The sequence below is a fragment of the Panicum virgatum genome, chromosome 4N (assembly GCF_016808335.1).
Source record: "Panicum virgatum strain AP13 chromosome 4N, P.virgatum_v5, whole genome shotgun sequence".
NCBI classification, from domain to species: domain Eukaryota; kingdom Viridiplantae; phylum Streptophyta; class Magnoliopsida; order Poales; family Poaceae; genus Panicum; species Panicum virgatum.
Genome location: NC_053148.1, coordinates 46,187,834 through 46,327,136, shown reverse-complemented (window position 1 = coordinate 46,327,136; position 139,303 = coordinate 46,187,834). Strand labels below are relative to the sequence as shown.

The 139,303-nt window shown below is 47.2% G+C and overlaps 11 protein-coding genes, 1 long non-coding RNA gene and 1 pseudogene across 21 annotated transcripts in view; 6 read left to right on the top strand and 7 right to left on the bottom strand.

The window, feature by feature from the left end:
• Nucleotides 1–837, top strand: part of LOC120668443 (solanesyl-diphosphate synthase 1, mitochondrial-like) — a 4,782-nt gene extending 3,945 nt beyond the window's left edge. For both annotated transcript variants that reach the window (XM_039948153.1, XM_039948154.1), the window contains exon 12: nt 181–837. In XM_039948153.1, coding sequence (XP_039804087.1) covers nt 181–360 — 180 coding nt within the window. In that variant the 3' untranslated portion in view covers nt 361–837. The remainder of the gene's footprint in view (nt 1–180) is intronic.
• Nucleotides 838–903: 66 nt separating this feature from the next.
• LOC120668444 lies at nt 904–2,461 on the bottom strand. Its single transcript, XM_039948156.1, has 2 exons — nt 1,763–2,461; nt 904–1,642 (listed from the first exon to the last, which is right to left on the bottom strand). Exons 1-2 carry the CDS (start codon nt 2,212–2,214, stop codon nt 1,090–1,092), a joined length of 1,005 nt encoding a protein of 334 aa, XP_039804090.1. The 5' UTR covers nt 2,215–2,461; the 3' UTR covers nt 904–1,089.
• A 12,535-nt stretch (nt 2,462–14,996) lies between these two features.
• LOC120668441 (INO80 complex subunit C-like) lies at nt 14,997–18,589 on the top strand. 4 transcript variants are annotated; one of them, XM_039948152.1, is made up of 4 exons: nt 14,997–15,329; nt 15,467–15,661; nt 16,481–16,548; nt 18,168–18,589. In XM_039948152.1, the coding sequence occupies exons 2-4, from the start codon at nt 15,487–15,489 to the stop codon at nt 18,276–18,278; spliced, it is 354 nt and encodes a 117-aa protein (XP_039804086.1). In that variant the 5' UTR covers nt 14,997–15,329; nt 15,467–15,486; the 3' UTR covers nt 18,279–18,589. The 4 variants fall into 4 exon arrangements, with proteins under 4 accessions (XP_039804086.1, XP_039804085.1, XP_039804083.1 ...); XM_039948151.1 differs by having other exon boundaries at nt 14,999–15,329; nt 15,455–15,661; nt 18,173–18,589; XM_039948149.1 differs by having other exon boundaries at nt 15,006–15,329; nt 18,173–18,589.
• Nucleotides 18,590–31,025: 12,436 nt separating this feature from the next.
• On the top strand, nt 31,026–31,675 carry LOC120670948. The gene is made up of 2 exons (XR_005673454.1): nt 31,026–31,131; nt 31,212–31,675. It is a non-coding gene; the product is annotated as an uncharacterized LOC120670948 (long non-coding RNA).
• Nucleotides 31,676–41,728: 10,053 nt separating this feature from the next.
• LOC120668438 (auxin response factor 17-like) lies at nt 41,729–47,996 on the top strand. Of its 2 annotated transcripts, none has more exons than XM_039948146.1 (15): nt 41,729–42,293; nt 42,416–42,736; nt 43,383–43,501; nt 43,661–43,759; nt 43,854–43,910; nt 43,998–44,153; nt 44,257–44,341; nt 44,428–44,518; nt 44,634–44,798; nt 44,902–45,024; nt 45,296–45,371; nt 45,562–45,709; nt 45,814–46,985; nt 47,218–47,408; nt 47,497–47,996. In XM_039948146.1, exons 2-15 carry the CDS (start codon nt 42,679–42,681, stop codon nt 47,690–47,692), a joined length of 2,736 nt encoding a protein of 911 aa, XP_039804080.1. In that variant the 5' UTR covers nt 41,729–42,293; nt 42,416–42,678; the 3' UTR covers nt 47,693–47,996. The 2 variants fall into 2 exon arrangements, with proteins under 2 accessions (XP_039804080.1, XP_039804079.1); XM_039948145.1 differs by having other exon boundaries at nt 41,804–42,293; nt 43,607–43,759.
• Nucleotides 47,997–49,388: 1,392 nt separating this feature from the next.
• Nucleotides 49,389–58,284, bottom strand: LOC120668439 (zinc finger CCCH domain-containing protein 45-like). The gene is made up of 7 exons (XM_039948147.1): nt 57,863–58,284; nt 55,491–55,874; nt 54,192–54,354; nt 53,950–54,060; nt 52,880–52,948; nt 52,195–52,281; nt 49,389–50,467 (listed from the first exon to the last, which is right to left on the bottom strand). The coding sequence occupies exons 1-7, from the start codon at nt 58,207–58,209 to the stop codon at nt 49,703–49,705; spliced, it is 1,926 nt and encodes a 641-aa protein (XP_039804081.1). The 5' UTR covers nt 58,210–58,284; the 3' UTR covers nt 49,389–49,702.
• A 259-nt stretch (nt 58,285–58,543) lies between these two features.
• On the bottom strand, nt 58,544–59,177 carry LOC120669465 (annotated as a pseudogene).
• A 13,067-nt stretch (nt 59,178–72,244) lies between these two features.
• Nucleotides 72,245–73,646, top strand: LOC120668437 (N-alpha-acetyltransferase 38-A, NatC auxiliary subunit-like). 2 transcript variants are annotated; one of them, XM_039948144.1, is made up of 2 exons: nt 72,245–72,460; nt 73,053–73,646. In XM_039948144.1, the coding sequence occupies exon 2, from the start codon at nt 73,074–73,076 to the stop codon at nt 73,440–73,442; it is 369 nt and encodes a 122-aa protein (XP_039804078.1). In that variant the 5' UTR covers nt 72,245–72,460; nt 73,053–73,073; the 3' UTR covers nt 73,443–73,646. The 2 variants fall into 2 exon arrangements, with proteins under 2 accessions (XP_039804078.1, XP_039804077.1); XM_039948143.1 differs by having other exon boundaries at nt 72,253–72,460; nt 73,056–73,646.
• Nucleotides 73,647–74,019: 373 nt separating this feature from the next.
• Nucleotides 74,020–78,926, bottom strand: LOC120668436 (geranylgeranyl transferase type-2 subunit alpha 1-like). Its single transcript, XM_039948141.1, has 8 exons — nt 78,698–78,926; nt 78,058–78,217; nt 77,745–77,911; nt 77,573–77,677; nt 76,274–77,059; nt 76,006–76,195; nt 75,754–75,931; nt 74,020–74,655 (listed from the first exon to the last, which is right to left on the bottom strand). The coding sequence occupies exons 1-8, from the start codon at nt 78,811–78,813 to the stop codon at nt 74,264–74,266; spliced, it is 2,094 nt and encodes a 697-aa protein (XP_039804075.1). The 5' UTR covers nt 78,814–78,926; the 3' UTR covers nt 74,020–74,263.
• Nucleotides 78,927–79,532: 606 nt separating this feature from the next.
• LOC120668435 (probable 3-hydroxyisobutyrate dehydrogenase, mitochondrial) lies at nt 79,533–82,674 on the bottom strand. Of its 3 annotated transcripts, XM_039948140.1 has the most exons (12): nt 82,368–82,553; nt 82,126–82,226; nt 81,992–82,049; nt 81,823–81,911; nt 81,559–81,673; nt 81,236–81,386; nt 80,958–81,040; nt 80,784–80,879; nt 80,557–80,699; nt 80,281–80,365; nt 79,930–80,009; nt 79,561–79,825 (listed from the first exon to the last, which is right to left on the bottom strand). In XM_039948140.1, exons 4-12 carry the CDS (start codon nt 81,882–81,884, stop codon nt 79,738–79,740), a joined length of 903 nt encoding a protein of 300 aa, XP_039804074.1. In that variant the 5' UTR covers nt 81,885–81,911; nt 81,992–82,049; nt 82,126–82,226; nt 82,368–82,553; the 3' UTR covers nt 79,561–79,737. The 3 variants fall into 3 exon arrangements, with proteins under 3 accessions (XP_039804072.1, XP_039804074.1, XP_039804073.1); XM_039948138.1 differs by having other exon boundaries at nt 79,533–79,825; nt 81,992–82,271; nt 82,368–82,674; XM_039948139.1 differs by lacking the exons at nt 82,126–82,226; nt 82,368–82,553 and having other exon boundaries at nt 81,996–82,015.
• A 329-nt stretch (nt 82,675–83,003) lies between these two features.
• Nucleotides 83,004–87,120, bottom strand: LOC120668433. Of its 2 annotated transcripts, none has more exons than XM_039948136.1 (9): nt 86,961–87,120; nt 85,478–85,930; nt 85,172–85,349; nt 84,775–85,069; nt 84,561–84,633; nt 84,371–84,461; nt 83,971–84,050; nt 83,644–83,891; nt 83,004–83,504 (listed from the first exon to the last, which is right to left on the bottom strand). In XM_039948136.1, the coding sequence occupies exons 1-8, from the start codon at nt 87,003–87,005 to the stop codon at nt 83,652–83,654; spliced, it is 1,455 nt and encodes a 484-aa protein (XP_039804070.1). In that variant the 5' UTR covers nt 87,006–87,120; the 3' UTR covers nt 83,004–83,504; nt 83,644–83,651. The 2 variants fall into 2 exon arrangements, with proteins under 2 accessions (XP_039804070.1, XP_039804071.1); XM_039948137.1 differs by having other exon boundaries at nt 85,172–85,346.
• A 34,579-nt stretch (nt 87,121–121,699) lies between these two features.
• On the bottom strand, nt 121,700–122,041 carry LOC120669464 (transcription factor bHLH149-like). Its single transcript, XM_039949211.1, has one exon. It carries the CDS (start codon nt 122,039–122,041, stop codon nt 121,700–121,702), a length of 342 nt encoding a protein of 113 aa, XP_039805145.1.
• Nucleotides 122,042–131,210: 9,169 nt separating this feature from the next.
• LOC120668431 (patatin-like protein 3) lies at nt 131,211–133,133 on the top strand. The gene is made up of 2 exons (XM_039948134.1): nt 131,211–132,239; nt 132,366–133,133. Exons 1-2 carry the CDS (start codon nt 131,355–131,357, stop codon nt 132,702–132,704), a joined length of 1,224 nt encoding a protein of 407 aa, XP_039804068.1. The 5' UTR covers nt 131,211–131,354; the 3' UTR covers nt 132,705–133,133.
• The last annotated feature ends 6,170 nt before the right edge of the window (nt 133,134–139,303 follow it).

Genomic DNA, 139,303 nt, shown 5'->3' with positions numbered 1-139,303 from the left:
TATACAGGGTAAAATACCAATGATAAAACTGTATTTCATGAAATGGCATGCAGCTCCCATGCATCATCATTTGAGAAAATAGAACTGTATTTCCATGGTTATAAGTTAGGTTGCTAAGTATCACAGTAACAGGGACGGAGAAACCATAAACTGAAGGGTCTACATTTGTGCAAATTGCAGGCCCTTGACTATCTCCAGAAGAGCCGTGGAATTGAAAGGACGAAAGAGCTTGCGCGGGAACATGCTAACCGTGCAATCAAAGCTATAGAAGCCCTCCCGGATAGTGACGACGAGGATGTTCTGACTTCGAGACGCGCTCTTATTGACATAACAGAGAGAGTCATCACAAGGACAAAGTAGCAAGTGTTTGGCACTCCCAAAGTGAATAGAAAGCTGAACCTCGCCACATGCCAAGTATTGCACTTGGAAGATTTTGTATACTCCGGTTCATTGCATTCTTTTCACAGCCCAAGTTTTGTGTAACATTGCTGGAAGTTTAGGACCTGCATTTCTCAGAGCTGTAGGAAGTTTTTTCTCTACAAGTGGCAGCAAAATATGTATATCACGCACTGATTGCAATGGTCGCCAGATATTATGTAGACATATAATTGGGAGCACTGAACCCAATATACGAGAAGAATGGATTGTTGACACCTGCCAGGACTCAAGACTACCATATTAGGCTATTAGCATCTGTTAACCATTCCCTCTGCAAATTTTGGTTTGCTTTTTCTTCTTCTTAAGAGGAGAGGGCCCTAGGAGCAAGAGTTGGATTGAAATCGTTGGTTTCTTTTCACGTCGTTTCTTGAAATAAACTCTTTGGCCATGTTTTGGAATGTTGTATATGTTCATGTTTTAGCCATATTCTGGCATCTTTTATGTTTGTGTTCGGTACAGTGTGCAAACTGAATGTACTCAATCTTCCATAATGACTGAAGCATTACAAAATATATTGGTCATGGCCTCTAGCCGCCTAAATGTTGCATGATTTTTTCACTTCGGCACACCATGTGTGGGTCGACGGACCATCAAAGAATTGGACGCTGCCGAGAGCGTTAGCATCTTGAGGATCTGATCATGACCGTCCAGTTACCTGGCTTGGCTCCAGAACCTCTCTTTGGCCCATGCGATCGCCTCGTCCACCGCGGCGGCGCCGACGCTATCGATGTCGTCGCCGTCGTCCATCAGCAGCGGCGCCCGCTCCCTCACCTCCCTCACCACCTCCTCCAGCCGCCGCGGCGTCCTCGCCAGCGGGTTGGTGAAGAGCGACGACGACGTGGCCGACGGCGGCGAGTAGTAGTACCCGTAGTCGGCGCCGGAGTAGTCGGTGATGGTGGTCTCGGCCGCCGGTGACCGCGCGCCGCCCGTCTGCCGGAAGCTGGGCGCGTTGCTGCTGGTCTCCGGGTTCGACGTGAAGCAGCAGAAGTTGCTGCTCCCGCGCTGGTGCCGGCGGCGGCTCGCGGCCGCCGAGCCGTCTGCGGCTCTGCTGTGGTTCGATCTGCCGGCCTTGGCGTCGCCGTAGTAGTAGCGAGCCGCCGGGTACGCGGCCGTCGAGCACGTGAAGCTGCTCTGGTACTCCCCAATCGTCGACGTTGATGACGGCGGCGACGAGTCGTACCGCCGCGAAGGGATCGTCACCGGCCTGACAAAAACGACACGAAGATCGTGTCAGCGCCGGTGATCACGATGCATATGCATGACGCATTTTTCACGTGCTTCTCTAGCCAGGCACGACTGTCACTGTCAGTCAGTGAGCTCCTACCTGAGCCTCGAAGTGAATGAGGAGAGCGTGGCGTCGGCGCGGCTGCCGGTGGCCACCGGCCGGCAGAAGCCGGAAGGCAACTCGTCGGAGCTGACCGCCGACGACGACTTTGACTTGGACCTCGACCTCGACCTCGTGTGACGACGGGCGCCGAAGATGTCGTCAAAGAAGCCCTGCTCCGTGGGCACGGCCGCCGCGCGTCCGTCGGCGTACGGCCGGCGGCAGAAGGCCTCGGCGCCGCCGTAGTTCATGTACTGGTGGCCCGCCGGGGAGTGGTAGTCGGCAGCCTCGCCGCCGAAGCTGCGGAGGAGCACTGTGCGCGGCGGCCCGCCGTACACGTCCCGGAAGTCGTCCGGCGCCAGGCTCTGGTGGCCGCCGCCGGCGAGCTGCTGGTCCGACGACCGCTGCCGCGGCAGCACCGAGCCCATCGTGCACCTCCACGACTCGTCCATCCTCTCTCCACGACAGCTAAGCGTGTGCCTCTGGCTTATGCGTGAGAGCTTTGTTGTGAGAAGAGAAGATGGTGATCTTTATACAAAGGCGACCGAGGCCAAGCAGGAAAGCTTGATGCTTTTGGCTCGTCAGATGCATGTGTATATATACTAGCTCATTCAGACTGCAGCACTGCTTGCAGGTACAGAAACAGTACGAACAAGTACTGTTGGCATCTATCAAACTGCACATGTTGATCGATCTCCAACTAATTTTGCTGTCTAGAAGTAAACTGATTCTGTAACTAGTGTTTTTGCCTCTGCTGAAGTGTTTGTATTTTCCAATAGTGTATACATACATAAACATGGCTATGTAGCCAGTCAAACTTCCCCTATCCTGCATGATTAAGCACTCAACTCACCATAATCATGTGTAATATATAGCTTGCTAATCCTAGCACATGGAGAAGCTGCTGGTTCATATATATACTACCATGAATACAGGCTTTAGAGTTGTTAAAACTAACATTGCTTGTGTGGCTATCAGGTAAATTGACATGTTTAGTTTTCTGTTGCTTAGCTGTTGATGTGGTATGGGATAAGATAGTTAGATGAATGATGTATGCAACAGGGGAGTAACCAATGGATTGATTGGTAATAACTTTTTGGAGGGGAGGAGGCATGTGATATGGGATGATTGTGTTGTGCCACCCTCTTTGCAGACACAGCATCATGGTGGTTGATCCATGGACTTATTCTTCCAATATCCTCACTCTTCTTATATTAAGAAAACAATCTCCCTTTTCCACTTTACACTACTACCCACTTTTGTTTCCTTTTTGTTTTTTTATTGTTGTTTATTTTTGGTTCTTTGCCCTGTTGCACTCAACTATGTGATCACTAGGACACTAGGATTAGGATTTAAGTGTGGCACCAATTAATTACCCATTTGAAAGCTTAACAGTCCAGGACCAATCCAGTGTTCATGGAAAAGGTCCCAGGCAGACAGATCAAAGTGGCTAATTACTCTAGCAACAGGCAAACCTTTTTTTTTCTAGACCAATCACTATGCTTTTTTTTTTGCGGGTAACCAATCACTAAGCATACTCTGCCTCAAGTTTAAACAACACTAGCAACTTGAGGCACAACAACTCAGGAGCAGCTCATTATCAGGGTGCAAATCATGTGGAGTGTGCTTAAAGCTGTAAGCTAGGGTACTAAAAGTGAGCTGCAAGTTGTGACTGCAGATGCCACTATACATCATGCATGTTTAACAACTCCAACAAAATCTTGGGCACAATCACATGGATATTTAGTTTACTGCCCTGAGAAACACTCCAAGATCCACATATCCAACTGTGCCTCCCTGTATGATCTACGGAGATCATGTAATCCACAGCAGCTCAGCATTTTGCTTCCCTGTATGATTTATGGAGATCATTTAACCCACAGCAGCTCAGCATTTAGCTTAAAGCTATCTGAATCAGAAATATGTAAAGTAGGCTCGTGCAAGTGTATCAGCTTATTTGATGCATAAAATTCATCTCAAATGAACATCTTTTTTTTTTGCAGCTGCTGGTCCCGTTGTGTTCTTCCCATGATCAGTCAGTCAGTCACAATTCAGAGCATGCAGATCAGGTATGTCTCTCCATTCATTGGCCATCATGAATCCAAGTCAAATTTCGAGCTTGACTCCATACGCATGGTGCACTTTTTCAGATTCTTTTTTTTTAACAAAATGACTTTTCAGAGTGTAAAAATTGATGTTCCCGCTTGTACTAGCATCACGTCCAATTTGGGTTTGAGATTAGTGCTCTCGTGCTCTGTCAGATGAGCTTTGCCATACTTGCAAGGCTGTCAACATCTAAAAAGGAATTTAAAAGCCAGTTTTAAAACATACCGATCAGGTAGAAATGCTTTGATTCTTTCATATTCAGGTAGGTTGCAGCAAGAACAATGCCAGCCGGCCGCCACGCCATTTGTCTGCCAGGCAGCCTCTTGCAGGGCGTGAGCTCGAGATCGATTCGATGCAGCAGCAGACAGGCGGAAGGATCCGAATGATTCAGTGTCCCACAAGGCGCGGGCAGGCCATGCAAAGACGCAGCACGAAGCGATCGGAGAGAGAGCCGCGATGATGCGCATGATTCGCCGGTGTCCCCCGCGCCCGCGGCAAAAGCTCGCGGCGCCAACATTTCTGCGAGCAAAGGAGGAGCAGCGCCGCAGCTGCTGGGGCTTTGATGTTCTCCCGGGCAAATTCTGAAGACGCAAAAGCCAGCTCTGAAAAGAAGCGTAAAGATCATGAGCAGGAGAGCAATCTACGCAAAGCGCCATGATAACTGATAAGCGCTGCAATTTGTGGGAGCTAATGGAGGAGTAAAATAACTGAAAGATGGAATGCTTTCGTTTGGAATTTCAGGTACATCTCCAGGTGAGACACTGAATATGCCTGCCGAGCGAATTGGGATCTAACTTTGCAACAGTGATCCATGGAGAACATGCCGAACAAATCGACATGCCGATTATGCAGCTTTGAGAGACAAGCTCATGATGATGCACCACGAATTAGCAGCATACAGTAGTGGCAGAGGAATGGAACACCATGGCTTTTGAGCTTCTGATACCGCCATTGCAAGCATACATGTGGACCACCAGCAATGTTCAGAGCAGAGGGGTGACCAGACAAGAGACCAAACAATGCCTGCAAATTGCAAAGCTTTCCAGGCTTTAAAAGAAGCAAGAGCTCAGCTTTACACACATGCACATGAGACCAAATTACACCTTTCTCCTTTTTTGCTCTCTTTGTACACACACTCATCATAAAAGGAACAGGGGGCTCTGACAGAACAAAATAGGAGAGGTTCATCATACAGTTGGAGTTGGAGTTGGCCGTTACCGAAGAATTCACATGCAAGACAATGCAAGGATATAATTGAAACTATTTCATGGGTTGTTCATGTTAACTTCACCTTTCCTCCAATCTTGTGCATGTTTTTGTGTTCCGACGCAATCTGTTGAGGTTAATTTTGCCTTTCGCTTCCCAAATTGACAGTAGAAATAAAGCGAAGGTCGTCCAAATCACAGCAGGAAGTGAGATCCAAACTGCAGCTTTTGCCTTTTAAGCCTTTTCTAGGCAAGAATAAGATGACTTCGTGGGTTTGAGAGACAATGTGAAATATATGTTTGGGTCTTGCTGTGCGGGCTAATAAAATCATGTAAAAGCTTGGTTTACACAGGGATTGCAGCTTTATGTTGGGCGATTTGGTGTTCCAGAAATGATATTGTCTTCCAAAAAACCAAACATCCTTGCAGATCCTTTTCAGAGCCACTTATCTTACAAGAGCCTGGGCGATTTTTCAGGAGGAGGACAGGAAAGCCATTGCCACTGCTTGCCGCATGCTAGAGACGGTGGGGATGGATTTTTTTGCAACAAATGGGTGGATGTTTAACAATAGGCTTAGTTTGTAATCTTTTTCCTACTCTATTGCGATAAACGTTTGTAATAATTGGCCGGATACACCTCTTTTGTAGATGCCGGGATTTGACAATTCCTTTATCTAAAAAAAGATGCCTTCGTGAAGTTTGTAGCTTTATCTTCTTTAATGGCGGTGTAGCCTTGTTGTATGTGCAAAGGTGAAACAGAGTTGTAAGGCCTTGGTCATGTGGACTAAAGTTTGTGCATTGGCAAGATGAAACATGGATCTTTAATCTTTAACGGGCTATATATGCTGAAAACCATGGAACAATGTGCAAATCGCCTGGCATGCAGTACTAAGTTCAGCGCGCCATAGTGCCCCCACAAAAACCCTAGCTCCACCCATCGGGAGAAGCCCTGAAGTGAAGGGAAGGCTCACCGCTCCACCACCGACCACGCCACCTCTACCTCGTCGCCGGCGCCACAGCCAGCGTGTGCAACAGGGGCGGAGCCAAGAATTTATTTTTTTCATTATTAGGGAGGGCAACCATATTAATTTATATAAAAATTTAATTAAATTTCAAATTTATAATGCAAATTTGGGAATCATAGGGGGCCAGGCCCCTGCCCCCCCCCCCAAGCTACGCCCCTGGTGCAACAGCACTTTTCACAAGGTGAAAGAACACGTTCTTTGTCCCTTAGTTAAGAAACCACCCTCTGATCTACTCCTAGACAATCCCTTAGATCTAACATATCTAGATCTGTGTGGGGGTGACCGGAGACCACCTCAGTATTACCGTGATACGAATCGCTGTAGCACATAAACTGGTTTATGAAAGATTTCAACTAAAATATAGATGCAAAGATCATGTAATGCAATCATCTATCTACATGTAAATTTGAGTTGAACAAAAGCTTGCGTAGAGTGGAAAACAGAAATCAACAAGTTGCGGATAAGACGGAAATTTGTAGGGGTGTTAATTGATAACCTTTAGATGCACCTCCAATCCTCTTTAGTTCAAATTTTGTACTACTTCTTCAAAATCAAATCTCATTTTGAAAAAATAGTACAAAAGTTTGAACTAAAGAAGATTGGAGGTACACCTAAGGGTCACCAATTAACACCCCTAGAAATTTGTATTTTAAACACTCCAAATATAAGCTTCACAAAGTTGACATTATGAACATGGACTTCGCAAATTTGCCATCCATATCATGGACACATTGATTTTTTTTTTTTTGACATTGTGGCTCTTTCGTTGATTTTATTTCCATTTACTAGCTTGTGAAATGACAAAACTGCTGCAAAGCTTTACATGCATGTACCTCTGGTTGGTTGGATCAGATCGATTAATTGGTCCTGTTTGGTTTGCGCTAGAATTCCTAGGGCTAGAAGAGAATCTTGCAGGCATGAAGGTCTAAATGAAGTCTATTTGCAAAACTTTTTCAGAGATGCACGTAACTTTTCGCGACGAATATAATGACGATAATTTTGATGATTGGCTACAATGATGCTACATTAACTATCCTCTAATCACGCGGTCAAAGGTCTCATTATATTCGTCTCATGCTACAGGAACCTAATTCTGGAGTGACTTTGTTTAACACCGTAATTAGCGGTCAAAGTGTTACTATTCCTGGAATTCCTGAAAATCAAACAAGGCCATTAATGAAAATGCTGCGAGAGGTATGTGCATCTGCCACGAATGCTGCGCAATCACAGCCTGCCTCGTGCCAATCGTTGCTGGGACTCCACCGTTCGACAATGTCCAGATCGGCATGTCGTGCTTCTCTGGTCTTCCCCCATCCATCTGTTCGCTCCCTATGAACTCACTTGGCTTGCTCTCCAACTTTAATTCTTCGAAACCTGCACAAGCTTACACTTCAACTGCCACTTGCAGGATGGGCGGCGTCGAGCGTCTTGCATCGCGGTGACTTCGACTAGCACTGTGGCCAAACCCAATCGATCCAACTGATTAGAGGTCAAGGGGATTTGTCACTTCACATACATGCTAAATGGGAAAAGGAAAATAAAATCAATAAAAGACGCACAATGTCAAGAAATCAATACGCCAACGATATGTAGGGCAATTTTGTGAAACCCATGTTTTAATACTTCGTAGTGTCAAATATGCGAAGCCTCATGTTTGGAGTGTCAAAATCCAATACAGTACATGTTATAGTTGCAACCACAACAATCGTGCTAGCTTCTCTTTGTTTTCGTGCATGCTCTATCCCTTCATTTTGTATAAGTTTTTGTTCAAATTCAAATTTTGCGTTCATATAGATAATTGCATGCTCTATCCCTTCTTTTTTTTTTGATGCACCTGTTTATGTGACGTGAAGAATGGGCCGTGCGCTTGGTTTACTGGGCCGTAATCCTTTGGACCGCATTCGAGTTCGCCTGTAAAAATCTGCTGGGCTGGTTTTTCCTCGATAATAACGCGCCGTCGTCGTCTTTGTCAAAAACGAAAAAGTGGGCTTCAAAATTGACGCGTTGAAACTGGGCCCAATGCTCGGAAGGCCCACGTATCGCTCTGGGCCTGAGATGCATGGAAACGGTGAAGCGGAGTGTGGTGCGGCCCATTCAGCACGAAAAATGTTCTCGTCCGCCCCCTCAACAACTTTACTGTCAGTGTACCAACACCTGCCGGATGCAGCACCATCGGCAAGCAACGTTCCGAGGCAAAATGCCATGTCAATGGTCCATGGAAGAGCGAAGCAGGAGAGGTCGACACGGTCGAGCAAGCTGTCTGTCTGCCATGGATGGAGTAGCTGAAGGAGCTTTGACCGATCCAGGTCAATAAACTCACACACCTGAATCTGAATGGAATCTTTGGATGAACCCGGGGAGCTGGTAGTGGTAGCTGCTGCTGAGGCCTTGTTTAGTTGGTGAAAAATTTTAGATTTTAAAACTGTAACACTTTTGTTGTTATTTAACAATTAATATATAATCATAGACTAATTAGATTTAAAAGATTTGTCTCATCATTTACAGCTAAACTGTATAATTGGTTATTTTTTAAATTACATTTAATGCTCCATACATGTATCTAAAAATTCGATGTAACAGAAAATTTTGAATTTTTTTGGAAACGCCTGAGTTCTGACGCTGCCGCGGCTGCCACCGTCTCCGCGACCACCTCTGCAGCTCAGCTCGACGCAGAGACGGTTTTTTGGAAGAATATCAGGGCGGTTTTTTCTTTTTTATATTTTTTAAAAATTAAAATTTCAAAAATATATGTCCGTTTTGAAATATTTCAAAAATATACCCCGGTCGCCCTCCCATAGGGCGACAGGCCCAAAGTGCAAATTTTTTTTTCTTCAAATTTGCAACGAAGTCCCTGGAGAAAAAAAGGGGGGGTTGTCGCCCCCCCAACGGGCGACAGGGGCCTGTCGCCCACCCCTCGGGCGACAGGGTCCTGTCGCCCGTTGGGGGGCGACAGGCCCCCCTTTTTTCCAGGGACCTATTTTGAGCTATTCGAGCGTGTATTCGTCATCATCGTCGGCAAGATCTCGGCCGCTAACTTCTACCGCACGTAACTTGTCCTTCATTAAATCACAGGAAAAAATCGCAAGAACTTCCCTTATTTCACGAGCATTATGGAACCCACAAACATAATAAGTTCACATTAATAATATCTATAGAAACAAATGACAAGTAACCTACCACAATCATAAACATCGAATACAAATAAGCGGTCCACAGCTATCTCATTACAAATAAACATCAGATACATCTAACCACCCCTAGGGCGTCGGACCCTCTTAGCCCTCTGCTGGGCACGGACATGGCCCTCAGAGTAGGTGAGAATATCCGGAGACCTCACCTGTCGCTCAGGACGCGCAAGGGGCTGCGGTGTCTGCTGCTGAGAGATCCCAAGTGGTGCTCCTTCTAGCTGTGAATACCCCAAGACATCGGGGCCACCTTGCGCGGCAGGCTCTTCTGGACTCAAGCTGTCGAAGTCGTCTAAGGTGAAGGTCTCGTTATCTGGTCGAAAGAAGGAAGAAGAAGGTCCGGCGCCCGCATCGGGGTAGAATCCTACGAAAAAAATGTGGATGTTAGCGTACGCTCGTATATTTTGTCATGCCATGTAGAAACCGAAATACGAAACATAAACTAACCTGTGTAGGCCGGTATCTGTGGCCCCGGTACCATCCCTGGATACGGTCCGCCAACTGGTGCTGTCCCTCTAAACATTCCAGTATGGCCGAACGCAGTAGCTGGATCGTATCCTGTATGTGATATTAGTAAATATGTAGGAACACTTGATGTAATTTTAAAGAGATATGTACGTTACCTGCACTTGGGAAGAACTGCGACGTCGGTCCGTGCATGGTCGACGGACACGGGAACGACGACGAGGCCTGAGACAACCCGTGACTGTCTTCGTACTGCACACGGCTTCCGAAGTTGTGCACTACCTGACGCAACTGATCACGCTGCCTCGACCATGCCTCTGTCTGCTCAAACTGGGTCATTGGGGATCTGGCACGTACCCTCGTCAAGTAAGTCGAGCAGTCCGTCTCCATCATGTTGCAAAGGCGAAACTGCATCAATTCAGTAAAGTTACAGTTACAAACACATGAATTATCTTATGAATATGATTATATATATATGCAAATATGATTAAGAGACTCACCGCGCCAGCTAGTGCCTCCACGTGGTGCCGGCCATATCCATCCTGAGGCCTCGCCTGGTGTGGCTGCGGGTGAGTGTCAACAAAAACCAGACGAGCCCGAGTCCGAGGTAAGTACCAGGTGAGGTAAGCCCTAAAGGAGCTATCTGTGTGTGGTCCTGTTGGATAGACAAGAGCTCGTCTGCCTGTTCCCATTGGTCCACCCACGGCTGGATCTTGGTGAGCCAATCATCAGAGCACGGCAAGCCACTCCTTGACAACCTACAAAGTGGACCACGAAGAATCGTTAGATTCGACACGAATGTATGAGCCAAGTTCATTCATAATTACCTGTGGTCCTGGCGACTGACGCGCTCCAACGCGGTGGGCACCGGAAACTCCTGGAGCTGTCCAAACTGTCTCCTGACTCTCCAGGGGTAATATGCCTCAACCGCGATGTCATAAACCAGGACAGCGGAAGTAAGCCACAGGCTCGCATTCGCGGAGCAGTGCGAAAACAGGCCTGCTGGTGCACGGGTAGCGACAGCCTCTGGGCTGTAAGGCTCCCAGACAACGTCCTCGGGCGTCAGCATGTCGAGCTCCGAAACAAACTCAGGATATGCGCGTCTAACCCGCGCATGTGCCCAGGACCTCTGCATTCCGAATAAGTAAAATTAAAAGTGCGCTAATACATCATGTAATAATGAATAACAAAATTAGATTTGTTGCGAACGTACCCGACGCCAGATCCAGATAGTGCCCATAGTGGGCCTCTCGTCCTCCTCGTCGCCGTACATGCCCCCGTGGTAAGGCTGACAAAGGGCCGACCAACGGCTAGCCTCTCGTACGACCAAAGCTGTAGCAGTAGTGGGCACCCTGACAGGATAGCATTCCCATGTTTATGCTTGCAGCCGTGTAACGCTCTCTGAAATACTTCATGCACCCATACATGATGAACTCAACAATTCCCACAAGATGAAAGGCACGACAAGAACGCATAACCATATTGAAACACTCTGCATAGTTCGTTGTCTGAATATCATACCGTATTCCGTTGGTATCATAAAGGAATGACCATTTCTCCTTAGCTGCACCTCGAATCCAGTGTGAAAATGGCTTCTCAATTGAATCCCTAGCCTCTGCAGGCTGACTCGTGCCTGCTCCTGATGCCCTTACCTTCACTAGCTCTGCAGTCAACTGATCAAGCATCTGCCATAATGCATTGAATTTTCTCTGTTGATTTTGGGTGCACAACCTCTTAAACAGGTTCTTAAGATCCTTGTTCTTGAAGTGCTCATAGAAGTTTGCACCCATATGCCTAATGCACCACCTGTTTTGGACATCGGGCCACAATGGAGGCATTGTCGCAGTTCCACGTTGCAATTTCAGTATTGATTGCAGGATACCTGCATGCCTATCACTAATAAGGCACACATCTGGGCGTGCAGCAACAACATGAATCTTCACTCGTTCAAGGAACCAATACCAACTGTCTATGTTCTCATTCTCAACAAATGCAAATGCGAGCGGAACTATTTGGTTGTTGCAATCTACACCGATTGCGGTGAGTATCTGACCTTTATACCTTCCAGTCAAAAATGTGCCATCAATGCAGATCACCGGAAGAGAAAACTGAAGTGCTCTAACACAAGCACCTATGCAAAAGAAGGCTCGTTGCATAATTCTTTGTCCCCTAGTCACGGCTGGTACGAGGTATGTGTCATAAATGCTTCCAGGATTTCTAGCAGCAACCTGGGATAACATACGAGGTAAGTTATCATATGATGCCTCGTATGTGTCGAACCGCATCTCGAACACCCTTTGTTTAGCCCTCCATGCCTTCAAATAACTGATGGTGTACTGGTAAGTCTGCTCAATGTGTCGAACAATCATTTTTGGCTCATAATTTAGGTTGTCCATAATAAACTCATACATTTGCTTTGCAACAAAGTCGCATGATATATTGCGATGCGAGGGAAGAACTTCTGACAGCAAACAAGCGTGCTCTGTCACAATGGAACATTTCCAGTTTGACTTCCATTTTCCCTTGAATGCATGTACTCGCCATGGACATCCAGCATTCACATACTTAACCTCATATTCTTTACTGCCAGACTTTACGACTCTGAATTCTCGTTTCAATGAGATTGCCCATAGTCTCACAGCATCTTTTACGGCTTCAATGTTTGGATATGTTGCACCTTGCACTACATCATTCCCTCTGTACTCCCACTCCTGATTTCGTACATCTTCTGCGACATGACTGCCAAAATCATGCTCTTTCCACTCTTTTGGCAATGAGTACTGCTCGTCATCAGATGAGTCCTCATATTCTTCCATCTGTATTGCGGTTTGGTCTTCTGCCTCCATCTCGTCCACAATACTATGTATCCTCTCTCCCTCATCAGCAAGGCCCTATGGTCCCATGTTTTGGTTCTCTGTCTCTTCTGACTCATCTTGGTCAACATAATTGGTCTCTCTTCGAATACTCGGAGTTCCTTGATCTGCACAATGTTGTATTTCATTTTGTGTCTTCTCCTGAATTTGAACAAGAATGGCCAGAGTCCACCCACGCTCTAGAGCTGCTTGCATGTACTTCTGCCAGTCATCAGTGCTGTGTATCATCATTAATTCCCATAATTCATTTTCTACCACCCAATTAACAAGAGACTGGACAGTGATCACATGTGTCAATGGATCAACATGGAACCCACGCTGCAGCCACTTACATATGGAACCAAAACTCCTTTCCAGAGGTTTATCTATACTGCTAGATGTGCGCTTAAAGGCAGAAAGATCTACTCCATTTGACCCATACATAACATTGTATTCACCATAAAATACTTGAAACTGCATCTTGCTCGACATATCTGTATATCACATAATACTTATCGAGTTATACTCTTTACTTCACTACCTTATTCAATAATTCGTAAAAACTAAGTATGAAATTCAACTACAACGTATAAGTATTCATAACTACGTGATGACACTCAAATTATATACTGCATATGTCAAATTCTATTCTAAATCATAATTAATTTATAAACACGTCTCTAATAGTACTGCAATTGCAATAATAAATGCGTAGAACTAATTTTCTAAATTAGTTTACTACTACGTAACTACAAACTAAAGTATCATTGAACTCCTACTTAAATGGTTCTACTATAGCACTAATTAAACTAAATTACTCATCCCTACTTAAATTACTCATATTTAAATACGTAGTACTTAAATATAACAATATTTAAACTAAATATACTAACCTGCAGATCACAAGTGCTGAATCCGGCAGGGCTTCGCCGCTTTCCTTCTCCTCACTCCTCTCTTTTTTTCTGGATTTTTGGTGGAATTTTCGGGCTCAAATGAGGAGGGAAGGGGAGGGTCAGCCCTTTTATAGGGGGCACCCCGGTCGCCGGGGGGGCGACAGGCCCCTGCCGCGCCTGTGGGCCGGGCCCAGCGGCGGTCGCCCGTGGGCTGGGTGACAGCCCCTGTCGCCCCCCCAACGGGCGACAGAGTTTTTTTTTTCAGAGACCTCATTGCGAATTTGAAAAAAAAATTACGCTTAAGGTCTGTCGCCCTATGAGAGGGTGACCGGGGTATATTTTTGAAATATTTCAAAACGGACATATATTTTTGAAAGGCAAAAGTCTATTTTACCTCCTCCAACTATTACCAAAGTTTGGTTTTCCTCCTACAACTATAAAACCGGGTATTTCACCTCCCTCAACTTTTCAAACCGTCCATTTTACCTCCCTCGAGCAGTTTTGAAGACTGTTTGCTACAGTAACCGTAGTTTTGTCTTTTTTTTTTAAAAAAATTCAGTTGAATCTTTGAAAAATCATAGTAAATCACAAAAAAATCATAAAATAGAAAATCCAATTTTGTTGGACTCCACATGAGTAGATATACGCAGTGAATATATTATATGATATACTTTAGTACAATTTTTTTACTGTAACTTTAGATATATACTTTTCTGTAATTAATTTATAGCTACAGTTTTCGTCGTCCCATTATGGTGAAATTTTTATGGTGAGCTAATCATTATATGATTGAGCTGTAGTAAAAATTTTATGATTATTAGATCATATTTGACTGATCTATAGATTTATCTATATAAACTAGATAAATCTATAGAAAAATCTAGACGAATCTATAGATAAATCTATAACTCAGTCATACATGATCTAATAATCATAAAATTTTTACTATAGCTCAATCATATAATGATTAGCCCACCATAAAAATTTCACCATAATGGGACGACGAAAACTGTAGCTATAAATTAATTACAGAAAAGTATATATCTAAAGTTACAGTAAAAAAATTGTACTAAAGTATACTATATAATATATTCACTGCGTATATCTACTCATGTGGAGTCCAACAAAATTGGATTTTCTATTTTATGATTTTTTTGTGATTTACTATGATTTTTCAAAGATTCAACTGAAATTTTTTTAAAAAGAAAAAGACAAAACTACTGTTACTGTAGCAAACAGTCGTCAAAACCGCTCGAGGGAGGTAAAATGGACGGTTTGAAAAGTTGAAGGAGGTGAAATACCCGGTTTTATAGTTGTAGGAGGAAAATCAAATTTTGGTGATAGTTGGAGGAGGTAAAATAGACTTTTGCCTTTTTGAAATTTTAATTTTTAATAAATATAAAAAAGAAAAAACCGCCTCAGGCGGACCCGGTGGGTGGGCCAGTTATGCCCCGGCATATCTAAAATCCGGCCCACCAAGCCCCACCCGGCCACCCGGAATCGGCCTGCGCACCCCCGACTCCTCCTGCTCGCATCGCCGCCTCCTCGCCTCCACCCCCGACTCCCTCTCCTCGGCGTCGCGTCTCGCCCAGACGCCCAGCCAGGACTGCGTCCAGCGGCGCCGCTCGCTGCTCGCCACCGGCCGCCGCCCGCCGGATCCGCTCACGGATCGCCACCAGGCGCCGCCCGCCGGCTCGCCGCGCCGGTCCCCTGGTCCGCCGTCCGCCTGCCGGCTGCTGCAGTGTCGCCGGCGCCGGCCCGCCCCTAGACGGCCAGACCCCAGTGGAGGCTCGCCTGCCGCTGGCCCGCCCCCAGCCCCAACCGGCCAAATCAAAAGTAAATCCCCAATTCCCCATTCCCCTCCTTAACCCTAGCCGAATTGGTTGTGGAATTTTTTTTATTGTGTCCGGAATTTTTATAGATTGTACCGAATATCAAATTGTATGTTGAAATTTTGACAGGGCATACCTAAGTTTCAATCCTAGGTACTGGGATGGAGTTGGAGGTTGTGAGGACGGAGATGGTGCTGGCGCCGTCGCTGCCTTTCAAGAAGGTGCAGACGGCAGACAAGTACCCCAAGGGCCAGTCCCGGGGGCGCCAGTGGAAGCACCTCCGCCACCTCCTCCACGCCGCAGATGCCTCCTCCATGCCCCCCGACCGCCCCAACTGTGAGCCCCGTCCGATCCACCCTTTCTTCTCAGATTGGATACCCCATCTCAGTTCTGGTAGATAATTGCTCAATTTTTGTGCGCTATGGCCGTGCTTAGGCTTTGCTGCTTTCTTTGTCTTTGCAAATCTCCCGTTTAGGTGTTTCCCTCCGTTCTCCATGTTTATTTGGGTGACTTTACCTTAAGTAAAACTTGTGAGGTTTAGATCATGCTCTATTGCTCTTCATGGCTGGTGGATGCATGTGTCTTGGTAAAGAACAAGAGCTTCAGAACTGGAGCCGTGTACAGTTTTGGACAGCAGAAGTATCATATCATATTGAAATTTGTATTTAGAGTAGCTGCATAAAGCATTTGGTTAATTTCATCATTACAATTCTTATTTAGAATGTCAATATAATTAATATTGCCGAGATCTTTGATGTAAACTGAAACTTTTAGGTTCTTGCAAACCATTGTAGAGGGAACCTTGTAATTAATTGTTGCCTAATGATGCTGAGAACAAATATAAATTGTCGCTTCCTCATCGTATTTTATTGGAAAGCTCGTGACATGAAAAATCAACAGCAAACTGTCCTTAGTATCAAATAAAAAAAATCCAGCAAACTGTCCTTGATGGTACTAGAAAAATTGACAGGTTTTTATTCTAATCATTTGTAGTTTTTTAGATAATATCATGTATACTGAAGAATATGGCCTCTGATATCCTGTATGAAATTTTGATGAGTGTTACATTGTTGATGTTATCTTAAATATGCTGCATATGTGGTTTTTGTAGTTTGAGACAAACATCATGTGTTGACACAATTTGTTTTTATGCAGATCTGAATATTCAATCGCCCCCATCGATTTACCCATCAAAGAGATACTGTGACATAACAGGTTTTGAAGTAAGTTTAATTTAATGTTAGTTCCTTCTTTTGGGCTTCTTTTTGGATACGTATCTGAGAAGGTCATTAAATGGTTATATTCAGCGACTAAATGTCAAATTAGAAGAAGAAAAACAAAATGTCACATTGTGTTCCTAACTACTCCCTCCATTCTAAATTATGGGTCGTTTAGACACAGTGTGGTACTTGTTGCGGTAAAGGAGTACTACTAATACCGGCTATTCTCTGTTTCTGTAATACTACTATATTGTTGCAGTGCTAACTCGTGATTTGATATGTAATTGTTTTATCCGTATGGGACCTATTTAATACTTGTCTGTAGGACATAAAAGCTGATCTTTCTTTGCATTATGTGCAATTAGCTGGGTTGGAAGAAAGACCAATCGGTAGCTTATAAGAAGCTAGTGCTAAGAAAAACAAAACTATTAGGCCAGTCTCAGTGGGAGTGTCATCGACATAGTTACCAAGACTGAAACTTGAGAACTGTGCCAGTGGAGTGTCATGGTGATGACACTCCTCTCATATTTTATGACACTATTATCTCCTCTCTCCTCATACTATTGGTACATGTTAGCAAATTTAATGTTCATGACACTCATATAACACTCCCACTGAGACTGGCCTTAGCAGTACGTTAGTCAATACTGGTGCTTTTTGAGTTTTGAACAGTGGACTATTATGTTAAAGAAGCCTTGCATGTCTTTTATCTTTTGGAAATGTGTATCATTTTCTTCTTTGGGAGCTGTGAAGATGAAGATGGTTTTTTGAGAATGTGGCTGTCTATGATACTCTTTTGAGCTTGTATTTCCACCTTGAAACCTCTGATTAGGACTCACACAGTATGACTTTTCGTTTTACTTTTTTTTTTGTGTGTGGAAGTCATTAGAAAGAAAACATGTACATGATAGTGCTGGACTAGAAACTGTTAGGAGTTCGTAGCGCTAGATTAGAATGACTAGGCAATTATAGGTTCCTGGCAGTCATGTCATACAAGTGACCTGTATCTATAAGTGGCTAGTTGGAACCCTTATGAAACAAGATTTTGTGCGTATTTTGTATGTCTTCAGATTTAAGTGGTAATTGATTGCTGGTTTGACTATCAGAATTCTGACATTTTGCAGTTAGTTGTTGAAATTATTCAACATCATTTTTTAGTGCACTTTGTTTAATGGCAAGGATTTTGTCCATATTTTCTAGACTTTTTTACTAACTTGTTTGGCATCAACTCAGTACTCGTAGAGTGACATAATGTATAAGCTTCACCTCCTATGATGTTAATAACCTGTATATTGGACATCCTTAGATAACATCATGTAGAAGCTTTATTACAGTTCATTGATATTTAACAGTTTGTGCCTTGGATATCTTCAGGCCTCCACTGATATCTATGTTGATAATTTGGCTGAGCTAAGCAGTCCTGTCCTAGCCAATGAGCAGTGGCCTAGCCTGTTCTGGTGAAACAGTAGCCAAGAATCCCTAGTGAAACAGAATTCTAGAAAGAAGAATCTGGACAAACTTATTTGCGTTGCTAAGTTTTTTTATCAAACTTAACATTCCCTACTGCTGCATTCTCTGTTTACTCTTTGTCTGCCAAGGGGTAAGTGAACTAAATTTCTCAGTGCAGGCACCGTATATGGATCCGAGGACAAAGCTGCGCTACGCAGATCCAGAGGTGTTCAAGCAGATCAGGATGCTTCCTGATGAATACGTCCAAAGGTATCTGGCCTTGAGAAATGCAGCGGTTATACTGAGATAACAATCCCTGAACACGGGTAGGTCTTGTTGCCCTAACCATGTTGCACCACTCACATGGATACTATCGACTGTGTACGGAGGAGGTTGTTTCTGAATCCTGATCCTTTGAAACGGATCTTTCTTCCTCGCTCTTGTATACCAGGGATTGCCTATGTGATTACATCCTGCTTTGTATTTTTCACACTGAAGATTACAAATTGATGTATAAGCATGTTCTTCTCTGCTGTATGCGAATTCGTTTCATTCCAGACGTGGTATCTATGCGCTATATTCGATTCATACCTAATTTGTTTGTTGTGTAAGATATTAATGCCACAATCTGGGTTATGGTTCTCAAAATCTCGATTCTATTGTATGGTTTTCACATTTTACGACCTGCTTTAGTGGGGCTGATTCTACAATTCTAGTAAATGAAATCTGCGGTTATATGATTTCTGTAGTTAACATTCTATGATTCCAATCTTGCCACATCCAATCCAATTTACATTTGCGATTCTGACAACACCTGAGACCCTCTTGCACGCTTATATAACAAAACTTCTTTATTTTGAAACGATTAAAGACACAGGAAGCTTTTCAAGACTGTAATTCACACTTCTGAAAATGAATCAGGCAAATGCAATCACATTTGATGATGCAGCCGATGGTATACATTACTACAGCCGATAATCACAAGTGCAAGTAGTAATAATGTAGTGGCAGTTTTCATATCTTGTCACTCCATGTTGGACGCTCTTGCTCACAAGATGCTCGGCAATCAAATACTCACACAGAAACTTCAGAACAATCGGCACGATACATTTAGCATCTTGCGCCCTCCTTTCGTAAACAAAAAAAAAAGCACGATACCTTACCTAAGTATGAATGACCATTGACCAGAGTCTGGGGTGCACATCCGGGTGTGCCTATCTTCCAGTCCAATGTAGAAGATACTATAGTGATTAAGAGGACTTTCTGGGGATGTCTTTCACAGTTTCCATATTGATCATGATTCTAAACCTGTACCGAATGAGACTTGTATTTCCTGAGCTTGCCAGAAGCGTTATATGCAAAATTTTTGAAACTACAACATATTGTGTGTGTATAAGAGGCGCAATTCAGCTGCGGAACTGATGACATAAATAAGAAAGGGAATACCTAATTGCCTATCAGATTTTACAATTGTTTGGAAAGGACAAAAGCAAACAAGAAAATAGTACATACAGTGAACATTAATTCGTTTGTAAAAAATCATCTAAAAATCTGATCGGCATCCCATTGTCAAATCTGAAGAATATAATATCCAAACACGCGTCCGATGTGCAAAGCTACATGATCCTCTATCACCACGCTCGTTCAGCATTCTAGGGCTTGTTATGCAAATGACACAAACACATATCATAAAGAACCCTGATCAACAAAAAGAATATTTAAAATATTTATTTCAAGGTCAATTTTACATACACTTTTTTAGAATGGTTGGAGAAAAATGGATGGATCACGTCGCTCGACCAACAGCTGGAAAGGTAGAGGCACCAAAAAGAGAGGCACTCGGTATGCACTCGGGTGCATAGTAAATGGTGAGCCATATGTATACCTAAGTGGTGCCCCCAACACTATGTCGAGAAATCAATACGCCAACGATATGGAGGGCAATTTTGCGAAACCCATGTTTTAATACTTCGTAGTGTCAAATATGCGAAGCCTCATGTTTGGAGTGTCAAGAATCCAAGACATGTTATAGTTGCAACCGCATCAAACGTGCCAGCTTCTCTTTGTTTTCGTGCATGCTCTATCCCTTCATTTTGTATAAGTTTGTACAAGTTTTTGTCCAGATTCAAATTTTGCGTTCATATAGATAGTTGCATGCTCTATCCCTTCTTTTTTTTTTGATGCACCTGTTTATGTGACGTGAAGAATGGGCCGTGCGCATGGTTTACTGGGCCGTAATCCTTTGGACCGCATTCGAGTTCGCCTGTAAAAATCTGCTGGGCTGGTTTTTCCTCGAAAATCACGCGCCGTCGTCGTCTTTGTCAAAAACGAAAAAGTGGGCTTCAAAATTGACGCGTTGAAACTGGGCCCAATGCTCGGAAGGCCCACGTATCGCTCTGGGCCTGATATGCATGGAAACGGTGAAGCGGGCTGTGGTGCGGCCCATTCAGCACGAAAAATGTTCTCGTCCGCCCCCTCAACAACTTTACTGTCAGTGTACCAACACCTGCCGGATGCAGCACCGTCGGCAAGCAACGTTCCGAGGCAAAATGCCATGGCAATGGTCCATGGAAGAGCGAAGCAGGAGAGGTCGACACGGTCGAGCAAGCTGTCTGTCTGCCATGGATGGAGTAGCTGGGACTGGGAGGGATCTACTCCGCACCTGAATCTCTGAATGGAATCTTTGGCTGAACCCGGGGAGCTGGTAGTGGTAGCTGCTGCTGAGTTCTGACGCTGCCGCGGCTGCCACCGTCTCCGCGACCGCCTCTGCAGCTCAGCTCGACCGCATGGGAGCACACGACACGGCACCACCACCACCGCAGCCGCAGCTAGCGGCCCAGAGCTCTAGCCATGCCCATGGCTGCTGCTGCGGCCTCCATGCCCCGCGTTCTGCCGCGCGCAAGCCCCAGCGCATCTCCTCCTTTAAATTTATGGAGCAACAGTCTCGGCTGCACTCACTGTTTGCTGCACATGTTGTTACGGAATCGCCAAATTAAAATTCTAATTAAGCGTAATGGCCGTCATTTGAACACATCGGGCGCATTAGCTTAACGGCTTAATTTGGCGATCCTTTCTCAACCCACGGCCCGATCGAAACAACACCGGTAGTCCCACGCGAAGGTGGGCGCAGATGGTACAAGCACGGCATAATACTTGAAAATATAAACTCCAAGAAGACGAAAAAACAAGTTTTACAAACCGAGTTCAAATACATAGATAATTTACAAAACTTTACAATAGTTGTGACTGAAGTTCGAATATAAAAGATCCTACAACTACTTTAGCTTCCACCAGTTCTAATCCTACCCGACCGGTCGGACCGGTCGGCACTTCCTGCCGACGCCACCGGTCAGACCGGTCCGCACAAAACAGAGAGGCTGATCACTCAGCCCTCGAGTGTACAACCCGACAACGCCCTAACTGGAAGGGTCTCTCTCCTCGACCTGCCACCCATCTGCATCCCGGCGGATGAACTTGACACAACAGAGGCAGAAGTCGACGTCCGGGTGTCCTGTAATAATAAATGTGGCAACAAACCCTGAGTATTCTAATACTCAGCAAGGCTTACCCGACCAGTGGGTATAACATAGCCCACATACCTAGACATGCACGACATTTGGCTGGTGGTTATTTTGCAGAAATAGCATCTAGAGGTATATCCTTACTTTCAATGTTTTAGCCGCATTTTATCAAAAAAATTACTAATCATCTTTGATTGGCGAAAATACAACAATCAAGGTAATCAAAACATTAATTGGATGTCATCAACCCACATTTCATCACTTCTCATTCTACTCATTTTCCTTTCTACGATGTGACCAAGAGATCAAGGCTTTCATAACCGCGAGACACGGCGAATCGATCCGATTTAACCTTGCAAGGTGAACCTAACCAACACGGCACGCAAAGGCCCCGTCGGACCCCACGCACCAACATTTCTCCTCCCCGCCTCGAACTACAGGAACCAGGCCAACGACATATGGTCAGCCGAGCTCAACGTGAGACCACCAAAAATAAACATATGCATCCCAATTCTCCGCAACTACTCGACTCGCCCCAGGAGTTGGGTGCGGGTTCCTGTACTTTCGAAGCAAAGCAGTACTCGGCTTACCGGTTTCAACTACCTCCTACTCCCGGTATGCGGCTAGTACAATTCAATCCCCGATCAGCACAGGCGACAACGGAACGGTCCTTAATCGACACGGATGAGGCTACTCCTTCCCACATCCGGTCTCCCATCACATCTCTTTCCTCAGGAATACAGTACCTCTTATAATGTAATATAGAAACAACCTATCTCTCGCGAGTGATAGCATTATCACTCGACTTCTATCGAGCCCTATTAAGCATAGCAGTGCTAGCGACCTATTCATACTAGTAAAAGGCCCAGGAAACCTAGGGATTATGCAACTAAGGTTTCAAACAATTCCTATACCTAATGCACAATTATTAGAGACATATATAGGTGACATAATGTAAAATAGTAGGATGTGCAACGGGGCTTGCCTTGCGTCTGCTGCTCAATACTAGGGTGAGGTGGGCCTTGGGCCGACTCCTCCCGACCCTCCTGCTGTGGGGCTTGCCCCTGGGGCTCCTGTGGCTCCGCAACTGTGGCAGAACCGCCCGACATAAACCGGTTAAAGTGCGCTAACCATCGTTGCAAAGGCAATTAGGGTTAACACGCACAGCAGACGGAGCACATCGGAGGTCTGTCGGGTAAATTCCCGATAAAACCACCTAAACCTGGATCGAACAAAGCAGCATAACTCACGCGAAGGCGAGTCCAGAGATTACAACACCACACAAAATATTTCACCACAGAGTTTAACATAAAAGCAGAATTACAAACCAAGTTCCAAATTTACAAAGTACTTTTCAAAGCCAACATATAAGAAGTTCACCAGAGACTTTTATTTTAGCGGAAAGTAAACACGAGAACTAACGACGAAAGGGGTGTCACGAAGAAGCCCATTTCATGACATCACTCGTTCTTGTCATCGGTGGCCGGGAACGTGTCCCACTCCACAGACCAACCAGGCGGGAGAGTGCAAGGCCAGGTCAAACTGGCAAACATGTCCTCCAAAGTATTTCCTGAAACAAAATGAGCCACAAGCAAGGCTGAGTATTCTAATACTCAGCAAGACTGACCCGACTGAGGGTATACTTAGCCCTTTTTAACTAGACATGTAAGGCTTTTGGCTTGAGGGGTTTGTTTTGCCGAAAAGCAGTAAAGAGTAGATCCTTAATTGCAGGTTATAGCCTTCAGGTTCTAGTTCAATTACCCATTCTAGGTGAGCATCTATCCAATAGCATGCATGGTGAAAACAATTATCTTTTGTTATCCAATCAACCATGTTCATCATCATCATCTTTCACTTCTTACTCTATGTGGCAAAAGGGTAAGCAGTCCCAAACCGTGAGAAGCGGACGATTCGAATCGAATTTGTTAACCTGGCCAGGCAGACCTAAACACACATCACGTGGTTACTCACAGAGTCACACGTGCAACATTTCCCTTCAATTCCCGCTTCACGGAACAGGCCCACCGCCCTCAAGTACAGCAGTACGACGACCCTGTACTCGCCATTAGCTAGATGTGAACGAGTTCAAGACGGTGGGAAGGTATGTTCCGGCTGCGGTTCAATCCAGTACTTAAGCTTACCGATTACCATATTCTCTGCATGTGATTAGTACGTTCAAACGCTTAACCACCACTACCACACACTGCGGCCTTAATCATTTTCACTAAACAGACGGGGCATCACAAGTACCACAGCCCCGCCCGTGAGTCTTATGGTTACAGTATGTAGAAAACATACAACTCCTATAATTCTCGCGAGTGACCGGAAATCACTCGGCTTCTACCGAACCATTAGCATAGCCAACTAGCGGCCTACACATACTAGTGTTCAAACATAGGTACCTAGGATCATGCAACTAAAGTTCCAGTCAACTCCTGTAACTTAAATGCACAAGTAGATAGGAACAATAATAAGTTGCATAATTTAAAATAGAGGTATATGCTCCGGGGCTTGCCTTCCTGGGCGTAACTGGATCTGGGCTCTTCCGAAAACGGGTTCGGGTCTTGCGTAGCTTCAGTTAGATTAACTTGAGCTTCGCGCTGCTCACTCTCGGACTCGGGCACCAGCTCATAAGTTCCGTCAGCGAGAGTAGTAGTATCTATACGAGATGCAATGCACATGGGTAAGTCGTTGTGATGGTAAGAATTTATGAATTATTTCACAATAAAGGTGTAAAGCAAACAAAACCCGAAGTTAAAGAGTGAAACACTTTCATTCATATTTTACTGGGCAATCGTTTATAGAGTAGTAACTCAACATATCTAACTACACAAGACATCATGATCAACAGCACAAGAAAGCTATACTAACTTCCTAAACAAATGGGAGTAGTTTCATATGGCAATTAAAGCATGGTTGGTTAATAAATCAACAAATCCACACACATAAAGTAATCAATTCAACAAAAATTACTTCAAACAGAAGGTACACAGAACTAGCTATCCTGCAAAATTCATCCCAAAACCTATAGCCAAATAACCAGAACAATTCATGTAATCAGACAACTCCTAGAACAAGATTGAATTACACAGGTTAGACTAGAGTATAAAAGAAACTAAAACTTTAACAGTAGGTCTAAAGAGGGATGAATTAGCTACTGTGAATTTTTCAGGATTTATTATGCACATAACTAAATAGGAGAAAATAAACAAAACCTACATCAGTTCAACAAGATTAATTTTTAGATCCTGTTCTAGTCATGAACTTGGGTTCAAACTTCACGAACCAGCTAAACTATGTAAAAGTAAAACTCAAAAATATTTTCATGATTTATTATCAAAGTAAACTATTTATCATAATTAAAGTATACTAAACAATGATTAAATCAAAGAATTAGCTACACATGAGAACTGACCAAACAATTTTTATAGCAACACTAGTGTCACATGAACAAACCACCATAAAAATTTCAGAGCATAACAAGGCTTCAAGAAATAAATAAAAAAAAAGAATAAACAACTAGCCTTTATACACCTAGTAACATAAATCTAATTTTCCAGCAAAAAGTTTCAACTAACAACCATCATATTATGATTCTACTGCATAGAGATTTTCATAAGGATTCCAGAACAACTGGATTTTCTATTTTACGAATTTTCTACGAATTTCTATTGAATTTCAAAGTTTACAGCTAAAAATTACAAAGGAGTCCCTACAGCACTATTCATCTGAGTCACAGTCTATTCAAACAACCCCCTGGACTTTCTTGAATTTCAACCCGAGGTCCTTGGCTGGGGTTTGAAACAGGGGAGCTTCGGGCGGCCGGATTCCGGCGCTTGGGGTCGTCGGCGGCGAGGGCCCGGTGGGGGAAAAGCAAGAGGAGAGCGAGCTCTACCTCGGGATGGCCTCGGTTGGGGCTGGGATGACCGGAGCGGGCGGCGCCGCGGAGAGAGGCGGCCGGCGGTATACTGGGCTTGCGGCGGCGGCGTTCCGGTGGGCTTGGGCGTCGGCGAGTGGGTCAAGGAGCACCAACGGAGGGTGGGGGTGCTAGCTGCGGGGTTGGATGGGCGCGAGGAAGGCCGGAGGAGGGAGCTCCGCGGGAGCCTAGGGTGCGGCGGCGCAAATGGCAGGCGGCGGCGGCTCTGGTCGCCGCGGAGGGCTCGGCTCGGCGCGTGGAGCAGGGAGGGGAGTAGAGGGGGAGGAAGGAGACCCGTTTGCGCAGCAAGGGGAGGGGAAAGAGCCAGGCGAGGGCGCGAGCGGGTTGGGCAAAAGGTGCACGGCACTGCTCGGCTCGTTCGTCGCCGTGGCACGCCGACGGCAGTCCTCGGCGTGCGTGCAAGGAGATGGCGCCGCGTGGAGAGGCCGAGAGGCTTCGCGGAGGAGCCAAGGACGGGGCGCGGGGAGAGCACGGCGCGTGGCCGGCGGCCTTAACTCGACGGCGACCTCGGCTCGGCAGAAAACAGGGGAGGGAAGAGAGAACAGAGAGGGTAGAGAGAGAGAGAAAAGGAGTTTGACTGATTCAAATTCAAATTTTTCTCAAAAATTCCTTTTGAAACATAGAAAACTTCGAATACGAAAGTTGTAGAGAATTTAAAAACCTACCACTCTTATTTCAGGAAAAAGTTTAAACGAGCAAAGGTTTAAAAGTCATTTTAAATTTTCGAAAACTACAAAACAAACAACTTATCATTTCATGCGATTTTCATCAATTGTACCCCTAGAGTTCAACTAGACATTGATTAATCTTTTCATGGTGAACATGTCTATTTATTTTCATATGCCTAATTGAATTGGTGTGAAAGTTATTTGAGGTCCCTGACCTATGCACACAAACACACATACACACATATGTTATTTTCAAAAAAAGAGATGCATAATTTAACTTTCTCTTGTTTATTTAGCATCAAACCACACTTAATATTTCTTGCTTAGCATGATAAAACTCTGAGATGTCACAGCAACCACCTCGTATACGACCTCCTCCGCCGCGGCTGCTACACGTATGCATATGCATATGACATGAGAATGCATGCATGAGTTATAAAAATTATAAGTAACTAATAGCCAAAATAATTTCTAACCAATTGTACCAACTACCCCGACCTGCACCTTCTCAGCCAACACCTCACCGGTCAGACCGGTCATACTAACCCAGCCGCATCACCGGTCAGACCGGTCCCTCCGACCTGTCAGACCGGTCCCCAACCAGTACAAAAGCTAGAATCCATGACGCGGCGAAAATCGTCCACAAATTCTAAAACCCTTCTAGGATCTAGTTCAGGGATACATTAGGATGTATTTGACCGGAGGGAATCGATTACAACCATCTAGAACGAGGGATCGAGCCAAACCCTTGTTTACCTTGAAGTGAGCCCTCCCTAACACCAAGAACTTGAATCCAAGCGTCTCAAGGAAGGAACACAGGGAGTTGATGATCCTCCATGCCGATTTGATGCTTCCCCGGCCTTGGAATCCGATTTGGGGTGAGGGATTTGAGAGGGAGGGTTTGGAAGAGAGGGGAGGCACGGGAGAGTGAGGGAGAGGGAGCTGGCGTGCATGAGAGAGTGTGTGTGTGCTGTTGTGAGAGTGAGGAAGAGATTTAAATGCTGTGGGCCTAAAACCGCCAACTCGGGTTCGACCGGTCAGACCGGTCGCCCATACCGGTCAGACCGGTCCGGGCCAATCTGCCAGAGAAGTTTTTGGTCTCGGTTTTGATCGTGCCAATTTACTCTAATGGTCGTGGTTATTGTAAACTATGGTGATTAACACCTGGTAGTGGCCGAGATAGCTCGAGCTGATGGCAGTCAGAGCTCAGAGCCCAGAGCATCGCGGAGCTCAAGTTGAACAGTGCGAGCAGGGTCATCGTCTCCCGGGTCCAGCCTGCCCCAGCAGCCTGAAGCCCTGAACTGAAGCACTGGCAGCAAGATCGACCCATGCATGCCAATGCCAATGCCATTGTATATTCATGGCATGGGGCACACGAAATCGCACAGCATGCAAATAATGAGATAAACAATTGATCAGACAGTCGGTAGGGCAATGCAAATAAAGAAAGGGAAGAAAAAAAAAGGAGATGGGGAAAAGATGTCCTGGTTCTTGGGCAGAATGAATGAGAAAAGAAAAGCCTCTTTGGTTTTGGCCGTGTTTAGTTTCGTTGCAAAAATTTTTTACAAATGAATCTTACTAATTTGAAGTACTAAATGAAGTATATTTATAAAACTTTTTGCACAGATGGATTGTAAATCGCGAGATGAATCTAATGATACTAATTAATCTATGATTAATCAATAATTAGCAGATAGTTACTGTAGCATTACTGTTGTAAATCATGGCTTAAGTAGGCTCATTAAATTCGTCTCGCGATTTACAGCCCATCCATGCAAAAAATTTTGTAAATAGACTTTATTTAGTACTTTATGCATGTATCGAAACATTCGATGTGATATTTTTTTTATTTACTGTGTTTACGGGGTCGGATCTAAACAGCCCCTTCGTATGCTGCTGCTGCATGGCTGCAGGCTCACACTGCTGAGGTGTGGAGCAATGGACAGCGGGGCCCTGCCCGGGATCCGGGCATGTGTTCAGATTTCCCTGAGCATTTCCTCCGCTAGCTTTTGGGTTTCAAGTGGGGTTTTCTTTAAGCCCCTGCGTGGCCGCTTGTCTGCCAGCCTCGCCGGTGATCCTCGTGTGGGTGAGTGTGGCCTTGTTTGGTTGTGCTACAATTGTACCATGTTAAGAATAGTAACAATTTTGATCATTAATTATGATGTCAAACAAAATCAGTTTACAAAACTAACTTAAGAACTCTCGCATTAGTGACTTTGAAGAATCTAATGAGATTTTTGACCGCGCGATTAGAGGATGATTACTGTAGATTCGTCGCCAAAAATTACACTCATTTTTGAAAAAAAATTGCAAATAAATTTCATTTAGTATACTATGCATACGAGATTCTCTTCTAGGAACATGCGCGCTAGGATGGTGGAACAATCCAAACAGAACCTGTGTGTACGGCGGACTCCGGGCCAAGCTGCTGCCGATGCTGCGTCAGCCGTGCCGCCGGTGATCCTCCATTCCTCCTCTACCTCTTTTCCTTCAGATTTTGTTTAGATTCCAAAATACAAAATGCAAAATTTTTATAAATTACTTGTATAGTATACTAAATGTAGTCAAAAAAATAAATCACATTACACAAATAGACTGTAAATCGCGAGACGAATCTAATGAGCATAATCAGGACGTGATTAGATACTAAATTGCTACAGTAATGCTGCAGTAAACAATCTCTAATGATGAATTAGTTAGTCTCATTAGATTCGTCTCGTAATTTACAGACGAGATCTATAATTAGTTTTGTGATTAATCTACATTTAATACTTCAAATATTAAAAATTTATTTTTAAAAACACAAAAATACAAAATACAAAATGAACTAAACACACCCTCAGTTCAGCGCCCCTCTGTTTCTTCAGAGATGCAGATGTGAACGCACTCGACTCAACGCAGCGTCGCAGCGTGTGCAGGGACCATGCAATTCATGCTGCCGCTAGCTGCTTCGCACGAGCGAGATGGGTGCCGGCGGCAGCAGCAAGAGCACACACTTCACACGGGGGGATCGATGGAGAGTCAGAGGCTGAAGCCGACATGAGCCTGGGCCATGCGCTTTCTTGCACGCCGCCGCACGAGGACACGACACGCACACATGACGAGAACCGAGGACGGACGGGGCCCGCCCCGCCGTGGAATTGCCGGCGAGAAACGTCGCCGACACCTCATGCACAGCCGTCGTCTCGTGTCATCGTGTGCCGCTCAGAGCCGCGGATACGCAGGTCGTCGATGCAAGCGCTTGGTGGTTTTTTTTCCTGCAGGAAAGATTCATCAGAGAATTGCGAGAGAGAAAAGCGGATCGGCCACCGTCGCCGGCCGGCCGCCGTCTTTTCAGCGCCCTTTTGACCCCCTCTCGCTCGCCGGCGGCGACGGGTGAAATGCGCTCGATCGCGTGCTTGTCCATCAGCGAATACGGCCTTGGATCCGGCCCTTTTTACCAGCAGCCGCGCACGCTCGACTTCCCGGCCCCTCCTGACTCTAATTGGCCATCTTCCGCTTTGACGAATCCGTCAGGTCAGATGATCCGACTTGGCCTCTCTGCTGAGTGAGTGGTGACCTTCAAACGCTTCATTATGATCGCTGCTACTTCAATCACATGTCCAATAACTCGTTGGTGGTGGCATCGTGTTAGTGCTTGCTAGGTCATGAACTCATGATAGATACTAATCCTGCCAAGGATAAGAACGCCAACAGCACCTGCATCTCCCTGCGAGCTGTCGTTCATCTCATCCCTTCCAATCTGTCAGACACATCTAACCAGTGAACATCACTGTACATGCGTGCTCTCCACTAGTTAAAAAGAATGGAGCAGCCATTAGCTTACATGCTCGTGTGAATGAGTGTACTTTGGCCATTGTACTGATCTGAGCGAGCAGGGATGCAATATAGTAATGAGCCTGGCTTTGGACAGGCTGCGTGTTTGCCTCCCGGAGTGGCGTCAGGAAGCAGGCCGGCAGGATGTGGCATGGGCGATTGCCTCGCGTTTGCATGGCTTTGCTAGCTAGGGTCTTTATCGGCATGAGGCTCCCATACTTAATACCCCCATGGGGAACACTGATTCCCTCCTAATCATCACCGTTGTCTCTAGACCACTCCAAAACAGGGGCAACAATTGCTTTTTTTTAATATAAGCATTCCTGCAGCTAGCTTGTAGTATGATGCAACCTGTGCCCTGGTGTTTATCACCAAGCCCTGCCCGGGCCCACCTGGTGTATGATATTAGGGCACTGTCCCTGTCAAGGAAATGCTGGCTAATCTGTATGTGCTTTAGCATTTGCTGCTTTTATAATTTTCTTGATCATGTGGTTGTTGTTTTCAGCTTAAGTCCATTCCTGAGACAGAGTGGTCCAAATCGAGGTCAGCCTTTTCGCAATATGTGTTATAATAAAATTTAAGCTGTGGTGTCACTTCAGATTACACCATGATTAGTTGGACCCCTGCACTGTTCATGCCTGAGAATTAGGGTTCCACTGCATGGGTGTACATGGAGCAGTGCTGCTACACAAGGCTTTTGATTCAGAATGTCCTGCACTGGAATAATATAGTAGTATGTATTAATCAACTCGTTTGACCCACTTTTGTTGCTTTCAGAGGATTAGGTGTCTCATTAAGTGGCACTCTGTAGTCTGTCCTGGATGCAAGCACTGTGTCTGATTAGCCACATAAGGATATAACAAATGGTTATTGAGTCTATAACCTGGAACAGGACTGGTGTTACTGTTCATGGACAGAAACATGCGCGCCTGTGAATGTGCTTGCTGCTGGATTGATTATTGGCTAAAGCGTTTATTGGGCACTGGCCCATGCATGTTTGTTTTGTAGCTTGCAATGATGGAGCCAGCTCCCTCAGAGCGAGAATTTTAGGTGCTAGCTGGGCTATTTGTTTGGCTGACCAGATCTGAACTTCTCTTCAGACCGGTGAAGTGAGGTGAAGCTTCCCATGCTGCAAGTGTGCAAGCATGTGGCTGTATGTTCTACAACTTTTCCACGCCAGGTGAAATGAATCTTGGTAAGGTACCTTACTTAGAAGAAGAAATCTGCATTATTACATTCTTCTTATCTGCTTAACACATTGCACATGGTCATCAGGTCCTGTCACTCTCCGATGTTTGTGTATCAATTGCTTTGCTCCGATCCAAATGCTTGCGCTGGGAGAGAAAAGCAGTGTTGGCACTTCACCATGTTTGTCTGATCGATCAGGGATTGAGAAAATTCGAAGGAACTTGTTGATGAATGGTGCTTTTGTGCTGAGAGCAAACAAGCCTTGACATAAAGTGGTTGCATCTCATGCTGAATTTGGTAATGATGGATGCAAGTGCCATTGAGACCACCTAGGCCTAATTAACAATCTGCTAGTAGAGTAGCTATTTCAGGCTACTGCCCCAGTGCTTTATCCCCCCAAATCATGATACCTAATCTCACAATGTTATCTTTGTTTATTTTGTTCAGTCACATTGGGAAAAAGGTTATCCTTCTGCTATAAATTGATGGGGGAGAGAAATAGCAAGGCCATCTAGGGATCATTGGATGCCTTTCTTGACTCCTTCTGAACACTGTTCCTCCCTCTCTTTTTCAGCTCATTTTCCCATCACAGAAAAATGGTCATGTCATGCTTTTTTCCCACCACCACATGCATGATGCACTCCTCCCCCTGCTCTCGCATCTAGGATTTGATTGCCCCCAAGGACAGCACTGGTGGGCCCGGCCCCCTTTGCCACGGGGGCCCACCCATGGATCAGGAGGGGAGGACTGGTGTGGGTGAGGGGTTCCCTTCAGGAACACTGTTTTTGTAGCCACTGCATGTGTGTGTGTGTGGTATATCCGTATATGCATGCATCAACACCATCCCTGTACAACGTTAATTTCTTCAGCGGCCCAGCTATTCCATCTTTGACAAGATCGGTCGAAAGAGGAGTCTTTGGATGCTATTGAGCTTGATCACGGGATAATAATGTGCCGAATCTTTTTCTCTGAACTCCCTGATGTTGCGTGTTGTTTGTGTCCTTGATTCGATTCAGTTGCTTTCTGAATTTTTACAGACAGTGTGGAAAAAAAATAAGATTAGAGCTGCACAGGACTTGAGATCCTAGGAATCAAAATGAAAAAAAAAACAGTTTCCAATTGAGCCTTTGCAGAAATGGCTCTGTAACTCTCCTGTTGTGCACAGTCGGCAGAGAGAGAGAGATGGACGTGTCCAGTTGGCATGTGCTGGGCCTCCGCATCCAGCAGGTCAGGCTCATTGATACTTGGCACTTGTTTAGTTGTAAAGTTCAAAATTCTAAAAAAAATTCCAGCACCTGCATGAAGACTTAAACCTAGGTAAAATAAAAAACGCATTGCACAGTTTGACTGTAAATCGCGAGACGAATCTAATAAACATAATTAGTTCGTAATTAGACGCTAAATTGCTACAGTAATACTATAGTAAACAATCTCTAATGGTAGATTAATTAGGCTCATTAGATTCATATCGCGATTTACAGACGAGTTCTGTAATTAATTTTGTGATTAATCTATATTTAGTACCAAATGTATAAAGATTCTCTTTTCGAAAACTTTACCGACGGCAACAAAATAAGGCCTTGATGCTGACGGTGGTCAGGTCGATCGAAGAACACGGATCAGCTGTAACAAACGCTCGCTCCCAGCAGGCCGTGTAACCTGGAGCTCCTGAGGACACTGATGAAGCACTTTTCACAGTCTCTGCAGTCTGTTTACTGCAACCGGGCCTGTGCATGGGTGAGGGCAACACAGTTGCAAATATTAAAAAGCTACAGCAACTACCGAGTACAAGGACATTACTTGCTTGCACATCATTTCGGGAGATTCCTAGGAGGATCAAAAAGAAGCCTCATGCTGCTGCTGCAGTGCCCAATCATCGAGATGCATGCAGTAGAGCTAGTAGTATCCTTTTTCTTTTCCTTTTATTTTTCTTTGGAGGTGGCTTGCTTGTAGTTGCACTGTCAATAAGCCCCTTTACACTTGATTTCTTTTATGCAGGCAGGTATGGACTTCGAGCATGTTTGGTCTCATAACAACAAAATTCTGGTTGAACTGGCTGTGGATCCAAGGTTATGTGAACAGTGCCACCTTTGGGGGATTAGTTGGTGTCGATTTATTGTTTTTTTCTCATGCTGTGTTTAGTTCTCCCCCACTCCTCCAAATTTTCCAAACTTTCCATCACATCGAAACATTAAATATAGCAAATGACTCATGCATGGAGTACTAAATGTAGATAAATAAAAAAGCTAATTGCATAGTTTTGATATACGTTGCGAGACGAATCTTTTGAGCCTAGTTAGATTATGGTAGAACAATATTTACTACATATAAACAAAAAATACTATAGTGATTTTCGCAAACACTTTTCGAATAACTTTTGCAACTAAACACAGCCTCAGATCCAATAGGTGACAATTGTACAGCCTCTAGGGTCACCGGTCACATCAGGCACAATCATACTGTTTCTTTGACGCGACTGGGGAGAAGAGACTGAGGAGAGAGAGGATGGAAAGGGTCGTCGAAAGAGAAGGAGAGAGAAAGGGTGAGGCCGGAGGAGGAGCCACCATCACACACAGAGTTCTGTGGAGTGATGTGAGTTAAAGCTGAGAAAGGTACAACTGGACAAACCCTCAGAGAAGAAAGCCCTAGGATCTAGCGTCGCAAAAAGCCATGCATGGCATTGCCAGAGCTTAATGCTTAAACAACTCCACTGGTTCCGTTCCGACCAACTCCCGTCTCCCGTTCCCTTCCATTCCATGAAAGCTCGAACGTCGTTTATGTGATGTATGTAACTATGTACTGATGTGGCCCATGGGCATGGCGAGCTAACGTATAGGAATGCAAGTTTTGATTTCTTCGGATCATTTGGATTCAACCAAAATTCAGTCAAATGATCTAGTCTGGATGCCAAAAGAAGAAAAGTGAAACCTAGTTGTTAGTTATCATCTACTCCCTCATCCTGTAATATAAGACATTTTAGCAATTCTATGATAGTTAACCAATATAACAAAAGACATGTACCCTATTAGAGCTCTTCGTCTAACAACCGTAATTAAAATTGTTTCTAAGATTAAGCAGCCAAAGAAGGAATAGAGTATAGGTGGATAAAAGTCTGACAGAGTAGAAGGTGGAGTTTCCATTGTAAGGCATCTTACTATTACTAATTGGATGTTCCTTTGAAGCCTCCACGTGAAGTCATCTAGGATACTAGGTGGACACTCTAAAAAAATAGAAAAGTCTTAGAAATTCTCACAAAAAACAGAAACATCTAGCCATCCATCTGACTACTCTAATCATAATAGTCATTGGATCATTATCTTTTCTAATAAATTACCCACTTGTTATTATAAAAATAGACTAAGTAACCCCTAAACATGAATCTAAATTACCCACCTTTGTCATTATAAAAAAATCTAAAGTAACCTCCTAATTTTCATGTAAATTACCCACCTATGCCATTAAAACAAAATACAAAACAACCCCTAAATTTGTATATATATTATCCAAATATATCATTATTAAAAGTTAAAGTAGATCCCTAAATCTGAATCTAATTTATATAATTATAATAAAGTATTAAAGTAGATCAATATAAAATTCTAAATTATTATTATTATTTATATAAAATACTACCCACAATAAGTTTCACAGTGTATTCATGTCCGATGAAGAGATAAAACACTAATTCATAAATAAATAAATAATTTAATTAACTATATCAAATAAACATGAATGTGCCATGTAAAATGAAATCTATTGCAACTATATTATGACAAATATATATTTTATATGTGTTAGATATAAATATATATTTTATATGTGTTAGAATATTTAATAGATACGAGTGCTTGAGATAGATAATTATAGTTATTAATTGTATGATTTATTTTTAAAATAACTCTAGTTAGCCCGTGCGAGAGCACGGGTTGATAGGCTAGTGTATGTATAATTGCTAGAAAATAAGAATGGTATTTTTTATCCAAAATAAAGATACAGTATAGCAGGCTATGGAGTGCTATACATTGATGCACTAGTACTACCGATTAAAGAGTGTGCAATTAAATAAAAAATCTCTATGCACGATCGATATATTGGCTTCACCGGTAAGGAAGAAATCTGGAGATACTATGTGAAGCTTAAAGATAAGAAAGAATCGAGAAGGAAGTGGCTTTTCCTGTGATGGAGTTGTCAGCCATCACTACCGCCACTATGGCTCTAGTGACCAGAAAGAACCCTAGCTGCAGCAAATACTAGCACTATCTATCTATCATTCCCTTTCTCCCAAGGGTACGTGGGTCCGATGAATTCCTTTTTTTTTTTCTCCGAACCATCATACCCTGACGAATTGAAAACTTGACATCTTTGCCATGGACGCGTAGAGCCCTTCATTTTTTTTTTCCTTTCCGTGTCGCCGGCTCCAGAAAAGCTAGGCGCAAAAGGAAAGTAGGCTTGCATTGCACAGAAGAACACATGACACCGAATGGTGATAGAAAAGAAAACGAGAGAGAGAGAGAGAGAGAGAGAGAGAGAGAGAGAGAGAGAGAGAGAGAGAGAGAAATGGGTGGAAAATAAAATTCAAACTTCGAAGAGATAGCTGCTTGGGAACAAGGGATGCAAAATTAAAAATACAGGTAGTACAAATAATCAAGCACTTTGCTTTGGTCCTTGCTATGCGTTATTTTGGGGTTTCTAGGCCCGGTTTGCACCGCCTTTGGCCTCTGATCTAAATTTTATGTTTATAAACTTGTAGTACTTTGTTTTTGTTGTTTATACAGGTATGTAAACAATGCCTTTGTTTTTGTGCTTGGAAGCGGGCAGCAGCAGCCCCACACACCCAGAGCCTTCTCTGTTTTTGGGGGTCCTCGCAGCACATGCTGTGGCCTAGAATAATGCCAAAAGCAGCTTTAGAGCTCGCCGCCGCTGCCTCATCCCCGTCGACGGAGCCCTTGTTTTCAGACCGGCATTGTGGATGGGTTCGAGAAATGCGAACGGAATTAGTCATCAGGCTGATGCATGAATAGGGGGATCACACCATTCTTCAGTTGTATTTTTGTGCCAGATGACTGGGATATGATATGATACGCACACGCACACTTGTGTCCATGGACAAGATAAAAAGATCGATCAGGTCCATGAGCATTTGTGTCAGGCGAGTCTCTGAAAAAACTGGGACGGACGGACGATCAAGCCCTTGTTTAAATGCATAAAATTTTGGATGTAAAATACTGTAGCACTTTCATTTGTATTTGGTAATTATTGTTCCACCATAAATTAACTAGGCTCAGAAGATTCGTCTCGCAAATTATAGACAAACTATGTAATTAGTTATTTTGTTTAGGTACATTTAATATTTCATGCATGCGTTCAAAGATTCGAGATTCGATGTGACGGGAAATCTTATAAAGTTTTGGAATTTTGAAGACATCTAAACAAAGGGCAAGCTGTTCCACCATACAGAAACAGCAAGAAACTGAAATGCCTTGCCTCGTGTGTGGAGTTCAGGGGAAGGAGTCTGTTTCTGAAACGTCGATGGGAATCTGACGAATGGAGTAGTAGCAAGAACGAACTTGCCGTAGCGGAGCATGGCGTGTGGATGGTTTACCCCAGAGGGCAGAGGCACGCACGCTGGCAGAGGGATGGATCATGCATGGATAGGTGCCGAAAACTCGCAGCTCTAGGACGCTGGCCACCTACCGTTTTTGCGAGCTGAGGTGTTTGCCCATGGCGGCACTCCAATATTCCACTGCTGGTACTGGAAGCAGCAGCACCTGCCCCACTAGTTGCGTTGTGATCTGATCCCAAAGGCTGTTCGCCTCCTAGGGCAAGCAAGCAAGCGAGCAACCCCCGCTTTCACCATTGCCGACGCGGGGAAGGGGAAAAAGGAGGCGACGTGTTTGACCCATGGCTTCGCTACCGTTTTTGCGAGCTGAGGTGTTTGCCCATGGCGGCACTCCAATTCCACTGCTGGTACTGGAAGCAGCAGCACCTGCCCCACTAGTTGCGTTGTGATCTGATCCCAAAGGCTGTTCGCCTCCTAGGGCAAGCAAGCAAGCGAGCAACCCCCGCTTTCACCATTGCCGACGCGGGGAAGGGGAAAAAGGAGGCGACGTGTTTGACCCATGGCTTCGCGGCGGAGAGAGAGAGAGAGAGAGAGAGAGAGAGAGAGAGAGAGAGAGAGAGAGAGCGCACTAAAGCCGCCGTCCTTTCCCCGGCGTGTGGTACACACCAGGGAGAGGGAGGGAGGGAGGGTGGTGGAGGGACCATGGGCGAGGGCGAGGGCGAGGGGTCCCAGGGCGCGGGATGATGAGGACGGAGAGGGGCCAATGGCCCCCCATGGTCCTGCTGCGGGGCCTCTGCTCCTATCTCTGCGCCGGAGCCCCGATCCGTGTGGGGACGGCCGGCGGCGGGGGCGAGCCGATCGGAGCAGCGTGCGTGATGGGCCGGCGAACCCTTTCACTGTTGCAGCGGCCAGAGCTCCGCCCTCCATGACAAGGCGCGCGAGCTATCCAGGCATGGATCGAGGCGCTTGCGACATTGGGGAAGGACATGGCCGCTGGCGGGTGGGCCCGCGGGGGGATTTAATGGCCCTCGCTTGGTTGGTGCCATGCATGCCATGGATGGGATGGAAGAAACTAGGCGGCGAGGCTCCATGCCCATGCTGGTCGTGGTCGACGACCAACACAGTCGGCAACGCCGCCATGACCGACAAAGCTCTACACGATGCAGCATGACTAGAAAAAAAATGTTATTTAAAAAAAAAACAGGATTGCCATAAGAAAATGTCATGACCTCGATCCCAAACATAGTCCTTTGTCTAAAATCCATCAAAGCGTGAGTTTACGACAATTCAATAAACATTTATGCCTTGTTTTTTTATTCCAAAATAAGGAGCTTTTAAGTCTATGCTAAGTCCAACTAAGTTTGTTTAATCCTATATATTGAGGAGCATTAACAACTAGTACGCCAACGAAGTAAATCATGAAAACATATCTTATAATAATATATAGATTTATTGATGCTTGTTTGATATAGACTCGCATACCATTGCTGGTGCTGCAATGGTGATAAGACTTTTTTTTGAAACTACGGTGATAAGACCCGACTCTGTAGGTGTTTTATGGGCACAATTATCTAGATTGAAAAATAGATAACTGTGGCCAGATGAATTTCATGGTGATGAAACTCTCCTCACATCTCGTGAAACTCCATCGTTCTCCCCCCTTACTATGGTCTTGTTTGGTTTCCTAGAATTCTAGGAACAGTAACACTTTGACTGCTAATTATTGTATTAAATAAAGTTAGTTTACAAAACCAACTCCAGAATCCTGCGCTAGAAACCCTGACGAATCTAATGAGATCTTTGATCGTGTAATTAGATGATGGTTACTGCAGCCTCATTGTAGCTAATCATCGATTAATTACTGTCATTAGATTCGTCGCGAAAAGTTACACATATCCCTGAAAAGGTTTTCAAATAGACTTCATTTAACCCTGAATGGCATCCAAACAAGGCCTATATCAACAAAATTGATGATATTTAATACTATAAAACCTTCATGACATTTCCATTGAGACTGAACGCCCTGCTCGCACACTCCCTGGTTCCAGCTCATTAGCTCCAGCGCTCATGAAGACCGGGAGCCGGATCGTTCAGTCCAGTCCAGTCAAACGTACGTACGCGTCACGGTCGTCCGTTCGTCCCCCTCGCCGACGCCGACGCCGACGCGGCGCGCACCACCGTGCCGGCCGTCGCCATACGCCGCTGCCCTGCGACGGATCGATCATGTTCGGCTCAGCGATCCCCGCCAGTCACCACATGTTCCTTGGACGGACACGGGCCTGCCCGCGTCGTCGCCCCCGCGTGCCGCGCCAGCCAGTAGGCAGGCGGCAGGCTGCTGGTCCCCCGCGGACCGTGCCGCTGTCGGGCGGGTCGCCCCGGCCGCGCCGCCGCCGGACGGGGCCGCCGGCCGGGGCGCGCGGCGAGGAGGCCGTACCCGGACCGAGACCGACTATAGCTACCACGATCCAACCCCCCTGGCAGATGGCTGGCCCACGGCCTGCGATCTGTGCCGCCGCTGGGCCCCGGGAGGGGCAATGATTGGCGGCCCCTCCGCGCGCAGGGGCATCTCGCGTTCCGGCTTGCCGCGACTCCCTCCGTTCGCGGCGCTTCCTTCCCCCCAAACCCGACGCCAAGGCAACCGCCGCCGGCGCTGGCGCCTGTGGCCTGGAAATGCCCGTGCTCGAAAACGGCAAGGGCAAGCTGCCGGGGCAGTTGGGCCGGCTGTTCCGGTAAGCAGGAACGTGCGCCGCTGCCGTCACCGCCGCCGCGTGTCGCCGTGCGCGGCGCGGAACGCGTGAGCGAGCCGGAGTGGCGGTTGCTTCTTGCACAAACCGCGCGCGCACGGGCGTGTGCCCGTGCGCGCCCCCGCGCGTCGCGCCAAGCCGCCGCTAGCGGCCGGCGGGGCAACCTCCTTTTCGGCTGCCGACGGCCAAGCCGACGCCGACGCGGCGCGACCGGAGCCTCCTGGCCCTGCCGCGGACGAGCAGTCAGGTCGCCGTCGACCGGAAACTTTCCCCGAGACGGCGATGGACAAGTACAAACGGTGCTGGAGTAGTACGTGCCAGTCATCAAGGCCCTGTATTTTTTGTGTGAAATTAAAATAACTGGTTCAAAGCCTTTTGCGGTTTTGCCTTCCGTTCAACGAGGGAAAAATAAGAAAAAAAAGTGATGGAAAACCTGGTCAAGTCAACGATTCCTGACACATGCTAGAAATAGCATGGCCCAAGGAACCCGTACACCGCCTGACCTGACAGTCACAGGCGGCGGGGAGCCCACGTGGCACCGTATCGTATCTGCTTTTTTTCCCAAAATTATTTCGATCGATGACGCATAAGAAAATAAAATAAAATGCAAACGAGATTCCCCAGCTCGATCGAGCCATCTCCGTCTTCTCGATGCCGCCGGAAAACGAGAGGAGGAGCCGCCGCCGCCGCCGCCGCCGCCGCCGACGCTCGGGCCGGGTCTCCCTGCTCTCCTCGTACCGTATCTGTCAGGAGGTCGACGTCGACGTCTCGGCGTACGCGACGGGGACGGCCGTCGATGGGTCTCGTCGACCGCCGGGTGGCGGATGCTCACGCTTCCCGTTCCGTTCCGTCCGTTCTCACCTGTACTACGTCGACAGGAACAGTTCCGCTCCGGTCCAGCCCAGTGGAGAGGACCCATAACGTCGTCGCCGATCGCCGTCGACGATCCGTCGATCTCGCGGCCATGGATGGACCATGGCCGTCCCTTCCTATCCGCTATCCTATCCTAGGGTTTTGATTTCTTTTGGGAGTTGCACATGTGGCCAGATTTGGCTCGAGAGGCTGCTGCTACCGTGTTCGGACAGGGACGGATCGCCAGGCGTCAGTGTGGAAGCTGCTGCTGCCGCTGCGGTTTCACTTGCTGCCGGAACCTGTAACCACTCCAATCAATTTCACGATTTATTACTGCTCGATCCTACGGGGTGACGAGCGATGACCATGGCAGCTCATCGGAATCCAGAGCTCCTCCGTATTCATGTCAAAAAGCGTCGCAGCAGCAGGGGGGCAAGTCAAGTCCGGTACTGCTAGCACGGGCAGTTACTCCACTGCTTCAATGAGCATGACACGGCAGGCGGTCAAAACTCAAAGCCCACACCACACCCACTGCCCAGCTCAGCTCCAGCTTCAGTCGCTGCTGCACTTGGCCAGGGGTTGGAGTTTTACCGTGACTTCAGTTAGAGTGTGCTCTTTTGGAATTTTAAAAAGTAATTTTTCACATTTAAAAAATTAAATATAGACTAATCATAAAATTAATTACAGATTTCATCCGTAAACTACGGGACGAATTTAATGGGCTTAATTAATTCATTATTAACATATATTTATTGTGATTTTACTATAATAATTTAGTGTCTAATCATGATCTAATTTAGTTTCATTAGATTCGTCTCGCGATCCACAATCTATTTGTGTAATGCGGTTTTTTTCGACTACATTTAATACACCATAAAAACAATTTACCAATCTTTTTGGAATCTAAACGAGACCTTACTCTCGAGTGCGTAACTCAGCACAGTACCTGTCAACAGCGTCGCGTAGCAGTCCTAACAACTGTCTGTGCAGTACAGACTACAGAGCTCTCAGGCCCCGTTTAGATCCAAAACCCCCCTACAAAAATCAAACTTTCCATCACATCAAAATCACATCGAAACATTAAATATAGCAAATAACCCATGTATGGAGTACTAAATGTAGGTAAATAAAAAAATTAATTGTATAATTTTGATGTACGTTGCAAGACGAATCTTTTGAGCCTAGTTAGGCTATGATAAGACAATATTTATCACAAACAAACGAAAAATGCTACAGTGTGATACAGTGTGGGATGTGACTTTTTCTCCCTACTTTTCAAGGATCTCAACACACCCTCAGTCAGCCACTGTGCTAATGGCCGTTTCCGTACCAGCGCACGCGATTAGCGAGGCTGCTAATCCGCGCTTGCCGTGGTGAAGGACAGCGGGGAGGGAGGGGACTGATGGCCGATGAGGACGTGAGGTCAGGGGGAGGCGGCGCCACGCGGGGCACTGTACATGTGCGATTGCACGTCTCGCGCAGAACTAGTAGAGTGGGCGAGGGAGGACACAGAGAATTGACAAAAAAATCGCGCATGGGAGGGAGAGAGGGAGAGGAGAGGGGTCGGGAAGAAAAAGAGGAGCACCACTCGTGGGGTTAAAACCCCGAGAACAAACTTGGGGAGTAGCAGCCGGAGCCCGGAGGGGAGGAAGCTGCAAGCGAGCGCCAAACGAGCAAGCGAGCGAGCTAGCTAAGCAAAAGCACACCGGAGCAGGAAGCGGGAGCACTTCTCCTCGCCCGCAACTGTTTCAGGCTCTCAGCTCCCTCCCCCCAGCCGCACGCGCGCGCGAGAAGGAAGCGACGAGAGGGAGGGGGAGAAGTGGGAGGAGCGGCGAGGCGAGCGAGCATGCTCCCCGGCGGTGGCGGGCGGATCTGCCGGAGCGCGGCGCGGGGACCGCGGCGCTAATCGTCTCCACCTCGCGGCCGCGGGATCTGACGCCGCGGCGGCCGCTCGGATCGAGCCAGCGGCGGCGGCGGGGGACGGAGGGACGCTGCTCGGGCTCCGGGGACGAGGTAACTTGCCCTGCGCATTCCGGCGGCTCCCCTCCGGCCGCCCAAAGATCGCAGCTTTTCGCCGCTCTCTTGCTGCCCTTCCAAGTGACGAGCAAATTCGCTTTGTTTTCTCTGGTACATAGATAGAAGGAAAAGATTGCGCCTAGCTTCGGCTTCGGCGGCGGCTTTCATCTTCGGGTTCCGCAATCGCGGCTCGCGGTGAAAAAAAGAAACGGGGCTAGCTGCGGAACCGGGAAAGTGATGGTTTCCTTCGGGAAGGCGCTGTGATTTGGCCTCAAAAAGGAGGAATCTTTCCTACGCTCCCCCCTTGCTTCCCCCGCTCTTATACCGCCCTCAGATCGCGGGGCCGGCAGTCTGATTGGTCCGTCGGCAACGGGGAAGGAAAATGAGGCTCTCGTCGTCGTCCGGCAGCGTCCTCCCGGCCCAGGCGGCTTCGCCGGAAGGTACTTCCCTGCCATGCCGACTCCTCCGTGCTCCGTGGCTTGCTCATTAATGCTTTTAAGTTCATTTCTTCCTCCGTGGTGTAATTTGGCGTTCGCACGGCTGGTGTTTGGTTTTTCTGTCTTTGTAAGCGTTTATTTGAAGGCTGCTATGTGACCGCGTGTGATCCTGCAGCCACCCATTGCGGCGAGTTTGAATCCGGACTCCGGAGTGCCGTCTCGGTTTATTTTGATGATTTCTTTCGGAGGTGTTATCGTGAACTTGGAAGCCAGTTTTCTTTCGATTTTGGACTTTTTTTTTTTGGTTCAGTTCTTGCTGTACGGCTGATTTCTCGAGATTGTTCTTTCCTGGGAATGGATTTGTAGGTATTTCCACCCGAATAGTTGGTCGTTTCCATGTAAGATGGAAAAATTGCTGCCCTTTTTTTGTTTCAATTAAGCGTATTTATAGGAATTAATAGTCTTTATTGATTTATTGATTCTCAATTCATTCACTTTGAACTTTATTTCCTACCACTACCATACTCACCTTCTGCGACCATCTTCATATAAACATCTGAAGATGGTACCAGTTCATTCTCTATTGGGCTATCGTTCAATTAAAACTTGCGGTATGGAATCTTCTGCTTAAATACTTTTGCCATTACAGCTGTTGAGGAGCACAAGTGTCTGAACTCGGAGTTGTGGCATGCCTGCGCCGGACCCCTTGTTTCCTTGCCGGCGGTGGGTAGCCGGGTGGTGTACTTCCCTCAGGGTCACAGCGAGCAGGTTAGGGCTATTTCACTCCAGCACAAAAATTCGCACGATCCTGAATCATATACAAGTGGTGCCTTTCTTTCTTTGTCAAACTCAAAATCTGACTTGTTCTTTCAGAACTCGAAAAATTCTGCCTTTTTTACGCAAGTCCTTGGTGAATTTCCGCTGCAGGTAGCAGCATCAACAAACAAGGAAATGGAGTCTCAGATCCCCAATTATCCTAATCTGCCTCCACAGCTTATATGCCAACTGCATAATGTGACGATGCATGTAAGTGTGGAGCCTTATAATACCCTTTTCACATGAGCAAGTAATCTAAGTGTTAACTCTGTGTTAAAGCATCTGTGCTATTTTCTTCCTTCAGGCTGATGCAGAGACAGATGAGGTGTATGCGCAGATGACATTACAACCACTCAACCCGGTACATCATGCAGTTTCTAACTACTTGTGGTTATATGCAGATTTTTCTTGGTGCCCATGAGTAACGTTTTCCTTGCTTTTTGTGCAGCAAGAACTGAAGGACCCATATTTACCTGCTGAATTAGGTTCTGCCAATAAGCAGCCAACAAACTATTTTTGCAAAACATTAACTGCGAGTGACACAAGTACACATGGTGGATTCTCTGTTCCACGTCGAGCAGCTGAGAAAGTGTTTCCTCCACTGGTCTGTGCAGCTACCGTGAAGTTTCAGCTTATTGTTTGAACTGTTTTTTGTTATTGAAAGTGAATTTAATCACTGATTGTTTGCTTTTCCAATAACTATGTAGGATTTCACTCAGCAACCTCCCTGCCAGGAGTTGATTGCAAAAGATCTTCATGGCAATGAGTGGAAATTTCGTCACATATTTCGCGGTGAGTAATTTTACCCTTCAAATCTGTCTGCTGTGCATTCCGTGATAAGGACTGTTCGTAATATTTTAAATATCATCCTGATGCAGGTCAGCCAAAGCGGCATCTTCTAACTACTGGCTGGAGTGTCTTTGTTAGTGCAAAGAGACTCGTTGCTGGTGACTCAGTCCTCTTTATCTGGTGTGTTCATACTTCCAGTATATTTCAAAAATAGTTACTTACGCTCACTTGTGTTGTTCCACTCCCATCAGATAGTTTCTCTTGTTTGTGTTTATATATCTCACTGTGTTGTCAGGAATGACAATAACCAGCTTCTTCTGGGAATTCGCCGGGCAAATCGGCTACAAACCGTCATGCCATCTTCAGTCTTATCGAGTGATAGCATGCATATTGGTCTTCTTGCTGCAGCTGCTCATGCTGCTTCAACAAATAGCCGCTTTACAATTTTCTATAACCCAAGGTAGAATGGTTATACTCAATTTGTTTTTTTGGGTATGAGTGTTTATACTCAATTTGTTTTTTGGCTATCTCTCCTTCAAATGTTTTAACATTTGTTTTTGCAGGGCAAGCCCTTCAGAGTTTGTCATACCGCTTGCAAAATATGTGAAGGCAGTGTATCATACGCGTATATCTGTGGGCATGCGTTTCAGGATGCTTTTTGAGACAGAAGAATCTAGTGTTAGGAGGTAAGTCAAAATTTGTTGACAACTTTACCTATGTTTTAGCCCTGTGTGAACTTAGTCGCTGCTTGAGCTTCTTATAGTTTTATTTTGTTTCATCTTCACTTTTCTTGGACTTGGATCAATTTCCTTCTCGTCACCTCTGCCCTACTTTTGTGGGTTAGGGCATTTGTTAACATGATATCTGGATTTGGCCATATGTCTATACTTCCTGCCTTCACTCGATACTAAACTAGCATATTAGCAGTTTAACCTGATGAAATGTTCATAATGCCAGATACATGGGAACGATTACCGGAATCAGTGATCTTGATTCTGTTCGGTGGCCAAATTCACACTGGCGTTCTGTTAAGGTATATTTTGGACTTGCTTGCTGCTGTTTTTGCCAATAGTTACTATAAGCTCTTGAGGTGTTGTTCAAGCATATAATATTGCAAGCTTTCGATTAGACCAGATGATAGTACCCTATACAAGGTTGTTTACTCTCACCAGTTCATGCTTCATGGCTTATTATGATCACAAATTTGCCTTTGAATAATTTAGGTTGGCTGGGATGAATCAACTGCTGGAGAGAGGCAGCCAAGGGTGTCATTATGGGAGATTGAGCCCCTGACAACTTTCCCAATGTATCCATCTCCTTTTCCACTGAGGCTTAAGCGTCCATGGCCAACAGGCTTGCCTTCTCTGCATGGTATGAGGTGGAGTTGATGTTGGCCTTTGTAGATATGTTTGCTCAAATAATTTCAAAGTATACATTCTACGGCCAATAACCTTTTCTATGATGTTTATCTGTAGGTGGTAAGGATGATGACCTGACTAACTCTCTTATGTGGCTTCGAGATACTGCAAACCCTGGTTTTCAGTCGTTAAATTTTGGCGGACTTGGTGTGAATCCTTGGATGCAGCCAAGGCTGGATGCTTCCTTTCTTGGTCTGCAACCTGACATGTATCAGGCGATGGCCACAGCTGCTTTCCAGGATCCAACGAAGCAAGTGTCATCCACGATACTGCAGTTCCAGCAGCCACAGAACATAGCTGGTCGAGCTGCGCCACTTCTGTCGAGCCAGATTTTGCAGCAAGTGCAGCCTCAGTTTCAGCAGCAGCCATACCTTCAAAACATCCCTGAGAGCACAATCCATGGCCAGGGTCAGCCTGAGCTCCTCAAGCAGCAGATCCAACGCAACCAATCATTTAATGAGCAGAAGCCCCAGCTGCAAACCCAGCAACAGCAGCAGGAATCACAGCAGCAATCACAGTGCCTGCAAGTGCCTCAACATCAGCAGATGCAACAGCAGAACAACATGACCAACTACCAGTCTGTGTCTAATGCATTGTCAGCATTTTCTCAATTGTCATCAGCCCCTCAGTCTTCACCTGTGGCGCTGCAACCAATACTACCATTCTCACAGGCGCAGAGCTTTGCAGAAACGACTATCAGCTCATTGTCTCCATCTAATGCCACCGCCATGCAAAATACGCTGAGGCCTTTCTCGTCAGAAGCAGCTTCTCACCTGAGCATGCCAAGGCCCACTGCAGTACCTGTCGCTGACCCATGGTCGTCAAAGCGAGTTGCAGTGGAGTCTTTGCTTCCCTCTCGGACCCAGGTTACGTCACAGATGGAACAATTGGATTCTACACCGCCTAGTATACCTCAAAGCTCTGCATTGGCACCACTTCCTGGAAGAGGGTGCTTGGATCAAGATGTGAATTCTGATCCTCAAAATCATCTCTTGTTTGGTGTTAGTATAGATTCACAGTCATTACTAATGCAAGGAGGTATCCCAGGCTTGCAGAATGGGAATGATTCAACTGCTATACCCTATTCCACCAATTTCCTGAGCCCTTCCCAGAACGATTTCCCTTTGGATCACACGCTAAATTCTTCGGGCTGCTTAGATGATGCTGGTTATGTGCCTTGTTCAGATAATTCTGATCAAGTGAACCGACCACCTGCAACCTTCGTGAAGGTGAGTGAATATTTCCATATCTCCTCTCTTAATACAAAGATAAGCAGCTCTCCTGCTTGTTCAAGAAAAAATATTTCCATATCACAAGAATTCATAGACTATTGACAACTGTGCATTGCCACGTTTTTAACCATTACATTGCTGTGATAATAATAATCGTCAATTATGTTTTCTAACTTTTGGAGAATTAGATGTTTATTGATTTGCAATTTTTCTTCCATTTGAATGACAGGTTTACAAATCTGGAACCTACGGAAGGTCGCTTGATATCACTAGGTTTAGTAGCTATCATGAGCTCCGTAGGGAACTAGGGCGCCTATTTGGCCTTGAGGGCCAGTTGGAAGACCCTATGAGATCAGGCTGGCAGCTTGTATTCGTCGACCGAGAGGAGGACGTCCTTCTCGTTGGCGACGACCCTTGGCAGTATGTTCTCTAGGCTGTCCTAGTGATACCTTCTGAACAATTCCATGTTGCTTTTTCACGCTCCCTTACATTGCATTGCAACCTGCAGGGAATTCGTGAGTACGGTATCCTGCATAAAGATACTCTCCCCGCAGGAGGTGCAGCAGATGGGCAAGCAGGGGCTTGAGCTTCTGAGCTCAGCCCCAGCGAGAAGGCTCGGTAGCAGCTGTGATGACTACGTTAGCAGGCAGGAGTCAAGAAGCCTAAGCACCGGGATTGCGTCGGTCGGGTCAGTAGAGTTCTGAAGAGAGGGCACTAAGCGCCCTCGAGCTGAAGGCTGGTCTGTGACGCATGTTTCCTTCGCATTCCCCGGTTTTGACACTTGAGACCCAGGTGGAACTGAAAGCATCATAAGACCAAAGCCTAGTCGCAAGTTATGTACCATCTAATAATTCTGTCATATGATGTCAACTTCTAAGTAGAAGCTACCAGCAGCGCCTTCGGTACACATGCGGAAACTTTGTTCTTCCATGGATATACTAATCCTGTGAATGTAGGCTCTCTAATGATCAGCTGGCCAGCTCACTTGTTTAGCTACCATGGCACGCACATGCCTATCTTGTTCATATTCCTGCACAATCATGTCATCCTGTGGTTCCACTTGAGCATTTGGGTAGCAGCATCCAAACTCCAGGGAGGGGTGGTGGTCCTGTGTACTGCAGAAGCATGACAAGTGAAACGTACATCGTTCCAAGGAGGGCACCCAGGACAGTCTGGTTCCAAACTGCTTCCTGCTCGAATTGGTACTGGTAGTACAAACTGAAGAGCATTCCTTTTGCAAAGATTCCTGACGATTGCCTTGCTTCCATATCAGTAGTAGTGTCCGAGGGTACTGTTCCTTTTGCGGGCATTGCCAGTTGGCCACTGCTGCCAAGATCAGTAGAGAGAAAAGCTAGTCGTCCATGCCCATGGTGGATAGGCCAGGCCTCACCCAGGGGCAGAACAGAATGGAAGTCAGTCATCCAAATCCCAACCCTTTTCCTCCTTGGATGGAAGGAGAGAGGCATCATTTCATTCGGACAGTGACTTTGCTGCAATGGCAGTGGCATTGGCATTGGCATCCATCCCCATGTGAGGTTTGGGTCCCCATCTGACCTGACGCCCTGGCCTGATCCCCACACGCGGCCACTGATGAATCGTCAAGACTTCGGCCAAAAGGAAAACGAAGGCGGATCGCGTTGCCTGAGCCCGACCTCCCTTTTCTCTGAAGGTGAGTCAGTGGTTGAGCGAGTGCTCCAGACTCTGAATGTGAATGCGATGCTGATGCGCCTCTCTGTCCCTCCATCCATCCCACAAATCCTCCATTTGTTCAGAGGCCATTATTCAGGACCCATCCATCGATCCCTCTCTCATGTGAAAAACGCTCGAGAACACGCACGCACAGATCCTCACTTCCTTTTCTGTGACGAGGTGGGGGAGCAGCATGTGGAGGGCAATGCCACATGCCACCTACTCCTTTTTCCTCTTCGTCCCCGATCGGCGGTGGCCGCTCCACGGCCATGATTCCTCTGGCCCCGCGCCCGGTCGCCGCCCCCGCCCTTCCTTTTCACGGCACTGGCCTGGGAGAGAGACACGGAGAGCCTGTCTGCTTCAGGTGACCCGGCCAGGTGAAAACGCGTGATCACTCTCGCCCGGCGCCGGCGGTTGGTGCCGAGGAATCTCCCAATCCGCCGTTGTTTCCTCGTCGGCGGGCCGTGGACAGTGGCTACAAGATAATTTAGCCTCCGCCGCCGGCGCACCGCTTTTATCTAACTTATCTTTTCACAGCGACCAGACCACCGCGGCAATCACGGTTCAGAGGACAGTAGCGCTGCGGCTAGGGTGCAGCCATTAGCTGCCTCCTCTCCTAACCGCTCATACTATTAGTAGTACATGATTGAACCCTACCCTATATGTATGGATGAATAGATCATCCTAATGATATTGTACATGGGTACATTATTATGATAAGCACAGATTCATTAAAAAAATTAAGACAGATGATCTATGACATTGTTATTGTACAAAATTTCTGACTGATACTGTGATACAACACAGGGATTATCTCAGGCGTCCAAAATATAGGCTTACGTCTTTGCCGCCGGAGCAAAAATACATCACAGCATGCAGTTGCACACAATCCACTCTTTCACTACTTTGGTTCTAATGTAATCCTTATAAGATAAGAGATACTACTTTAGACTTTCTCGGCTCTGTATCACAGGTAGCGCTCTCCTATCAGGTAACAGCATGGAGCTCAGCCCCTCAGCATAGCTCTACCGTTTCCTTGACCGCCTCGGGGCTGCTTCCTCTTCGCTCTCGCTGTCATCGTCCCGGAGGGCGTTTCTGCCGTACCTGTCACCGGGCTGCGATCTGGCTCCCTCAGCTCCAGAGTTCAAAGTGTTCTCATGGCCCCTGCTCCCCTGATCTGATGTCGTCTCGAACCTGTCGCCACGGTCGCCGCCCGGCCTTCTCTGCTCCCGCTTGCTGGGGCGGTTGTTCGGAGGTGGAGGGGGCATGAAGGGCGCCATACCAATGGGGCGGTTAGGCCGTCCCGGCCCGCCCATTCCCATGCCTCCCATCATCGGGCCACGGCCGGGGCCCATCATCATGTCGAGGCCTAGGGGGAAAGGCTGCGGAGGCCTGCCCGTGAAGGCCATACCAGGCATAGGGCCTCTAGCAAAGTCAACAGGGAACCTTGGGCCACCAAAGGGCGGGAAACCACGTGGCATGCCGAAAGGATCGGGCAAGCCGAAGCCGCCACCAAAACCAAAGCCGTCGCCAATCATGTTGGGAGGGAAACGCCCTCCCATCATTGGCCCACGCATCATTGGCATTTGAGGTGGCCACATCATCCCCCTTCCTCTTCCCCTCCCTTGAGACTCTTGGCCATTGCCTTCTTCCTCCTCCTCACTTTCCTCTTCCTCCTCTTCTTCATTGTCATCAAACAGCACGATATCTTGATTATCAGCTGCCTCGTCAGCACTGACTCCCTTTGCCTTTTCCTCTTCTCTCTTAGCCTCTGCTGCAATTAGCATAGCCTGAAGCCACATTAAAAAAATATCAGCCATGCCATATGGACATCATCACTTGACAAATGAAAAGGAGAAAACGGCAATGCACGGTTACTGAAAAAAAGTTGGACCAAGTAAACACAAGTGGATCAGGCCTTTAAAAGAAGGGACCAACCACGATTCGCCTGTATGTAACACAATATTTCTCTTTAAGAAAAATAGCACCAACACTGACCATGGGTTTGTGCACAGTTGCTTGTAGAAGAGAGTGTATATGCATTGTTAATCCTTATTCCATAGAGACTATATGATACGCCATTATCAAATTGTAATCAATCCAAAAGAAGGTGCAATTGTCTTCATTAATATAAAGAGAAAAGTCCATTTGACCCCCCTAACTTATCACCGAGTCTGAAAAACCCCCCTTAACTCCAAAACTAGATATTATGCACCCCCAACTCGTGAAAGCCAGAAAAATAACCCCCCTGCAACAGTTCAAAGTGGTTTATGGGGTGGTTTTGCTACTGTGGCATGCGGGCCCCACATGTCAGCCTTTTCCCTCTCTCACTTATATGTGGGGTCCACATGTCATCACCTACCTCGCTCTCCCCGCCGCCACCAACTCCACGCCACGCGCCCGCGCTACCCGGCCGCGCTGCTGCTCCACTCGCCGCGCGCGTTGCCCGCTCGCGCCCTGGCTCTCGCTGAGCTGGACCGCTGCGGGGAGCTCCCGCGAGAAGCGCCGCGGGCTCCCGTGAAGGTCGGCTGCCACGGGGAGCTCTCGCGAGGCCGCGAGTGGGGCCATCGCCGCAGGCTCATGTTGAACTCGGTCGCCGCCGCAAGCTCCTACCACCACGCCCGTTGGAGCTCGGCCTGCGCCACGCCGGTCCTAGCCCCCATTTTCCCCCTCCACCATTGCAGCTGCCCCAAGCTCCTTGCCGGCGTCGATTCTCCTTCTCTAGTGAGCCTGCCTTCGATTCCTTGCGCTGGGAGCTCATCCTCCCTTCTCTTGAGCTGTTCGGGCCCTCACCCGACCGTTTCCAGGCTCTTCCCGGCGTGCTCCTCCGCCTGGCGCCGCCTCCCTCCGTTGCGCCACCCCTTCCGCCGCCTCTCTCTGCCCGTCCAAGCCGCGGTGAGGCTCGCCGCCTCCCCCTCGTCCTCGTGCGCGCGCGGCGAGGGCAGCAGTGACGCGGCACGGCCGGCCGCGAGCGGGCAGCGCGGGTGCGCGGCGTGTGGCGGTAGGGAGAGCGAGGTAGGTGATGACATATGGACCCCACATGTAAGTGAGAGGGAAAATGCTGACATGTGGGGCCCGCATGCCACAGTAGCAAAACCACCCCAAAAACCACTTTGAATTGTTGCAGGGGGGTTATTTGTCTGGTTTTCCCGAGTTGGGGGTGCATAATATCTGGTTTTGGAGTTAAGGGGGGTTTTTCAGACTCGGTGATAAGTTCAGGGGGGTCAAATGGACTTTTCTCTAATATAAACCTTTAGTGTAAAGTAAAATTTGATAATATCTTGCACCTCTTTCTAAAGCAACCTGGTTACATAATAAATCTTATATGCACATAAAATATGATCATTCACAATAATGTTGATTGTTGAATCATGAAACTAGTTTAAAAACATTAGAGTTAAGACCCACATCATAAAATCAGTAATACTTGCAATGATAATGATATGCCCACCAATAAGAAAAAGAGCAGGGAATGGGAATGTCCACAGGATAAATAAGCAAGGAATGCATGGCCTACCGTAAGTTCACTGTCTGGCTCTAGATAAAGCAGGGAAGCCAACTGCTCACCAATGAAAGGTTCTAGTTCCTGGCAATCTCTGCTGATCTGCACAAGTCAAAAGTGAACTAATAAGTAGTTAAGTCCTGGAACTTTTGGAAATAGATATAAAAAAGTAAATAATATGACTTTGAGAATCTAGTCGATCATCATCATGAGCATACCACTAGAATTTCTGTTTCTTATTCTTTCTAGCCTACGGCAATATTTTGTTCCGGCAAAATTAATTTTCTAGCCAGCTTTAATCATCATGTAAACAGTGCAAATGTTTGGAGTTTGAACTTTAACTAAAAGTTAACCAGCTAAACATGAAGGAATATAATCTTCGTGGTGAAATATAAATCTAGAGAATGGTGATGAAGAACCATGTGTCTCATTCATAACGCAATACGGGACTGGACAACTAAAAGCTAAAGCAAAGTCAGCTCCGTATTTCCAGGTGGTTTTGACAATTTTAACATTGTAATAAGAACAATCAAGGTGTAAGTATATCTGTATTACGAAAGAAGACAGCCCATACAATATAAAGTTATGAGCTGAATAGATAATTTCCACCCCTTTTTCCCAATTTTTAACATAACAAGACATATGCCATATTTCAAGGAGCCAAGGCCAGCAAACACATGAGACAAGGTGATCCACATACCTTAACCGGAAGATTATCATTGTATGGATTGCGGAGATGATGAGTTTTCTGAAATGATAGTTCACAGAGCTGCAGCGCAAAAACTGCTGTAAGTATAGACAAATTAATGATAGAAGGCATATTCTTAAGGCTTTCGTGCAAAAACAGATGACAGAAAATGCTCAATTAGAAGTCTTGTTAGCCACAACTGCAATTAATGATTTGGTTGGCAACATAACCATGCTACCAAAATGTAGATCTATGTTTTGGCCCAATTCACTAAAAAACATAAAGAGACTGTAAATTTAAATGTGGTAACACATCTTCAATTGCACAATGTCCAGTTTATTAAAAACACAGATAAAACATAAGGCCTTTGTCATATGCACTTGCCAGAACTAAAAGTTAAGCTAGCTATTCATCCGCGCAAAGGGCAGATCCAAATTTTAATATAGAGGAAAACAGCACCCAATGCACCGACACTTGAAGGCATTGATACAATAGTTTCAGCTTCTAAATAAATTGCCTAGGCCTAAAACACAACTTAATCACAAACTCAAGCTCCACATCAATGTACAATAGGTTGTTTGGTTTGAGGAATCACCCCATCCAAAATGGAATGGTCCACCATGGGCTCATCGCATGAATTTTGGTGGGATGAACCCATTCCTAATTATTAACCTAACATGTGCTTGTGAGTAAGGAGGTAGTGATGGATACAGCCCATTCCATTCCTTTCCTCAAACTAAACAAGAAATTAAGGATAGAAGGTGATGCATCGCTCCATTCCTAAACCAAACACCCCATAACCCTAAGTTTCTCAGTTACTCTCAATGTTTGCATGTTTGTATACTTCAGCTTGGCTATTTTAGATGGGTGAATAGGTGGACAGAAAATACAGCATTGTTGTCACTAAATGAATCAAAAAGTACAGCATACAAAAGTTATATATATGATGTGAATTCATAACCATACATACATGCTTATCAGCTCCGAAGCTATGTTCCATTATCTGGAACTGGAAATGGCCAAGCTACAATTGAGGTGATGACAAAACAAACAGAAGTGCAGGGTCAGCAAGAAAAGTGCACCTTAAGCCACTGCATAGAGAAGTTCCGACCATAATGTGCTGTTCCATGAGCAGATTTCCAATTTCCGCCACCAATGTAGCCACCAATCCTAGAAGTCATCTTTGCACACCCCTTGAAAAGCATAGCATGAGAGGAACTAATAAGTCGATGTGATCTAATAAATTCAAACTAGCATTTTCAAGCATGAGATGAAAGATAAACGAGTGTAGCATTCTTAGCAGAAGATAAAACGTCCAGCTTACCTGGAAATGGCGAGTTCTATTGATTGAGAATATTAAAATAACATTCTCAGTGGATTCAAAAGCTTCATTAAGTTTAGCTTCATTACTCCTCTGGGTGGCCCAAATTCCCTGCTGAACTGATATTTCCAGATTCTCCCGATTGCAACTTTTAACAATGAAGTACCTGGTATTTTACATTTACCAACCCAACTCAATTAGAGAAACGTTATAGTAATATAGCACAGCTGATACCATGAAAGTATTGACTATCACTTCTAACAGAATATGTGTTATGTTGTAGATGATGTTATTACTATATAAGATTTTTAATTTGTAATTATAAAATTTAAATTATTACGAAGTAAAAGTCTTATTGTATAATAAAGTACTGAAATCACTCAGCCAGGAGGACAGGCAGAACGAAGTGATAGTTGACATGTAACCAAATAACTAGGCAACAGGTGAACCCGCAGCACTGTTATTCATAAAACTAACTCCTAAATTCGAGGTACATTTCAACAAGCAAATGGGGTCACGCTGATTACATCTGTAAAACCAAGCAGATATTTTAATCCTTCTTTGTAAGTAATACCTAAATAACCCAAAAAAATGTGGGTGGGAAATGTCCATTACCCAAGTATTGCAGCACATGAACTAGAGATCCATAAATTTAGACTGCACTAAAGATACATGAAAACCTACAGTACATGGTTCAATTCCAATAACTGATAAACTATAGTTTCACCATAGAATCGCATTGAAATTTGAAAATACTAAACAAATACAAATTCAGTATACACTGCATTTGCCAATAATTATGCATATCGCCTCCACAGAAAGCAGAGCATGCTCAATACCAATATGGCCTGGATCAGACTATATGTCTCCAAAATCAACCATTCATGCTATTCTCGCAATCTCATGTGCTACTTGAACTTCCAACCACGAAATCCGTTCATACAAACAGTAATAACTTAGCAAAATTTAGTTACAATAGCTGCTTCTACTGAAGAGCCAAATCTTGTAGAGCCAATATCAGATAAGTTGCTAATACACCTATCTTTAATCTTTGTAACCCAGAAAAGCAAGACAGTGCTAGCTAGCTTATGTATCTAGAAAATGAAAATGACTACATACTTTTTTCTGTCAGTCAATATAGGAGAAACAAGCTTAAAAATAAGTACAATGTATTAAAGAGCGTCAAAACAGATAACATGGTATAGAAGTTTAATCGGATAAGCTATTGCAACCAAAACTATGTACGGCGTTTTCACAGAGTTCTAAAAGCTTTACAAGATTGGCTAGAAACTCCACACACACCTAGATGGCCCTTGTGGAAGCGGTGTTGCGATTCTAGTAGTTTGATGGCCGTTTGAAGCACCTTGGACCTGGTCATTTGTATTCGGCTTATGCTGCTGCTGTGGAGGCTGTTGATTCGCCATTTGTGCTTGCTGTCCACCAGTTGCTGGAGCCGTAGCAGTAGTATTTTCTGCCACATTTTGGTTAGGCAACCCAGAACCCTGTGGATGTTGAGGTCTCTCACCCTGCTGATTATAGTTATTGTTTCTATTCGGACCGAATCTGTTGAAAGAGCGCATCTGCAAAATCTTCTGTAGAACTTCCTCAACAGGAGGTGGCGGCCCAGGTAGCTTGACATGTTTGTACCGGCAATTAGGGCCATTGGGGCAAAACCCCATCTTGTACCTACAAATAAGCACAAGACAACACAGGATCAGATGTGACAAAAGACAGTAAGCAAGCATTCTTCAAAAACATTGACAGGATCATTCTTAACTTTTACAAATGACAGCACCACATTAATGTTTGGTGTTACATATACTGAATCCTACCAGCTTCTATAAGTGCATAAAAAAATTGATTCCCCTCGAATTGGGGGATTTTAACTTTATACCATTATAACGATCGCCACCTCCTGAGATAGCATCTTTGTTTTTGCAATTACAGAATCAGCACGGGAGAGAGAAAATCTTTACATTTTTACCACTCTTCTTGCGTGGCACGCTAGGTCGTCCCTCCAGCGTGGATCCGAGTCAGCACGAGACGAAAAATGACCGTCGATACCCCTACCTCCCTCTTTCTTCTCCACTCCATGCGTCCTGGCCCACTGGTCCTGCTCATTCGCGACGGACTTGTGCGCTGATGCCGGCCGGCGCGTGGTCGAGGGCTCGCCCGCAAAGACGAAGTCCACAGAGGAGTCCAGGAACGGGAGTCGGCGGTCGTTTCCCGCGACGGCGCCGACCACACCGAGCTCCTGCAGCGCCAACGCCTCCTAGGCGCCGATGCAGGGCGGCGTGGGGCGCGGCGACGGGTCGACGTGGCAGAGAAGCGCGGCGATGAGGTAGACCGCGGGAATGAGACGGCAGCTGCCGCGGGCAATGCAGATGGCCTCTTTCTTGCCTCCATCCTCTTTATCTTTACACAGCTCAAGCAGAAACCGCCGCCAATGACCAAAATCCGGCCAACTTGGGCCATCTCTCTCCAATCGCTCGGACCAATGGCAGCACAGCCTTCCTAGCTTGCTCCTCGAGGCCTTCCACCTCCAACTCAGCCGCTCCCTTACCAGAAATTTCAGATCATGCAGTGCCATTGCCGTGCAAGCCGAGCTCCACCAACCACCACTGCCGGAACCTTCGGCCCTTGTCCTTGTCATCCAACCCCTCAAACGGATTAACGGAACCGGTGAACTCCTTCTAGATTAATTAGCTTGCTTATTGCCTATCTAAACAACACGGAAGGAAGCAGAGCCTGCGGAAGGCATTGAAGCTCAGCTGCTCATGTCACATGACCGCCGGTCACCACCACGATGGCGAGGCCGTAGTTGCTTCGTGGCCGCGCGCTGAGGAAGAGAAGCCAGAGAGCACTCCGTTGTGGACGCGGCCACGGTGCCCGCTGCGTCCACGAGCACTGCCGCGTCGCCGATGTCCTCCGTCTCCTCCCACGTCTCGCCGCACTCGTCCAGCACGCGCACCACGGACCCCTCCCCGCCCGCCGCTGCCACGGGGCGTCAGCTCGCCGCGGGGGAACTCCACCAGGAAGCTGCGCTCCACGTACGCGCTCGCCCGCCGCGTCATGGAGGGGATGATCTCGGGGGACGCCGACCCCAGCCCGTGGAGCTCCGACGCGGTGGCCGCCGTCGTAGCTTGCCGTCCTCGACGAGGTGCTCTTCGTCTTCCCTGCTGCAGGCCGCGTGGTTCCAAGCCCGAGTGGAGAAGAAAGAGGGAGGCAGGGGTATCGACGGTCATTTTCCCTCTGGTGCTGACTCGGATCCACACTAGAGCGATGACCTGGCGTGCCACGCGAGCAAGAGTGGTAAAAATGTAAAAAAAATTTCTCTCCTGTGCTGATTCTGTAATTGCAAAAACAAAGATACTATCTCAGGAGGTGGCGATCATTATAATGGTATAAAGTTAAAATCCCCCTCGAATTGAATCGAACATCATGTACCAACGAAAAGACTACGACTGACCCAGAGATCATGATTGCCACAACCTTAAGCCCCAACCCCTAAACAATCACCACGAATTGGGCATTGTAGTTCGAAATGTTCAAAACTAGTGAACAAATTTCATCAACCACACACTACCAGGCCCTTAAAAGCCACCTCTTTCCCACCCAAACGCAAAAATCAACACGGGTAACCAGAACAAATCGGGCGGGATAAGAGATCTCACATGTTGCACTCCTTGACGTCGTCGTAAGAGTGCTTATAGGCGCAGTCGGGCTCGCGGCACTCGCCGAAGTCCCGGAAGAAGCGGCAGACGGGCATGCGGGCCTTGTCGAACTGGTGCAGGAACCCGCACGCGTCACCCTTCATGCAGAGGCCGCGCAGCCAGTGCCGGCACACCGTCTGGCGGTAGCTCCCGCGGCCGCGGCCGCGGCCGTGCATGCCCGGACCATCGCCGCCTCCGCCGCCACCCGCGCCAGGGTCCGCGGAGGACGGCACGGGGCCCCCGACCGCCGGGGCGGAGTCGAGGCCGCCCTCGAAGTCGAAGCTCAGGCCGCCGTCGCCGTCTTCCATGGAGGGATTAGGGTTTGGGATCTTTCTCCGATAGTAGGCGAGGGGGAGAGAGGACGACTGCGGAGGAAGAGTAAATTAAAATGAGTTTTTTTATTCTTGCCATTACAATTTTTCGATTTTGGAAGAATGCCATTACAATTCACCTATTTTGAAACTTGTCATTACAATTCTTCACTTCTTTAAATCATGCCATTTTATATGTATTTGATGCCCTTGGACCCACTTGCAGACAAACGTATTTCCGTATGACCCAAAATACCCCTGCAGCTTCTCTACCTTCAACTCACTGACGTATGGGGCCCACACGTCAGCTTCTTCTTCAACCTCCTCCTTCCTATCTCCACTCGGCGTCCCGCTCGAACCCGCCCTGCCGCGCCGTGCGGTACCCGCTGACGGCGAGGAAGCGGTCGCCCGCGATGGTGGCCATGCCGTCGCACTCGCCGCGCTCCTCCGACGTGTCCGGGAGCGGGTCCCAGGCGGCGCGCGCCGGCGTCGTAGGCCTCGGCCATCTTGAGCGCGTTATTGCGCTTGTCGTGCGCGCCGACGACGTAGATCTTGCCGACGGCCTCGGAGCACGCGAAGAAGGACCGCGCGGACTGCATCGGCGTGGCGCGGCGCCACGCGCCGGTGGCGGCGTCGAGGACGTGCACATCGGCAACGGGCTCGAAGGTGCGCGGGTCCCAGCCGCTGAGCACGGCCACGCGGGTGCCCACCGCGGCGCACAGCGCGAAGACGGGCAGCACGGGCGGCGCGCCGCGCTCCCTGCGCCATTCGCCCGTGGTCACGTTGTAGACGGCGACGCCGTAGGCCGGCGCGCTGGGCGGCGGCACGTCGGCGCCGTCCTTGCGCGCCCCGTCGGCGGAGGGGTTGCCGAACTGGAAGAGGTAGACGAGGTCCTCGGTGGCGCCCGCGGAAGCGCGCGCCGAGGCGAAGGTCGGCGCGGCAGCCACCGCGCAGTGCCCAACCATGGTCGCGTCGGGATCCGGCCGCCAGGATCCATCGGCGTAGGAGAGGCCCGACTGCCGCCGTAGCTTGCCCAACCATGGTCGCGCCGAGATCTAGCCGCCGGGATCCATCGGCGTAGGGGAGGCCCGACCGCCGACGTGGCTCCTAGCTTCGACCGCCGCTGCCGCAGCTTGCCCCGCCCGCAACGCAGGGGAGGCGGTGGGGCTGCGGGAGGAGGGGAGGGCGCGGCAGTGGCGGCGGCGTGGGATTAGCCCTCCAGGCGGGGAGCAGGCCGACGGCGGTAGGGGGCGGAGGTGAGCAGGGGGCCCGCGCGAGGGCGAGGCGGGGGAGGGGCTCTCCCGGCGACGGCAGGGGGAGGTGAGCAGCGCGTGGTGGTCTGGTGGAGAGAGGAGGAAGGAGGTTGAAGAAGAAGCTGACGTGTGGGTCCCACACGTCAGTGAGTTGAAGGTAGAGAAGCTGCAGGGGTATTTTGGGTCATACGAAAATACGCGGGTCTGCAAGTGGGTCCAAGAGCATCAAAGACGTATAAAATGACATGGTTTAAAGAAGTGAATAATTGTAATGGTAAGTTTCAAGATAGGTGAATTGTAATGGCATTCTTCCAAAGTCGAAAAATTATAATGGCAAGAATAAAAAAACCCAATTAAAATTGTTTTGGGATTTCTCTATCCACAAGAATTACATCCATTTGGCACGCCCTAGCCTAATCCCAGTGCAAAATTTCATTACACGGGTTGCCAAACGTGACAGTATCCTCAAAAGACTTTTGAAACTATAGATGAAATGAGATCTTCCAATGTATAGTTTCATTTCATGAATTTATGGGCGAGCCATTGCATCCAATTACTATAAACGTGATTGGGTGAAATCAGATGAGATGAAATTCTCTAACCTCTAATGCTAGTTTTATAGTTTTGGAAACAGAGTAACCCAAGTTTCATCCAGATAAAATACATTTCTTCTCTCTCGTCATAAATTTCTTACCATTCCATCATTTTTGCTTATGTGACACATTTAATTGCATAAAATCTCTATAAAAATTTGCACGGGGACTAGCTTCAACTTCTTCACTGTTTATAAGCGATGCTAAAAAACCCCGATTTTGTTAACTTCTACATTTATTTCAAGCAAGCTGGTGAAGCATGTTGTTTTAGCTTTATCAGCACACGAATAATAGCAAGCTTGAAGTAACTGCTAGTCCTGTCTTTCGTAAAAAAAAAAGACTCCAAGTCATAGCAAATGGATTTTTAGTTTGTCATACCGGTTTTCAAAATATCCAGTTAAACTTATAAAAATCACGTTATTTAGGAACATAACTTCATAATGCATTTCACCAACAAGATGTTATTTACAGTATACTCCAAGTATCATTTCTACCTAGCTTTATTTCATTTTATTGCAAAACACTATGCCAAAAAAATTAATGCCAACAAGATGTTTCAAATGGTGATCAAAGATGATGTAACTTTTTTAATATTTTCGATAACGTCAGTCAAAACATCAACTATTATAAATAAAAATCGGATAGTTGCTCTAAACAATATTACTATTTTCTTAGTCACATTTTAAATCACAATATAAAGTCAAAGTTGAAGATGATAAATGGTCCATAAATTACTTGTTAGATTTATATTTTTAGATATGTGATCTTTTGCTTGTAGGAGTTTTGCTGATTAATATTTGTAATGAAATGTTATTTTCTCGTTTTATTCATTAAAGTTTCATGCTTGTGTGTACCGGTGTAAGATTTGGATCAATAGTTAATATTAAAAAGATTAGTCTAGTATGATAATGATTAGAGCAAAATCCAATTTAATTTTTCATAACATGTTATACTTTATGTAGCTAAATAGAGTATTATTAAAAGATGATCAACTAATTCTAATGTTTTACTTATTATGTTTAAAAAGAAAAGATAGGAGTATAAAATAAGAGAAAGAGAGGTAAAGTAACAAAACACGTCGTGAATAGCTGATTTTATGCCTAGTGAGCATTCAGCACAAATTTTGATTAATAATTATAGGTACTAAATATAGACAGTTTACAAAATTAACTTCGCAACTTCTGCGCTATTTCGCGAGACGATCTAACGAGACCTTTGACCACACGAATAGAGGTTGGTGTGGCAGCCCCGCCTAAATTAATCCGGCTTAAGTGTGCTAACCATCACCGAAATGGCAACCAGAGTTAACACGCACTTAAAACGGAGTAATCCGGCAGTGCTGTCGGGTAAAATCCCGATTAAACCACTTGAAACAGGATTGACAAAGCAGATCAGAGAATACAACATTCCGCAAATTTTACAGTACAAATATGAAAATAAACTATTATTAGAAACCGAGTTTGAATTCATAAAAGTATAACAGAGCTCAATTTTGACGAAAAACGAACGATAGTCTAGCGACGAAACTAGACGTCATGATGAAGCCCGTACATGACGTCATCCACCACAACCTCAAATGTAGCACCTGAAAAACAAAGGCACAAGCAAGGCTGAGTATACTAATACTCAGCAAGACTTACCCGACTAAGGGTATATAGTTAGCCCTTTATCTAGACATGCAAGGCTTTTGGCTTAAGGGGTTTGTTTTGCCGAAAAACAGTAAAGAATAGATCCTTAATTTCAGGTTTTAGCTTTCAGGTTCTAGTTCAATTAACCATTCTAAATGAGCATCTATCCAATAGCATATATGGTGAAAACAATTATCTTTCATCATCCAACCAGCCATATTCATCATCATCATCTTTCACTTCTTACTCTATGTGGCAAAAGGGTTAAACAGTCTCAAACTGTGAGAAGCGGACGATTCGAATCGAATTTATTAACCTGGCCAGGCAGACCTAACACACACGTATGGGAACCAAGTCACCCACACGACTTTTCCCCATTCTTTCCAGGTTGTGGATCAGGGTCACCCACCTCGACTACAAGAATCCATGCCACAGTACGTCGGGTCGTGAGCCTTCTTGCACTCGCATGTGGCCGCATGAGAACAACGTTCAAAGAGGGTGAGGGAGAAATCCACTCACCGGGCCGATCAGGTGCTTAAGCTTACCGATTACCATATTTCTCGGCATGTGGTTAGTACATTCAAAAACTTAACCACCACAACCACACACTGCGGCCTTATCATTTTTCACTAAACAGACGGGGCATCACAAGTACCACAGCCCCGCCCGTGAGTCTTATAGTTGCAGCATGTAATAAACATTCAATTCCTATAATTCTCGTGAGTGACAGAAAATCACTCGACTTCTACCAAACCATTAGCCTAGCAAACTAGCAACCTACACATACTAGTGTTCAAACATAGGTACCTATGATCATGCAGCTAAGGTTCCAAGCAACTCCTGTAAAGTTAAATGCACAAGTAGATAGGAATAATAATAAGTTGCATAAATTTAAAATATATAGGACATGCTCCGAGGCTTGCCGGAGGGTGAGTACTCGGGGGTTAGCTAGGATTAGCCCAATCTCAGAGGAAGAACACGATGAACACAGCTGGTTTAGAGTGGTTCGGGCCGCCGGAGCATAATACCCTACGTCCACTGTGTGTTGTAGCTTGCGCTCTCCAGCTGAGTCTCGAGAGAGTCTGAGGATATGTGTTCTAGCGGCGTGCTCTCCCTTTTATATGTCCAAGGGGAGCACGTACACTGAGCGGGGCCCCGACATGTGGACCCGGCGATGTATTATAAACTACACTTTGGCCTTCAATGCCTCAGATCCGGAGATCTTGTCGTCGGCTTCTGTGCGTAGCTTCTGACCAGGGATGGTCTTGAGCTGTCCTATCAGAGTAGAGTCTAGCCTCTGCAGCCGCACGTCGAGGTCATGATGAAGCGCCGAACTACTGACTCAGTCCACTGTAGCAGCGTGCACTGTTGCTCCAGTCAGTAGCTGGTCATCATGACTCGTCGCCCATGCGCACGGCGCTGAGTCTTTAATGCTTGTCTTGGTAACCGACGAGCCGCCTCGGTAACTGGCGATCCACAGTGTGGACTGACAAAGGCTGCCCCGTGCCCAGAGGCAGCTGTAGCGAAAATAGCCTCTCATGCCATATTTCAATATAATGTTTTGGCGATTGATGACACACACAACACTTGGACTAATGTGATTGTTAAGATGACTATTCTCAGGCTTTTAGGTTCAAGTGATGACAAAGAGAAGAGAGGCGTAGCAAGGCCCGAAAGCTCTTCGGTCCAAGGGACAAGGATTGAGGCATTTTTGCTATCACCGGTTAAACCGACGTAGGGCAAAATGCACTCACCGGTGCAATCACAGAGAAGGTCTGCGGGCTAGGGTTTTACACCGGATGAACCGACGCTACTGAAGTTATATACGTCGGTGCATTGCCAAACGAAGACCGATGAAAATACATACACCGGTTGAACCGACGATACATCGGTCAATTGCATCGGTTCAGTTGTCCAGAGAGGTGGTTTTTGGAGGAACGTGAAGAAGTTACAATCACCGGTTAAACCGACGCTAATTTTACATACACCGATTGATTGCATCGGTTAAACCGGCGATACACCGGTTAATTGCTAACGGCTAGTTTTTCACGTAGCAGTTTACATACACCGGTTAAACCGATGATGGCTTTTGGGGTACGTCGGATTAACCGGCGTTACGCAGTTTTCTGGCAGCTTTTCTCCAACGGCTATATTTGCTTGTGCTGCCTATATATACCCCCAAGGCCGGGTCATTTGAGAGTGCTGGAGTTCAAGGAAGTATACAAGAGCTAAAGATCATCTCCAACCACCATAGAGCTTCATTGTACATCATATAGGCTTAAGCACACTTGTGAGAGTGCTTAGTGCTTGTTTAGGCTTAGTTCTTGAGAGAACTAGCTTGAGAGAAAGCCTTGCTGCGGCAAGCATCTTGTGTACTCGTCGTGTGACCCTCCGACTTGGTGTGGAGTGGCAACGACACTTTGTGCGGGGAAGGAGGCCCCTACTTGGTGTTAAAGCTCCAAGATAGTGAAGACGGTGCCGTGGTGACGCTTCGAGATAGACGGTGGCGGTGACCTCGTCTTTGTGACTTGGCGTCACTTAGCCTTTGCTTGTCGGGAGCCTTGGAGGCGTGGCAAGACGGTGATCAAGCGAAGAGACTCGGCATCACACTTGTTCTTTGTGAGCAAGTGGCCGTGGACGTAGGGAGGGACTTTGGTGTCCTAACCGAACCACGTTAAATCGTGTGTCTTGGTGTCTTCACGGGAGTTTGCATATCCTCTCCCTTACCGCTTTACTTACCGCATTACGTTTCCGCATTTACTCTTTCTTGCTTACATTTACTTTCCTAGTTAGTTTGATTAGGATTGGCTATAGGTTGCAAGTCTTTTGGGGTAAGTAGAGGGTAGCATAGATAAACCTTAGTCATAACTAGCATGTGTAGGACGTGTTAGGTTTATCTTATGCAATTAGATTGAGCCCTAGGATAGAAAAGCGATTAGCGACCCTATTCACCCCCTCCCCCTCTAGGGTCGGACACCCCGGTGATCCTTACAGCAGCAGAGCCCGCCTCAACCACTCACACTTAATATGGGTGGGTGAGGGAGCTTCCAGCGGAAGTTTTGCACCCGCGCCCACGTCTGCGTGACACGTGGCGGCTCCGGACCCCTCCCGAGCAGCTAGCTGAGCCGAGAGCTCACGGGGGTCCGGATAGGCACGTGGAGGTCCCGGACCCATCTGCGGGAGTCCGGATGGCACGTGGAGGTCCCGGACCCATCTGCGGGAGTCCGGATGGCACGTGGAGGTCCCGGACCCACCTGCGGGTGTCCGGGTCCGCGGCCACAGGTGCTGAGCATTTCCACCTCTGGGACACGTGGTGACACCGGACCCGTCCCCGAGCGGGAAGCGGGTCCGGGACCGTTGGTCCGGTGAGATGGAGTCGGACCCTATGGGTCCGGCTGCTCAGCTCCTTAGGGCGTAGTTACAGGAGTGGGTACCTGTGACAACTCCGGTGTTTAGCACTGTTTAAAACATGCAATTAACATAAAATGACACGTTAAACCCCCAAAATTCTCAATTACTTAAAAGCCCGAAATCCGTTTAAATGAACCCAAAAAGTCAACTCTCACACCTTAGCTCAAATGAACTTTTGCCCAAAACGAAAGTTGTAGAGTTTGACAAGATAAACAACTTTCGTATTCAAAGTTTTTCAAGTTATAACATGAAATTTGGAGTTAACCCCGAAAAATAGTGGGTTCATTAAACTTGAATTCAAATTTTAAACTTTCAAATCGTTGCTCAAACGAAGTTTTGCCTGAAAGGAAAGTTGTGGGAAATTGAATTTTGAACAACTTTCGTGTTCAAAATTTTTCGAGTTCCCAAGGAAAATTTTGAGTTTGGATCAAGTCAAAACGTTGACCCTCTCTTTCTCTCTCTACTCTCTTTCTCTCTCCCCTCTCTCTCCCTTGCTCTCCCTGTTCCTCCCTGCGTGCGCAGGCACTCGAGCGCGCACGCGCGTGCGCTCGCTGCGCCACTGCCGCGACGCTGCGCCTAGGGCTGGCGACACCGCGCCGCTGAACTTCCCCCTCCCCCTCCCGTCGAGCCTGCAGCGTTGCCCCGTCGACGAGCACGCCGCAAGCGACGAGCGCTCGACGACGCGCCCGTGACGCCGCGCTGCTGCTGCCTCGCCGCCCGTCCGCACGCCATCCCGCCATCATCGCCTCGCCATCATCGCGCTGCTGCCCCACGCTGCGACGCCCCCAACCCTCCCCGTTGCTGCCCTGACCCGGCCTTTACTCCTGCGCGGCGAGCACGCCACCGCGAGGCCGCGCACGCGCCGAGCTCGCTCTTCTTCTACGCCCCCTCCTGCCGAACTCCCCCTCCCCATTTGCTTCGCCAAGAGGTGTTTTCCCCCTACCGCTCCACTCCCCTTCCCTCACCAAGCCGAGCCAAGCTGCCTCGGTGCCAGAACGGCGCCACCGCCCAGCCATTGGCGCCGCTGCTCGAGCTCACCGTGGAGCCCCTATCTCCGGTACTCCTCGGTCCCAACTGAACCCCAGAACGGGACCTCCTCGCCGCGGTGAAGTTCTGCGTCCAGGCCTCGCCCATTCCCATCGCCGCCGGCCGCCGCCGTCGCGGGCAGAGCCGCCGCCGGCTGCCGCCCGCCGCGGAACCCCCTCTTCCGCCCCTCCTCGACCCAAACCGACTCGCCCACGAGCTCCCCCACCTCCCACTGGTGCTCGACGACCCAACCTCCACCGCCCAGAGCCGCCGGAGCGCCGCTGCCGCAGCTCGCCACCGCCGCCGGCCGTGCTGCTACGCCGCCGACCCCGCTCCCGGCCGCCCCCAACCTTGACGAGACCACCTCTGAGTAGCTCTCGCCTTCCTCTTGCCTTTCCCCCACTTCCCCTCGCCGCCGGCGAGCTCCCTCGCCGGGAAACGCCGCCGCCGCCGCCGCCTCTGTTCCTGGCTCCGGCCAAGGGCTTATCTACGAGCCCCCAATTCTTTCCAAGGGCCTAGATGCAAGATCCCTCTCCTTTTTTCTTTTGTTTTGAAAAACAGCAAACTTGTAAATTCATTTAAAACTCGTAGAAAAATCAGAAAAATGCAAACTCAACTATTATGGAATCTTTGTAAAGATATCTACAACTTTTGTTACATGCACTTTTTCGTTTTCTCAATAGTTATTGCTTTATTTAAAACACAAGGAAAATATAGCTTTTATTAGATCTCAATAGTTATTGCCATTTTTGGTCAGTGTGTTACATGTTAGATTAATAGCCTTGTGTAAAAGTTTCGTAGTCAGTTATCATGCCTAGCTATAGATTTACTTAGGTCTTGCTTTATGCCTAGGTTAAATAGTTTTATTTATCCAAGTTCTTCTGATTTGATTCGGGAGCTGAAACTTTTGCAGTTGCTCTATATAGATGCATGTATTCTTAAGAAAAAGTTCGGAAATTTTTAGTTGAGTCAAACTGGTCCAAATAATTTATGGTAGGAAGAAATGCACTAAATCACGAAAAATATTTCCTGTGCCTGGAAAAATCTAATATTTTTACTACAGTCTTTAATTAAGTTGGTAACCATTTTTATAAATTTTAAGGCTTAGAATATTGGTATAACATTATGTGTAATTTAGTTTTGATCCATGCAGCTATACATTGTGCTATTTTTCATGCCTTGTGCAATGCTTAGTTAAATCTGAAATTTTTACAGTAGTCTTATCATAAGTTGAGGAGAACTCAGTAAAAATTGTAGCATATTTACTTGTAGGGTTTGATCTGTATAAATGAATCTTAATCCTATCAGTAGCTGTTTAATGTTTTTTTAAAAATTAATATGCTCAATGAAAATAGATGAAAATTTTATGGCAGGTTTGTACTTAAGTGATTGACTCTCCATAAAAATTTCATCTTCATACACTATACCCATCAGCTGTTTGGATTTTTTTCCATGCTTGCACTTGAAAATTACCTTTGTAAAAATAACAAAACCCTCACTTACTTAATAAGAAATAGTTAATCTAGATAATACTCTCTAAATGATTGCCCAAGGAGCTGTAAATAAAATATTTTACAACTCTATAGTGAATTAAATTAAGTTTGTTACCATCACCACAACTCACGCATATGCATTCGTGTAGATTTGACTACTCTCGCTGACGGTACGTACGAGCTGGTGCCGGAGTCCGAGAGTGAGCAGCGTGAAGCTCAAGTTAATCTAACTGAAATTACTAAAGACCTGAACCAAAGTTCAGAAGAGCCCAAGGCTAGCTCCGCTCAGGAAGGCAAGCCACGGAGCATGTCCTACCTAATTCAAATTTATGCAACTGCTTATATTCCTATCTACTTGTGTATTTAAGTTTGTAGGAATTGTTTGGAACCTTAGTTGCATGATCCTAGGTACCTATGCTTGAACACTAGTATGTGTAGGTCGCTAGTTGGCTATGCTAATGATTCGGTAGAAGTCGAGTGATTTCCTATCACTCGCGAGAATTATAGGAGTTGGATGTTTACTACACACTGCAATATAAGGTTTACGGGCGGGGTTGTTGTACTTGTGATACCCCGTCTGTTTAGTGAAAATGGATAAGGCCGCGGTGTGTGGTAGTGGTGGTTAAGCGTTTGAACGTACTAATCACATGCCGAGAAATATGGTAATCGGTAAGCTTAAGTACCTGATTGGACCGGGGAGTGGACTTTTCCCTCACCCTCTTTGAACGTTGTTTCTCATGCGGCCACATGCGGGTGCAAGCGTGTTCACGACCCGGCGTCGACCGTGGCGTGGGGCTCTTGTAGTCGAAGGGGGTGATCCTGATCCACAAGCCGGAAAGAAAGGGGAAATGTTGCGTGGGGACTCGGTTCCCATGCGTGTGTTTAGGTCTGCCTGGCCAGGTTAACAAATTCGATTCAAATCGTCCGCCTCTCACGGATCTTGGAACTGCTCAACCCTTTTGCCACATAGAGTAAGAAGTGGAACATTGATTATGAGAAATATGGTTGAATGATGAAAAATAATTGTTTTTCACCATGCATGCTATTGGATAGATGCTAATGTAGAATGGTTAATCAAACTAGAACCTGAAAGCTAAAATCGGAAAATAAGGACTTACTCTTTATTACTTTTCGGCAATAACAAACCCCTCAAGCCAAAAGTCTTGCATGTCTAGATAGAGGGCTAAGTATATCCTAGTCGGGTAAGCCTTGCTGAGTATTAGTATACTCAGCCTTACTTGTGGCTCAACTTTGTTTTCAGGTGATACGTTTGAAGATCAGATAGCTAGCTTGACTTGGCCGTGTACTTTACCTCCTGGTTGGTCGGTAGAGTGGGATACGACTCCGGCCAACAATGACAATGCCGAGTGATGTCATGTATGGGCTTCATCATGATATCTTGTATTGTCGTTTAGAACTCGCTTTATTTCCGCTGCAGTTGAACTCTGAACTACTTTCAATTTGAACTTCAAGTACCTTTCTAAGTTTTTCGAATTTGGTTTGTAATAATTAAGTTAAGACTCGGTAATGTAATATATTGTGAAATGTTGTACTCTCTGGACTCACCTTCGTGTGGGTTGTATGTAAGCTTTGGGTTCGATCGACGCTCAGGTGGATTCTTCGGGACTTTACCCAACAGCCATGCCGGATTACTCCGTTTGAAGTGCGTGTTAACCAAGATTACCTTTAGGGTGATGGTTAGCGCACTTGAGCCCGATTAATTTGGGCGGTGCTGCCACAGTACCCCAGTTGCAGGGTACCGACAACACTAGGTCAGTGTTAGTTAGAAAATACTGCTCGGCGAGCATCTTCCTTCGGTCGTGCACATCGGGATCCATTCGTCCATTTTCTAGACGTGTTCGTCCTTCACCGTCTTCTGGCTCGGCTCCAATGTCACATCCTTCACGTGGTTCATCTACCGTACCTAAATAAAATGCAACAATGCATAAGTATGAATGCAAAGTTCCGAGTTGCTTAGCGATTTAGGTGTTATTATTTTTCCTTCACGATAAAGTTGTAGTCTAACATAAAGTGAGTTGGATGTGAAACTTCTTAATTAACATTTCCTGGGCAGTCATTTATAGAGTAGTAATTTAACACAATTTAGTTCATAAAATCAAAGTGGGGTTTTCATCATATACCAAAACATACAAAAGTTATTTCCTCTAACAAAACTAAAGATAACATGCTTTGTCCAAAGCTATAGTTACCCATAGCTTATGGGGTTGAACTTCTTATGCAAGGAACAAAACTGAAGTACCAACTTACAATAAAATTTTCAGCTATTTTTCTGAAGCAGATTAAACTTCTGCTGGGATAAAGATCTATTTTTACAGGACAAAGTAGGAAGTTATTGATTCTCAAACTTGTCATGCAGGTCCATCTACTCAAAACTAAGTAATGTTATAAATTTCAGATTTTTCTAAGCACTAGAACTATTTATCATGAAATAGCACTATTACACATGGATTAAATCAAAACCATAGTTAAACAGTTGTAATGGATTCCAAAATTTTATCCTACTGTTCTAGTAGTACATCAAGTGTGCTGAAAAAGTTTCACTCAAAAATATGCACTAGAACATCAAGAACACAAATGTGATATTTGATCCTAGCTTAAAATAAGATCTGATAAAACACCTAGTTAAAGTTGGTTTCTGGTCATGAAATTTTTATGGAGTACTCTATTCAGTGATGTACAGCTACTGTCCAAAAATCATCCTTAGTTCATGTGTGGAACTCCTACAACCATCATATGCTATTTATTCTATTCATTATCCTAGATTAAAAAGTAATCAGAAACTGAAGATGTGCATGTAATGAAACTTGTAGATCTTATTGCAAGGAATCCAAAACATTTGAGTTTGCATTTTTCTGACTTCTCTATGATTTTTGGTTGAATTTACAGGTTCACAACAACAATTTGAAAACAAACTAAATATTGCAGATGGGTCCCTAGGTTTTGCAGAAAACACCCTAGGAAGAATTGGGGCCTCACAAATAGGCCCTTGGCCGGATTTGAAAACAGGGGAGGGGACAGGGAGGGCGGTGCCGCCGTTTCCCAGCGAGGGAGCTCATCGGCGGCGGAGGCCCCGGGGTGGAGGAGGATGTCGGCGTCGAGAGCTACCTCTAGGTGTCCTTGGAGGGGGGGCTGGGGTGGTCGGAGATGGATCGTCGGCGTGACAGTGATGGCGGCGGCGGTGTGGCTCGGTGGTGGCGGCGTTCCGGTGGCGGTCTGGGGGCGGGCTTGGGCCTGGGAGCTTCACCGGCGCGAGGGGGAGCCCGTGGGCGGGTTGTCTTGGTCGGGGAGAGGGAGGAGGTGGGGCTCGACGGTGGCCTAGTGGCGGCGGTCGGCCATGGCGATGGCGGAAGGTGTTCCGGTGGCTCCGGTGAGGAGGAGGCGGCGGGGATGAGCCGGGGAGCACCAGTAGGACAAAGGGGAAGCTTTCTAGGGTACTAGCTCTGGCGGAGGAGGGCCGGGGAAGGGAGCACCGCGGCGAGCTGCTCGCGGCGGCGCTAATGGCCGGCGACGGGGGCTCTGGGCGTGAGGGGAGCAGGGGTTTGGGGCTCTGGGGAGTGAGGGAGCGAGGGGAGGAGAAATCGAAGTCGGCTTCGTAGACGACTTGAGCGGCGGAGAGCGGTGACAGAGTTCAACGGCGCGGCGCGATAGCCCCGACGCCGAGACGGCGACGGCGTGAGCGGAGAGCGGCGACGGCGCGAGCGGAGGACGGCGGGGCGCGTGTCGCGCGTAGGAGAAGCCAGGGCGAGCGGTTTTGGGCGATACCGGGGGCGCGCGAGGCGGATTTGGCCGGAGCGCGGCTCGTGGCCGGCCAGGTGGCCGACGTCGGCGCACCGACGGCTAACGGCGTGAGGGAGGCAGAAAACAGAGGAAGAAGAGAGATGGAATGAGGATAATTTTGTAAATAACTCGAAGTTCAAAATTTCCTTTTGTAAACTCAATTTTTCTCCTTCTTCTTGGCCTCAAATGAAAAACTTTTGAATACCAAACTTGCTCAAAATTTCGAGATCTACAACTTTTGTTTTAGTCACTTTTTCATTTGAAGCCTACTTTGAAAGTTAATTTTAAACTCTTGCAAATTCAAAATATAGTCCTTTTCAAAATTCAAAATTTTCTCTAGTTTTTGCGTGGCAACTTGAGAAATCATGAACATGAAAGTTGTTCATCATTTAAAAGTCTACAAATTTGGTTTTAGGCAAAAGTTCATTTGAGCAATGTTTTAGAAATTATTTTCAAAGAATGTTTGTTTAAAATTTGAAACAAAATAGTTTAAATCTTTAAAAACCTTGATTCAATTGACTCGTCATTTCATGTCTAAAATTTCATTTTCTCACTTTGACCTCAACTAGACTTTGGTTTTAGCTAATTAAATACCTGGGCTGTCACAGTTGGTCATTGTAGCATTAGTGTGGTCACTGTAGCATTAGTACAATCAATTATCAATTAATTACTGTTATTAAATTTATCACGAAAAATTATATTCATTCGTAAAAAAATTGGTAAATAAACTTCGTTTAATACGAAAGAAAAAAATTGCAGTATGAAGTAGCCCGGCGAACCAAACAAGGCCTTTAGCACTATAGAAAAACTCGAGACTCGCGAGGTGTTTGAGGTGTCAGCCACTCAGGCTCGCTCGAGCTGGGCTCGTTGACAGCCCCTCCCAATAAGGCAGTCAGACTCAGGGCCTCAGTTTCATACTTTCATCTCCGCGCTTTGTTCCCTCAGACTCTCTCCTCCCTTGCTCTTCCTTCCCTGGCGGCGACGATTGGGCGAGCGGCGGCGCCATTTGTCGCATCTTCGCTTTGCCGGCGACGAGCATCCTCCAGGTATATCCGCCCCTTCTCTTTCCTTCTGCTGTGCGAGACGGAGCACCAAACCCTAAACAAAACTATTTGTATTCGGATCTAAATGCGGTTACAATATATTACCTACTAACTTCGATTTCGTTTCAAAAAAGAAAATTATCGGGTGTAGTAATGAAGAATCGCCCTTTATTTAGAAAAAAAAAAGGTTCAAGTGATTCTAGGTGGCCAGCCTAGTTCCCCACGCTAATTCAACCGAGGAAAAGTAGAAAATTTTGTTGCCTTTACTGAAAATTCTTGATCCAACGTCGACGTGTGGTGTGATTTTGATTACTTATAGTTTTACAACCTTATGTGCCATTTTAAATCCATCAGGATGCTTGAGTGAAACCGGCATGAATTCTTGTTCAGTAGTGCTGCAACCTTGTGTGCCATTTTAAATCCATCAGGATGCTTGAAGTGAAACCAGCATGAACTCTTGAGTAGTGCTGCAAACCTGAATCGAGCAATTTCCCTTGCTGCTTACAGTCGTAACAGCAGTCAATTTTCCCTTTCAGCAATTACCTTCTTTCTTTTTGATCTGTTATCTGCCACTGATTATGGAATGCTTCTCTAGCAGAGGGTAAGCCTTAGTACCATGGAAGGATCATCGGTGTCATCTCAAGCTATCCCAGTTTCTGAAGATGATTATTGCAACAGCTCCAGTGCACCTGCCGATGCTGCTGGCAGCAGCTCACCAGCTGTTTCCAAACTCCGGAAGCTGCTGTTCCGGCGAATGCTGATTGGTGTGAACGATGGCCGTTACTTCCTCGGGTTGTTCCACTGCATCGATAAGCAAGGGAACATAATCCTCCAGGATGCCGTGGAGTACCGCAGTGCCCGTCATTCTTCACCTCCGACAGAGCAGCGGTGCCTGGGGCTCATCTTGATCCCTGCCGCTTGCCGCTCGTCTTGTCAGGTCGATTGCTCTATTGAAGAGAAGATGTCGCTTCTGTGTTTAGAGTGAATGGTGCTTCTGAAGATGCTATGCTGTCCGGCCTACTGAGCATAGATGAACGCATTGTATAAAGTTCTTATGTCTTGCTGAGACTTAATGTGCAACCAATTCTGTAATCTGAGAGGCCCTGCATGTTCTTGTTGTATTAGCTGACATATTTAAAGAAATTTGGCCTTATTTTTTTTTCAAGAATTGTTAATTTTGAAACTTTTAGGGTCATTTTGGAGTTTCCAGGTATTGAATGATCAGCTGCAGGTGGGAAGTAGACACGAACATCTCTACTATGATATAGAGTCAATGGTACAATACAATCTGTAGTTACTTTCAGAGTTACAGCTATAATTAAAAACAAGAGTTTCAAATAGCGCATACTAACAGAAATTACAAATTGATGTACTAGTGAACCCTGGCCTGCAATGGTAGAAGCAAGAGCCTCTGACAGGGTCTTCTTTTAAAAAACAGTAGGTTACAAATAAATTGCATTCGAACTCCCAAAGCTTAAGTGCAACAGCATTGATGGATAACCCTCAGCCAAGGAGCAACCTCAATGATACAAAATGTGAATAGTAGCAGTGTAGCAATGTTCTGTTTCAAACTAACATATCCGAATCATTCAACTTGCATTGAAACATTTTTTTTTCATTGTATGATCTATGATAGTTCATTCCTGAAAAATCAGAACTCTGTAACACCATGTTTGGGTCTCAGATTTGCTTAAATAAACATAGCAGTACATATGGAGCAAATCAATGCCTGTTACCAAAAATTAGTTTACAGCATGAACTTTGACGCTATCCAAGTTTGCACAACTCTCAAGCGAAGGTCATCAATTAATTGGCACACTCGGCATCGAGCCATTTTAGAGAAGGAATGAGCATTGGGACAAGAGTTCTGAAGTCCTCCTTGCTTGCTACTGCATTTCCTTTGATATCAAGCTGTGCCAACTTCAGAGTTTCGAAGAACAGTATGGCGTCCCAGTATTCCTCCACATTGATACTTTTCTTCCAGCACTCTTCAAAAGCTTCACATGCTTCAACTTTATGTGAGAAAGGAGATGAGCATATATACCGAGTTGTGTCAATTGAGTGAGCTCCAATCTTGTTGAAAGATAAATCCAGTACTTTCAAAGAAATTATCTTTGTAAGGGGTTCAAGTGCTGTGAAACTACTGATCTGGTTGTTGCTGATGTTCAAGGACACAAGCTGCTGCAAAGCCTCCAAACCTTAAATAAAAGAACAAAAAGTTAGCATTTTTAAGACATTGCTCCGTAAACCTAATCAAGCATTAGCCAATGACTAAGCAAATTATCAAAACAAGTAGTTTAATATAGCTATCAGTTCTGCAATTGCAGTTGAGCAGCAAATTTGCAGGCCTTGGTGCACTGATAGTATTATCAATTTACAGGCAATTGCAGTTGAGCTATCCCTTAGTGTATGCTCTTTGCTGATGATGTGGTGCTAGTTGACGAGAGTAGGGCAGGGGTTAATAGGAAGTTAGAGCTGTGGAGACGCACGTTAGAGTCGAAAGGGTTCAGACTTAGTAGGACCAAGACCGAGTACATGATGTGCGATTTCAGCGCGACTAGGCATGAGGGGGGAGACGTTAGTCTAGATGGGCAAGTGGTGGTCCAGAAGGATACTTTTCGGTATTTAGGATCGGTGCTACAAAAGGATGGCAATATTGATGAAGATGTTAGGCATAGAATTTCAGCTGGCTGGTTGAAATGGCGGCAAGCTTCTGGCATCCTTTGTGACAAAGAGGGTGCCATAAAAGCTAAAAGGCAAATTCTATAGGACAGCAATTCGTCCGGCGATGTTATACGGTGCTGAATGTTGGCCTACAAAAAGGCGACATGTCCAGCAACTGAGTGTAGCAGAGATGCGGATGTTGCGGTGGTTTTGCGGGCACACAAGGAGGGATAGAGTCCGGAACGAAGTTATTCGGGATAGGGTCAGGGTGGCACCAATTGAGGAGAAACTTACCCAGCATCGGCTGAGATGGTTTGGACATGTCCAACGAAGGCCTCCTGAGGCGCCGGTGCGTAATGGGGTTCTTGAGCGGGTCGATAATGTAAAGAGGGGTAGAGATAGACCTAAACTGACGTGGGATGAGTCGGTTAAGAGAGACCTTAAGGATTGGAATATCTCTAAAGAGATAGCTTTGGATAGGAGCGCTTGGAGACTAGCTATCAATGTGCCTGAACCTTGAACTTATTTCTTTCGGGTTTCATCTCTAGCCTACCCCAACTTGCTTGGGAAAAAAGGCTATATTGTTGTTGTTGTTGAACTAGACATGAGAGTTAGGTTGGTTAAATGCTAACCTTCAACTGATCTAAGACTGTTATGGCCTAGGTCCAGAACTTGAACCCATATCAGGCGTTCAGCAAATCCAATGCGCGTTAAAGACAATGAGCAAAGTTGCACATGATTCAGCGGAACCAAATTTGGTTCAACCTTAACTGAACAGTGCTTCATGAAAGTCTCCATGTCACAAGTTAACTGCATACAAAAATAAAGTTAGACAACACCACATTATCCCTTAGCAAAGTTTCTTCAAAAATTATTTATGCTACCTTATCCATTAGTACTAAGCTCCGTTCATCCTCATAATACCGTTTATGAGATGGATCCAGGCGAATTAAGTCACTGAAGTACCCCATCGCCTCTTCACAGTATCTCTTCCTTTCAATGAGAGATCTCCCACGGGACTTTATTGCAGCACAAGCAAGCAATAGCCGGGCTAATGTCAACTTCACAAACTTGCTGGAAAAGAGAGCAGGTTATAAGAATGGCTGTTATATTTATGAAAAAAAAAGTTTCGGAACGAATTTAGAGTCTAACCTATTATCATCAGGTAATTCTCTGAAAAGGTCTATTTCCTCAGATAGTCTTTCAAAATGCCAATTTGAATCCTCTTCGACCAAGGCACTAGTGATCTTTAGCAGATCAAAAGGCATAGACTCATGGTTTTCATGAGGCTGGAATGACTCTGAGCGATTCCAGGAGACTGGCTTATCAAACAGATCTATATCCTGGGCTTCGTCGCTGATCAATTCAATAGCAAATGTCAAATGCACAGGACAATTGTAGGTAGAGCCACTTCTAGACACAATATCATCTGAGCAGGGTATGCTCACATCAACAGAATATTGCTGTGAACTGCTCCATTCGTTTGCAATTTGAAGATGTGTGGCCCAACAGTTAGAATAACCAGAATCTGTCACTGAAAGGGCCCTCCAGCGAATATCCTTACCAAAGTCCAAATCAGATTTTAACTTCACACTTGATTGATTTAATCCTTTGACAGGCTCATTAAAATAGAGAACGATGGGTACAATCCTTTCCTTCAGTGAGTGACACCAGATGGATGATAGTGTGCTCTTCTCAACTTTTTCCTTGACCAGAGAGGAACTGAGCTTTGCACCATTAAAAGGCCATGAAGCAATCAGCTGTGGGTTATCTGGAGTAGATGTTTGAGCTAAAAGCCAGAGGTGGTAGAACCATCCGCTTTGGTCACTTGGATCCGTGAAAAGAGCTTGAGTGACAAGTTCAAACTCCTCTGAAAAAATCTTCTGCTTTGATTCGAAACCTTTGCTCTGTTGGATTAGTAGATTGGACAGAAGTATACTGAAAAAAGTTGAATTAGAATGACATTGCAGAAAACATATAATTAAAATATAACTACAAAAACCGCAAGTAAACATAATATTGAGAAACAAAAAGGACAAAGGTCAAAGCAATCAAATGTCACAGGGAGGTAAGCACATCTTCAGGGTATCAAGTTTCACTAATCACTAAGAATTATAAGAAACCAAGCATATTTCCATTTGCTGTTTAACATGTTATGCACTCAGATTGCTATAGTGTCGGCTCAGTTGCCCAGTAACTTGTGCTTAGTTCACAACAGCCAAAAGAAGCTTAAGGTGGAGCACCTTACATTTTTCAATGAATTGGATGTTATTAGTTACATTTGTTTCATGACCCATACACTGATACTAGATATAAGTTTAGACTAACTTCTAGCATCACCACACAAACATGTGAAAATTCTGAGAAAGCATTTAGAAAGACCATCCATGAATGAATTACAATTGTATGACTAAAACTTAGAAAGAATGACCATAAATAGCAATTGTATACCTACGATTGTGCCATGCTGAGTAATTACTGAAGTTGTCACTGATCTTATCCATAGTGTACTTAAGCTCTTCCTCATCTGGCACTCCCATGAATCTTGCAAGGAACCTGATCAAGGGGGTGAATGAACTCAAGCAGATGATGTTAACCTTACTTGTGAAAAACAGAGACATACCTTCGGTAATTCCATCCATGGAAATTCCTGGCATCTACCTTTAATAGTTTATCCAAGAGGCCAAATTCACGCTTGGAATCCACTGGGGCTAGCTTTTGGTTTAGCAACCACTTCCGGTGATACCAAGCCCCATAGGACTTTGGGTTCTGCCTTAAAGCAACCTCAACCTTCAAAGTTCAACATTTAAGTGTCATTCGAGCAGTCAACTACATGGTCACTTGAAATGACTAAAGCATAAAAAACACAAGAGAATTCATATTTCTTTCTCTGTACTCAAATTTATTGACGAGTGTTGATAGGTCAGGGAACTCACCACTCTGAGCTCATCGTCGGCGGCGGACCTGATGGCCTCTGGGTCATAAAGCTCCTTGATATTGTGCTGGAACGCAAGCTTCCGGTAGTTCCATGCAGTGTAGGCCTCAGGATTTATCTCGAGCAGCTTGAAGCTCAACCCAATTGCCTCTTTGGTGTAGCTACAGGCCACAGCCATTGTTCACATAAGTCAAAAGTGAGTTATTAAGCACTACTTTTAAAGCCTGAATTCTGGATCTTTTGGTACGCTTGCTACAAAATACAATGACGATAAGGCAACAAAGGTGAAACTGCAACAGAGACGTGACAACCCAATCTCTCCTTTGTTTTCTACGGCTGATTAAGCAACTAATAGTTTGCTATGATACGAATCAGGGCAGGAAATGAAAACATCCCAACCAAATAATAATGCAACACTGGTTCCTGGGTCACCCCCAGCTTCAAGAAAGAAGCAGCATGAACAAGAACAAAGAAGTAAAAGTTGCATCTTTCCTCCAAGGGAACAATCTCCAGGCCAGGAAAGCTAATCGTCAATCGAAGCTCTATCTATCATATTAGCCCTACAAAGTCGCTAGAAGCGACCGGTGCTAGACGGAACAAGGAGAGGGAGGGAGGAGGGTGTAGCGCTGGCGGCGGCTTACGTGCGGGAGTGGTGGTTCTGCAGGACCTGGGCCTGGAGGTCCCGGAGCTTGGCGGCTTTCGCTGACGACGCCGCCTCGTCCTCCGGCTTGGCCGGGCGCCGGGGCCGGCCGTGCATCGCCTCCTCCCTTCGTCGCCGGCGTCGTGTTGAGGAGGGGGTTTGGATCTCGCAGAGACGCGGCGGTTCACACTTCCAGGTAGGTCCCCTTCCTTTTCTCCTGGGGCCTAGTGGCAGCAGTGGTAGCCTAGAACTCGTCTAGTCGTATCTATCTTAAATACTCCTTCAACAGTTTGGCAAAAGACTTGGCAATTTTTAGTAATTTGGGAAAAACCAGCCTCCAGCACGTAAATATACGCGCGGGTTGGCATCGTGGTTTCTAGTCAGGTGGGAGGGTGAAAAAAGAAATAAATAACAGAGAAGAGTTCCTGATTTAAGTTTTCAAGAGGTAGAAGGATATAAATATAATTTTGTTTCTCTCTCAGAGTTCCTGATGTAAGTTAGATCTGGATTTGGCAAGTAAATTATGCCAAACTATTGGAGATAAATTTTTTTTTACTTGGCATATCTTTTTAGAAATTGACAAAACACAAAATATGCTAAGTAAAATATGGCAAACTCTTGGAGATTTTTGCTTGCTTTGGCAGGCTGGGTTGGGTTCAGAACCGTCCGCACCGGCGCTCCCGGCTGCCGCCGCTGCCATCGCCGCCGCCTCTTCTCACCTCGACGGCGACTACTACTACTGCAAGGGACCCGGGCACGGGTCTGACCGACATCTGATTACACAATCCTCCTCAGGTCAATGCATCTCGATTCCGTTGGACAGAACAGAAACGGAATTGCTGAAAACTGGCAGTTCTTGGATCATAGTTAAAGATGTCTCGAACAGTCTATTGCCATTGCCGAGAAGCAAACCAACAAACAGTTTACAAAGCCACCATATCTCAGTACAACTCTACAGATTTACACTGGAACCATTCCAGAAACTTTATTTTTGTTTTATTCATTTGAACAAGCGGCAAGTTTGCTAGAGTAACTAGCAGGTCACTCTTCATCCTTGCCAGCATAGTAATGGCGGAATACACATGAGAAGTCCTTGAGTTCGCAGCAATCCCCGCAGAGCTTTCGGTAACTACAGAAGCACCAGATTAGTTGTGCAAGAAAAGGAAAAGGGAAAACATCTGGTACGAGGTGAGTTATAGACTTATAGTAAAGCAGTGGAAAGAAGTATTTTACATTTCAAGTGCCTCAGAGCCCATGGGACATTTGAAGCCGACTCCAGATGCAGAGGCCATGGCCAAATCCAAATCTTTAGCCTGCAGAGGGATGCAGTCCGTGGACCCAGTTTAATCTGATAAGCTCTTATTAGTTTTTTTTAAGGGAAACTCTTTTTCTTTGGAAGTGTTTCTGAGGGAAACCTTTGAAACGGCAATTTGTCAGAACAAGAGACGAATATGAATCAGTGGTAGGCAAGAAATTGATATATCAGGCACAACAGCTTGTCCTTAGTTGAATTAACTATCAAACGTGCACTTGATATGCTATAAAAGATTTCGAACAAGCAGGGAATTTACTACCAAAATGTACCATTAGTTTGGAGGTGAAACCACCGTCATAGTTCCTCGATGATGGCACGCCCTCCATAACTCCGGGAACTGGGTTATATGTGTCGCTGTTGAAGTCAACAGAAAACAAAACCACAGAAATTCAGATGACACAACATAAAAGCTGATCTTAGGAAACTAGCTTCTACACTTCATTAAACTGAGTAAAACATTGCAGCCACACTTCCAATGCTCGAGGAAGTAATTCTCGTAATCTTTGCAACTAAAATTGCAATTATATGAGAAAAGGAGACAATACCTACTCCAGCAGCGAGCACTCGAGCAATTGAAAATGTCTGTAAGAGTGCTTGCTTTGATCCCAAGATTCTGACCAAGAGCAAAGGCTTCTGAGACCCCAAGCATGCTGATCGCCATTGCCATGTTGTTACAGATCTTTGCAGCCTTAAATTTTCAATATCAAGAGTGAGTTGGAATCATCTGGACATTGATAATTATCAGCCAAGAGTCGGGGTTAACAAAACTTGCCGAGCCATTTCCAGCCCCACCGCAGTAGATTGCCCTTTTCCCCATTGAGAGAAGTAGGGGCTTGGCTGCTAAATATGCTTCCTCTAGACCTCCTACCTGTACATCATTGCTTGAAACATAATGGTTTTCTTGTCTGATCAAACAGCTACAAGTCATGACGAAAAGCAATAATACCATGAAAGTTAGCTTCGCAGCTTCTGCAGCAGGAACACCTCCAGAAACCGGAGCATCCAGAATCAATGGGTTTTCAACGTAGCCTGACCAGAGACAAAAGGCACATGTGCGCAGCTCAAAATTCGATGTTACCAGAAAGTTAGATTTCTAGTATCAATTGTAGCCGACAGCAGAAACAATTGATATCATTGGTAATCACTTCTGCACATTTAAACTCGAGTATGGCCATCAACTGACAATATTGATTGTGAATTTAATTTATTATGGTGGAATTTAACCTTTATTTTCCTTTAAATGGCATCTTGATATGGCCGTCGATATCTTTCTTGATGTTTGCGGATCAACTGTAGATGAGTCTATGTATAACCAAGGTCCAAGGTGGCTACCACCACCAAGCAAGCCATTAGTTCCATTGTATACCTCTAAAACCTGAAGAACATCTGTGAACATGGTAAAATATGTTCCAGGAAACAAAATAAGCTGTATTTGTAGAGATGGTTGGATGTAGGACTTGTTGCATAAAAGGACAATTACTGTTTATATCTGAGAGCATGATTCAAGCAGTGAAATCAAGAATGGGAGTAACATGCAATCGACTTACATGGGAAGAGGAAGGAAGCATGGTAATCACGACATCACTCGACTCTGAAACTTCAAGTGGAGACTGCTTTGTGGGGATTCCATCGTCTGAGAATTTCTTCATCGAATTTTCATTTCTGATGTGGCATATTTAGCGATTATTGGACAAGGACGTTCCATTAGACTAAATACAAGAAGGCTTGTTTTTTCATCGCTAAGCAAACAAATTTTGAACAAGAAAATGAATTTTATGACCAAGAACATGTAAGAATAGGCAGGGACTTACATATCATGAACAGTCACTTTATATCCAGCCGTAATCAGGTTCCTTGCCATATGGGATCCCATATTCCCGAGTCCAATGAATCCTACATTCTGAAAAGCACCAGCAACTCATGAAAACCAATATCCCAGCCGCGGAACGGGTAAGCTTAGGGGAAAAAATGTCAAAGCACCTTCCCTATTTTAGTTAAGTTCTCGTAGACGTTCAAACCAAGTCGATAATAGTGTGTGCTGTCATACGAAGCCAACCAGGCATCACGGATGCTGGTAGAAAGACCATAAGAGGTGAGGGTAGAACGTTGAGCACCTCCAGCTGAGACGGAATCGAAGCAGAAGAGAAGCCCCGGAAGAAGCTCCGACCCCATCTCTGCACCTTGGAACCGACTCTCCATCCGAACCTCGCCATGCCTTCCGCAAGACCGCAGGAGAAGAACTCGCAATTAGCTGACAGAGCTGAAGGAGGGAGAAAAACATGAACTTGATTGTCCGCACCAAGAACAAATCTTGTTGGCTCTTAGACCAATCTATCCAAAAGTTAGGGTTCCTTACCAGGAAAAGGATTCGCTCAATGCCACGTCTGGATGAATTCTCCGGCCGGCGTGCGGGAGGTTCGGCGATGCTGGGGCTGGCGCCGGCGAAGAAGAGGAAAGATGGAAATGGTGAGTGTGACCGATGCTTGGAAGTTAGCTGCCTCAACACATCATTTCTCTTGTCTTTGCCCGCTCTAACCAAATCCGCTCATGATTGTAGGGACTTTCTTGAAATCTTTAGCAGCATGCGTAGCACACTAGAACACGCAACTAGGAAGCGCTATGAAATCTCTCCTCTCGCTCTGTTTTTGTTTGTTTGTTCGTTTGCTTGCTTGCCATGCCAAGGTTTGTCTAATATTAATCCAGAAAACTCATGGCATCGAATAAAATAATTGGACAATTTGATCTTGGAAATCAGAAATTTGGATATAGAACACACAGTTTGGACAATTTGATCCTGGGAATCTGAAATTTGGATATAGCTAATCAAACGAGATACTAGTTTAGCTACATTTGCCCATCGGTTTTAATTCGGTAGCATGATTGCTAAAATTATGTTTGCTGGTCTGCAAAATTCCTGCATGTAGCTAGTTAATGCAAGAACCTGCATTACCATTTACCATAACCTATTGTCATAGAGAACATGAGAAGAACCTGAGGAACAATCATCACCTCCATATTTTATTCAACCTCTGGCATTGGATACAATTCTGTGGTTCACAGCTAAGACAACTGTATGGCAATACACAATCTGAATATTTTTCACCCGCTGACTAGGAGCCCTCAGTATGGGGAAACTATAATTCATTTATGTATATCTATATTAGGGGGTAAATTCACAACTACAAGCAGCCCTCGCTTCACTGATGTACTTTGTACCATCCGATCTACTAAATATACAACGAAGAAACCATATCTGATGTCAAACTACTAGACTAATAGCATGAACATTGCATAGCTGGTTCATCTCTGCGTGTTGTGTAAAGACAGCCGTGATCACTCTTGAGCTCTCCATGTGGCCATATAGCCTCACATGCTGTCTACGTGAAGATATGTTCTTTCAGGTTTCTGTTCTTGCAATTGCGGTACCCAAGTCCAATGAGCTAGCTCCTATACAGATAAAATAAACAGCTGCACACCCGTAACACTATGCAATCTGCAGAAGACAACAGCAAGATAAGAGGTGAGCATATTAGCTTTTAAGTACACACAGATGATAAGTTTTAACACTACTCAAGGGAGATGGGGGGAGAGCGATAGACCACTACTTCTACTTGAATATGCTGTTGACAAACCTGAATCATCAAACAGCATTGTTCCCAGAATTGGGATCATGCCCTTGCTGCCTGTCACCATTATCATCATTTGCACCATTACTACCAGATTCTGGATGCTGCGCAGCATTGACAGCCTGCTGGGCTAAACGCTGATTCCTCCTAGCTCTCCACCTCAAATACTCTACTAGCAGAGAGTTTGTACTAATAGCAATCCCAAACCCAGTGAATGAGGAGAGTAGGACTGCAAGGACTGCATTCACTCTCAGCTGCAAGTGATAAGATAATAATCAGCACAGCACAAACATTTATCCGCATCAAATTTCATCAAAGAGAAGATTTCCATACCACATTGTAGAAGATATGAGCAAACAGGATGACAATAGCAAACTGGAATGAAGCATAGGCCCATAGATAGCTCTTTGACACTGTAGGAGCGAATAAAAGATTGATTTTAGTGGTGGCAAGAAGAAAACATCACCATATAACAAAAAGGCATCCCTAAGAAAATAGGAACAGATTAGGGGGCTTTTTTGTGCAGATACTGAAATCAAGTAAATTCCCACTAATTCCTTTGCACAGGGTTACAGACCAGGGTGGGCAAAGTGAACTATAGCACTTTAGATCTCCAACCTATCACTAAAGACTGAAAGGCATTCAATTTTCTCTATAAAGTAAGCTAGTCTTGTGAGGCTGCAATTACTTATTGTAAAAATATGAATGGAAAAATATGAGTATAATTAATTACCCATAGTGGATGCTATCATAGAAGAAAGGAGGCCCAACACACATGAGAAAGGCAATGAAATTGCCAGTGCACGTGACTGCAAATCCGTAACCTGATCAATAAAAGCCACTTTTACAAAATTGAAACCAAAAGAGGAGTGCGGTGGGCCATTCAAAAGCACCAGTAAATGAAGAAAGCAAGGGACACAAACCAGAAGTTGTTCCAAGAAACAGAAGTACGCAAGCATGCTAACCATCACCAAAATTGGAATGTCCTGCCAAAATCTGTTAGAAAGTGAAGTCAGAATGTCAGATAATGCTCAACATGCAAAATCATCGAGAAGTAAAATGAAAACAAGTAGAGTTCCATCTCCATAGCATGATAGCATGAATCCCTCCCTCAACTATCTTTGCCTTTTTCCTTACCTGTATTGTTGAGCTGCTCTCTGCTGAGCAGCATTCGCTATCCGTCTGTTTGCAGTTTGAGTTGGTATCCTCAATAAAGTCACAGGAAGATTCTGAACTTCTTGTTTGCAGACATCACATATCTTGTTTCCCTTGATGCTAAACCATTTGACAGCACAATCTTGGTGCGCAAGGGCAAGTTCTCCTTTGCAGCTGCACTCCATTTTAAGTGTTTCCCCTCCTTCGTTGAGTTCAACAAAACAAATTCTGCAGACTGCCTCTTCTTCAGGAATATCTTCGCCTCCATCTTCAGGGACTGCCAGGAACTCAACAATGCACTTCAATGAGCACATGGTGCTTTGTAAAATGAGATTCAAACTATGAAAGTATACGAGTAGATGATTGTAAGAGTATATACCATCACCAGTTTCTTCAATGACATCGTTTGATGTTGTTGTATCGACTGGAACAGGTCGTGGAGTTGTTGGAATCACACGGATGACACCTAATGAATCTGCTCTTCTCAAACTTCTGTTTTTGCGATTTCCTGGGACTGAAAGCGAACGCCTGATTTTTGCTTCGACTTCTTGATTCTGCTAGTAGCATAAAGCATATTTTAAGAACAAAATCTTAATGTTCAGCATTTTAAACTGGTTCAATGTGAAAGGGTATCATCTAGGATTTGTATGGGCACATATTTTGCAGAATAAATATGTATACTTACAGATGTAGTTGGCAGGCTCTCTAATTGATTTACTGGAGAAGAAACCTTGTCGTTAGTTCCAACAGGCGTGACTGGCAGAGAATGTGTCCGTTTTGCCGATAAAGAGTTCATAACCTTTCTCAAAGAAAACGATCTCGCTGTACTTGGGTTATCCTGCTGGCCTTCAGATGGTGTCCCAGGATTCAGAAGGATCACCCGGTCACCTTCCTGGGCTGAACTCCTTGACCTGAAACTGTGCTGAGGCATGATGTTCTTGATAGATGATTTTGTTCTCGTTGAATTAGGTCTTGGTGGCAAACCAGCTCTTGTTGAACTGGGGCTGGAGGAAATATTAATTCTTGTAGAAGTAGGTATACTGGTATCCAAGGTCCTGGCTGGTATTTGCAACGAAAGGTTTGGCCTTCGCGAATTAAGGCCAGGTGTAGCTTGGGCACTGCCATCCTGATCCGATGCCTACACATTCAAGCAGACAATACAGTAAGCAACGATGGTCAAATAACTTAATCAGCTTGGTAGACGAATGAACTGAAAAGAAGAAAGAGCCCCCATTGCTTCCATAAAAGGGGAAAGAACTATAATTATTCATGACGCCTCGACAAGCTCATGAGACTCATCTTAGTCTTAACTATAAAGACATGGAGGAGTGACAATACCAGACCGCTCCCTTCCTCCCAGTCTAAATTTAATCAACACACTTACAGAAGAACAGAAACTCAAATGGGACGTAACTGAAACATAATAATGATGATCTCTATTGGCTTTCCTGGTTCTAATTTTTCTGACTGCAGTACAATCACATGGACAAATCATAACATTTAAAATGCTAGTTTCTTGAAGGTGTAATGGAGATAAGTCATGTTTGTGAGATGCTGAATCTGGTATTCCCTTCGTCATAAGACGGGTTCAACTAATTATGCACGAAATTCAATTCTCCAACCACACATGTGACGGCATAATCACAGAGCCTGGAAATATAGCTAACTCATTCAGCACAGCAGTTTCATCATAAAGGGCAGCACACCTAAAACAAGAACCTAGTCCAATTTTGGCCCATGTGACAAGGTGGCAAGTACACGGCAGCCAAGTTAGGCAAGCAGGAGAAAATCAGTGACAACCGAGGGAAAACTTTAACTGCCTGATGAGGCAAAGCAGGAAAGATTCCATCTTCCGGTCCTAATCTAGTTTGCCCAAAAGAAAGAAAGAAAGAAAAGTGGAAGAGAAGCGCAAAGAGCATAACAAAGATTCGCCCAGCTCGCCACAATTCAGCTACAAAGCTCGTATCTTTTGAGTGGTAGCAGAAAAATTAAAAATTAAGCTCCATTATGGATTCAAGGAGGAGTAGGAAGATATTAATGGGCTCCGCACCAATCGCCGCGCGGGCAGTAAGAAATTAGCAGAGCACGAACCAGAACTGTGCTAGAAATGGAGATAGAAGAAGGATCTCAGGGGAGGAGGGCAAAGCTCGGCAGGGGGGGCATCTCACCGCGCGATCGGCGGGCTCCGGGGACGGCCCCTCGGCGTTGTCCATGTAGGATTCGATGAGTACGAGGGGGAGGAAGAGAGAGAGGAGGGAGGAGGAAGAGGGAGGGCAAGTGGTGTGGGGACTGGTGGAGGTCTTGTTGGGCGGCTCCGGAGAAGGGTTTATCTTTGCGACCAGTCCGGCCAAACCGGAGGAGTCCGGTTCCGTTATACTGTCCGGCCGGTTACCGGTCGGAACCGGTCAAATTTAAATTTGAATTCAAACTTCGTCGTTCAACTGGTTCGTACCGGTATACCGGTCGGTTATACCGGTCGGTTTGGCTGGTAATCGGTCGGTTTGACTGGTAATAGGTCAAATTCAATTTTTTTCTTTTTTGGTTTAAATTCAAATGCCCGCAAAGTATATTAAATAAATGTTTGTATAACATATTTTAGTCTAAATGAACCCTCCAACCCTCTTTTGTACTACTATTACATTATATTTGTATATTTTTGTATGCACGTTTTTTTGTTTAACTTCAAATCCCCGCAAACTATACTAAATAAAGTATTTTTAGGAATTTTTTGGGAATTTTTCATTTTTTTGAATTTAAATTTAAATTTTGAATTTGGTCCGGTTTGATACCGGCCCAAACCGGAATCGGGCCGGACCGGTTCCCACCGGTTAGGTGAACCTTGCTCCGGAGCAGCGGCCGGGTGTAAGGATCACCGGGGTGTCCGACCCTAGAGGGGAGGGGGTGAATAGGGTCGCCAATCGCTTTTTAACCTATGGCTCAAACTACTTGCATAAGATAAACCTAACACGTCCTACACATGCTAGTTATGACTAAGGTTTATCTATACTACTCTCTACTTACCCCTAAAAAACTTGCAACCTAGCTAATCCTAATCAAACTAACTAGGAAAGTAAATGTATGCAAGGTAGAGTAAATGCGGAAACGTAATGCGGTAAGTAAAGATGTAAGTGCAAGAGGGATGCAAACTCCCGAGTAGACACGGTCATGTAACGTGGTTCGGCATAAACACCTACGTCCACGGGACACCGAGGCTCTTCCGATCACCGTCTTGCACTACGCCACCAAGGAGATGCCGGCAAGCAAAGGAAAGTGCCCCTAAGACACCGAGTCTCGTGCACCGCCACCGTCTCTCTTGGTCACCCGGCCGTAATCCACTACGGAGCTTCTCCACCAAGGAGGGGACCTCCTCTTCCCCCGCATAAAGTGTCGTTGCCACTCCACACCAAGACGGAGGGTCACACGACGGATCACAAGTTGCTTGCCGCAGCAAGGCTTCTCTAAAGGGAGCTCTCGCAAGAACTAATCCCTATTACAAGCACTGAGCACTCTCACAAGTGTGCTTAAGCCTATATGATGTACAATGAAGCTCTAGGATGGTTGGAGATGATCTTTTACTCTTGTATGTTTGTATGGTCTTCAGCACTCTCAAATGAGCCGTGGGGTGGCATATATATAGCCCACACACCCCAAACTAGCCGTTGGAAAAAGGCTGACAAAAACTGCTATCATCGGTTAAACCGATGCTCCCATTTTTGTCATCACCGGTTTAACCGGTGAGTGCATTTCCCAACTAGCCGTTATACTTCAACGGCTACCTCAATCGACCGACGTAATCAACCGATGCAGCATCGGTTTAACCGGTGAGTGTAGTTGCTGAAAAACTAACTCTCTGGACAACTGCACCGACGTTCACAAAGACACAATCGTCGGTTTAACCGGTGTATAGATTTTCCTCTGTCTTCATCTGTCAATGCACCGACGTATGCAATTTCTTTAGCGTCGGTTCAACTGGTGTAAAACCCTAGCCTGGTGTACTCCAAGTCAATGCACCGACGAGTGTAAAACACCCAACGTCGGTTAATCCGGTGCCAAGTTCATTGCACCGATGAGTACAAATTTGCTCATCATCGGTTTAACCGGTGATAGCAAATTTGCTTCGTCTTGATCTTTTCGACTTGGATTTCTTCGTCAGCGGAACCTCCGTAGGGGCGGCCCTTTGGGCCTAGCTACGCCTATCTTCTCTTTGTCATCACTTGAACCTAAAAGCCTGAGAATTGTCATCTTAACAATTGTATTAGTCCAAGTGTTGTGTGTGTCATCAATCGCCAAAACATTATATTGAAATATGGCATGAGAGGCCATTTTCGCTACATCGCTACACCGGGCAGGAGGACGGGGAGGGGTGCTTTTGCTAACGCCTTTCTTGCATTTTGCCCCCCAGGTTCACGACTTATCGCATTTCGATGCGTACCGAGATGCGAACAAATGCTTGGACGATACGATACTGTCGGTACCCTACAACTGGGGTACCCACTCCTACTGTGCCAAGACTCGCGTAGTTATCCGTAACTACGCCCTAAGGAGCTGAGCAGCCGGATTCCTGGGTTCCGACTCCATCTCACCGGACCAACGGTTCCGGACCCGCTTCCCGTTTGGGGACGGGTCCGGTGTCACCACGTGTCCCAGAGGTGGAAATGCTCAGCACCTGTGGCCGCGGACCCGGACCCCCGCAGGCGGGTCCGGGACCTCCACGTGCCATCCGGACTCCCGCAGGCAGGTCCGGGACCTCCACGTGGCTACCCGGACCCCCGTGAGCTCTCGGCTCAGCAAGCTGCTCGGGTGGGGTCCGGAGCCGCCACGTGTCACGCAGACGCGGGCGCGGGCGCCAGCCTTCCGCTGGAAGCTCCCTCACCCACCCGCATTAAGTGCGAGTGGTTGAGGCGGGATCTGCTGCCTCTGGGCACGGGGCAGCTTTTGTCAGTCCACACTGTGGATCGCCAGATACCGAGACAAGCATTAAAGACTCAGCGCTGCGCGCATGAGCGACGAGTCATGATGACCAGCTACTGACTGAAGCAACAGTGCACGCTGCTACAGTGGACTGAGTCAGTAGTTCGGCGCTTCATCGTGACCTCGACGCGCGACTGCAAAGGCTAGACTCTACTCTGACAGGACAACTCAAGACCATCCCTGGTCAGAAGCTACGCACAGAAGCCGACGACAAGATCTCCGGATCTGAGCCATTGAAGGCCAAAGTGTAGTTTATAATACATCGCCGGGTCCACATGTCGGGGCCCCGCTCAGTGTACGTGCTCCCCTTGGACATATAAAAGGGAGAGCACGCCCGCTAGAACACAGGAGGTTCACACATCATCTACACAATCCAGACAGGCAAAAACTCTCGCACCCTCTCACTCTCGTGGAAGGCAATACAACACACAGTGGACGTAGGGTATTACGCTCCGGCGGCCCGAACCACTCTAAATCCCGTTGTGTTCATCGAGTTCTTGAGGAAGATTGATCTAAGACTAGCTAACCCCCGAGTACACACCCTCTGGGCTAGGGCGGGTGCCTTCCGCCACCCGGCTGTGGTTTGCAGCACCACGACAGATACACATACACACCGTACACTTGTTGAAGAAATCGATCATGCCTGAGTCTGAGAATCATAACAAGTCATGTAATGTGTGTTGTTCTTACTTATTACTATATAAAACACCAGTCTCCATGTTTTGACGTGGCGTTGTCTAGCTATTTAGGTGACTAGAGGTGTCGGCAATGTACGGGGCTTAGCATTTCCATTAATATGTCTCTGTTTTTGTAATTGTAATCACCAGTAAATAAGAATTTTTGAACAAGGAATTATTTTCGTGTTCGAGAAAAACAAGGAAATATTTTCTCAGGCAGGGGCATAGAATAAAAATGTGATAATTGGTTAACGGTCACTGATGATCATACATGGGGGGTTTTGTAACTCGCAATATTTCTTCAACGATTGTGCAATTACCATGAGTAACGGGAGAGAAAGACATTGCAGAGGTTGTCTAGCTAGCTATCAGTTCACTTCACCTGAATATTACCTGACCATGTGTGAAATATAATCGTCCTGTCCTAGACACAGCATCAGCGCACCACATAGTATTAAGGTCGCGTTACTACTATACTAATACTATGCCTACTATATATATATATATATATATATATATATATATATATATATATATATATATATATATACTACTCCTATATATATGCCATTTTTGTTTTTGGCAGCGATAGATATTGCTCTGTAAAGGTTACCGCCGCCGTGTGCATCTCCGGCCGGGGAACAAGAATAATCCACGCCACCCCCAAAATATCTAAAGAAGTAAAGATATACAAGGTCCTGTTAAAGTTAGGCAGCAATTGGCAATAAAGCTAGCTTTGTGGAGGTGCACGTCGCAAGCTCGATGCATGTTGTTGTCACACCCTGAATTTTTGCCAACATTTGTTTTTTTCACAGGAAATTTAGTGTAAGAGAAAATAAATATTGGTAAATTTTCAAAAAAATTAATTGATGTTGTTTGGTTTGTTTTACATTCATGCTGCAGTGCATTTTTTATTGTTTGTTATTCAATTTAAATTTGAATTCGTTTGAGTTTGAATTTAAATTGAATATGTTTGAATCATTTCAAAAATGGAAAAGCCTTTCCTTTACCCCCTTCCTCTTTTCAGCCCAGTCGGCTCAACTTTCTCTCTCCCTCCCTCTCTTTTTCTTTCTTTCCCGCGGCCCAAAACCCCTTCGCCCGGCCCAGTTTCTTTTTCCTCTCTCTCCCGGCCCGGCCTGCTCCGCTTTCCTTCTCTTCCCGTCGGCCCAGCCCGTCCCGTCCTCCCCCTCCCGCAGCCCACCGACAGAGGGACCCCGCCTGTCGGGGTCGCCCCCGACCTCGTGACGGAGCCGGACTCCCGGTGGAGTCTGACCCAGCCACGCCGTGGCCTTCGTGGCCCGCACGCCAAGGGGCCGTGCGCCCCTATAAATAGCGGCCGCGCGCGCCCCCTTGAAGCCCAACCCGAAGCCGCCGCCTTCTACTGTGCGCCAAAACCCTAGCCGCGCCGCCTTGTGAAGCTCTCGGAGCCCGCCGCCGCCGCGACGCCGTTCCACTGCTTCCCGTCAACAAGTTCGCCGCCCAGTAGCTTCGCGTCGAGGTTGTGAAGCTCGCCAACCCGTTCTTCCTCGCGGTCTCGTTTTTCTCCCCGCGATTTTGCTCGCCGGCGTTGCCGCTCCGCCACTCGCCGCCGTGAGCTCTGTCCGCGCGCCAATACACCGCGCAGATGCCCTAGGTCAATCGCCCGCGCCGCGCTCGTGCTCCCCGTTCTAGCCTCGCTAAAAAACGAGCCCCGGACGGCCGTTTTGGCCTACGCCGGCGACCCCGCCGCCAGCCTCGCCGCCGGCAGCTCAGCGCCGCCGCCAGCTCGCCCCGAGCCTCCCCAGCCGTCGGATCTAGATCGAGTGGCCCGGATTAGATCTAAACCAAGTCAAGCCTAGTCAATACCGGTCAACCCTAGGTGTTTTTTTTTCATAAGAGCCCCTCAGTTTTCTTGAAATCAACCCGCGCTCCACGTTAGTTCAAAAGTATTTACGTAAAAGCCCTTTTCTTTTCAATTTAGCCCTTGCCTTTTTGTCAAATAAAACCCGCCGTCCTTGAGCTACTGTTTTGCACGCTAACCCCCAAGTTTAGGGTTTAATTATATTTAGGTCCCTGGTTTCTTCAGATCTAGCCCCTGGAAGCTCTGTTTCTTCACAAATGAGCCCCTAGAACTCTGTTTTAGCCATAACTTCTTCGTTTTAACTCCGTTATCATCGATTCTTGCGCTCACGTGATCCTTGTGACGTGTGCAAGAGATTTATCACCTTGTTATCGTCTGTGAGCACAGTTTTCTGTGTCTTGCAAATATTTTCAATTAGTCCTTAACCCTTTGGTTAATCGCGACTAAATCCTTACTCATTGTTTATCCCATAGTTTCCACGTCCTAGCTTCGTTTTCCGTGTTTCTTGCGCTCTCGTAACCGTAGCAACGAGCCCTATCCTTTAGTATGTTCTTTTAAAGCCTTTCTTTTGTTATGGTGTAATGTTCTTAGTTGTATCTTTTTGTTTGCTTTGTATGGTTGCTCGTTGATCGCCTCGAGTAGAAGGATCGCCATTCAAAGATTGAAGATCAAGAATTGCAAGTGAGCAAAAGCTGAAGAGCAGTAAGAGTAGCTTTTCATTGGAGAAAGGCAAGTGACCCTAACCATACTTCTATCTATGCTTTATTTACAAGATGATATGATTTAATTGGAACATGGAAACCACCCAAAAAAACCGTACAACCACAATACTATATGGCTCTGATCTTGGCTAAGTAATTAGATGAACTATATGTTGTGTTGGGGTTGTTTCGCTTGGTGGTTATGAGTTTGTGTTGTGGAGCGGGTGAAGGAACCTGTGTCTTCTGAGGGACCGCAACGGCAGGGACCAACACATACATATAGGGATTCTTTGTAAAGGCCTCGTAGTGTCCCTATGCAATCACACCTCGGAAGTGTAGTATTGTGCCTGATCAGCACATATGCGTGGTTGGGTTCAAAGTTCTTCGGAACTTTTACGTGAATTGTGGTGAAAGTGTACAACCTCTGCAGAGTTAAAACTAACCGATTAGCCGTGCTCACGGTCAAGAGCGGCTTAGACTCTCACATGATTAATAAACTTAAAGATGGATATAAATCACATTTCTGGTTATTTCTTATAGACTTGCTGAGTACCAACCATAAGTGTACTCACCCTTGCTTACTGCTGCTCAGAAGGAGAAGGTGTATAAAGATTTTGAAGATGATGCTGAGTTCTAGGCGTACGCAACCCCTAGTCGATTGCCTGTGAAGTTTGGAGTCTCCGTTTCTAGTATAAGCTGTATAACTCTGATAATTTTTTATTTGTTGTTTTTTTTTCTTTTACGTGATATTGTTACTGATTATTCACTTATAATGTCTCTATATGTATGAAACTTGATCCTGACATACATATAGCTATGCATTCGGTTTTATCCTTAAAACCGGGTGTTACAGTTGTATTCTGAATTCCCGTGCTACTGCTAGCCCGCCGTTGCCACTGGCTGACTGACTGGCGGTGGCTAGGACTACGATAGGCATCGCCCCGGCCGCATGCATATCGAACTGGAGGTGTCGGGATCCGCGCGCCGACAACGACGCCCGCACCGAAGTTCAGTAGTATGCCGCCAGTGGGAGGCGAGCGGAAAGGAGAGTGGCCTCTTCCTCTGGACCACGGCCACGAGTGCTGCTTGCTTACAATGCATCTGCTCGCGTGGGCCGTTGCCGTTGGTCGCCTCAGACCTGAGTGTTGTTAGGGTCCCGGGTGCACTGGCGGAGCCGCCGCGGCGTGCATCCCATGCAAAAGGAAGGCATGGTCTTGTAAAACTATTTCCAGCAGCTCGCGGTTGCGAATCGGTAAAACGGATCCGATCCGCACCGTAAACCAGTACCCGCATCGCGATTAAGGAAGCCCCTTCCAGCAGCGCGCGGCCTCGCAAAACAGTCGGTTGGCTCCCGCCAGTTGGAGCGCTGGAGCGGAGGGCGCTGGAGGGCGGAGGCCGCCAGAGGCCCGTGCTGGAGGGTGGAGGGGTTGCAGCGAAGAGATCGGCTGGTGAAGGCTGCTGTCCGTGCCCGGCACACGTCGGCGTCGTCGCGGCTCTGGAAGGCATCGGCGGCTTGGACGAGTGCGGCAAAAATCGTAGAGGCGGCGGACAGAGTTGGCATTGGAGCGCTAGAGCATCGGATTGAGGTAAGAAAAGGGCTTCATATCCACGAATTTGTTGTGAATCGGTTCGATTAGTTGTTCCTTTGTTGAAATTGATTGGATTTATAAAGGGAAAATATGTTTTGGGCAAGAACCCTAACGAATTTGTTGTGAATCGGTTCGATTAGTTGTTCCTTTGTTGAAATTGATTGGTGTTGTTGTGTGCAGCTGAAGAACAAACCTGGCACTGCTGCATCTTGTGACATGGTTTTTCTGAAACATACTATTCCTCAGTTCAGTTTGGGCAAGGACCAGCCATGGATATAATATAGATTGGATTTATAAAGGGAATATATTGTTTGGGCAAGAACCCTAACTGTTTACCTGAATTTTCATCATTGTTTGAGTGTAGAATGGCCTGGAGAAGGAAAAGAGCGTGTGAACTCTTGTCACGGCAGTTCGACGCCCATGAAGAGATTACTACTGCAGCAACAATACTCCAGATTATTGTGGAGGAGGAAGAACGCCCTCACCGTGGCTCTGTAATTGGGAGGGAGATAGTACCCAGGGATAGGTACAGCGGCTATTGGAGGCTGATGATGGATTATTTTGTCGATCGCCCTGTCTATGGCGAGAAGTTCTTTCGTCGCCGGTTAGTGTTGTTCCTTTCATAGTTCTTTGTAGTTTTCTAGTGCGAAATGCTCTGTTTAATGACTCATAGGCATTGTTTAATGAATCATACCTTTGTCTGCAGCTTCCGAATGTCCACAGCTATGTACCTTGACATTTGTCATGCTGTTTCAGCCAAGAACAAGTACTTCCAAAGGAAAGTCAACGCTGCAGGCCTACCGGGGTTCGCCACAGTTCAGAAGGTAACTGCTGCATTGCGTATGCTTGCATATGGAGGGCCTGCGGACCGGCTTGATGACTATATTCGTATGGGAGAGAGCACGATCCTTGAGTGTGTCGATGAATTCACTAGGACAATAGTTGAGCTCTATGGGAAATCATATCTTAGGCCACCCAATGCTGAAGATATTGCTAGGCTTCTTCAGAAAGCTGAAGAGAGAGGGTTTCCCTGGTATGATCGGTAGTATTGATTGTATGCATTGGGAGTGGGAGAAGTGCCCTACAGCTTGGCACGGCCAGTATAGGGGTCATTTCAAGAAACCCACAATTATTCTTGAGGCTGTAGCAAGCTATGACCTTAGAATTTGGCATGCATTCTTTGGCATGCCAGGATCTTGTAATGATATTAATGTCTTACATCGATCGCCAGTGTTTGACGACCTTGCCAGGGGCATTGGACCTGCAGTGAAATTCAAGGTTAACGGGAGGGATTATGATACGGGTTATTATCTTGCCGATGGTATCTATCCTTCTTGGGCTACTTTGATCAATGGTGTCTCTAGCCCTCAAAGCAATAAGCACAAGTACTTTACACTTAAACAAGCAGCATACCGAAAGGATGTGGAGCGTGCATTTGGTGTGCTGCAAGCAAAGTATGCAATCATAAAAGGACCAGCTAGGAGGTTTAAGACAGTAGCCCTAAAGTATATAGTTGATTGTATAATCATTCTGCATAATATGGGTATTGATTATGAGAATGGGATGGAGGAGCTAAGAATTGAAGATTATGACGGCGCAACAACGCCAACGTTAGATCCTAATAGAAACGTTGCAGAAGTTCGTCAATTGATTGCACGACACCCGGCAAATCCAAAGCCGACCAGCAAATGAACAGCTCAAGGCTGATCTGATAGAGCACATTTGGAGCAAGTTCGGGGCTCAGTAGGTTAGTTTTAAATTTTCAATAACATGTATTTTGGATCTCTTAAATTTTATTTGACATTGTTAGCTAATGCAAGTATGTATGATCACATTCTTTTGTGCAGGAGCATCTCTGAGAATTTTGGAAAGGAAGGTGTGCCATGGAGCAGGTTGCTACATGTATTTTGGTTGCCCAGAAACCAGGTTGCTACATGTATTTTGGAAAGGAAGGTGTGCCATGGAGCATCTCTGAGAATGAACTTCAGTCTATAGTATTAAGTGTCCTTTTATTACTTTCAGTTTGCTACATACAATCAGTCAGTATATGAGCTGAGCGATGGTGCCTTGATTTCAGATGTATTGATTTTGTTTCCTATGTAAGTGAATGGTGCAAAGATGAGGCCACCCTTATTGGACCTGTGTATGTCCTGAATGAAAAGTTCTTATTACTTCTATTTTTCAGCGCTGAGCTTCTGTGCATTTCACTAACAAATCGAGTAGCAGAATATGGTGCAACTTCAACAGAACTTCAGTCCACTCATCACACATACGAAAATTAGTCCACTCACAAAGTAAATATGCAACTTCAACAGAAAACTAATAACTAGTCTGAATAACCACAGAACTTCAGTCATATAGGTAGCATACAACACACAAACATCTGAATTCAGTCATATAGTGCCCAACTATTACACCTACTACCCCCTAGGGGCACTGGAACCACCACCTCTCAGGCTCATTGCGGAGATTTGTTTCTGTTTGTTGATGTAGTACTCCTGAACCCATGGTGACAGCTTCTCGAGATCTATGCTCATGACCCGTTCCTCCCGATCTTCCTTCTGCAGTTCGAGTAGCTCTCTCTGTATCTGCACCTGGGCTTTCTGGACTTGCAAATGCTCTTCCTGTAGAGCGAGTTTGCGATCAGAGCGAGAAGCTATGTCCTTGGCTTCTTCCTTGGTTGCAGCCTCAACCCGTTCTTCATAGCATGGCGGTCCATGGACATTTTTTGCAGCACTTCAAGGCAAGCTGAAGAGGCAGTGCTGCTGGTACGCGCCTTCTTTGCCCTGTCCCTGCCAGTTGGCCTATCAATTCTAGGCGGGAGTGTGGCATCTGCGTTTGCCGTGGCAGGTTCAGTAGACGTCTCCCCATTGCTTGCAGACATGGAAGCGAGCCACTAGTTCCATTTCATCTCATTGCGTAACATGTACCAACAATGAATGAACTTGAAAGTGGAATCGACAATACCCTCATACATCTGGAGGGCATCTTTGACCTGCACATATATTCACCAGTTTAAGCTTGGAGCTCTCCTTTATTTTAATGTCGCAAAAATCAGAAAGAATGTACTAGGATTTATGCAATGATAGTAACAACTAGAGCGTATAGTTCCTTGCCTTGTCATCTTCACTCTTGCCACTTTGGTTTTTCCTTTCACCTCAGCGTAGAACCCACAGAATCTTGAAGTATCCTTCTGGATATCGCCCCACCTGTGCTGCAGGGAAGATTTTGACCTTGGGCAGTTGTGTTCTTCGCAATATGCTGTTATCCTTGCCCTAGTATGATCCCGTTGACTGGTTCACTGCCACAATAGGATCCTTGCTCACATTCAAGTATGCCGAGCATAGATTTCATCCTCCTTTGTGCTGAAGTTCTTCAAACGTTTGGGTCCGGGTCCGCCTTTCCTAGGCTTTGCTGGTTTTGCTGGCATAGGGTCAACGTTTCGGATCCCTAAAATAGATACCGATAATATAGTTAGTGCAATAACACATTCAACAAATGATTTGAGAACACAGTTCAATTCTACTAGAATTTCAATTCCGTACCTCAGGAGTGAAGTTGTTAAGTTGCTGATCACCTATGTCGATGCCAGGGGTGTAATTCACCTCACCCAACTGCTGAGAACCAGCACCGATTCCTTGCCACAAGTTGTCCATTAATTGCCTATCACATATGAAAATTCAGTATGGTAAAGAATAGAGGGTAGCTCTTGGGAAAAAAAACAATTTTGCAGCCACTTGAACACAAACACAGGGGGCATGCACAATTCAAGATGAAATCTTAGTTCAAGGTGAAATATTTATTCCTGAGTTATTGTAGTTAACATCTTTCCCATGGATCATTGACTCCTGAACTACAAAAATAGGAAATTATCAAGAGAAAAACCATCACCAATTTGCAAGGAGAACAATCTGCAGTGCTATCTCTGATTGCTTGTGTTGAAAATTTTGCTTGGCAAAGACCTAGGTATATGTGGTTCGGATGCTTATCTTCATCTACTTCCCCCTCATTCTGTAAAATTTATTTCCATGCATACCATTCTAGGGATCATAAAGGGGATCACAGATTTCCTACAACCAGTGTTGTCTATTATCCAGGATGGAAATCTAGCCAAGGATCTAAATGCCAATATTTCATTGCTGTTAAAAGGAGTGCTCAAGACCAACTTAAATACAGAGAAAAGCAAAAGGATTGCTCAAGACCAACTTAAATACAGAGAAAAGCATAAGAGCACGCAATTTCTTCATACAATCTTCATCAATTGGTCTGGAAAATCATTCAAAGCACTAGATCTAGGGGAGTATGATATCAATCCCTAAATCAACTGGCCTCCGCATGGTTAAAAAAATACCCCACCCCTCTGCACTTCATCCACCTACGCATCAAGCCCTATACCACCAACCCAGACCATTCACAGCAAAGATCTGACCTTGAAAACGACCGTAGCCGGAGGTGGAGCCGATGAAGAGCCAGCGCTCCCGGGTGAGGACGGGCGTTGGGATTGGGTGCGCCGCCTGCCGCTTCCGTCGTCCTCGTCTTGCTCCTATGCTTTCCCGCTGTCGTGCCCTCCTGGATCTTGCCTTGGACTCCAGCTCCAGGTCGCTGGAAATAGCTACAGTATCCTCGCGATACGCATCTTCTATTTTTTCCGCATGCGCGACGCCATGCGAGAGCTGCTGGAAACAGCCTAAGCAACATGACTCTATTTAGTCTATTGTTTGTGATTTTGGTGATTGAGTGACAACATAATCAATGGGACTAACAAGTTTGTGAGATCACACTTGTAGGAGTTTTTAGGTCCCATGGATATGAGTCAACATGTCTAATTCATCGTCAAGACGCGATGTCTAATCTATCATCGAGACGCCAAGTCCAATCCACCATCAAGATAACAAGTCCAATCCGCCGTAGAGATATCAAAGCATAGTGGAAATCAAGAGATAGAATAAATTTGAAGGATCCAATTGATCGTTGCGATGCATTGGACGAGTTTGGCAGAAAACAGGGGCACCAGTTTAACCGATGCCTAAGCATCGGTGCATCCGATGGTTGTCGGAAGATCCGACGCCCTGGCATCCGTGCAAGTCTGAGCACCTCTGGAGATCAAGTGAAGAAAGAGTGAAGCACCGGTTGAACCGACGAGGCCAAGTTAAGCATCGGTGCATTCAACGTACTATGTTCCAGAGACGATGTCAAGTATGCAGCAGCCAAGCCTTCAGCACCGGAAGATCCGACGGCTACCGGAGTAATGCGTCGGTGCAATGACATCAGCAAGGTGTAACGGCTATATGAAGGACAAGTGTCACCGAAAGATTCGACACCCTAGCATCGGTTCATCCGATGGTCCCTGAATTTGCTGCAGCGTGTCAGAGAGACCAACGGTTACTTCAGAGCGCAGAGTGACAGGAAGGACCGATGCTCTAAATTATATAATTATAATGAAATATTAAAGTGCACCAATATAAAATTCTAAATTACTATTTATATCATTATTAATATTTATATTATTGTTTATATAAAAATACTACCCATGATATATGTCACAATATATTCGTATGATGGAAGAGATAAGAATACCAATTTACAATCAAATAGTTTAACTAAATATATATCAAATATATACAGAGGAGTGATGCAAAATAAAATATATTGTAACTATGCAATAAAAATATATGTTAGAGTATGTGTTAGAATATTTAATAGATAAAAAAGAGCGTAACATAGATAATTATAATTATTAATATTTTCTTATATTAATTATAATTAATTCGTGTGGAAGCACGAATTGATAGACCACAGTGGCGGGGCTACATGTCTTTATTGGGGTCAGCCGACCCCGATAAAATCTGGGAAATTCAATGGAAATCGCTATTTCTAGCAGCTTCGACCCCAACCTTCTAATGGAGAAGACCCCGATAGCAGCTTCGACCCCAACCTTCTAATGGAGAAGACCCCGATAGTCAGCTCGGCTGGCTTCGCCCCTGATAGACCAGTGGTTAATAATCGTGAACGAGCAGCACCGAAACCATTTTGGGTTCCGTCCGGGACGACGACCGAAAGCGAGAGCAACTGCGGCGGTCGCCCAAGCACGCGGCACGCGGCACGCGGCCGGTGATGGCCTGTTGACGTGCAAGGAAAAGGCGCGCACGTACACAGATCGGGCAGCGCGACGGCAATCGCTCGATCTTCTCATCTTCGGTGACGCCTAGCTGGGCCCGCGCTCCGCCGGCGTGCCACAAGCCTCGGTTTGAGTGGCAAGGCAAACAGCGCCGCGGACGCGACGGTAGCGGCAGTGGGGCCGCCACCAGTTTACTGGCGACGGGCGACCTGCACTGCAAGCAGGGGCCGGCCGTCGGCCGGGGGCACCGGCACCGCCACCGCCACCGGACGCGCGCCGCCCGATTACCGCCCGTGGAGCCCCTGGGCCTGGCCACCAACCTGCTGCGTCCTTTTCCCGGCCCGAGATTTCCCGATCCGCCAGCTCGAGCGCGTGCGCGTGCGCGAGCAGGACCGCCACCGACCGACCGTGCCTTTGGGGCTTCGGTCGCGTCGGAAACCGACCGCCGCCGCCGCCGCATCGACCTGGAGCTGCGGTGACGCCATCTCCTTCTGGCCCTTCCGGGGAGAGGCGAGCGAGCGAGAGAGAAGCGCGGCTCCGCTCCGTCGCTGACCTGCTGTGCGGCCCTGACTTGCCGGCAGGCCCGGCACGCCGCCGCACGAGCAATGGATCCAGGAGGCGTTTTACCAGCTGCCTCACGCTGTAGTGTACGATCGAGGCCGGTAGTCCGGCGGGTACAGTACCCGTCGCAAGGCCACTTGCCCCCCGTAATTAGTAGAGTAAACGACGCGGCGCTCGGCGCCAAAGCACGCGTCGATCGGCCGGCGGGTGCTCCGGCCCGGCACGTGCAGTACCGCCGCCGTACGTACGCGTCGCGTACCGCCAAGATCCCTCCCCGACCGCCTCTGGCGCGAGATCCCCCCGGGCCCCGTACCGCGCGGATCGCATTCTATCTACTGCTCCCTCCCACTGTTACCGCTAGCTGTAGCTGCCCCTACCTTGCGCGCGGCGTCGATGGGCCGGCGGCGCCGCGGGCGTCGATCGGGATTTGGGCGCCGGCCACGCACGCGCAGAGACGGCTCCCGCCCGCGTGCGCGTGCGGGGGTGCCGCGTGCCTGGACCAGAGTCCAGAGCCATTGGGGGAACAGTGAATGCGGCCGGGCGCCGACGCCACCGCCGTACCGTACCCGCGCGTCCTCTCCGATCCGGCCGGGGGGTGGGAGGTGGAGCCGGCCGCCAGCGAGCCCCGTCGTCGTCGTCCCAGTAGCTGCTGGCCAGCCACAAGGACGGGACCGGCTGGCCGGTGGCCGCGGGGGGCGTTGAACCGCGGCAGGGGGCGGGCGGCGGGCGGGGCCCGGAGCGACGCCAAGGCTCCTCAGACCTCAGCTAGCGGCTAGTGCGTCGCGTCGGTTGCTCCGTCGTCCGTCGCGTGGCCCCAGTGGCGAAGCCAGTCCGAGAATTCACCTAGGCCGGACTCATACTCTAAAATTTTCGCTACTAGACAGCTTGCATGTTTAGAGCAAAAATGGTAGAACAACCAACAAGAAATCAAGATGTTATCTTTTAATAATGAAAGTATCAATAATAGATGTTTCAATAGACAATGAAGTACAGAACCTGTCATTTTTTTACACAAGTCAATTAGAAAACAACATTAATCATAAAACATTGAAGAATGTAAAAAGGACGTCTAAACATACCTTTCCTAAAGCACTAAGGACTTCGAGGCCGCTTTTGATGTGGAAAACTCATCTTCCGATCTTTCATGGATTGAAAAGTCCTCTTAATTTTCTCCGGATCAAGTGCTCTAAAATCGCCTTCTCAATGTAGCACAAAGCCAAGTCATTAGGCCACTCATCGCCCATTCTATTGCGCAAATCAGTTTTGATTATATTCATAGCTGAGAAGGCTCTTTCAACTGATGCAGTTGTCACTGAAAGAAGCAATGCTAGCTCAATGATGCGATAGACCAATGGAATGCATGATGCCTCCTAGTTTCGACCAACTTCATGGCCAAACTTGCAAAATCATTACAAGATCAAAGCATCAACTCTTCGCACATGTAAAAATGAATGTCTCAAGTTGATCCCTTATATTTGAGCGATCAGTAATTGAAAAATCTTGATCATAGATCTCCGTTAGACGAGCAATCTTATCAATATCAAACATGGACAATGAATCTCTTGGATCAAGACAAGAGAAGCAAACAAGTATCTCTGATGATGCCTCATTGAAGCGATGATCCATCTCTGTGAGAATAGCATCAAGTGCAGCCAAGAAAGTATCAACACGATAATGATGTTCTTAGTTTATCAACTCATCATCAAGCCTTGAACGACCCCATCTTGGTCTAAACTCACTGAAATCTGGCAGCTTTATCTTTTTTGCAACACAGAAATCTTTGACTTCTTGAAATAAGTGCTGCCCAACCTTCATTTCTCAAGTTTACCAAACGTGTTTGACATCAACAAGCAATGACATGGCCTGAACAATATTCTGATCCTTTTTTTAGTAAGAGGGATAACTCATTAGTAATACGAAGCACTTTCAACATCAACTTCATATTCAAAACAAACGTAAAGCTCTCCATTTTCTTCAACAAACCGGCTGCTCTGCCAGGATTGCGTTCATCCCCATGAATCATAGACAATACCCTTATCACAGATTCCCACATGTTCTCAATACGGAGTAATGTGGTGAAATGAGAGCCCCATCTTGTATCACCGGGTCTAGCCAAGCTAGTTCGTTGATGCTTCCCTTTCCCAGAAAAAATCTCCCCACTATCCAATTTCTCTATAATGGTATTACGATGATCAGCAATTAAGGTATCTTTCCTTCGGCAAGATTAAAAACCCTAATACCTTCGACATCATGCTCATGTGATGGTTGGTCTTCATTTTCAGCAGCTTGCATTTCTTGTACCGTTTCTAATGAATGTAGCACCTCTTGTTCTCCAGATTGAGCAACATTACCACTTTCATGAGTGCTTGGGCCCGAGCTACCATCACTTCCTGAGTTTCTACTAGTAGTACCATAGAAGCTTTTCAAATCTGTATAGTTAACGAATGGAATCAATCAATTGGCTATAAATAATCAAATCAAATAATAAAGCACAGATTTGGCAATACCTAATTTCTTATAGCGTTTCTTTCTTTACTGGAATTGAAGATGCCTGCCTAGTTGTAGTGCCAATGCCACCGCTGTTTGAACCAATTTGGTCTCCAGATATATTTCCCCCACCCACAACAGCTTCATCTGCTTCTCTGTCCATCACCAATTGACTAAAAATCTCTAAAAAATTCAATCCAAATCAAATGAACACGGGCACTCCTCTACTCTGTCTGACAGTCTGAGCACTGGGATGGCGGCAAGAAAATCAAAGATTCAATTCCCTTCAAGCAAGAAAAACAAGGATTGGGCTCCGATTTGACAAATCGACGACACCGGAGGTCCAATATCACATATTTGTATGTTGATTCCAGCCTCGTGAGGCCAAATCTAGTAGTGCCGCCTCGAGCTTGAGCTCACCCTTGCCTGCTGCTACCTGATCTCGAGCACTGGCCGGTGGCAGTGGGAGAACGAGCGGCGATAGGATGGAACGCGGATTGAGTGCTGTAGGCTGGCGGCTAGTGGCTGCGCCCCTGCAGGCAGATCCCCGCGGCGGCGGCGAGCCTGGGGCGGCGGGCCGGGGGCCCGGGGGCGCGAGCGCCCGAGCGTGGAGGGGGGAGCCTTGGAGGATCTGAGGGCGCTGCCTGGCCCTGCTCCCTGGCGGTGCGCGGGTCCCGCCACATGAGGCAGATCCCCGCGGCGGCGGGCGACCGGTGGCAGGGCACTCGGGCACCGGGGGCGCGAGCAGCCGAGCGTGGATGGGGGGAGCCGGGGAGGAGCGAGGCGCAGGCCTGTCCCTGCTGCACCTGCGCGGCTGCCGGCCCATGCAGGCGATATCCCCCCCCGCGCGTCGGGCGAACCCGGGGGCTGTGGCGGAGCGACCCGGGGGCGCGAGCGCCGAGCGGTGGAGGGGGGGAGCCGGGGAGGAGCGAGGGCGCGGGTTCAGGGCGCATGAGCGGCGGCGGCTCGATGCGGGTGGGTGCGTTGCTTGCGTTAGTTGGAAGAGGACGCCCGCGTTTTTTGGGCCATAGGGCGCAAGCTGCAACCCATCAGGCCAGCGGCCCACGAGGCCCACGCTCGCCAGGTCGCCCCCAATCTCAGGCTGACGGACGACGCATCCGTTCTTCTCCGTCGGAGGGCGCCGCCGCGCCGCCATGGGACCTCGCCGGAGCTGCGGACTACCTATATGATGTGGAGTTCGCCCACAGGGACCTAGGGCGGCCACCCTAGCTCGCCCTAGTGGTGGCTCCGCCCCTGCGTGGCCCCATGCCCAGCCCTACCTGAGCGCTTGAGCCCCATGCGCACTGGCCGCCGGGCCGGGTCTTCCCCTCCGCATCCGCTGGGTTACTATTACTCCCTCAGTTTCAAATTACAAGTCATTCCAAAAATCTTGGAGAATTAAAGTTTTACAAATTTGACCAAATTTATATAACAAAATAATAATATTTATGATACCAATTAAGTATCATTAGATTCTTTATTATCTTATATTTTTATAGTATACTGTCATAAATCTTTGTGTTTCTCTCTATAATTTTAGTCAAACTTTGAGATGGTTTTTTTTTAAGAAGACAGGAGCACTGCTCATTCATATAAGAAGGAAAGGAGTCTAGGTCTTACAGAGTTGATATTACATAAAGGGGCAATTGCGTTCTTGCCCCTGTTTTAAACCTCAATTGTTTTTTTACCCTCACTTTCTTTTACTTTGCATTCTTACCCCTACTGTTCCAATGTGAATCCTCCGTTTGCCCCTATTTTTGACACCGTTAGATGCAGCAAAGATTTTATGAATTATAAAAGTAAGAAAACCTTTCATAATAAGGCGAAAAGACAAGACTACCCCTTATCCCTTCAACAGTTCAACTCCCTCCCCTCACCCTCCTGTACTCCCGTTCCTCCGGAGGCGCGCGGAGCGGAGCGGAGCGGAGCGCACAGGGAGGCGCCCAGGGTCTGCGCGCAGCGCGCGGGGGTGGTGCAGCTGCGGGCGCGTCCGGCGGCGGCAGCTGCGGCCAGCGCTAGGCAAGGGCGCCGCCGCACCTGCGGCGGCGCCTGCAGCTCGTGGAGGCAGGGGGAGCGGACTACAGCGGCGCCTGCAACTCGCGCGAGGCAGGGGCGCGGCCTGCAGCGGCGTGTGCGGCCTGCACGTGCAGGGGCGCGGTCTGCGGCGGTGGCTGCCGCCGGCGCGTGGAGGGGCTGTGGCCTGCGCGTGGAGGGGGCAGTGCAGGGGCGCGTGGAGGGGGGCGGTGTAGCTGCGGCTGTGGACAGCGCGTGCAGGAGGAACAAAGCTAGGAAGAGACTGGCCGGCCGGTCGGTCAGAGACTCAGAGTACGTCAGCCCGTCCGACATGCACGCTGCAAAGCTAGGAATTGAACTGGCTCTTGCTCGGAATGTTCGTTAGTGTCTCTCACGATCAATTGCAAGTTGCATTGTTCCAAGCTGATTCATCCATCGAGATGGAAGAAGTGTGGGTCCCTTATAGAAATAGAAGGAGAGATAGAGAGAGCATATACTGAGTTCAAGCAAAGGCACCGGGGTCTTTCGCGTGTTCCCTCCCTGCTGGTTAGATGACTTGGTGTGCGATGATTCAGGCAAAAGTTTAGCTTCACATCCAGAAAGGGTGACAAAAAAATTAGCTGCCAGATAATATGCATGTGGTTTGAACTTAGTTATATGTGTCATGATGCTGTCCAAATTCTATTAATTTCTAGTTCATATTGATATTGAAATGTTGCTGCAATATAATACAAGATAATATGCTCAATTGTTAGGAATAGATGCATGAATGTGATGCAGCCACCTCTCATCATGTAATAAACCAGTCGCTTTTGTTGGACACCTATGTTGGGATGTGATCTCATGGTGCTTCTCTTTTGGATATGTATGATGGGGGGTTCTGATTTGGTGCTACATCTCTTTTGGATATGTATATATGATGGGATGTTATCTATCTATTATCAACATATATGCATGTGGTTTCAACTTAATTTTGTATGTCATGTTGCTGTCCAAATTTCTGTCAAATACTTGTTCATATTCTTATTGAAATTTTGCTGAAATATAATGAAAACAGGGGTATATTCACAAAGTTCTAAAAAAAGTAGGGGTATATTTGCAAGGGTAAAATTGTCTTCTTTAACACCGTTAACTGCTGTTCACGGAGTAGGGGTAGAATGAGTGTTCATTTGCGAACAGTAAGGGTAAAAATGCAAAGTCAAAAAAGTAGGGGTAAAATCACAATTGGAGTTCAAAATAGGGGTAAAAACGCAATTGCCCCTTACGTAAAAGGAACTACTCTTACTCAAACGGCAACAGACTAGAACGTAAAACATTGAAACCTAAGGTAGCTCTGGCCTCCCACAGGCCGCAACACGCAAAAGAAGCTCAGCTTTTACCAAACCAAATACCTGTGCAGGCTGCTGAAACTTGTTGCTGAACACCCTTCTATTTCTTTCATTCCAAAAATTCCACGCCGAAACCATTAAAATGGCTGCCACTGACCTTTGCTTCTTGAAGCTGTGCGGTTGCAGAACAGAAGCTCACCAGAACTGAATATCATCACAATTAGCCTGAATAGGGGATGGATCCAGATTAGCCCACGTGAAGACCAAGTGCCAAACTTCTTTTGCGTAACTGCAATTGAAACAAAGGTGCAGTGCAGTCTCATTCTCTTGATCACACAAGCTGCAGGTCGGATTGCATGGCAAATTCCTTATCAAGAGTTTATCTGCAGTCAGAATTTTGGCTTGAAGCAGTAGCCACGTGAAGAATTTGTGTTTCCCTTCAGCATGGGCCTTCCACAGCGTTCTTCCATCAAAGGTACTGAATACTCCTTGTAACTGAATATTGTAAGCAGATTTTGCTGTGTACATCCCGTCGGCCGTCCATTTCCAAACGATCTCATCTGGTTGTTGTGTAAGCTGGACATTTTGCACCGCATCCCACAGAGCCACAAACTCTGCCATTTGCTCTACTGTTTGCATACGCCATAGCCCACGCGTCCAGTTCATATTCTGCAAATCTTCCTGAACTGAGTTCTGTTTTCTCCAAGCCAGTTTATACAGAGAAGGGACAAGGTCTCTTGGAACAGTACCATTCAGCCAAGCACATTGCCAGAACCTCGTTGTCCGCCCATCACCCACTGTTACTTTTGTGCAAGCTCTGAAAAGACACATCAGTTTCATCGCATGGTGGTTTGGTGCCAACCCAAGGTCGATCCGGCTCCTTCCAAGCGAACCATAGCCAACGAAGACGTAGAGCTCTGCTGAAAAGCTCTAGGTCCAGTATACCAAGGTCCCCCCTTGTTTTTTGGCAGGACAGCCTTCTCCCAGCGCACTAAACAATGTCCCCCATTGGCATCCTCAGCACCTTTCCACAGAAAACTTCTTCTAATCTTATCTATTTTTTTGAAAGCCCACTTCTTCAGCGAAAACACTGTTAGGAAGTAAACTGGCATGGAGGTAAGGACTGCATTCCTAAGTTTCAACCTTCCTGACTTGTTGGTAAATTTTCCTTTCCAAGCAGGGAGCTTGGAGGCCACTTTATCGATGAAAGGCTGAACATCCACTCTTCTCAAGCATCGGACACTAAGGGGGAGGCCGAGGTATTTGCAAGGAAAACTGAGCACGTTGCACCGGAAGTCTGCCAGAACTTCTTGCAGATCAATACCATCACAGCGAATCGGATATACTGCACTTTTAGTAAGGTTGATTTTAAGCCCCGAAGCTTCACCAAAAACCTCAAAAACCTCCTTGATAAGGTTGATGTCCTCTTTGATTGGATTGGCAAAAACAGCAGCAGCATCAGCATACAAACTGACCCGTATTTTTGCAGCTCTACTGTGGATGGGTTGCAAAGCGGACTCTTATTCCGCCAGGGCTAGCATCTTTTGCAGAGCTTCTAAGGCAATGATGAAGAGCATGGGGGACAGTGGATCCCCTTGCCTCAGTCCTGCCTTGTGGAAGAATTTTCTCCCTTGGCTTCCATTTATCAAAACCGAAGAGCTAGCAGTGGAAAGTAATCCCGTGATCCATGACCTCCATTTAGCACCAAAACCCAGAACCTCAAGCAACTTAAGCAAGTAACTCCAGTTAACCATGTCAAATGCCTTTGCAATGTCAAGCTTTAGGAACATCACCGACCTTTTAGCAGCATGAAGTTCTTTAATGAGATTTTGTGTGTACAAGAAATTGTCATGTATACTTCTTCTTCGAATGAAGGCACTCTGGTTCCTGGAGATTAGCTGATGCAAACATCCAGCAAGTCTGTTGCTCAATAGTTTCAAAAGAATTTTAGCAACACTGCTGGTAAGGCTAATAGGCCTGTAGTCAGTGATTTTACTTGCTTCCGCCGACTTTGGAATTAAGACAACATGCGCTGCATTCAAAAGGTTCAGATGTTGCATGTGCTGGTTGAAAAATGTAAGGAATATGGCACCATTTATGCAATTTCAAGTGATTTTGGTGATCGAATGACAACACAACACTTGGACTAATATGATTGTTAAGATGACCATTCTCAGGCTTTTAGGTTCAAGTGATGACAAAGAGAAAGAAAAGATAGGCGTAGCAAGGCCCGAAGGGCCGCCCCTACGGGGGTTCTGCTACCCGGTTAGCGGACGGGGGTCGAGGGGGAGCCGCCCCTCGCGGGTCTCAGGGCAGCGCACTGAAAGCTCTTCAGTCAGTAGCACCGGAAGAACCGACGCATGAAGCGTCGGTGCATCCGATGGTTGTCAGAAGAACCGACGTCATGGCAGAGCCAAGTCAGCTTATGGGCACCGGATGAACCGACGGGTCAAAAAGGGGCATCGGTGCATTGGGCGTCCTATGTTCCAGAGACGATGTCAAGAGCCCAGGAGAAGATTCTTCAGCACCGGTTGAACTAGTGATGCATCGGTGCATACCATCGGTGTAATGACGTCAGCGCCCAGGAGAAGATTCTTAAGCATCGGATGAACCGGTGATGCATCGGTACAAAGCATCGGTTCAACCGGTGATCACTGTGTCAGCTGTCAGAAGTTCAACGGCTACTTCGGGTTATGAGTGACCGGAAGAACCGACGCTACCTCAGCCTAAGGCATCGGTTCTTCCGGTGATACGCAGATTTTCAGCTGACCATTGGAGCAACGGCTACAAGACTTGGTGGCTTATATATACGCCTCACCCCGGCCATTTGAAGATTGCTGGAGTCCCAAGACACCTCATACACATCCAAGAACATCTCTAAGCCATACAAGAGCTCATAGATCATATCCTTAGCTTATAGCACTAGCTTTGTAAAGTGTGAGTGCTAGATTAGCTCTTAGTGAGTGTGATTGCAAGGCCTTGAGCCTTTGTGCTGTGGTTCTCTAGTGAACTAAAACAAAAGCTTGGTGCGCCGGCACCTTGGAGCGTGAAGCTCACCGGCAACGTCATCGACCCTCCGACTTGGTGTGGAGCGGCGACGACACTTTGTGCGGGGGACGTGGAGACCCCCATCCTTTGTGGAGAAGCTCCTTAGTGGAACCCGGGGCCAAGGTGACCGTCATTGTGTTCACAGAAGAGACTTGGTGGCCGAGTAGCAATACTCTTAGTGAGTGCTACAACAACGTGGATGTAGGTGTGCCTTTGTGGCTAACCGAACCACGGGATAAACACACGCGTCAAGAGTTTGCTATCTCCTATCCCGCTCTTTAAGCTTCCGCATTTCATACTAGCAATTTGTGTGCCTTTACTTTCATAGAATAGTTTCTTGATAGGAAAGGCTATAGGTTGCTAAAGTCTTTTGGGATAGGGGTTTCACACTAGAACAACCTAGTTGCACATCTAGATAGCATGTTTTAGTTTAAGTTTTGTGCAAACTAGTTGGAGCCATAGGTCTAAGTTTTTATTAGTGCCTAATTCACCCCCCCCCCCTCTTAGGCTAGAGCACCCGATCCTTTCAAAAAAGTAATTTACTGCTAGCATGACATCATTTTTTTATAATCTCCCAAGAGGACTTGAAGAAGCTCCCGATGAATTCATCTGGCCCAGGAGCCTTATCTGATTTGAGCCCAAAAATGACCTCTTTGACTTCATCAACTGTGAAATCCTCCTCAAGAAACTGCAAATCGATGCAAGCCGAGTCTGCCCCAGTCCAGAGTGCTAGATCTATTTTGCTGGTTTCCTAGCAACCCATTGAAGTGGTTGTAAATTTCTTGTTCCTTGTCCTTATGCAAGTGAACCAATCCATGAGAAGTTTCCAAGCTCTGAATAAAATTCTTCCTTTTCCTTCCATTAATTGACATGAAGAACAATTTTGAGTTAGCTTCTCTTGCTCTCAAAAATGAAATTCTCGACTGTTGTTTTGCCCTTAACTTCTCCACAACTGTCATAGCAAGGAACCAATGTTTAACATCCCTTCTCAAGAGAATCTCTGCATTGCTCAGAGATGTATGTTCTTCCACTATGTCCAAGATCCAAATCAACTGTTTGGCAGCCAGGAGCAGCAATTTGTTTGGCCCAATCAGAGCTTTAGCCCACAATCTAAGTGCTTTCGCTGTTCTTTGCAGCTTTGAATGTAATCTTAGAAAAGGATTCTGGACAGAGATGGGTTTGTTCCAAGTTGCAGAGACAGTTTCAATGTAACCAGGAAGCTTGGGCCAAAAGAATTCAAACCGAAAACCTCTATAGGTCTGTCTTGCATGGTCTCAACTGAGCACAAGAGGTGCATGATCCGACACCAGAGAAGAAATGGCCTGAAGGTGGCAGTTGGGCATCATAAGTTCCCATTCAGCTGTACAAAATGCACGACCAATTCTAGTTTGCGTTCGATTGTTGGACCAGGTATATTTTCTTCCCTTTAAGCACATTTCCTTGAGCTCCATATCATCTACAGCACGTCTGAAAGCCCCCATCAGCCTTCTATTCAAATTATCATTGCTTTTGTCTTCAGCTTGCAAGATGAGATTGAAATCTCCAACAAGAAGCCATCTGTCAGACGTTAACTGTTGCAATGCCCTCATTTCATTTAGAAATCCCAATTTAGCATCATCATCCTGCGGCCCATAAACTCCAGTTATCCACCAAGACAACGGCCATGTGGTTGCAGTTAACAAGACGGTCACCGAATTCTCCTGACAATGAGGATCAGAGAGAGAGAGAGTAGTAATTCCCATCCACAGCAATCAGCACTCCACCTCTTGTACCAACAGCAGGCAAGAAAGAAAAGTTATCAGCGAAGTTTGGCCCCAAGGTCTCTTCAACAATCTGAGCTGTAACCGCCTCCAGTTTGGTTTCTTGCAGACATACTATAGAGCACCCCTGATCCCTTACCAAGTCTCGTACCACCTTTCTTCTCGCGGGATTATTTAATCCCCGGACATTCCAACTAAGAGTGACACACTTTTGTTCTAACATAGGAAACTTGAGAGACGCACATACAGAGCAGGCAGGAGCTCTGTAGGAAACAAAGTGGCAAGAGCCATACCCAAACAGAAGAAAAGAAGAACACAACACAGGTACAACTTTGGAGAACAGCCCCCACCACACAAATGAAAAAAGAAGGAGGACATAGGACGGAAGGAACAACACGTACACACCCCCACACACCCACAACAATGGGTCGTACCCATTAAGCTTTAGCTTCCACCACTAGGGCCTGGAGAGGATTGCTCCCATCCTCCCTAGAGATTCCGAACATGTCGCGTAAGCCAGTAACAAACCCATGCTCCATGTGACCCTCCGACTTGGTGTGGAGAGGCAACGACACTTTGTGCGGGGAAGGAGACCCCTCTTGGTGAGAAACTCCGATAGTGAAGACGGTGTCGTTGGTGACGCTTTGAGAGAGACGGTGGTGGTGGCCTTGTCTTGGTGACTTGGGGTCACTTAGCCTTTGCTTGCCGGAAGCCTTGGTGGCGAACGCAAAACGGTGATCAAGCGAAGAGACTCGGCATCACACTTGTTCTTGTTGGACAAGTGGCCGTGGACGTAGGGAGGGACTTGGTGTCCTAACCGAACTACGTTAAATCGTGTGTCTTGGTATCTTCACGGGAGTTTGCATATTATCTCCCTTACCTCTTTACTTACCATATTACTTTTCCGCATTTACTCTATCTTGCGTGCCTTTACTTTCCTAGTTAGTTTGATTAGGATTGTCTATATGTTGCAAGTCTTTTGGGGTAAGTAGAGAGTAGCATAGATAAATCTTAGTCATAACTAGTATGTGTAGGACGTGTTAGGTTTATCTTATGCAAGTAGATTGAGCCATAGGTTAGAAAGCGAATTAGCGACCCTATTCACCCCCTCCCCCTCTAGGGTCGGACACCCCGGTGATCCTTACAATTGGTATCAGAGCTTGATCTCACACCTCTTACAAGGATTAGCCAATTCCATTGGTAAATTTGTGAGAAAGCTCGTAGGAGACCCGTCCACTTCACCGTCGAGTGAGTATCATGTCCGGGGAAGGGATGAGTACCGATATGGCTCCGTTTTTCGATGGCATGGGATTTCCTCAATGGAAAGTGCTTATGCAAGCACATCTCCAAGCCTGTGGGCTTGATGTTTGGCGTGTCACCGAATTAGGGAAGAAAAATGAGACTAAGGCCGAGAGACAATATGATGCCATTGCAAAATCAATTCTATTGTCTTCTCTATGTGATAGTGTGTTTAATCGTGTTTATGCTTGTGAAGATGCTCATAAGCTATGGACGCAAATCGCCGAGAATAATGAGAGCACAAAGTATGTTGCCAATCAAAAATATCATATTCTCGGCGAGGAGCTTAGTAGCTTTAAACAACTTCCAAATGAAAATGCTCATGACATGTCCTCACGATTAAATATTCTTGTCAATGAAATTAATGCCTTAGGTCTCAATCAAGTTGAGGATTGGGAGATTAACCGGAAGATCCTCCGAAGCCTTCGCAAGCCCGACTACGACATCATCAACTCACTCTTGCAAAAAGAAGACTTGGTCAAGCTTACACCAAACTAAGTCATCAATCAAATCATCGCCCATGAATATAGTATGGGGATGACAAAGAAGAAGGAGCAAGAGTCCACCTCTTCTTCAAGCCACAAGAGTCTCGCCGCCAAGCACTCATGCAAGCACCAACCAAGGCGGCAAGACTCATCAAGCTCAAGTGAACAAGAAGAAGAGGATGAGAAAGATAGTGATGATGAATCAAGTTCAAGTGACGAATAATATCCAAGGGCCGTGCTATACCATCACCGCAAGATTGCCGAGCGTGTACATGAGCTCTATGAGATTGGGTACAAAACTCTCATTAGAGGGAGTGCGGTGGGGATGGAGAAATGGTGAAGAAAAAGAACAAATCAAGATCTCAAGCTCTCTCCGCCATCTACAAGCCCAAGAAAAGTGGTGAAAGCTCAAGTCACAAGAAAAATTCCAAGAGCTCCACCACCCATCGCCCTCGGAGATCATAACCACCTCCCATGTGTCTCATGGTACAAGGTAATAACGATGTAAGTGATGACTCCTCCTCCAATGATGAATCCGATGTTGAAACTGATGAAATTAGTGAGATGATGACACTTCTTCATAATCAACAAGAACATCTCACTAAACAAAATAAAGAAATCAAAGCTCTCAAGGGTAAAGAAAAACTACATGCTTCATTTGTCTCAAGATATGAGAACTTGCTAAACAAATTCAATTTGTTAGACAATGAGCATAAAGAACTTAAAATAAAATATGAGAGTTTTGAATCTAAAAGTGAAGCATCATCGGATAAATCATTTCCTTGCAATATTCCTTGTGTTATTCCCATTGTCAAGGTAGATGCGTCTACCTCTTGTGATCTAATGCCTTGCAATGAGGATGTGATTGTAGAAACATGTGATGATCTCATTGCTAAGAAAAATGATGAGCTCAAACAAGAGGTAGAAAGGCTAATGGCGGACTTGAGGCGGCTCAAAGGAAAGTATACTCAAGAGCAAGTCCAACCTTCTCAAGATAACACCCTCACGGGCGTGAAGAAAATTGAGAAGGGAGAAACCGTGACTTGCATCAAGTGTTACAAAGAAGGCCACAAGTCCTACCAATGCAAGGAGAAAGAGGGCAAAGCAAAGGGTAAAGAAAATGGCAAGCCCAAGAACTTGAACAAGAGCAAGAAGGGACACAAGAAGGCTAAGGAGATAAAGAAAAACCCATCTCCAAACTTGAAGGCGTCATACATGTACACCAAGCCCACCCACAAGAACAAGTAAAAGAGCAACCACTACATACTTAAAAAGAAGAAGAATGGCAAGGTGGTAGCTCATGTCATGGGGTGGAGAACATATGGATGGAACCTGCCTATTTGGGTGCCCAAGGATATTATTCATACCATGGATGGCTCTCAAAAGGTTTTGATCCCTAAAACTTAGGCGCCAAACAAGCATCGTGGGGAATTTGTAGGCTTGGCAAGGTTTGGGATGCATGAGTAGGGATGCATCATGCAAAGTTGAATTAAAGCCAAGTTGTGGATTAAAAATTAGTGACCCAAATTCCCCTCCCCTACATATGAGGTAATGAGCAAGGTAAAAGGATGATCTCAATTTCATTTGATATCCTTCATGCATCATTGTAGCTCAATGCCTCTCTAGGAATGCATGATCTTATCTTTACTATTGGCATCTTTCATTTGATATGCTTTCTTAGAAATTTCATATGGTAGGTTGTCTATGCTTTATCATATCTTGTTGCAACCTACATAAGCTTATTTGTTTCTCTCACATGGCATATGTCTTCCATAGCATATCTTGCAATTTGATATCTCTCATATTTGTGGTAAAAATGCTTTTGATATCAATTGCTTGCTTATGGTGCCATGATTAGCAAGTTATAAAGTTAAATCCCCACTATGTGTAATACAAGTGCATACATTTGTGAGTGATTCAAACTTTAATGCACATATTTAAGGGGAGCTAACTCTATAGCTTGTATTTGTGTGACTAATATGCTTTACAAGTACTATTTGTTGTAGTCACCTAGAGCTATCTCCATGAGTTCAAATTTCTTATGAACACTACCCCTACAAATCACAAATTGGCATCACAATTGGTGTTAAGATGAGAAGTGCCACAAGCTTTGGAAAAGGGGGAGCTTGTTCAAACAAAGGGAGATATGCCAAATTTAATGGATATAACACTCTATCACTAGTCAATTTCTTTTGCTACTAATGCTCCTTGTTGCTAGTGGTTATGAAGCTTTTAGGTGTTTAATGACAAAGGCGGAGAAATATACCCTAAATGTAAGCAAATAGTTTGGAGTAAATAATGCCATTAGCAAGGGGGAGGAATGGAAAATGCAATGCAAAAGGATGCATGGTGATAGGGGGAGGTACTTAGTCAATATGGGGGAGAAGTGTAATTTGATGATCCCATGGACTAAGGTACAAAAAAAAATTTCATTACTCATATGGTTCAAACCACACAATTATCTTACATTGGTCACAAGCCATTTGTTTCACAATTGCTATCAAGCCGGAAGTATTTCGTCCTATGGACTAATCAAATGCCGGTAGCTTTTAAAATGAGCATTGAAATGTCATCCGAGCAAGCTAAGTAGTTTCTAACTTTTCAAATTGGTATCAATTTCATATTCTTGCAATTCATCTTGCTTGTTTTGGTCGTGTTGTCATCAATCACCAAAAAGGGGGAGATTGTAGCGAAAATGGCCTCTCATGCCATACTTCAATATAATGTTTTGGCGATTGATGACACACACAACACTTGGACTAATATATGTGTTAAGATGATCATTATCAGGCTTATAGGTCCAAGGGATGAAAAGATACAAAACCCCAAAGAAATCAGGTCGAAAGGACCAAGACAGAGGTAATTTGCTCTCACCGGTTAAACCGACGTGAGGCAAATTACATACACCGGTGCAATGAGCTCAGAGAAGACTCAGTCAGCAGAGTGCACCGGATGAACCGACGATGTGAAAAATGATGGTGTCGTGCAATGGACCCAGAAGCTGAGGCTAGGGTTTGGCGTCAGTTGAACCGACGATGCCTGAAGACAAGCGTCGGTGCAGTTGTCCAGAGACTCCGTTTTTGGGGGTTTCTGAGTATACATACACCGGTTAAACCGACGGTGCTTTTCAAGAGCGTCGGTGCAATTGATCAAGTAGCCGTTGGAGCAGTAACGGCTAGTTACTGGGAAAAAGCATTCACCTGTTGAACCGGTGATGACAAAAACTGAGCGTCGGATCAACCGGCGTTAAGGAATTTCATCAGCCTTTTCCCAACGGCTAGTTTGAGGGGTTGGGCTATATATATATGCCACCCCACGCCTCATTTGAAAAGGCTGGAGACTAAGGAAGCATAAAAGAGTTAAAGATCCTCTCCAACCACCTTAGATCTTCATTGTATGTCATATAGGCTTAAGCACACTTGTGAGAGTGCTTAGTGCTTGATTAGGCTTAGTTCTTGAGAGAACTAGCTTGAGTGAAAGCCTTGCTGCGGCAAGCATCTTGTGTACTCGTTGTGTGACCCTCCGACTTGGTGTGGAGAGGCAACGACACTTTGTGCGGGGAAGGAGACCCCTCTTGGTGAGAAACTCCGATAGTGAAGACGGTGCCGTTGGTGACGCTTCGAGAGAGACGGTGGTGGTGGCCTTGTCTTGGTGACTTGGGGTCACTTAGCCTTTGCTTGCCGGAAGCCTTGGTGGTGAACGCAAGACGGTGATTAAGCGAAGAGACTCGGCATCACACTTGTTCTTGTTGGACAAGTGGTCGTGGACGTAGGGAGGGACTTGGTGTCCTAACCGAACCATGTTAAATCGTGTGTCTTGGTGTCTTCATAGGAGTTTGCATATTCTCTCCCTTACCTCTTTACTTACCATATTACGTTTCCGCATTTATTCTATCTTGCGTGCCTTTACTTTCCTAGTTAGTTTGATTAGGATTGGCTATAGGTTGCAAGTCTTTTGGGGTAAGTAGAGAGTAGCATAGACAAACCTTAGTCATAACTAGCATGTGTAGGACGTGTTAGATTTATCGTATGCAAGTAGAATGAGCCCTAGGTTAGAAAGCGAATTAGCCACCCTATTCACCCCTCCCCCTCTAGGATCGGACACCCCGGTGATCCTTACAACCGCACTTCTTCATCAGCAACTGAGTAGCTTGTTCCTCCATTGTTAGCCCAGTTTTTGGCCTATTTGCAATACGGAAGCTCTTCCTCTTGGTTTGAACCTCCACACTTCCTCAGAAGCCGTGGTCCTCTTAGTAACCGATGTCTTCAGCACAGCACCAGGAATCGGCTTCCTGAGAGAAGCCGCAAAATTGCTTGTGGCCTTTGTCGTAGCATCAATCCCCGAGGTCCTCCCATGTACCTCTTGCAAATGTGACTCCTCCTGCATAACTACATGCTCCGATTCAGGCTCCATCCCGCCGCGAGCATCCTTCCCAAGCATCCTAGAAGAACCGTCTGTTGCATCCATAATCATGCCACCGACGGCAGCAACGAATACATCAGTGTCAGCGGTGTTCAGGACGTCCGATTCAGAACCGGCCCCATCCGTTTCACTGCCCAGTGCGCTCACCGCCGACTCAAATGCAGGCCCATCTTCAACATCCACCCGAAGTGACGGCCCATAGTCCTGGAGACCATCAACTCCCATACGAACAAAACCCGCCTACTTGTCACCCCTAACAGCCAGCCCAACAGATTGTGTTGTCTGCAACTTTGAATCTTTTGCTGATTTTGTTGCCTGCAGCTTTGAATCTTCCGCGTCTTTCGTTGCAAGACCGGTGTATGGCAGATCACTACACGACACATGCAAGACAAGTGACCCGTTTCCTGCTTGTTCGGCCTCAGACTGCATTGGATCAACCCTAGAGGAGGTCAAATCCTGGTGGCACTGTTCGCCGCCCAGAACCACGCCCATGTCCTGAATCACCTCCTGCGTCTCCTGCTGCACAACCATAGCGCCTTTCTCATCAGCCCGGGCAGGATGCCCAGACGTCTCCAGGAGCATCGGTTCCCAAGCAGCTGCATGGGTATCAGTTGTTTCACCGACAAGGAAAACCAAGTCTGCCTGGCCAGAAAGGGGCCTGACCGCTTCCCTCAAGCGGACATCTTGCTCCTCCACCTTGGACTGGTCTTCCCCGACGACGAGAGGCACGTCTTCCTCAACTCCGACAGAATTGTTGCAGGCCACGTCAGTCAGCACGGTGTGCCCCATGCCATGACCCCCGCCGTCGGAAGGGCCCACGCCACCACGACCACAATGGCAGCCAGCAGGAGCACTACCCCCGGCACTGCGGAAGGCCGTATGGGGTGGCGGAGGGACCTGCATGCGTCCTCCCCCACCACCCGCCCCCCGGCCAGGAGATCTGTCACGGCGGGAGGGCCCCAGCCTGTCATGCACTGGCACGCGCCTAGGAGATCTGGCCCTGTCCGGCACTCCCAGCCTCCAGCTGAAGTGATGCTTCACCAGCCACTCTTCTTCCACTGAATCATCCGGCATGCCACTAGTTGCACTATCGGAACTCTTCCAGGACGGACTACTGGGAAGTCGTGAGAAATCCAAGACCTCATCGATGTGGAGCAGAATCCCAATGTCGAGCAGATTGGCCACACCAGGCCGAACCTCAGGAGCCTCTATGTTTCCCATCCTAGTGCAGAACTCATGATACTCTTCCTCAGAGAATTCAACTGGCTCTTCCAACTTCAAGGTTCCTTCAATTGCTATACTGTCAGGATCCATCGTAGTGACCCACACACAGACACACGTTGCCTCCTCTTCCCTCCTCATCTCTTGATCCACTCGATCCACAATGGTTGTAGAAGAGAAAAGCTTGCTAATGGTCTCAAGATCAGTAGCGTGATCAGGAATGCCTTCGATACAAACACGTACCTGGTAGTTGAGCTTGCTTGCAGTCGTCGCACCAGACTACCGTGTCCAAGGCATGAGGTGAAGGCGGGTACTCCCAATAGAGATTGGCCTGCGTCCAAGCGCAGCATTACGCTGCACTGGCTGCCCAAAACGCAGGAGGAAGGTGGCCGGCTTCATCATCGTCACACGCAGCACGAATCCCGGGATGCAGAGTTGCCGAATGACATCCCAATGAACCTGGTCGTAGGTCATCCACTGCCTCGCATCCAGCTGCACCCCGATGAGCGAGTGCAGCTCAAGATCACGCTCCACCTCCCGGATGACCCTAGTGCGAGCAGCACAGGCGATCACCCGCGAAGGCTGGTGCTCCACGTCGCCCGGGACAAGCTCCATCCTCCCAGACAACACCCTCTCCTTCTTCTCCGACTCCTTCTCCCTCCACTCAACCTTGCCGGCACCAGCAGAACCCTTGCAATGGCGCGCCTTGTGGCCAGACCTGGAGCAGAGGACACAGCGGGGGGGGGGGGGGGGGGGGGTCCCTGCAGGAGGCGATGCAGTGGTCGCGGGCAAAGCACTTGTAGCACATGTTCCCCGCTTTGGCTTTGAGAAGTAGAGAGATGCTGCCTTCATGCGGGATAGGGTCTACTTTCACTCCAAGCCGCTCATGAATGCCCACCTTCCTCCCTATCCGCTCATGAATGCTCCTCCTACCGCCCAAACGGTCATGAATGGTCCTGCGTTCAGGCTGCAGCCGATCCCATACCTTTGCCGGCCTTCCACGTGCCTTCCTCTGCTGAACGCTCCAGCCCCCATCGGCTAGCGCAGCCGCATGGAAGCGGGGCTGGAAAGTTCTGACCCCCACCAGGGCTTCCTTGTAGGAGATGCGGTGCGCCGCAGGCTTGATGACTACCGAGCGAAGCTGCCGGCCATTACTCCCATCATCCCGTCTTGTCCGAGGTGAAGTAGCCTTGGATCCAAACGTCTTTTGCTCCTGACCCGCCGGACACAGGTCGTCCTCTTCGTCCTTCGATGCTGAGCAGTAGAGCAGGTCCAACGCCTCCTCCGGAGCGCAGGCCACCATCGCCGGTAGGGCACTGCCCGACGGAGGAAGGGTTGGCTGGGCCGCCGATGGGTCACCGGGCGGCGAGTTTGGTGGCGTGGAGAGGGGTTCACTCATGGTCGGCAGAATGCGTGTAAACTTGCCCGCGAAGTATTGCCGCGCCCGCCACTTTGAGATGGTTTGACTCTTCAAGATTTTTTAAATGACTTATAATTTGGAACGGAGAGAGTAGTAGCTAGCTAGGTCCACGCCCAGGCATCCTCCATTCGTCCTTGGCGCCAACGGCCGGCTCTATCAAATCCCCGCTCTCCGGCCCGTGCGTGCGCGGCTCCGGGCCGACAGGTCGGCCGCCCAAAGGCAAAGCAAGCGCCGCAGGTCTCGCGTTTCACCATCCACGCCCGGCGTTAGCCCCGTCACAGTGCCCTTGCTGCCTTTCCTTTTCACAGTGACCGCCGAGGGCGTTGCGGAAAATCCAGGCGCCATCTCCGGCCTCCAGGCGACACGGAGCAGAAACTGTACGTGGTGATGCCGGTGGGGATTGGAGCAGAAACACCGCATCGAGATCCGCGCGCACGTCCCGTCTCCCGTCCCTGCCTCTGCAGAGCAGTTGATGGCGATATTTCGGCCGTACAGCAACTCCCCGTGCGCGGCCTGTCGCTGTCGGATCGGCATGCTTGCGCCGAGCCCAGCTAGATCTCAGAGAGTAGTGAAGTGAGGTCCGAGAGCGTTCTTCTTCTATCGATCGAGTTCCGACGACGGAGCCGGCCGGGCGCGCGTGCAACCACCGTTGATGATTCGCCATCAATTCGCCAGAGGCCGCACCACCTTAGAGCAACTCCAGCCCAACCCCTAAACAGGCCCCTATTCCGATTTTAGGGACTTGATAAAAAAATCCACTCCAATGGAGCTCCTACTTGGGCTTCCATTTTAGGAGAACTCTCAAAATTTAGTTTCAGGTCCCCAGAAAACCAGACCCTCCTATTCCGCCCCCGACTCGTCTTCCCCGCCGCCGCTCGGGAGCCGCCGTGTTGCCCCTGCCGCGAGCCGTGAGCCTCCTCCCCTCCCGGACTCCACCTCGGCACGGCATCGCGATGAAGTCCGTGGTCTAGGCGAGGAGCGTCGGGAACGACAACTTTCGGCAGCCGGGCACTAGCCGACCCAGCACCTTGGCCTTCCTCGCCAGAGGCGGCGTTGCGGCGGCGCCCTTCGTCGCCGCCGTGGAGGCGTCGTGGCACGAAGCGGGCTTCAGGGATGCTGGGGCGCGGAGGCGCGCGCGGTGCGCGGCCTGGAGGCGGCGGCGGGACGCGAGGATGGCGCGGCTCCAATGCGTGCGCCCGTGCCACCGCGAGCGCGCGGTCGGTCCGCGCGCCGGGGGAGAGCGCGAGTTGATCTCGCGGCCGCCGAAGATAGAAGAGTGGCCGGTGGATCTTCCGCCGCCGTCGGCCATGGTGGATCTCCCGGCGCTGGCCATGGGGGAGGAAGAGGATCCCGCGCTGTCGGCCATGGGGAAGAGGAAGAGGAGCCTGCGCCGCCGGTCATGGGGGAGGAAGAGAAGCTCGCGCCGCTCGCCATGGGAAGACGAAAAGGAGCTCGCGTCGTTGCCATGGGGAGGAAGAAGAGGAGCCCTCTCTGTCACCATGGGGAAGAAGAAGAGGAGCCCGCCGGCGGCTCTGGGGGGAGGAAGAGAAGCCCGTGCTACCAGCCATGGGGAAGAGGAAGAGGAGCCTGCGCCGCCCGTCATGGCGGAGGAAGAGAAGCTCGCGTCGCCGGCCATGGGGAAGACGAAGAGGAGCTCACTGTGTGGCCATGGGGGAAGAAGAGATGTTTGCGCCGCTGGCCATGGGGAAGAAAGCGAGGAGCCCGCGGCCAGCCATGGGTAAGAGGAACGCGAGATCGCCAGCCATGGGGAACGTGAGACCGCTGGGCAACCCCACTGGGTCTCTTTTTCGCTGACACGTGGGTCCCGGAGATGAGGTCCTGGGCTGCTTGTTCCACTGGAGTTGGGAGTAAATTTAGGCTCCTATTTTTTGCAGGCCAGCATGTAAATGGAATTTTAAGGCCCCAATTTGCATGCCCCCACTGGAGATGCTCTAACCACGACCTCATCCAGAGCCTGCAGATGCGCCGTCGCGCGGCGGGCACATTGCCGACGTCACGGCAAATCGCGTGCCTGCCCAAGGACAACAAGGCGACGTACTCCGATCCGTACGCCCTGTGACGCGCTGCTCCAACTAAATGCTTATTAGCTAGCTCGACACAATGCTATCTAGAGTTGATCCTTGGCGCACGGAAAACTTCGTCTAGATAAAGAAGAGTCTAGGCGCACTGTAGCCTATAAACCTTCCACGCATAGTTTTTTTTACGCCGCGCACAGTCTTAGAATCTCTGAGATGAAATCGAATGACCAGTACTGCAGCAGGCAGCCAGGCGTGCGTCGGCATCCATGGGATCTGAAACAGGAAGCGCGGCACATCACCAGCTCCATTCTTGTCGCAGCCCGATCCCCGGCCCTCTCATCATCCAGGGCGGATCCAGCGGTGGGTCTGGAGGGACTCCAGCCCCTCCTACTGCCACTGGATCCATGGAGCCTCTCCTAAACCCCTCCCCTCTTTATATTTTTTTTTGTCATGAATACATTGTGAGAAAAGTTAAAGTTGTTTAGAAGTACAAGAAAGTTTTTCTAATAATTATTCTGAATCCACCACTATTTCTAATCATCATCAGAGAATGGTCCAGCACTTAGTTATGAGCTAGCAATGCTGCGGTAAGTGGTTGCACGCACGCAGGACGGCGACACGGCCTTGCGCGCAGGCGATCTCGATCGCTGATGAGTGCGTGACGACGACCGGGAGATCGAGCGAGCTCTCGCTCTCCAACTCCAGCTGCCCGGGGTACGGCCATGCGCCCATGCACACCCGCGCGCACGTACGCATCGGTTTCGGTTCAACGCGTCGTCGCCATCGGCGGCGGTTGCGCGGTCGCGAGTAGTGCCGGCCGGATCTCGCCAGGGCCCGGCCGTATCGACTGCCTCCTCCGATCCCGGGGACCTCGGCGACGTACGTACGTACGTGCCCGCCCGCACCACCGGCAGGCCCGGCCGGCTGGCACGTCGAGCAGCGGCGGCGTCCACGTGCACGTCTGCCGTACGCGCATTAAAAGGGCGCGCAGGACCGGGGCGGCGCACGAGCGAGCGTGCGCCCGCCCTGTGGTGTCCCAGCCTCCAAGGATGTGCGGTGCGTGCAGTCCGCGATCACCAACCAGTCGTTGCCGATGATGGAGCGCCGATCGATGGGCAAGCAACCTCGCTCTGTACGAACGTTGGACCAGCGAGCACAATGCCATGGCGATGTGGCGCCCAACGGCATGCAGCTGGGCCTCACTCGCTCGCCACTCGGTGGCCGCGGCGCGCCTTCGTCCGTCGGCGCGGCGGACCTTTCCTGGCTAGCTGGCGAAGTGCCTTTTTTTTCTCTCGGTGCGGCGCGCGGGCGGCGGCAGCCTCGCCGCGGATCGCGCGCCGACACGGGCTCCGCTCCGATCCCCTGCCGCCACCGCCACCGCCACGGTACGACAGGTGGTGGGTGGCGCCGTACGCGCGGGTACCGGGTGCGAAAGCGAGGCGCACCGGCGGCCCGTGCAGTGCAGCAGATGATGGGGCCGCCGCGAGCGACGGGCCGGACACCGGACGTCGCAACAGTGCGGTGGCCCCGCCTGCCCTGACGGCGACTGTGACCCTGTGAGCGCCACTGCGCGCACAGCACAACAGGCTCGTCGCAGCGAGGCTGGCTTCCCAACCTTCCACCCGGCCTAGCTCTCCACAGGCTTCCACTTCTCGAAGCTTCTCCGCAGACTACCCCCCCTGTTCGTCACTGTAGCAGGCCTTAATGGAGGTGCTAGACGAGCCGGCAACGGCGGCCGACGCGGTGTGCACGATCTGGAAACTGCTACTGCTCCGCCGTGCCGGCGGCGAGCTTTACGGTTTCGCACGCTGTGCCGGCGGGCGACGGACGCCGCGGCGATCCCTCCCGGCCGTACCCCCGCGTACTTGGGATGCTTCGGCCGGACGCGCGGCGGCGGCCGTCCGTACGGGCGGTAATAAGTGGCGAGATCCGCGATTATTTTGTTTGTCGGAGCGCTGTCCGTGTCCAGGTGCGCGCGTTGGCATGCATGCATGCGTGTGTGCAGGCGCAGGCGGGTTGGCCCGTCAGCCGGTCAGCGACGATGCCGCCGCGTGCAGCCGAGATCCGATCGGCGGCAGACTAGCTAGCAGCGGAGTGGGATGGGGGGCCGGTACAGCGGAGTACAGAGATGCCATGCCCGGCGCCTCCTCCACCGTACCGGCAGGGTAATTCAGAGTAACCACCACTGTTAGGGGGCGTTTAGTTCCCCAACGCGAAAATTTTTGCGTGTCATGTCAATGTTTGACCAGATGTCGGGAGGACTTTTCGAATACTAATTTAAAAACTAATTTCAGAACCCGTTTGGAAACCGCGAGACGAATCTTTTGAGGCCTTTGACCGCACCATTAGCACATGTGGGTTACTGTAGCACTTATGGCTAATCATGCACTAATTAGGCTCAAAAGATTCATCTCATTGTGTACATCCAAACTGTATAATTAGTTTTGTTATTTAATTACATCTAGTGCTTCATACATGTGTTCAAAGAGAAGGTGAAAATTTTTGGGTGAAAATTTTTGGGAACTAAACGGCCCCTTACTGCAAGATAAACCAGCTGCTCAGCGGAACTGATCTTGCAGTAAGCAAAAGTGAGAGTAAATCCTCGTGTACTGCTTCCTCATCTTTTCCTCGTGTACTGCAAAAGTGAGAGTAAACATGTCTGTCTTGCTCAGTTAACTGTTGTTTTCAAGAATGGGCCAGAGAAACTCTTGGGCTTTGTTTAGTTGCCTAAACTTTAGGGTGTATTTGGTAATTATTATCTGATCATGGATTAACTAGATTTAAAAGATTCGTCTCATAAATTACAAATAAATTGTGTAATTTGTTATTTTATTTAGCTACATTTAATACTTCATACATGTATTTAAATATTCGATGTGATGGAGAATTTTGTAAAATTTTAAAATTTTAAAGGCAACTAAAGAAGGGCTTGGACAGTTAACCCTCTAGCTAGGGATCTGCGTCTCCCTTGCTGCTTGCTGCTTGCTCTGACCAGCACACAGAAAACCTGTCGGGTTGGATTCCATTTCGTCTTCTGGATGGCAGCCAGCAGCTTGTACGCGCGCGAGTGATTTCGACCTGACACTTTGCCTTTGTATATGCCGCACGTTGTGCATGTGATCCGGGAAGGAACCAGCGAGAGAATTCTCTACTGGCACGATCCACTACTCCGCGACTCCGCGATTACTTCGTGTGTAGCTGTGTGTTTAGTTGGTGAAAAAGTTTGAGTTTAAGTACTGTAGCACGTTTCGTTGTTATTTGATAATTAATGTCTAATTATGGATTAATTAATGTCGTTAGATTCATCTCGTGGGAATCAGTCAGACTGTGTAATTAATTATTTTTTTAATTATATTTAATGTTTCATATATGTGTCTAAAAATTTGATATGACGGATACCGTAGAAAAAAATTGGAAACTAAACGGGCATGTGTGTGTGGTTCGGAAACAGAGAGGCTGCAGGCCGGTCCCAACGCTCCATGGCGGACGGTGTCCATGCGATGCCAACTAGACAAAAACTGACGTGGCACCGCAGTTAAAGAGGTGAGAGAGAAGAAAATGTAAGAACCGGTGTCTCCTGTATGACACTGTTTCGACGCGGCGTGCAAGCGACCCCGCTCACACTCTGCCGGAATGAGAGAGCGCGCGCTGAAGGCGGGGAGAGAGAAAGAGTCAGAAAAATTTATTGCGAGGACACCACGTGTTGGACCAGTGATGTCTAGATGCACCGCCTCAGCTGCGTGGCAGCATGTGGTCACTGCCCCATTGTTCATTTTCTGCAGGTGTGCAGAGCTTTGTCGATTTCGCAGTGCTAGGCTGGACTGTCGTGGGGTTAATTACAGGAGCTATTATTATGGGCATATTACTACATGTGTTTCCATTTTGCAGAAGATGGGTCAAGAAAGTTGTTGCTGTGATTGTGAATGCTACGTAGCTCTGTACGAACTGCAGATGGGTGGATTTCTTCAGACACCTCCCTGATACTCCCATCCGACCGGTCCTTTTCCTAGCAGTAGCATAATGCACGGGGGGTTAGTTGATCAACATGGGTACAATATAGGGGTATCTTTCTTCTTGTGCAAGGATAACTAGCACCGGCACCACACATACAAAAAAAAAACAATGTTATTTTCGGTCATCAGGGCTGCAGTTCACGTCATCAGAATGTTTCTGTGATTTGTTTTGGACAGGACACGAGTAGTCCTTTTTCCCCATGATCATCAAGTCATGTGCAAACACACATATCTAATCCTAATCCATCCCAAGGTCATATTCAGAGGAGATGCCTGCAGTTTTCCTTCTTTAATTTCCTGACGGAAACCGCTCTACAGTTGAGAGAGGATTGGCCTGGGAGGGGAAGGAACCATCCACATCCTGCATTCAGAGAGGCAGCGAGCGTGCAGCCATCATGGACGTAGTCAGACACGGTCAATGCTTAACATCCCAGCCGGCACGGCTGATCAGTGATCACCATAATCATCATCGTCTTCTCATCACCCGAGATTTGCGGCCACATGCACCAATATTCGCGTGCCGGGTACACATGCAACACACGGAATTGAAGCAGTGTACACGCCGCGTATAATAGTATGGATATGCTATAAGTACGTTTTTTTCATGGCCCGATTAAAGTACTAGTATATAGTTTTTTTTTGAAACGAAAGTACTATCTGATTAGTTAAGTGCAGTTAGATCATGTGTCATGCATGCACAAAGAAAGCAGGTTGTTTAGGAGCAAGCAGAGGAAACAACTAAGCAGAGCATGAACACGTCATCACTATAAGCACACAGGCAGATGCAGAGACGAGGCTCCTCCTGTAAAAAGAAAAAGGAAAAGGAAAGGAAGGAAACAAAAACGAGAGTGCGAGTGATGGCTCAGCTCCACGAACAGGGGTCGCCCGACGGCGTCCTTGTCGTGCATGCACGGGTGCAGCATCACGCACAGTTTCCCCCTATTCTTTTCTCATATCGCATCGCCATCAGACATCTGGCAGTTGGTGTGGTCCATCCAGGCCATCTGGCACCATTATGTATGTGTTGTGTGTGGCTCTCCAAACCACTCACCAGATTATCATTCACACACAGTGTTGTTTTCATTCTCTTCTGCTCCAAAATTAAAATATCTTGATTTCAAAAAAAAATCTTGGCATCGTACCACTATCTATCACTAGTATTCAATTCATAATGTCTTGATAAAATATAATACTGCATGTGAACTTCCACGTATGCGTATTCAGTTCATGTGTGCTAGCTGCAGAATAATCCCAAGTAGGGATGAAAGTGGTAATATGAACTGTTAGAACAAATTTAATATTTTAAAATAGATATGTATAAAATTGGATGGTGATCATTTTTTATATTATCAAGCACATTATTACAAATAAGAATAAAATTTTGCATAAATTATTTTATGCATTATTTGCTCCCTACAACAAAAAAAAGTGAAAAAAATACCGAATTTGTTTCCGAATCCATACCGAATTTTATATCTATCATTTGAGAAAATATAGGATGAATTTGAGGTTTACCTTTTATGAATCTTTACAAGCTCAATGCTCAAAACAAGAATACAAATTTGTATACAAGATTCTATATCCTATTTATTCGCAATCAAAGAAAAACGACCAAAAAACTGATTACCGAATAATTACCGTTTCCGACTGTTTTCAACCCTAATCCCAAGGCGGTTTGGAAGGGTACAAGGGCACTCAAGGAACATCATCGTCATCATGGCTTGTGAGTGAGCAGTGCAGTGAGCTTAAAGTTGCTTCAGAATCCAGATTGCTAGATTAGCATTGGCACTAAACGATGGAAGTCTCTGCTGGTGGCCGGGGGGGACAAGCAAGCAGGGTATAGTAGTAGGATAGTATGCAGAGCACCAGGGAAGCTAAGAGAAAGCTAGCAGGAATAAACAACGGGGGCTCAATTAGCATCCATCAAGTTCCCTTTTAGAAAAAACGGGCCTTGCCTTGTGCCTACCTTACACCAAGGGGCACACACCTTTGCTTGGGTCCTATCACTCCCTGCTGCTTTTTTTATTTGTTAAGCGGATGAAATAAACAAAGTAATCAAAGAAACCAAGACCAACGCAAACCACAAGCAACACGGAGCTGCCTGCATGCAATGATCAGGGACGATGCAGTTCCCTTCATGAAGGTAATGCAAGGACCGTGGCATGATGCATGATTTGATCGAGAACACTTGGAGAAACAAAAAAACTATTGGAGATGTGCCCGGCTAGTAGCGCGCACCCTCGCTCGCAAATGCTATCCGGTTGCCGGCACCTAACTAAACTAGCCGCAATCCACCACTCGGTTTCCTATTTGATTGATTTTTCTCGTCAGGGGGCCGGGCTTGGTCCTTCTCCCGTCGCCCGCCAGCAAATGATTGGGAGCGGGCGCCGGCAGGCAAATCATGGCGCCGAGTCGCGGCGGGGATCGCTGGGCGGACGGGCACCGCGGCGATGATGCTGACCTCAGCTCCGTCGTCGTCTCGTCGACGCGCCAATGCGCCATGGAGGAGTGAGTGGAAAAGGAACCGTGGCTCTAGCTAGGAGTAGTACGTAGCGGTTGGTGGTTGTTGCTTCGCAAGGTTGAGTAAAGCTCAAGATGAGACGAAATGGAGCTAGCTAGCGGATGATGAGCGAGCAGGACGTACGGGATCGGAGCTAGTGGCGGCCGGTAGCTGAGGCTGAGCTGACCGTACCCGAGCCGAGTGAGCTATTGCTAATAAGCTACTCCCAGCAGCGATGGACACTGGAATCGCGATCATTGGGAGCTAGCTTTGCTTTGAGGTCGCGAAAGAAACAAGCCTCGAATGATGCTCGCTCGTCCGATCCTCCCCTTTGATATATTACAAGTACTGGTGCGCAGGATGGATTTTTTTGGGGCCATGCAGCTCCGTCGCTTTTGGTCCATCAGTGTGATGTGCGGGAGGCAATCGATGATTGGGGAAGGATCGGGCAAAGGTCGGCCGCACTTAATTTCGTCTCCGTAAAGTTTCTCCCCTAATCCCTCGTCATCGAGTAAGCGATGATTTGTGTGTATGGCCCCATCTCATCCCATCTCCCCGGATTATTCGGGCTAACAACAAGCCTGCTAGGACCATGCCATTCCCACATTTAAGGTTGGACATAGCGGAGAATGCCTTTGGGATCCGTAACAATCTTAATTAGAAATAGCTATATATGTATATTGAAATTAGTTTGCATGAAGAATCAAATAACACCAACCTATGTCATTTTTTTATTGTTGATGGTCAAAATGAAAAGGTTTTGACCACGACCACTAACAATCTTAAGCACATTTATATTTTTTGGATTCGGTGGTGAAACTTAGTACCCGTATTGTTAATGAATATTATTGATGCGTCGTTCACTTATTCCTCTGAGATATGTTGCACTGACTAAGGCCTGTTTAGTTCCCAAAAAATTGCACAGTACCCGTCACATCGAATTTTCGAACACATGCATGGAGCATTAAATGCAGTTGAAAAAGTAACTAATTACACAGTCTAACTAATTAGCACGAGCTGAATCTTTTAAACCTAATTAGTCCATAATTGGATATTTTTTGTCAAGTAACAACGAAATATGCTACAGTACTAAAATCCAAACTTTTTCACCAACTAAACACACCCTAAGGTTTAGCTTGTTAATCAAGTGATGAAGAAAATAAGGAAAAGAAAAAAAGGGAGAAAGTCCGCTTTACACCTCTGAACTATCACAAAAATTCGATTTTCAACATTTAACTACAAAATCAGATAACAACGCCATCCAACTGTTGAAACCGGGAAAATTTGGCTCTTTAGATAGTTTTGAAGGTGGTTTTCTATTTTTTGAGAATTAAAAATATTCGAATTTAAACTAAAAATTCATAAGTAATTCATTTTAAAACAAAAAAGTATAAAATGGGTATACAAATTTTTCTAAAATGTAACATATCTATTGGTACGATATTTTCAGTTTTTCAGATCTAATTTTTTTATTTCATAATATTTAGTTGTTTGTAGTTATGTCTATTGTTTTTAAATAATAAAGATTCAAATAGAGCAATAATAAATAGGTTATATTTTTTAAAAAAATTAGTACTAGTTTCATTTTTTTTATTCAAAATGAATTAGTTTTGATTTTTTTAAAGCTAATTAGATTTTTGTTTTTTTAAAAATACAAAACCACCTTGACCACCCAAGGGTTAAATTTGTTTCAACAATTGGATAGTTTATGTTATTCGATTTTGTAGTTAGAGAGTGTAATTTGGACTTCTAAAAAAAAAGCTCCAACCGAATGAATGACCGAGCATTCAGGGGTGAAGCCAGGACACAACAGGACACGCGGCGCACCGGCGGTTACGGGCACGAGCGCGTGTGCTACCAGGCGCCGTGGCGGGAAGCTATGAGCCCGCCGCTCCAGTATAAATTCTCCCCCGGGGAAGACGAAGCCCAAGCCCGCCGCTCCAGTATAAATTCTCCCCCGGGGAAGACGAAGCCCAACACTCACCTCGGCCTCACCCTTCTTCCCATATCAATCGCATTCTCCAGGACCCAATCCAGGGCTCCCGCTGTCCACGTTGAGCTCAAGCGGAGATGGCGACCGCCTCGCTCCAACTGCTCGATCAGAAGCTGCTGCCGTCACTGGCGGCGCTCGGCGGCTCCGACCGCCTCAGCCAGGAGATCTTCTCCATCCTCGAGTCCAACTTCCTGTTCGGCGCGTCGCCGCTGGAGGGTTCCTGCTCCGTGGGCCGCGTCCGCGTGCTCTCCATCGACGGCGGAGCCGACGGCGGCGCGCTGGCAGCGGCCGCGCTGGCCCGCCTCGAGCGCAGGCTGCAGGAGCTCTCCGGCGACCCCGACGCGCGCGTCGCGGACTTCTTCGACCTGGCCGCCGGCTCCGGCGTGGGAGGCTTCCTCGCGGCGGCGCTGTTCGCGTGCCGGATGCCCGCCGAGGCGGCGCGCGACGTCGTGGCCAAGAACCGGAAGGTGCTGTCGGGGCGCGGCGGGCGGGGCGGGCTGTTCCGGCGCCCGGAGGCCGTGTTCAGGAAGGTGTTCGGGGACCTGACCGTGCGCGACGCCGCGAAGCCGCTGCTGATCCCGTGCTACGACATGGCGAGCGCGGCGCCGTTCGTGTTCTCCCGCGCCGACGCCGTGGAGGCGGAGGCGTTCGACTTCCCGCTGTGGCAGGTCTGCGCGGCGGCGTGCGGGGTCGGCCCCGCGGAGGTGGCGTCGCTGGACGGGCGCACCAGGCTGCGCGCCGCGGCGGGCGCGGGCGCGGGAGGGGGCGGCGCCTCCGCCTCCGTGGCCAACCCGACGGCCGTGGCCGTCACGCACGTGCTCCACAACAAGCGCGAGTTCCCCTTGGCCGCCGGCGCGGGCGACCTCGTGGTGCTGTCGCTCGGCGGGAGCGCCGCCGCCTCGCTCGTCCGCCCCTCGTCCTCCAGCCTCCTGCGCATCGCCGGAGCTTGCCAGGCCGACATGGTACGTACGCCACCAAAGATTCTCTTGTCGTCTTGACCACCTTTTTTTTTATCTTGGACACGACTGTATTTGTACTCTACCATTTGGGGGCAAGCAGAGCAAGGCTAACCGAGCGCTCTTTTTCAGGTGGACCAAGCCGTGTCGATGGCGTTCGGGGAGAGCAGGGCCAGCAACTACGTCCGCATCCAGGGCAACGGCATCGCCCCCGGCGGCGAGACGGCGGAGGCGGCGCTGGCGGAGCGTGCCGTGGAGTCGGTGCTGTTCCGCGGGAGGAAGGTGATGGCGCAGACCAACGGCGAGCGGCTGGACGGCGTGGCCGAGCAGCTGGTGCGGGAGCACCACCGGCGGCTGGAGAGCAAGGCGCCCGTGGTGCTCGTGAAGCCCTCCGCGACGCCGCGGACGTCGTCGTCGTCGGCGTCCACGCTCATCACCGTGTCCACCAACTCCTCCTCGGAGTCGCCCTGAGCCGCCGAGACCCGAGGCAGCAGCAGCAGCACCTTGGCCGCCTTCTTTTCTTTCTTTTCCGTTTTATTTATGCGTTTGCCGGGGTTTTTAGTCTAGCGCGGCGCCGGCGCTCGGGGTTTTGTTTGCCTGCCGGCGCCGCCTCGCTCCCGGTCCCCGGCCCGCGCTCGCCGACGGCCGCCGGGAAGAAAGAGGAGGGCCGTCGAGCCAAGGTGTTCTCTCGTAGAGCTAGGAGATGGATGCACTGTGTGGGTGTGTGTGCGGTGTGCCTGAAATTGCAATGTACTACTAGAGTGTAGAGAGTGTCCGGAGCTTGGATTGCGATGTGATGCTACTGTCGGTGTGGCGTTTACTGATCACGTACAGCTGCTCTCTTGTCCGTGCGGTTTTTCACCGCCGAACTTGAACTGTAAATTTTGGCCCCCTTTTTTACGGCTCGGGCCGATTGGTTAGAGAATGAGGAAGCACGGCAAGACGACAGGAACTCCATGGCCAGAACCGTCAATCTGCTGCTAGGTCTCTGTGTGTGTGTGTGTAGCTGCTCATCAGATGAGCTGCCATTGGGGAGAGGAGATGGAGAGGGACCCGACGGACGACGACACACAGGCTCTGGCGACCGACACCGACAGCATCATTTCGTTCATGTCTTGGCGCAAAAGCACCAAAGGCCAAAAGCTGGGCTACCACTTGCAGTCTCTGGGCCGGGCCGTCCTTTTACCCGGTGTTCTGTTCGCGGCCCAAAAGTGCGAGATTGCGAACTGTAACACCCGGTTTATAAAAGAACATAAACCGAGCAATCATATACGTGTCAGGATCAAGTCACACGTATATACAACAGAATGAACAGTATATCACAGCACATATCACGAATAAGACATAATAAAACGAATACGAATGTTATTTATTACATTAATGACAAAATGTCTGATATAGCGGAAGCGAAGTACAAATACGATGAAAGAACTCTCCGAAGCTGAGCAGGGCGCCACAGGGACGTCGACTGGGAGACGAACGCCTAGAAGTCCTCGTAGTCCTGGTAGCGCTGAGCGAACTCCCTCGCGTCGGCAGGAACTGAGCAGCAGTAGCGTAGCCAGAAGGAAAAAGTAGAGAAGAGGCAAGGGTGAGTACACAACTTGTACTCAACAAGTATAACACAAACTATGAGGCTCTAAAGTTGGCTGACTCAACTGCATTAGCTTTTAATCTTGGCAAAATTTTATTAAAGCTATTTACTACAAGTTGATGAATTACCATTAACCCAGTTACATAGTAATTAGTCAAATTTAATCATGATACTACTGAGAACCATACCAAAACCAAGCCACCAAGGTAACCCCGAGAGGCACCCCCTCGTCGGAAGGGGCTAACCCCACTAATCAAAAGGAGGATCTGGGCCGCTCATGACCGTGAGCACGGCTAGTATACCAGTTTTACACTCTGCAGAGGTTGCACATCTTTACCCACAAGTCGTGAGCTACGCCAGTTGTTCATCACACTTCCTTAGGTGAGATGACTAGCAAACTCACTACGAGACCGTTACAAAGGACACATTGGTAAGGTGTAACCGCTAAAGAATCAGGCTCCGCAACGATGGTAACCACCTCGAGGGGGTACAAGACACACAGACCAGCCTCGTAGCCTGGCCACCATTGAAGCTCACCACCCCCCATGCCCCGTCGGTAAGTTACTCCCGAACCAAAATGGCCTAATTAGTAAGCCAAGACCGTCCCATTCCAGTCTTGTGGTAGCGCTGTTGTCCCAGGTTGTCGCTCTATGAACCGGTCCTTATGGAGAGTGGCCAACCAAGCACTAAGCACCGTGCTGGCCCCCTAAACCATGTTTCTAACAAAACCAATTTTAACGAGAAGTGAGCCACTCAAGCCACACAGAGTGCCACTCTCAGAATTAAATTCAAGTAAACCATTAATCAATTTAATTAAAAAGGACCAGAATATGTTGTAGCGCAGCAACCTAGCACAACTAACCAAAAATGCAACACAAAGGTATATATAAAGGATATAAAGTGGCTAGGAAAATCCTTATAGGCATACAGTATTAAAATGCAGTATGAAATTGTATTTAAAGGTGATAGGTTGTTCATGTTATACTTGCCTTCCTCGTACTGCTCCTGCTGCTGCTCAAAGTGCTCCGAAGACGGCTGCTCCGGGTACTGGTACTGGGGCTCCTCAGATGGATCAACGTCTACTCACGAACACATGGCCAAAACAATGCACGATAATAAGCATACAAGCAAACACTAACAAAAAGCTAAGAAGCAGTACATCAATACATAAAAACAGCGCACTAAACTACTCTAATACTGTTCTATGCGTTACAACGATTGCGTGGATATAAAGAACGCTAAAAACGGAGCTAAAACGCATTTTCTAGGCTAAAAACAAGTTCTAGGGGCTTATTTGTAAGAAAACTGAAGTTCCAGGGGGCCTGGACATAAATAAACCTTAGTTCCAGGGTCTAGCGTGCAAAAACGCCAAGGGTGGACGGCGGGTTCAAATCTGGTAAAACTCAGGGGGCTACGCGTTAAAAACAGGACCTCTGCGTAATTATTTTTGAATAAGTTCGGACTGCGGGTTGATTTCAACAGAACCGGGGGTCTCTTTAGAAAAACTCCAGGCCGAACCGGTACGGGTGGATTCAGGCCGCTGGATTGGGATCTAGCGGCTCAGATCTAAGGGAGACTCAATCTAATCTGAGCCATTGCGTACGGATCTGACGGTCCAGGGCAAAGGGGCGCGGGGCGGCGGCGGGACGCGCCGGCGGCGAGCTCCCGCGGCGGGGAATCGCCGGCGTGTGGCGTTTCTGGGGCTTCCGGGCTCAGATCGGCCTGGGATTTGGTCGTGGATGTTGCCCGTGGCATGCGTAACACACCTATGCGCTCAGAGAAGTGGATTGGGGTTCGGGACGGCGTGTGTGGCGGCGGTGGCGGGTGTGCACGGCGGAGCATCGCCGGCGAACGGGGTTCTGGGGGTGCTGGGGCTTCGGATCCACAAAAACTAGTGCCAAAAGATAGAACAGACCGAGGCGTGGCTCACCGAGGGCGTGGGGTGGACGGATCCATAGCGTGGAGGGGTCGGCGGCGAGTTTGGCGGCGGCGCAGAGGCAGCGATTGAGGAGGGTTTGAAGGAGGGCGCTCCCGAGCTTCTGGACGGCGCGGACCCACTTGGGGCGAGGCTGCGGAGCAAACCAAGGGGTCAGGACGGGTCAGGGACCACCGGCGGCGAGAAATCGAAAGGCGGGGTTACTCACCGGCGTTCGGCCCTTGGCGGAAATTCCGGCGCCGTAAAGGTTGTGGTCGAGGTTAGAGGGCTCGAGGCGAAGCCTGGACTCGGGGCGGAGTTCTGGTAGAGCTTGGCAGGGGTGGTGGCGCGGCAGGGCGACGTGGCCGCGGCGGCGCGGTGCTCTGCGCCGGGCGGAGGTCGCGGGGTTGGCACTGGGGCGTAGGGGTGGCGGCTGTGTGGGGAGATGGGGCGCTGGGGAGGGCCAGGGCGGTTTAAGAAGGGAAGGCCGGCCTCGGCGTGCGGGTCCAGGGGCTGACGCGGCGCGGAGATCACGGCGAGGACTCGGCCGGGCGTTGCGCGGGGTAAGCGGGAGGTGAGGGATGACGGGCGGGTCCGCCCGGTCAGTGGGGGTGCGGGCGAGCGGGCTGCTGCGCGAGCGGGATCGCGGGGCGGACCGGGAAGCTGGGCCGCGAGCGGGTGGAGGCGTGGCTCGGGCGCGTGGGGTCTAGCTGGGCCGGAGTGGAGGAGTGGTGCGCGCGCGGGCTGAGGGGGTGGTGTGCGGGCTGGGCCGCCCGGGAAGGGAGAGGGAGGAGGAGGCGGACCGGGCTGGGCTCGGGAGAGCTGCTGGGCCCGCGCAGAAGGTTGGGCCGCGGGGAGGGAGGTGGGTTTGGGCTGGGAAGTTGGGTTTGGGTTTGCTTTGGGTTTTTTTCCTTTTCTATTTCTATTTCTATTCTATTTCTCACTCAAGCTCAACTATTTGAATTCAAAAGAAATTTTGAATTCAAACCCCTATGAAATCAAACAATTAAAACAATGCATCAGCATGAATGCATCAACAAAGTTAAACCTAAGAAAATTTTAATTACTGGTGAAACAAAAACTAGATTAAATGCGAGACTAACACAATAAACCTTAGGAATTTGAATAAAGCCAATTAAATTTATTATTAAAATGCTGGAATTTAAATTAGGGTGTTACATACCCTACCCCCTTAAAGAAATCTCGTCCTCGAGATTTAGCTGGGCTGGCTAGCAAAGAGATCTGGATATGTCTTCTTCAACTCATCTTCTCGCTCCCAAGTAGCCTCAGCTTCACTGTGGTGACTCCACTGAACTCTGCACATCTTGATGCGCTTGTTCCGAGTAACCCTTTCTGATGTCTCCAGAATCTTCACCGGATGCTCGGTATAAGTCAGATCTTCCTGCACATCTACTCCATCCAGTGGTGCCTGCTCCTCGGGTACTCGCAAACACCTCTTCAGCTGAGATATATGGAAGACATCATGAACTCCTGAGAGGCTGAGAGGTAACTCCAGGCGATAAGCAATTTCGCCTTTCCGCTCTAGCACCTTGAATGGGCCCACATACCGAGGTGCTAACTTCCCTTTGACATTGAATCTGCGGATTCCTCTCATCGGAGACACCTTCAGATACACATAATCACCGACACTGAAAGTCAGGTCTCTCCGTTTGCCATCTACATAGCTCTTCTGTCTGCTCTGTGCAATCCTCAGATTTTCTCGCACAGCCTGAACCATCTGCTCTGCATCATCTATGATCTCAGGGCCAAAGAGCTGCTTTTCACCAATCTGATCCCAATAGAGAGGAGTCCTGCACTTTCTGCCATACAATGCCTCAAAGGGAGACTTCTTCAGACTGCCATACAAACTCAAAAGTTCTGGATTCTGTGAAACAAGATCTACAACTTTTGTTACATAAAGTTTTTCATTTCATCAATTTATCTTGCTCTATTTTAAATACCAGTTTAATGCACTTTTATTTAAATCTCAAGATCCATCCTTTGGATGCATGTCATCTTTGGCCAGAGTGTTTCATATGGCGAGAATAGGCTTGTAAAAAAATTGGTAGGCCCATAAAACATTTCTAGAATAAGTTTTTAAATTAGATCTTGCAATATGTCTAGTTTAAATGGGTTATTTATCCATGCTGCTATACTGAGTATTAGAAGCCATAACTTTTACAGTACCATTATTTTATTTCCTAAGAGCTATAAAAAAAGTTTGGTAAATTTTAGATAAGCACGAGTAGACCAAATGAATTATTTCAGATTTTTCTAGGTACAAGAACTATTTTTCTTGATTTAGATACATTGATCAAATGAAAAACTTTATTTAACAAAAGTTGTAGATATTACTTCATAGAATCCAGAACAGTTGAGTTTGTATTTTTACGATTTTTCTACGATTTTATATCAATTTTACAAGTTCACTGTTTAATGCACCTTGTGTGCCAGGACCTAAATGTAAAAAAAAATTACATTTAGATCCTGTCGCCAGCTGGATGGGCGACAGGCACCCTGTCGCCCATTACGGGGGCGACAGGCATCCATTTTTGAAAATTTCCCTATTCGGCATAGATTTTTGAAATTTTGTTTTTTTTAAATATAAAAATGAAAAAAGGCCGATGAGCTTGTGTGGCTGTGGGCTAATCGAGCCGAATCCAGATCTTCTTGGGCTCACATTATTGGCCCATTTGAGCAACGTAATGTAGACAAATTGTGGCCCAAATGGTACTTGGGCAACAAAAGATGCAGGTGCCGTTTGGGCCAAAACTTGACTCCTTCAGAGGAGCCACGCATGGGCCGCATGGACGAGGTCGCCAACGTTACTCACCTGTTTCTAGGAGGAGGAAATGTTGGCCCGTGCCCGACCCGTGATATGGTCGGGTTGGGTTGGATTCGGACTGGGTCGGGTTGGCCCACATTTTTTGTGTAATTTTCGGATTCTATCAGGTTTTTTTGAGTTTCGGGTAAAAAATTTCGACCCGTACCCAACCCGTCACTTGATCAGGTTGGGTCGGGTCGGTTTTTTTCGGACGGGTTGGATCGGGTTTGTCCGGTCGGGTGGCCCATGAGGAAGGCATCAAGTAGGTCTCTTTCTTTGATCACACTAGTTCTCCTTGCTCTAGCAGCCCAGGCGCCCAGGTAGCCCGAGAGGTCCAGCATTCCTTCAAGTCGGTCAAAGTCAGCTGGAGAATTGAAGGTCAGCAACAGGTCCACTGCCGTCCCTGTACGTTCAAGACATTCAGAAGATTTGATTGCTCAGGAGATTGATCCAATGCAGAGTTTTCCGGCCTTTTACATTACAGATGTTGGCCGCTAGCTGTCATTTTAGTTCACTTCAAAGAGGATTATTTCAGATCCAAATCCCACTATCCCTTGAATCCGAGTTATTATTAGTTGCATGCAACAAGTTTACTCGATTGGCCAGCATGGAATGCAACGTAAAGAATTAAGTACCCCTGACCTCGATCGACTCATGCAGGAGCTGGATGCAGATGGCCGATTTTTTTTTTAAAAAAGTTCTCATTCAGACCGGATATATGATAGATACGAATGATTCTC

Bases quoted from the DNA above. Each gene is read 5' to 3' on its own strand.
- LOC120668436 (XM_039948141.1), bottom strand. From the start codon at position 78,813: ATGCACGGCCGGCCCCGGCGCCCGGCCAAGCCGGAGGACGAGGCGGCG. The intron at 78,218-78,697 runs GTAAGCCGCCGC...TGTGGCCTGTAG, and splicing joins CAGAACCACCACTCCCGCAC to CTACACCAAAGAGGCAATTG. The intron at 77,912-78,057 runs GTGAGTTCCCTG...TGAACTTTGAAG, and splicing joins CCGACGATGAGCTCAGAGTG to GTTGAGGTTGCTTTAAGGCA.
- LOC120668435 (XM_039948138.1), bottom strand. From the start codon at position 82,210: ATGGAGAGTCGGTTCCAAGGTGCAGAGATGGGGTCGGAGCTTCTTCCG. The intron at 81,387-81,558 runs GTAAGTCGATTG...GATGTTCTTCAG, and splicing joins TGCTTCCTTCCTCTTCCCAT to GTTTTAGAGGTATACAATGG. The intron at 80,010-80,280 runs GTACATTTTGGT...ATCCCTCTGCAG, and splicing joins GTTTCACCTCCAAACTAATG to GCTAAAGATTTGGATTTGGC.
- LOC120668438 (XM_039948145.1), top strand. From the start codon at position 42,679: ATGAGGCTCTCGTCGTCGTCCGGCAGCGTCCTCCCGGCCCAGGCGGCT. The intron at 43,911-43,997 runs GTACATCATGCA...CTTTTTGTGCAG, and splicing joins CATTACAACCACTCAACCCG to CAAGAACTGAAGGACCCATA. The intron at 45,372-45,561 runs GTATATTTTGGA...TGAATAATTTAG, and splicing joins CACACTGGCGTTCTGTTAAG to GTTGGCTGGGATGAATCAAC.
- LOC120668441 (XM_039948151.1), top strand. From the start codon at position 15,487: ATGGAGTTGGAGGTTGTGAGGACGGAGATGGTGCTGGCGCCGTCGCTG. The intron at 15,662-16,480 runs GTGAGCCCCGTC...GTTTTTATGCAG, and splicing joins GCCCCCCGACCGCCCCAACT to ATCTGAATATTCAATCGCCC. The intron at 16,549-18,172 runs GTAAGTTTAATT...TTCTCAGTGCAG, and splicing joins GTGACATAACAGGTTTTGAA to GCACCGTATATGGATCCGAG.
- LOC120668431 (XM_039948134.1), top strand. From the start codon at position 131,355: ATGGCGACCGCCTCGCTCCAACTGCTCGATCAGAAGCTGCTGCCGTCA. The intron at 132,240-132,365 runs GTACGTACGCCA...GCTCTTTTTCAG, and splicing joins GAGCTTGCCAGGCCGACATG to GTGGACCAAGCCGTGTCGAT.
- LOC120669464 (XM_039949211.1), bottom strand. From the start codon at position 122,041: ATGGCCGACGGCGGCGGAAGATCCACCGGCCACTCTTCTATCTTCGGC.
- LOC120668439 (XM_039948147.1), bottom strand. From the start codon at position 58,209: ATGGAAGACGGCGACGGCGGCCTGAGCTTCGACTTCGAGGGCGGCCTC. The intron at 54,355-55,490 runs GTGTGTGTGGAG...GTAAAATACCAG, and splicing joins CTTCCACAAGGGCCATCTAG to GTACTTCATTGTTAAAAGTT. The intron at 54,061-54,191 runs GTAAGCTGGACG...ATGCTTTTCAAG, and splicing joins ATAGAACTCGCCATTTCCAG to GGGTGTGCAAAGATGACTTC.
- LOC120668437 (XM_039948144.1), top strand. From the start codon at position 73,074: ATGGAAGGATCATCGGTGTCATCTCAAGCTATCCCAGTTTCTGAAGAT.
- LOC120668444 (XM_039948156.1), bottom strand. From the start codon at position 2,214: ATGGACGAGTCGTGGAGGTGCACGATGGGCTCGGTGCTGCCGCGGCAG. The intron at 1,643-1,762 runs GTAGGAGCTCAC...CGTTTTTGTCAG, and splicing joins TCATTCACTTCGAGGCTCAG to GCCGGTGACGATCCCTTCGC.
- LOC120668433 (XM_039948136.1), bottom strand. From the start codon at position 87,005: ATGGACAACGCCGAGGGGCCGTCCCCGGAGCCCGCCGATCGCGCG. The intron at 85,931-86,960 runs GTGAGATGCCCC...TTGAATGTGTAG, and splicing joins CGGAGCCCGCCGATCGCGCG to GCATCGGATCAGGATGGCAG. The intron at 85,350-85,477 runs GTAAGTATACAT...TTATGCTACTAG, and splicing joins AGAGCCTGCCAACTACATCT to CAGAATCAAGAAGTCGAAGC.